Source organism: Mercenaria mercenaria, chromosome 4, assembly GCF_021730395.1.
Source record: "Mercenaria mercenaria strain notata chromosome 4, MADL_Memer_1, whole genome shotgun sequence".
Classification (NCBI taxonomy): domain Eukaryota; kingdom Metazoa; phylum Mollusca; class Bivalvia; order Venerida; family Veneridae; genus Mercenaria; species Mercenaria mercenaria.
The window spans coordinates 59,073,324-59,192,923 of NC_069364.1; the positions used below are offsets into that span (position 1 = coordinate 59,073,324).

At 36.3% G+C, this 119,600-nt stretch overlaps 3 protein-coding genes across 11 annotated transcripts in view; 2 read left to right on the plus strand and 1 right to left on the minus strand.

Annotated features, from left to right (window-relative positions):
• Positions 1 to 4,710, plus strand: part of LOC123551865 (tigger transposable element-derived protein 6-like) — a 6,258-nt gene extending 1,548 nt beyond the window's left edge. The window contains exons 1-2 of the mRNA XM_045341101.2: positions 1 to 1,614; positions 2,505 to 4,710. The exon at positions 1 to 1,614 is cut by the window's left edge and continues 1,548 nt beyond it. Of these exons, the coding sequence (XP_045197036.2) occupies positions 1,294 to 1,614; positions 2,505 to 3,227 (1,044 nt within the window). The 5' untranslated portion in view covers positions 1 to 1,293 and the 3' untranslated portion in view covers positions 3,228 to 4,710. The remainder of the gene's footprint in view (positions 1,615 to 2,504) is intronic.
• A 10,623-nt stretch (positions 4,711 to 15,333) lies between these two features.
• Positions 15,334 to 29,113, minus strand: LOC123551866 (small nuclear ribonucleoprotein E-like). The gene is made up of 5 exons (XM_045341103.2): positions 28,982 to 29,113; positions 22,173 to 22,199; positions 21,733 to 21,795; positions 21,316 to 21,394; positions 15,334 to 16,014 (listed from the first exon to the last, which is right to left on the minus strand). Exons 1-5 carry the CDS (start codon positions 29,030 to 29,032, stop codon positions 15,962 to 15,964), a joined length of 273 nt encoding a protein of 90 aa, XP_045197038.1. The 5' UTR covers positions 29,033 to 29,113; the 3' UTR covers positions 15,334 to 15,961.
• Positions 29,114 to 44,652: 15,539 nt separating this feature from the next.
• On the plus strand, positions 44,653 to 113,327 carry LOC123551867 (trithorax group protein osa-like). Of its 9 annotated transcripts, XM_045341104.2 has the most exons (18): positions 44,653 to 45,730; positions 60,541 to 60,933; positions 80,255 to 80,369; positions 83,503 to 83,592; positions 84,935 to 85,075; positions 85,938 to 87,053; positions 87,375 to 87,568; positions 88,037 to 88,168; positions 92,394 to 92,588; positions 93,753 to 93,975; positions 94,741 to 96,316; positions 96,534 to 96,931; positions 97,291 to 97,392; positions 101,226 to 101,342; positions 103,945 to 104,132; positions 104,634 to 104,757; positions 106,401 to 106,463; positions 109,072 to 113,327. In XM_045341104.2, the coding sequence occupies exons 1-18, from the start codon at positions 45,032 to 45,034 to the stop codon at positions 111,270 to 111,272; spliced, it is 8,067 nt and encodes a 2,688-aa protein (XP_045197039.2). In that variant the 5' UTR covers positions 44,653 to 45,031; the 3' UTR covers positions 111,273 to 113,327. The 9 variants fall into 9 exon arrangements, with proteins under 9 accessions (XP_045197039.2, XP_045197042.2, XP_045197041.2 ...); XM_045341107.2 differs by lacking the exon at positions 101,226 to 101,342; XM_045341106.2 differs by lacking the exon at positions 97,291 to 97,392.
• Positions 113,328 to 119,600: the final 6,273 nt, after the last annotated feature.

Here is a 119,600-nt window from a genome sequence, read left to right on the forward strand (position 1 = left end):
TCACACACTTGTTCACTGTCATGATCTAACATGCACTGTGAAGGTCCCATAACTCTACTTGGCATTTTTACAAAATTATGCCCCTTTGACTTAGCAGTTTTTTGTTAAGTTTTTGTATGTAAGCTGGTATCTCAGTATCCACAAATTGGAAAGGATTGAAACTTCACACACTTGTTCACTGTCATGATATGACATGCAGTACAGAGGTTCAATACCTCTACTTTGCATTTTACAAAATTATGCCCCTTTTTCAACTTTTGTACCGGTATTCATTCAGTTGACAAGGCTGTTGAATAGCGTTGCTGTCCTCCGACAGCTCTTGTTATGTTAAATAGTCCAATCAAGACTGTTCTTTCGTATGGAATTCCCAGAATTTTTATGTACACACTGGGTGACATCTAAAAATAGAAAATTCACACGTGACACTAAATTGTACATGCGCAGTTGTTATATACACCCACGCTTCCTTTTCCGCAGCGCAAAGTTTTTGTGGCGGCAACTTTGAATATAGTCGGAAACAATCTTCAACATCTGGGTTTGTATCTCACTTTTACTTCAATGTTTTGTTTTTATTTTACTTAACAGACGTTCATATATTGTGATAAGAGTATATTTAATGGTGAATATCGTTTAATTAGTAATATTTTTAACAAAACATTATCTGTCTGAATTTCCCAGTTCTAAAATATACGGTCCTTAAATCTCGGACGTCAGAAATCTCGGATCCTTTATAATTCGGACACTGCTTTTATGGCATGGTTAAATATTTCAAAATACCTAGCATAGCTAAATTCGTTTATCTTCTGTTTTAGGGGCATGAATGCACTACTGAACCTAAGAAATCGGAAAATCAGTGGCAGAATGTGTTCTATTCATATTAAACAAACATTAAAAGAAACATTATGTCACGTGTTTAATCATGAATATATATATGACCATCCCCTAATATTCAGTATCTTAAAACATCTTTTACAAAGAATCGACTCCGATATGTGGATTGTCTCTGAGATACATCATTTATTGCTTAGAATGGAAATGGATGAAGATAGCAGTATAGTCTGGCTAGCTTCGCGATATGCAAAGTCCTGCAATGATCTTCACATGCTCCGCCTCGTTGATGAAGTCAAGAAGAATTCACTTTGACTATTTGTTATTGTATTTTCTTAGATATAGACATGTACCTCACAATGTCTCATAACTGGTAGAGATGATAACATGTAATAAAATACAAGTATTTGTAATAAAGTTTAACATCTTAAGTTGTTTCTTTTACGTTCTTCTACGCTTTCAGAAATGCCTAGAACATATACTCATAAGAAACGAGGCAAAACAATGAACTATGATACAAAACAACTAGCTGATGCCTTGAAAGCGCATCAAAATGGGATGTCCATCAGAGAAGCTTCAAAAGCATACAATATCCCAAAATCAACACTAGCTGACAGAGCTAGTGGCAGATATGAGGTAAATGTAACTCATGGTCGTCCGTGTGCGATACCAATTGAAGTTGAAAAGAAAATTGTCGAAACAGTGAAAGTAACCGCTGAGAGTGGAATTGGAATTTCGCGGAAGCAGTTGCTACTTAGGACAAATGTGTTGTGCCAACGCATTCAGGTACATAGAGTAGTATGAAACTTCTGCAATTGTTTTATTTGAATAAAACTTTTGCTTTACTGGCCTTGTTCAGGGCATTGTCCTGCTCAAGTCCCAAGTAATATTTTTCTTCTATTAAAGATATCTATTGGGCATATTTCACTAAAATATTTTTTCTCTCGATATTTACTTCAAATGTATAAAATCCTTATCAATTGTATTAAGCTTTACTAAATGAAGAAATTATGCTTGCAAATAGGGCTACATTCGTAATAAAATGCCGTGCAGTAACAGTTGATTGTTAAAAAACAGCCAGTTCTTTTAATGGTAGTACATATTTATACTGTATTTATCTATGAATGTACAGGGTGTGCACTATTTTATACCTAATATATAGTATTGTAATGACAAATAAACTTGTTGATTTTCTGTTAACATCAAGTTAAGTCAATGTTCATTTTTAATTAGCATGATCGTTTTATTTAAAGGTCCAATACTAAGGAAAGTGAACATTTTAATTTCTTTTAAAAAGCACAGGAACTATTTCATTTTATTGGAAAATGAAAGTTGGTTTGTAAAAACTCGAAATAAATCGCAGTATATGTACAATTATTTTTCTATGAAGTATGAAGAAAGTTAAAAAGACCTGGGGGGTCATTCTGTCGATTCATTGAAATTTCAACATAATACACATACATTTCTTTGAGTTCCAAAGACCTTCTGTAAATTTTGACCTGCCAATCTTCATTATTTAGTGTCTTGCAGAAGTCTATGCACTGGCTATGAAAAAAATTGCCAACTCACTTTACCTTAGTAATGGACCTTTAAAACAGATAACATAATAATACATGGAAATATCAAAATGGATGATAAGAATGTGTGGTAGAATGTTTCTATTAATTACTTCCTAGGTGCATACATCCTATAAGAACTTCCACGCAGGTAAAAACTGGTGGGAAGGCCTCAAGAGACGTCATGGGCTTACACTTAGACAGCCAGAGCGCCTCGGTAGTACACGTCGTCTTATGATGAATCGTGAAGTTGTAGGAAAGTATTTTGAGGCATTGTCAAACATCATTACTTCCTCAAACTTGAATGACAAGCCAGAATTCATCTGGAATTGTGACGAGACCAGAAAGAATTTTGAACACAATCCAGTTAAAGTTGTTTCTGGTATAGGTGCTAAAAATGTATGTGGTAGAACAAGTAGCAAATCTACTAATATAACCATTATGGCATGTGTTAACGCAGCCGGCAAAGCTGTGCCACCCATGTTTATAGTAAAGGGAAAGACCCCAAGGTCATTGTACTCGTTCAATACTCAGGCAGCTCCTCCTGGTACTAAGTGGTCCTACCAGGAGAAATGCTGGATGACGAACCAAATAGGTGAACAGTGGTTTGACACTGTTTTCCTGCAAAACTGTGGTACCCATCGACCCCAACTCCTGATTCTTGATGGCCATAGTAGCCACAAATCTCTAGCGATACTCCAGAGGGCTATTGGAGAGAATATATATATTCTTGCCCTGCCCCCTCATACCACGCACCATCTTCAACCTTTGGACAAGTCTGTATTTGGTCCTTTTAATAAGGCATACAATTCAGCTTGCTCCGAATTCTTACAGGATCCATGAATAAATGGAACTTCCCTGCACTGATCACAAGAGCATGGGTATCAGGTCTGACTGAGGGGAACATTAAATCTGGATTCGCTGCCTGTGGCATATTTCCTATGAACAAAAATGCCATCCATGATCAAGCTTATTCCCCAAGTTATCCATCTGACAAACCACTTTACAGTCAAACTCAGAGTCCTTTTGTAGAACATTTCTCAATCCCACAAGGCATAGGAAGTAGTTCTTCATCTGTATCTAGTATGAGTACTGAGGTAAACCATGTTGACACATCTCTTCAAAGTGTCAACCCTTCAAATTTCATGGACCCAGTTGTTACTGATCAAACTGAGTCTATTGATCAGGTTAACAACCAAGGCAACAGCACTGTAGATGTTGTAATGGACCCAGTTGTTACTGATTATATTAAGTCTATTGATCAGGTCAAAAACCAAGGTGACAGCACTGTAGATGTCGTAATGGACCCAGTTGCTGTTCTGGATCTTCTCTCTAGCGGCGATTTTATAGTTGATGGAGAGATAGATTTTCCAATTACAGATGATTCTTTGACTCTTCCCAACTCTCCATGTAACATAAGTCCTGAAATTAATACCGAAACCACGCAATGCCAGTCTTTAATACCGTCCGCTAATTGGAATCAAGATCTGGATTCCATATTCCTCCCACCAAGCGGCAGTGTACCCAATGGCCCTGTGGCAAAAAAACCGAAAGGCTATTACATCTCATAGGCTACTGACCAGTGCTGAGGTTTTGCAGGAGAAACTGGAACAGGAAAGGAAAAAAGTTGAGAAACAAAATAAACCACGTAGACAAAAACGAGTAAAAATAGAATCTAACAAAATTTAATTGTAACCGAATCATACAAACATATAGACTGAACAGTTGAACAAAGAGTGTGGACATGAAATAAAATGATTTTGACGAAAATGAATGTAAAATCTTGTTATTTTTAAAAAAATTAATTATGTCCGAATTTCCCAAACCCTATGTCCGAATTTTTAGTACTACCGTCCGAGCTACCCTGCTCTCACATACTATTGAAAAGTTGTACTTTTCGCTATTCTAGCCTCGTTTTTGTACTCTTTTCTTTTCAATTTAAAAAATTCGGACGTCGTTGAAGCAGGCTAACGCGCGTTCAGGTGTTAGGAACTAGACATACAGTATGTACAAAAATTGTCTGAAATTTGATGGATTTACCCTATACGAAGAAATAGTGCAAATTTAGAGCTTTGTCTTCTTTTTTTTTTTAACATTTACATTTTTGGGTTTCATTTATTTGGATTTGAAGTTTCAAGACTTTCATTCAGAAAATCTAAGTGTTTTAAAGATGCCTTTCTGATTCATTAAGTAAATCTAAGTGTTTTTAAGATGCCTTTCTGATCTGGTTTAGGATGGCATATACTATATGTAAAGTAGTGTCTGCCTGCATGACATTTTTCAAAGCATATATAGATATCAGATTGTTTGTTTGTGCCAGGTTGTATACGAGGTTTGTGTTATTTTGACTCTGATTAACAATAGTGCCCGCATGCTTAGCTCAGTAGCAGGGTTGTGAGTTCGATCCTCGGGCGGGTCCTATGTTCTCCGTGACTATTTGATAAACGACATTTTGTCTGAAATCATTAGTCCTCCACCTCTGATTCATGTGGGGAAGTTGGCAGTTACTTGCTGAGAACAGGTTTGTACTGGTGCAGAATCCAGGAACACTGGTTAGCTAGGTTAACTGCCTGCCGTTACATGACTGAAATACTGTTGAAAAATGGCGTTAAACACAAAACAAACTGATTACCAATAACCATTAAGAGATTGCAATATCATACTTTATGGTTATCGGGCATACCTGTAGGATTTCATTCTTTTTTTCTGCAAAACATTCAGAATGTACTTCAGTTATTCCATACATGCCTTCATGGGAGCATTTTACAAACATCTATTGCTTTTGGTGAAATGTGTTAAATTACTTTGGTTCCAGTTTGATGACTTACACGAGTAATGGCCCTTGAGATTTGCTCTTACCATGGCCATACAAAGCTGCATTGGCATTTTGCTTATTGAAAACTGAAAACTTACCAGAATGCCCTTACTTGGCTATCGGTATCAAAGTGTTGGAGGAAGAACAGGCTATTTGGATTGATAAAATATATTAATGAGATTTAGCTTTACAGCCTATAGAAAGACCATTAAACTAAGGCTGGTATTCCATACTGGGTCATCATTTACTACTAATAAATCAAGAGCTGTTTTGTAAAACAAATACCCCCATGACGGTGTGTTTGAGGCAACAGCACATGTAACGAGTATAATGTTGTCTCAAGTGTTCTGTCACCTTGATATTGGAATCATTTGCTGGCTATATATATAGACAGTCAGTTTATGAAGCTTGAGAGACAAAATCATTCCATAATTATTGATCAGAAACTGTTTTCAGTCTCAAAGTAAAGAGGACATCTGGCCTACTGACCCCAAAATCAAAAGGGGCCAACTACTGACAAAATGTATCCTGACATGACGCCGACTAGTCCTAGGTCAACGTATTTGCAGATATTGTTTAGAATATTATAATCTGCAACTGGTTGTAGATGCAGATGGGTATATCCAGTTCAAGGGAACTGCTTTTGCAGTAACAAGGCAAACAAAGGTTAAAAGGTTTACTTACACTTTAGATGAAGTACACGATTTGGAAAAATTTTCAAATGCCAGTAGGCGATAACAGAAAAAATTATATATATATATAATATGAAATTAGGTGCTACCTAAATGGCAGAGCTCCCTTGAAAAATCACAGTGCCCCTTAAAAAATAAAGGAGTGGTGTTGGAATTGTCTGGAATTATGGATTCGTTTAGGAAGTTTATGTTCTATTAGATCTATTAAAATTATAAGTATTAATGATAATTCATGATTTCTGAATGCATGTTTTCGACTGCATCAAATTTAATTCTTGACATGTGAAATACTCGAAAGATATTCTGTATATAGTTAAAAGAAAGTTCGATACAGTATAGATTAAAATCTGCACCAAGATAAAGAGAAAAACAGGTATTTGAATAACTTCTGTTATTCTTATTAAAACGCACTGCATCAACAATTTTACATAAACTATTATCATACTGGAAACCAGTCACAAATGATAACCCCTTCAAATTGAAAAGCTTCAAACCTAACAGAATCTCATTAGTCCAATAGCCAAAGGAATTCTGTATCTTTGCTCGTGAATGTTTGGTAATGAGGACAAAAAGTAAATGTAAAAAGTTAATGTTTCAATTCCAAAGTTATTAAAAATTTAAGAATTTGATATTTAGATATGAGTCGTGCCATGGGAAAATCAACATAGTGGCTTTGCGACCAGCATGTATCTAGATCAGCCTGCGCATCCGCGCAGTCTGGTCAGGGTCCGTGCTGTTCGCTTTCAAAGCCTATTGGAACTAGAGAAACTATTAGCGAACAGTATGGATCCTGACCAGACTGCGCGGATGCGCAGGCTGGTCTGGATCCATGCTGGTCGCAAAGCAACTATGTTGATTTTCACATGGCACAGCTCATATAAACAAAAGAAAGTTTGATATAGATTAAAATCGGCACCAAGATAAAGAAAAGAAACGTAATTGAACGATTTCTGTTATCCTTATTAAAACGTACTGCATCAAAAATTTTACATAAATTATTATCATACTGGAAACCAGTCACAAATGATAACTCCTTCAAATTGAAAAGTATGAATCTTGAAAATTTCAAACCTAACAGAATCTGACATTAGACCAACAGCCAAAGGAATTCTGTCTCTTTGCATGTAAATGTTTGGCAATGAGGACTTAATGTAAAAAGTTAATGTTCCAATTTCAAAGTTAATAGAAATTAGAATTTACGTAATCCTTATAATCACTATTGTAGTTCTTTTAAATGTCATTATTGTCAAATTTTGGTTCTTTTTGGATGGAAGAATGTGTCCAACTTTTAGTCAAAAATACTGCTATAAGAGATGCCTTGTGTGGGAAAATTACAATCATTTACATGACTGTACAAAGCTTGTTTTAACCCAAAACAATTTTTAAAAGTTAATGAACGGTAGATCAGAATTCTCGAAAACACCTGTTTATTTGCAGAACTTTTAAATTCACAATATATGGCTTTTTTATGGTTAATCTTTAAGCACTAGAGAATAGGGATGGCAGTAAGAACATTTTTTATGTTTATTGATAATTCATCGCCAATAGTTTTAGTTTTATGTTTATAAACTCTGGTTAGTGATTTTAAAGCTAACGGACGAAATATATGTGAACGGGGAGAAGAGCATTATTTGCTTCTCACAGTTCAAGGTCTGTATATTTTGATCCTAAAGCTATTATTTTTTAAAATTATGTCTACTGACTACTGCACAGGCACTGCATTGGAACCTGACATCAAAACTATAAACATCTGTTAATTTTTACATGAATGACTTTAGTTATACAATATTTTCAAAACTTATAATAATACCAAAAAAAAAAAAAAGACTGAAATAAAAAAGGAATTGAAAAAAAAATCTGGATCAGGTGAGATTCGAACTCACGACCTCTGGATTTCAACGCGAACGCGCTAACCACTACACCACAGTGGAGTTATGACGTCATCGGGACAAACATAAGTATTTATAGTAAAGTTCAGTAATGGCAGCGTGACGAAAGTCGTTTCAAAATGAAATTATTATATTTTATTTCTTTTTTCTTCGTAGAAAATGTATTTAGCACTAATTTCTTATTATGGAACGCTCATTTACATTTTTATTCAATATTCAAAGCAGTAAGCGAGACGCTTTTGTCAATCGTAAACAGTAAGCGTCTACTGACGTCTTTACTGATTAATTACTATGTACATAGATCACATGAACAAATCCGAACAACACCGATTCCAGAAAGTACCACGAATTTTCAACTCGATAGTATGCACAGTTAGATCTCTCTATTCATTTTCTTTTTCATACGTCTAACCGTAATGCGACGCTGTCGGCGCCGCTTCGCGGCGCCGGTAGCTCTGCTATAATACAACCAGAATATTTATCTTCTGTGCGCCCTAAAAAGCAGAACAATTTTAACAAACCTGAGGAAGGATGGTACACAGATTCTTTGATGATGATTCATCTGGTTCATAATCAGATGTTTAAAGATCTTGTGTTTGGCACCTACTTAAATTGGCAAAGCATTACCGTAATCATTTGAACAAGTTTGAAAGAGGACCTTACAAGGAATGTTCTGACAAAGTTTGGTGAAGACCCACCATGTGGTTCATCAAAAAGGCTCGTTGAGGATCACAATAGCTCACCTTGAATTTCTAGTTCAGGTAAGCTAGTAAAAAGAACAACAAGTGTATATTCAGTAACTAGAAACTAATCCAATCATTTGCAAATAAGATAATAACATGAAGCATATTGTAAAATAGAAAGAGATGAAGTTGTCCCATAATACTGCAAATCTGAGATAATCAAATAACAGTGCACACATCAGGTGAAGAACAAACTAAACCTGTTACATGATAGACCCATTTAGCATAAAATTTATGACAACAATATTACCTCCAAATTTTTTCAATGAAACTGAAAGTGTCCATAACATTTATTTTAAATAGCTTTTATCTCCAGTTTAATTTGCCATGTCATTTAATTTAAAACGGCCAAAACTAGATATAGATATTTACTGAAGCAGTTTTCTTTCGCAGTTTTATCTTTATCTATAAATGCCTGTCTCTGTTTTAAAACTTTTATCACAGAACTATATTTGTGAAATGCTGTCTTTGATCTTAAGTGCAGACGGACAAACGCTGATCACAATAGCTCACTCTTAAAAAAAGTAGAAAATGGAACATAGTCTTGTAAAATTGCAAAACAGGGTTATGGAACCTGTGACAGTGGATAAGGGTGTGAATGCATTCCCATTAGTGGGTACTTATATACTTGCTTACATACAAAAACTTGACCAAAAACTGCTAAGTCAAGAAAGGGGCATAATTTTGAAAAAATGCCAAGTAGAGTAAAAGAACCTGTGCACAGCATGTCAGATCATGAAAGTGAACAAGTGTGTAAAGTTTCAATCCATTCCCATTACTTGGTACTGAGTTACATACAAAACCTAAACCCAAAATTTCCAAGTCGGAAAGGGGGTATAATTTTGTAAAAAATGAAATTGAGTTATGGAACCTGTACAATGAGTATCAGGTCATGACAGTTAACAAGTGTGTGAAATTTCAATCCATTCCCACATGTGGGTACTGAAATACGTACCATCTTGCACACAAACACTTAACCAAAAGCATGCATCTTTAGAATATCATTATTCTGCGGAACGGAACAGCTGTTTGCAGTCGCCAAGATTTGATCTGTACACATGTTTTTACTTTTTTTATAATGTATGCATTCAACCATATAACAAGAGGGCCATCGCGGCCCTAAGACGCTAACCTGACCGACTATTTGACTTTGAATATATGTATGGCATGCTATAATATGTTTTTAGCATACAAAAACATACAACAGGTTGAGTGCCCTATTTCAACAAATTTGAGGATGGATCTTTTGTTTTGGACCGTTTTTCAATAGTAACCCATTTATGTAACGATGGGGAGGAAGAATCGTACAAGGGTGCAATGCTAAACTATTCAACAGCCTTGTCAATTGAATGAATATAAGTCAAAAAGGGGGACAGTTTTGTAAAAATACAGAACAGAGTTATGGAACCTGAACAATATATGCCGGCTCGTTACAGTGGACATGTGTGAAGTTTCAATCTTTTCCTATTAGTGGGTACTTAGATACCAGCTTACATACAAAACGAAACCAAGAAATGCAAAGTTGAAAAGAGGGCATAATTTTTCGAATATACAAAGTAGTGTTATGGAACCCATGCAAGCACTGCATGTCAGATCATCACAGTGAACAAGTGTGTGAAGTTTCAATCCATTCCCATCAGTGGGTACTGAGATACAAGCTTACATAAAAACATTTAATCAAAAATTTCTGTCAAAAAAGGGGCATAATTTTGTCATAAAGCAAAATAGAGTTATGGAACCTTAACAGTGTTAGTCAGTTTATTACAGCAAATAAATATGTGAAGTTTCAATCCATTCCCACAAGTGGTCATTGAGGTACCAACTCGCAAATACTAGATGCCCACGGGCAACATGTCGAGCCCGCCAGCTGTCAAAAGGCACCTCAGAATTGGATGTAACATGCATATTACACTACAGAAGAGTGGTCTTGATTTTTCCCTACGACCAGTAATAAAAAAGTTACAATATAAGCTATTTATAGTAACAACAAAGGGAAGTAATTCTAGGTTCTTGCACATGACACTTTGTCTCATGATGGTGAACAATTGTGCCAAGTTACATCAAAATCCCTCCATGCATGAAAAAGAAATGCTCCGGACAAAGTCATTCTTGTCTGTAAGTGTCACCTTGACCTTAGACCTAGGGTCCTGGTTCTTGCGCATGACACTCCGTCACATGGTTGTGAACATTTGTGCAAAGTTACATCAAAATCCCTCCATGCATGAAGAAATGCTCCGGACAGTCATTATTGCATTTAACCTTTGAACTCCAGATGTGACCTTGACCTTTGAGATAGGAACCTGCAGTTTGCGCATGACACTCCATCTCACTGAGGTTACCATTCACGCCAAATATAAACAAGATTTATTCGGACTTACCCAAAATTTCATGAAAACAAACATTCTGACAAATTTATGTCTGTAACAATTGTGTCCGCTGCATATAACTTAAACCCCTTGAAGGATTTTCATTTTGTATCCGCTCTGTATCTCAAAAACCCCTTGAAGGATTTTCATGAAACTTGAGTCAATGATCACCTCATCAAGACGATGTGTAGAACTCGTGAGTCAGCCATGTTGACTCAAGGTCAATGGTTTGAGTCTTCCATTTTGTGTCCACTCAATATGTCCTTAACCCCTTGAATGATTTTCATGAAACTTTGTTCAAATGATTACCTCATCAACTCATGAGTCAACCATGTTGGCCCAAGGTCAAAACTCAAGGTCAAAGGTTTGAACCTTCCATTTTGTGTCTGCTCTGGATGTCCTAAACCCCTTGGAGGATTTTAATATGACTTTGCTGTAATATTCCCCTTATCAAGATGATGTGCAGAACTCGAAATTTACCCATGTGCAACCAAGCGGAACCTTTTGAACAACTTTGGTAGAGGACCATTCTGCCAAGTTTCATCAAAATCCATTCAGTGGTTTTAGAGGAGATGTCTTTTAAACACAATTGTTGATGACGGACGCAGCATGATCACAACAGCTCACCATGAGCATTGCTCAGGTGAGCTAAAAATCAGTATTTCAGTTAGAAATCACCAAACCGCAGATAATTATAATTAGCACAGGAACTATGCTCACATTTTGCATTATAATACACTTCATTAAAAAATTCAAATATTCAAATCTTCTAATTAAGATGGACAGGACACAGATCTGCATCGAGATTCCAGACAAATACCTGTCTGGGACAATGGCAACGGTTACAAGGTAGTTCTCATCAGTAGTAATAATGATTTAATAATGATTTCCTCACTAAAACAAACTTCTTTTGACCAAGTCTAGAACATAATTATTTCATTTAAAAGAAGTTAAAACTTTACATGTCTGAAACAGACTAGAATTTAACCTAGTCAGTCTGAAACAGATAGAACTTTATCTGTAGATCTTCAAAATACCTGTTGTATTTCAGCATCTTTGAAAGAATAAGTGCAAAAACAAGTAAAACTAGAAGATGCTTTTGTAGAAAAGGGCATGTCTCCCCCCAATGCATAGTTGTATAGGCAAGAAGTCAACAGGGGACAGGAGCGGAAGTCTACGAGACACTGATGGTTGACTGCTACAGGGATTATCTACTTGGCATGTCCAATCATCGCACAAACTTCCAACATTCTGGGCCTAGTGGTTCTCAAGTTATGAATTAGAAATGGCTTTCAACAGGGCTTCGGAAATTTGCCGGTTTGTCGGTTTTGGACCGATTTTTGACTTTTCAGACCGATTCATGAAGTGAAAAAATGAAAAAAATCGGTCCCGTAAAAATGGAGAAAAGTATAAATTTCGGTCTGATATATCAATACACCATCTACTGCCAAGCAGGAAAGTGTTGGTCGCACCCTCAGATAATCAATAAACGTGCCAAACGGTCTGATTGTCACCTTGATAATCGGTCCGTAATTAGCTTGACGCAATCAGTGCTCGCGCGTCACATCCTTTAATGTTTGCAGACAGCCGACTGCAATGTATTAAACATTTTTGACTGGTTTCCAAATATGTCTGACTGGATCCAAATCATTTCGACGGGGATCCACTTCTTTTATTTAGAATCCGACGGATGGTTTATTTCAAAAGGCTATGTTTGATCACGGTAAAAAACAAATGGTCACTGCATTTAATCAAAGAGCTATAATTGTACATTATAGGTCTTTGATTTAATGAGACATCACACGGAAAACCGATCAAAATATTTTTTATAATTACTTGATTTGAAAAAATTACAAGATTCATTTGTTTGGGCTCCAGTTGAAACAAGTGCAGAAAATCGTCTTTGCAACCTGACTGTGCAAAAAAGAAAAAGAAAAAAAATGGACTGGCAAACACGAATGATAAAGAAAACCGGAGTGGCGCTGTTTATCAAATCGGTCTTTTAAAAAACGTTTCAAAATGAAATTTTGTTTACATCAGAAGAGAACATATAACTTTATAAAATGTAGTTGCTTATTGAAGTACAACATAAGTGAAATGAAATATCCGTGGCCAACACGCGTAACCTTTTGGTACTATACATGCGGGAAATTCGATCTCAGCGTTCATATAACGTACACATTCGGTCCGCGGCAGAGTATTCTTACAATACTGAGACTGTTTAGCAGAGAATATGTGTCGTGTAATTCACTTTGACGCATTGTATTTTATAGAATTCCGTCAAAGAATGAGGAAACATCACAAAGTATCTGCCGTGTATACGGTACCGGTCACGTGCGTTGGCTTTTAGACTAGTTACGCACACGGTGTCAATGCCTCAGTAATTTTTATCCTTACAAGTATTTTCTCGGAAAAACATCGAAATTTAAACAAAGTAACGATCACACATAACACTGAATAACTGTCTTCATTGTATGGAAACACGCGGTGACCGGTAACTCAGTTTTAATGCATGACATGCTTATTTCTTTACTCTATCACGTTTTACAAAATATGTAATATTGGGAATGCGGTGGGTGGGGTAGCGCCGATGTCAGGATTTTCGTTTCGGACCGATTGAGTTATCAAAATTTCCGGAGCCCTGGCTTTCAATGTTAGGCCTCTGACCATTTGATTGAGTGACCCCAAAATCAGTACTTAGGGGTCATCTACTCTGCATGTCCAACATTCTGGGTCAAGTTATTGACTGGAAAAATTTTCAATGTTCAGCCCCCTGTGACCTTGACCCTTGATGGTGTGACCCGAAAAAAACAATAGGGGTCATCTACTCTGTAAGTCCTATCATCCTATTTTGAAGGTTCTAGGTCAAATGATTCTCAAATTATTGACCAAAAATGGATTTCCATGTTCTGTCAGCTGTGACCTTAACCTTTAATAGTGACCCCAAAATCTATAGGGGTCATCTGCTCTGCATGTCCAATCATCCTATGAAGTTTCAACATTCTGGTCAAGTGGTTCTCAAGTTACTGGCAAGAAATGGTTTTCTATGTTTGGGCCCCTGTAACCTTGACCTTTAATAGTGACCCAATAATCAATAGGGGTCCTTTAGTCTGTATGTCCAATCAATCTATGAAGTTTTAACATTCTGGGTCAAGCGGTTCTCAAGTTATTGATTGGAAATAGTTTTCCATGTTTAGGGCCTCGGTAGCCTAGTGGTAGAGCGTCCGCTTCGAGTGCGGGAGGTTGTGGGTTCAATCCCTGGCCACGTAATACCAAAGACCTATAAAATGGTACTATAGTAGCTTCCTCGCTTGGCGCTCAGCATTAAGAGGATAGTACTAGGACTGGTCTGTCCAGTGTCAGTATAATGTGACTGGGTGGGGTATCATGTCCCGTGTCTACGGCGTGATATTCCAGTGAGGCAGCACTATAAAGTTGGGCATTGTCGTTTATATGACTGAAAAATTGTTGAAAAAAAGACGGTAAACCCTAACACACACTGTGAATTCGATCTTTAACAGAGTGACCCTAAAATCGATAGGGGTCATCTACTCTAGCTGCACGAGCAATCTTCCTATGAAGTTTCAACATTTTAAAGTGCTCAATTTATTGGTTGGAAAGGATTTTCTATGTTCAGGCCCCTGTGACCTTGACCCTTGATGGAGTGACCCAAAGAATAATAGGGGCCATCTACTCAAGTCCTATCACCCGGTTCTAGGTCAAATGATTCTAAAGTTATTGATCGGAAAATGCTGCAAGCTTGACTTAATAGAATGACCCCAAAATCTATAGCGGTCACTGACTGCATGTCCAAACAACATCCTATGAAGTTTCAACATTCTGGGTCAAGTGGTTCTCAAGTTACTGGCCGGAAATGGTTTTCTATGTTCAGGCCCCTGTGACCTTGACCTTTAACAGGGTGACACCAAAATCAATAGGGATCATCTACTCTGCATGACCAATCATCATATGAAGTTTCAACATTCTGTGTCAAGTGGTTCTCGAGTTATTGATCGGAAATGGTTTTCCATGTTCAGACCCCTATGACCTTGTCCTTTGAAGGATTGACCCCCAAAAACACTAGGGTTCATCTACCCCAAAAGCCCTGCCACCCTATGAAGTTTGAAGGTTCTAGATCAAATGGTTCTCCAGTTATGGATTGGAAATGAAGTGTGACGGACGGACAGACGGGGCAAAAAACAAGTGAAGATGGAGGAAGACATAATACGAGTCTAAGGACCAAAACTAAGCTAAATATCAACCATAACTGAACAAGAAATTTATTTGCAACTTCTCTTCCACAAGCTATTGTCTTGATGGCCTAAAGTTGATGATGACAAGGTTATTGTGGAGTACATGTAGACCACACCTTTGTGAAGCAGTTTAGTGCAGACACCCACTCCATTTGTGTCTGAAGGGGTTATATGGAAATAGTTCGAGAACATTTAACACAAAAAAAGTAAAATGTTTATTTTACTACAATGATATTTACACTGATACATGTTTTAAAAGTGTTAGTTCAAAATGTTTAGAATGCAACACTGTAACAGAAATGATGGTGTCACTTTGTTGAGTGCACTTTACAATAGACAAAGGTTTTATATACTCTAGTTTCTGAGACATATTTTATCAACCTATTTTTGTTTTTAAATCAAACCACAAAATCATTCCTTAAACCTTTAATAATAGTTTTAAACACAGTAAGAAATCATAGATAGATCACCAAACAACATTAAATATGGTCCCACACAAACTTAACAGAAAAGAACATTTTTCTAAAATGTTGTTATATTAAATTATCCTGTATCTATTCAAACAAATTTTATACTTTAAAGATGCTGCAGATAAAGTGATAAAATGAAAATGTAAAAAAAAATAATGTAAAGTCTTGCAGTTTCCTTTAATATAGCATAAATTTCTATTTCCTTAACAATGAAAACAATTAAGACCAGCTTTCATTAAAACAGTTCTTCTGTAACGTTTGGATCTTTCCACTGTCAGTGAACCATGATTTTATTTACAACACAGATGAAGAATGTAGAAATTCATGATGAGATCGAGGTAACTGTCTCTCATTGCACGGCCTGTATTAATGTTATGTTGTCACCTTTCAGAAGGATACGACCTGAAACAAAATAAAACAATATTGTTTATGTAAAGTAATTGCAATCAGACATCTAGTAATATGAAATAAGGCAATGCCTCAATCAGGAATCGTTACAGTCCATCAGGTTGCCCAAAAATATACGTTTGTATCACTTTAAAGGTAGATTTTGGAATAAAAAACAATACTGCACATATCTGTACTGATGTGCAAGACGTTGCGGTTCAGACAAGTTATGCGGACGCTTATTACGCACATGGAAAAAGCGTATTCCTCCAAAAAGTCTGAAGTCAGACGCTCTGTGCATGTGCTGGAAGACCATATCTTTTAATTCGATAGTATATCTCATTCGGTATATATCGCATGCTACCGTAGAGGGATTGAGTCCCTATAATATTCAATTATTGTAAGCCTAATTGTAATCCATTTCTTCAAATAAACCGGATTACACTGAATTGTAACTGGTCTCTTTTTACCATGACTACATTACTTACTAAGTTCATCAGGACCTTGCAAGTATTTCACTAACATGTAAACTTTATCGTCTAATGAACCAACCGTCTTCCAGTCACCCTTGCGGCAACAAATATTAAGGAATTGTGGGCTTAACCCTTACCATGCTGGACACAACTGATTCTACCTTTGCAACCAGTGTAGATCATGATCAGCCTGCACATCCATGCAGTCTGATCATGATCTGCACTGTTCACCATTCAGTCAGTATCTTTTTGGTAAGCACCCCTTTTAACAGTTAATGGTACTGTCCAATTTGAAAGATGGACAAGTTCATTATAGAAATTTAGCAGGGTAAAACTTAAATCAGTACAAAATTCAGTTGAACATCCCATGGGATTTATTTATTAAATGCATGTCTCCAGTATTTTAACATTTCTTGAATAAAACAAGAGCTGTCCGTAAGACAGCCAAGCTCGACTATTCGAAATATTGTCCCAGAAGCAGGAAAATATTACCCAAAAAGGTTAAATATCAAAAGAGTCTTAAGTTCAAAAGGGGGCATAATTTGACCAAAATGCATATCAGTTATAGGACTTGCTGCTATCAACTAGTTTTATTACCCCGAAGGCACATGTGAAGTTTCAATTCAATATCTGCATCAGTTTTGGAGATAGAAACTTGCATGTAAAATTTTAACCAGAATTTTCGAAGTTCAAAAGGGGGCATAATTTGCCCAAAATACATGCCAGAGTTATGGGACTTGATCCAGTGAGGTTTGTAATTGATCTAGAAAAAGAAAAAAGTAAGTTTCAAATCTATATGCCTTTCAGTAATAGCTGTATGTACTTGCACGCAAAACTTCAACCAGAATTTGCTAAGTCCAAAAGGGGGCATAATTTGGCTAAAATGAAAGTCAGAGTTATGGGACTTGCTGCTATCAACTAGTTTTATAACCCCGAAGACACATGTGAAGTTTCAAATCAATATCTGCATTAGTTTTGGAGATAGTAACTTGCATGTAAAACTTTAACCAAAATTTTCTAAATCCAAAAGGGGGCATAATTTGCTCAAAATACATGTCAGAGTTATGGGACTTGACCCAGAGAGGTTTGTAATTGACCTAGAAAAAGAAAAAATAAGTTTCAAAGCTATATGCCTTTAATTGATGGCTGTATGTACTTGCATGCAAAAACTTAACCAACGCCGACGCCAGGGTGAGTAAAATAGCTAGACTATTCTTCGAATAGTCGAGCTAATACTAAGTTCTTCCATACTGTTGTAGTTGCAGAATAAAACCAAGAGCACCGCCATGCAGGTGCTGACACTCATCTGATTTTTTTGTATAATAGAAAAATTGTCCTTCCCATGATTTTCTAAGTCCAAAAAGGGCCATAATTCTTGCAAAAAGCAGGATGGAGTTATGTTTCTTGATGTACAGAGTCAGCTTATGATGGTGAACAACAGTTGCAAGTTTCAAAGCAATAGCTTTCATAGTTTAGGAGAAAAGTTTACCTAAACATAAAACAACCAATAAATCTGATATTTTCTAAGTCCAAAAGGGGCCATAATTCTTGCAAAAAGCAGGACAGAGTTATGTTTTTTGCTGTACAGGGTCAGCTTATGATGGGGAACAAGTATTGCAAGTTTTGAAGCAATAGCTTTGATAGTTTATGAAACAAGAGGGCCATGAAGGCCCTGTATCGATCACCTGACATACTAACCTAAAGATCATCAAGATTAACATTCTGACCAAGTTTCATTAAGATATGGTCATAATTGTGGCCTCTAAAGTGTTAACTAGCTATTCCTTTGATTTGACCTGGTGACCTAGTTTTTGACCGGACACGATCCAGATTCGAACTTGACCTAAAGATGATCAGGTTTAACATTCTGACTAAGTTTCATGAAGATAAAGTCATAAATGTGGCCTCTAGAGTGTTAACAAGCTTTTCCTTTGATTTGACCTAGTGACCTAGTTTTTGACCCCACCTGACCCAGATTTAAACTTGACCTAAAGATCATCAAGATTAACATTCTGACCAAGTTTCATTAAGATACATGTATTATGGTCATAAATGTGGCCTCTAAAATGTTTACTAGCTTTTCCTTTGATTTGACCCGGTGACCTAGTTTTTGACCCGAAATGACCCAGATTCGAACCTGACCCAGGGTTTTCCCTCAGGTTTTTTATTTGGGAGTCCATGGACTCCCATGGCTGCTAATTTAAGGGTCCCTAATAATTTTTGGGGGTCCACAAATTATTGATCTTGAAAATGGACATTATTACTATAAAAATTTACCCTAAAACCGAATGAACTTAATTGTATCTTTTTAATTTAGATAGCAGCTGATTCAATATTTCGGAATGGTATCTTTCAAAATGGCATGAGCTTCTCAATTCAGACTGATTACAAAAGGTGTGATAGTCTTTTTGTTCTGATCAAATAGCCAGTAATTACCGGCAATTAACGTGTCACCTCGTGTCAATTATGTTGTTCACAATTTTATCTCGGTTAAAGATAATACTCGATCCTTAATTAGTATCATAATTTCTGTGATTTATTAATATTTTTTCATCAAAATACTTTAAATTTATATGAAGTTAATTTTGTTTAATAAAAAAATAAACCATTCGATCTTTTACGGAACGTAACGGCAATCTTAGATTTTAGCGGTGACAGTAAGCGCGGAGAAGTAGTTTCCCTTTACCAAAATGGCGAACATCGATAACAAAACTTGTTTTGAAGTTGGAAAATCGTCTACACCTGTGTATAATGAGCACCCATGATTCGGGGATGGTCCCGGTGGTAAAAAACTGCGCATTTTATATGGGTATCTGCGCAAAGGAGGCTTCAGTGCAAAGGAGTTTCGTGACCGATTTTGCGGGTCCAGTGGGACGCAGACGCACTAAAAAATGCGAGTTCAAAGCAGTAAAAGCGCGTCAGGGACGCAGAAAACCTGCGTCCGGGAAAACCCTGCTGACCTAAAGATCATCAAGTTTAACATTCTGACTAAGTTTCATGAAGATAAAGTCATAAATATGACCTCTAGAGTGTTAACAAGCTTTTCCTTTGATTTGACCTGGTGACCTAGTTTTTGACCCCACCTAACCCAGATTTAAACTTGACCTAAAGATCATCAAGATTAGCATTTTGACCAAGTTTCATTAAGATATGGTCATAAATGTGGCCTCTACAGTGTAAACTAGCTTTTCCTTTGATTTGATTGGGTGACCTAGTTCTTGATCCTACATGACCCAGATTCAAACTGGACTTTAAGATCATCAATATTAACATTCTGACCAAGTTTCATGAAGATACAGTCATAAATGTGGCCTCTACAGTGTTAACAAGCTTTTCCTTTGATTTGACCTGATGACCTAGTTTTTGACCCCAGATGACCCAATATCGAACTCTTCCAAGATTTTATTGAGGGTAACATTCTGACCAAGTTTCATTAAGATTGGGCCAAAACTGTGACCTCAAGAGTGTCAACAAGGTTTTCCTTTGATTTGACTTAGTGACCTAGTTTTTGATCCCAGATGACCCAATATCGAACTTGTCCAAGATTTTATTGAGGGTAACATTCTGACCAAGTTTCATTAAGATTGGACGAAAATTGTGACCCCTAGAGTGTTAACAAGCTTTTCCTTTAATTCGACCTGATGACTTACATTTTTGTAGTTTTTGATCCCAGATGACCCAATATCGAACTCGTCCAAGATTTTATTGAGGGTAACATTCTGACCAAGTTTCATTAAGATTGGGCCAAAAATGTGACCTCTAGAGAGTTAACAGCCAAATTGTTGACGACTGACACAGGGCGATCACAAAAGCTCACCTGTGAACAAGTGTTGCAAGTTTCAAAGCAATACCTTTGATAGTTTAGGAGAGAAGCTGGCCTAAACGTAAAACTTAACCGGTGCTCTTGTTTTTTAATGATTTCACCTTGTGGCATGGTTCTTCACCAAAGTGACCCAGTTACAAATTCATCCTCAATTTTAAACAAACATTCTAACAAAGTCTCATGATGATCAGGTATAAAATGTGATCTGACTGATCTCTAGAGTATTTACACCTCTGAATTTATTTAGTGACCTAGCTTTTTACCTAAGTAGTCAAGTTTCAAAAAGCCTATGTATCATGGAGACAAACAGTCTTACGAAGATTTATGATAATCAAGTAGAAAACTTTGCCTCTGGTGTTATGAACATGTTTCTCCTATGATTTTACCTTATGTAACCCATTTCCTAATTGACCTAGACTCCAAAGAGATATACATTCTGATGTCAAGTAGAAATTTATGGCCCCTAGAATGTTAACAAGGGGTTTTTCCCCAACAATTTCACCTAGCGACCTAATGTTTAACCCCAGGTAACGCTGTTTCAAACTGACATATATTTCATGGAGACATTCTGACAAAGTTTTTTGAAGATCAAGTAGAAAATGTAGTCTCAACATTGCTATCTCTAGAGTGTTGACAGAAAAATTGTTGACTATGCTTTGTTTGTTTTGGGTTTAATGCCGTTTTTAACAGTATTTCAGTCATGTAACGGCGGGCAGTTAACCTAACCAGTGTTCCTGGATTCTGTACCAGTACAAACCTGTTCTCCGCAAGTAACTGCCAACTTCCCCACATGAATCAGAGGTGGAGGACTAATGATTTCAGACACAATGTCGTTTATCAGTCACTGAGAACATACGCCCCGCCCGAGGATCAAACTCACTATGCATGTCACCCAATGAATATAAGGCAATCACACGACTGAGCGAAAATATCAAAATGTATTTCATTTGTCTGAATGACCTGTAGAAATCCAGAAGCTGCCTGCCGCACTGTTTCTGATAAACTTACAAAGCAACTTACCTAACGATTTTCTAGTTTTGTTCTTCATGTGGACCTCCTCAGCCTCATCCAAAACCAAATTCATGTACTCATCAAACCCCTGTAAATATTAATTCAATATTTTATAACTTTTCTTTACATCTTTGGTAAATTTTGTTTTCCTTGTATGTAAGACCATCATAATTTGCTATATTATCATCCATTTTTTTCTTCAAGCTTAATAAGAGTCAGAGGTGATGGTAATCAAGCAATTTACTTATAATAGCCTAAATAAAAAGAGCACAAGTGCTTTTCCCTTATTTCATCCCTTGTCTTAAATAAACAAAACTGTATTACCAATGACCACACACAATGCAGGCCAAACACTGTTAATAAAGCTCTGTCCTTCAATAAACGGACAAAACTGTAAGTTATATACATCTGTAGTTAGTTACTTACTGCAATGCAGCCTTCTATACGAAGATTGACCTGCTCATATAACCAAACCTGCACTCTTGATTTCTGTAATGAAACAAAATCTACTTAGTAAGTTTGTATTCCAAGTTTCTGTAAATTATGTTTCATCTTTTCATATAAAACTGATGGAAAAAAAAATTCTAAAGAAATTCATTAAAAGTTCCTCTTATACCTTGTGAGTTATTTCTATGAGGAAACAGTGAATCTGTACAGACAATACACAGATCAGAATTACTTTTTTTTTTCTAAAATAGTAACATGCTTCTTATAAAAAGGTTTCCTTTTTACTGAGCATCTCTACTAAGAAACCCTTGCCTCGCGTATAATTAGAGAACATTTATTCCTATTTTCTTTTTACTTTAAATTCAGAAACTGGCAACTAACTATATCATGAAAGTACTGTTGTACAAGAAAATACTTACATTCTGTAGATATCTGAAGATAAGATTCTGACAGAGAGTTAAGGAAATGATAACTGGAACATTTCATGTGATAAGCTAGTATTAAAACTATCCCGGACATTTGTTCCTACATACACAAAGAGGATGTAAGAATTGGAAGTGTTATATTTTTTGTAATTAAAAAGAAATTCTCAGGTAAAATGCTACCAGTATTAAGAAAAGGTATGATGAACATAAATGTATCATTTTAGTATGGAAAAATTATGCATTTATACTTACAAAAGCTACTGAGGTTACCCTTTAAAAACAAGGGCTCCACCAAGTAGGGCAATATACCCCTAAGGTTTATATCAAAGGAGTGAGAGGACACAAGTAAAATTTAAAGATTTTTTTTATTTTTGTGTTTTTGTTGTTGTTGTTTTTTTAGGGGGGGGGGGGGGGGAGAGGGGGGAACCTCCAGTTATGTGTGTATGTGTGGTGACAGGATGCTAAGGGACAAGATACTAAGAAACTATTTTTGGTGTTGGGGGGAGGGGGGATGTAGATTGTTGCAGTCAGCATGTTGTCTCATCACCCCCTGCCTATATTCCAAGTTTCAAGTCAATACGTTTAATACTTTTTATGTTATGCTCTGGACAGGAAATATGATGGGCAGATTTGATTTTGACCTACCACCCAGGTTCATGCACTTTGAAAATCATTATATCACCACCTAACTAAATCCCAGTTTGACATCAATACCTTGAATGGTTAATAAGTTATGCTCTGAACACTAAGTTTGATGGCCAGATTTGCCAGTACGAGAACATGGCTAATAGGAAATGAAGTCATGGTGACACCGACTTCCCGGGAAAATGTATAAAGTTAGCTAAAACAATTCAGCTTCAGAGATGTTATATGCTGTTTTAGAACAAATCCCTATTGAAATCTATTAAACCAGAAATCGTGCCAGAAACCTGTTACGCTAGAATTTCATCAAATCAAATGCTACAGACCCACTTTTTAATTTAATATATTTTTAACACATTCTTCCTTTGATAAAATGAAACATGCAACACCATTTGAAACTGTTAAAAAAATTCATTAAATAAAAGAAAATGTAATCCTGAAATTCAAAAATAACCATGTGCTACAAACTTCGCATGACATCAACAGTTTCTCATGAGAGTCAGTGTGCAGATGTAGCGTTTCCACCTGGTTAGGTAAACGGTAACGCCATAATTTAATGGATGCGACCATCAGGATATAACAAAAGGTGGCACAGGAGACTATTACGATGCTGGATAGTGAAAATGGGCACATCTGAGGAAGCTGGAGCAATCACTGGAGTGTTTAATGACTCCAATGTGGATACAGGTTTTGGACAACAGCTAATGTTTTTGTTAAAAGAATTAAGTAATAAGAGAGATCAAAATAAAGTGATCAAAACATTAAATAAGTATAATTCTAAGCAAAAAGGGGACATAATTCATGAAATATTGGTGTAAGAGTGATGCACCTTGTGTCAAAGGATGTGGGTGATGATGTGTTACACCTACTTTAAGTTTGAATCAAATTATCCATTTAGAAATAACTGAAAACTTTAACCTGAAATTCAAACTAGAAAGGGGCGATAATTTATGAAATACTGGTGCTAGAGTTATAGTCCTAGTGTTGTTTGGTGTAAATGATGATGCTGAACAAATATTTTAAGTTTGAATCAAATCCTCTCTGTAATAACAGAGATACAGTGAAAATGCATCAAAATTAACCTTAAATTCTAAGTAAAAGGGGACATAATTCAAGAAAAATTGGTACCAGAGTTATGCACCTTGTGTCATATAATGTGGGTGATAAGGTGGAACAACTACTTTAAGTCTGAATCAAATCCATTTAGTAATAACTGAGAATAGAGTGAAAGTGCATCAAAACTTAACCTGAAATTCTAAGTGAAAAGGGGAGATAATTCATGAAGTATTGGTGCAAGAGTTGTGGCTCTTGTGTCATATGATGTGAGTGATGATGTTGAACAAATGTTTAAAGTCTGAATCATATCCATTTAGTAATAACTGAAATAGAGTGAAAGTGCATCAAAACTTTAACCTGAAATTCTTAGTCAAAAGGGGGGATAATTCATGCAATATTGGTGAAAGAGTTAGTGAGTTATGGCCCTTGTGCCAGATGATGTGGGTGATGATGAGCAGTGTTTCAGAAATCTGCAAATTTATTGGTAGGCCATTGGGCTACCAAAATTTTAATCTTGTAGCCCGGACATTTAAGTTTATTTGGCAATGGCCATTTCAGTTTATTTACTATGTGCTTGCTTCTATACTACAGCGGATGGAATGATTAAATTATTAGAGGTTTCATAATTTTAGCCATATGCACATTGTTATAAATTTTGTTCTCTTAAATAGCAATTATCATTACTCCTTTTTCTCCTTTTAAAAGATAAAACTACATGTATTTAAACTGAGAAATATTATCAGGAGTACTCCTGATAGTTATTGCAACATGGCAATATAAAAGGAATGCAAATCAATTTAAATAAACTTGCAAATTCCTTAGAGCTGTATGAATTGTAATTTATCTCAAATTTTTTTGAAGTTGACATAATAATTCTGTCTGATTCTAAACATCTGTCTGGTTTAATAAATGGACTAGAACCGCATAATTATATTTAACGTCGCTCAGATTCTTGGCACTGTGTATTCTTTTATCCGAATTTATGTTTGTCCAAAATTCTGTATACTTTCTGATATTTTTCTAAATCATGGTCGATTTTTTTGCATGTTGAGCAAGTATTTAAATTGAAAAGCATAAACAATCAGTGTAGGCACTAAACTGCCTCAAAATCAAACATCTGTTCTTTCTGATCGCTCCATAAATATTGAGGTCAGCGAAACCGAAAGTATACTTTGGCAGGTGGCGCTAAAATGACGTAATTTTAAGACTGGTTTGCATATTTGTTTTAAACAATACCGATCAATGACTTTGATGTTACTGGATCAGTCTAAAATCACTCGTGCATGTTTCTGTAAACATTTGCCTGCGGGTACGATTAAACGGTTAACTGTTTGCTGATTGTGACAGCAGGTGATAATAATTAAAGCCTCGGGCGTGTATCTCTTGATAAACAAGGGGATTATAGACAACTATCAAAATTATATTTGAAGACTCAATTATTGATTTCCGGGCTACTCGATATGGAGTTTCAAGGTAGCCCGGCGGGCACGCTCTGAAAAAAATTTGTAGCCCAGCAGAATTTTCTGGTAGCACCCGGGCTCCAGACATGGGATTTCTGAAACCCTGTGATGAGGAATAACTATTCTAATTTTAAAGCAAATCCATCTAGTAATTACAGAGCTAAGGAGAAAAAAGATAAAAGAGTAAAAACACTTCAACCAAGGTGGGGACGTGGAAAGACGTCGACGCCGGGGTAAGTAGAATAGCTCTCCATATACTTCTTATAGTCGAGCTAATAAAAATCTCAAGCACAGAGAGATTGTGAGTACGATTCAAAACGAGTCAGATCATTTCAAGAGTTTCAGCTGGCCTCGCAGTCGCACAGGCAAAGTTTCGGCATGACATTTTTGTTTAACTGAATATGTTGGAAGGTTCCCCAGCCTCGCGGATGCGACTTCAGCCTTGTATACAGGCTAAAAAGTTAAAAGCTTTTTTTTGTCACAGTTACATAACTACACTGTATTATGTTTGCTTTTGTTCTACCTGTAGATCATAAGCCTGAAGTAATGAATTATTATTAGAAATAAATAAATAATTAAGATCGCGCTGTTTGAAATTTTACAAATAATTGTATGAAACTTCGATCGTTTTTATAGAATTTTGCCTACATTTCTGTCGACATCTTATTATGATCGTTATAGAATTCAAACTGTATTACTTCTAAAGCGGGGCTGAAAATATGAAGCGATTATATTAAAAAATGAATGCACTACAAGCGTTTTTTTGTGTACTTGTCCATAAACATTTAAGAAGGGCCGATAGGATAGGTCGCACGTGCTCGTGGAATGGAAAATTACTGGCATGACGTTTTGATATCTTTACGATTCGCGGGTAAATTCCAGTCAATCCAGGTAATTTTCGTGTTATGCGGACTGAAAATATCGTTGTCATTTAAAAGGAAACATCAGATAAATCGGTGAAATTTCACGCTTTTATTATTAACAAGTTTGAAAACTTAGTAGCCCGACGGACTACCCAGCTTGGGAAATTCGGTAGTCTGTCTGAAAAACTGGTAGCCTCGGGCTACCGTCAAGATCGAGGCCTGGCAAAGATGAAAATTATGACTAGGTTCCAGTATTCTTCTATGGCGAAGCTTGTTTGTCAAGGGACCTTTACATTTAGGTTTAACATATTTTAATTTCATTTCTTAATTTTGTGAAAGGAAGTGTCTAGCCGTCCGATAACCGGACGCCTAGCCTGCGTTCTAGTCGTCCGGTTACCGGACGCCTAGCAAATCCTCAGGGGATTTTCTAGTCGTCCGGTAATTGATTTTCTAATGAATAAGACATGATTTTATATAGTTTTAATGTTATTTACTTAACCCTTTCCCACATGGATACGTTTATCACCGTATCTATCGATTACCGAACAGAAACGTATTGACCCGAGTCTATCGGTTCCCCGATAGAAACGTATTATACCGATTAACGGCCATTTGAACAGAATCGTTTTATCCCGTGTCTCATAATCAATCGCTTTATTTTCGTTCTTTTCCTAAAGAAACAAATTCCGGATGTTTACTAACTCAAAATATGGGATTTCGTCATCATTATTTACGTACAAGATCATGTGGTTACTATTTAAATTTATCGAGTACTTTGCAAAGAAAGACACCAGGTTTTTTTCCTACATGTGCACGACGCTACGTCATGGAAAATTACTGAGAAAACTGCTTGCAACTGGCCGGTTCGCGGGCTTTCCTCGTTCTAAAAATAACAACCATTTAACATCAAAGTATTTTTAAATGTGTTAGGTCATGAAGGTCACGCGTGATACATGCGGATTTCCCCTAAACAACAATTTGTGTATACGATGGCTTGGAATTTATGGCCTTACATAACGGGAAGTGTTAATCAAAACAGAAGGACCGCGGCTTTCAAATATTTTATGACACCCCAAGAGTTAATTGCTGCGGAAGTCACCCGTGATGTACCAACGTTTGATCATCAAAATATTACGTAATATTATCTTAAAATTTTTAATTTTTAGCACAAGAATACTGTAGTCGGTTACGAGTCTCGATCTCAGTGATCTTTTTGCACTTTCTGAAATTTTATGATCCGTTATTTTTGTAGTGTTATTCAGTTTGATGGTTGTTTTTTTATATAAATACTTACCGATTCCGATTCGGAAGATAAGTCTATTAACTATAAATCAAACTTTCAAACATCAAAATGAAATTGTATATGAATTTCAATGTGAAAGTAATCCAAAACAGAATTTTATGCCTAAAAATATATATTCCCGTACTTTAACACTTTATATCTTCGAAACTCAAAGAGAAACTACAATAAATTTTGTATCATCGGAAAGAGAATTTAAATTGCTACAAACTTTATATTGACAAAAATAATGTCAAACTTACAGAAAATATTACAATAATGACATTTTTAAGATAAGTGTGTGTAATCCCAAAATAATGCCAACACCTCTGTTCAGATAAGACAGTCACCTTTATCAGCCATATACCGATTATTGATTATTGATTATCACTTATCAGTGTTATGTAAAAGAGGTTACTTTGGCTTCTGTTCTGTGTGGTAAAGGGTTAAGATATCGATACTTATCTGTAAACAAAAGTTTGTGTAAATACATACAATAAACATTTACAATAAATCACTGCATTATTCAGCCGATAAAATGGAAGTTTGCCGAACTCAATAATGGCGAGATCAACGTGACGTCACTTATTAAAATCTGGAGGCTTTTATGGGATCGGAATTTTTAAAATTAGAACAGTTTTGAAGAACTTTCAATTTTCATATTTTAGTATTCAAATATTTTTTAATGAATTACTGTTTTAAATGACATCTAATTTCAAAAGCGGCAGCGTGATGTTCAAAACTTTAAGAAAAACAGTAGTTAAGCGTTCATAATTAATCCATTTTATTTTGAAATAATTATAATTGTCAAAATTAATGAATGCATTGCCTTTTTTAAGCTTTCCATTCTTCAAAAAATATATATAAATTTGTGTTTTAATAATTAAAGTTTCGGCCGTTAGAAAAACATCACTTTTTACAAAATAGCATATGAACGTTCGGCGATCAATGTTTTATCATTTCTAAAAATAGAATATCAACAGATTTGTAAACAAATACGATCTCTTGCGTTTAATCGACTGAAAAATCAGGTAAGTATTGATATTTTAAGTAAATAACATTTAAAACTATATAAAATCATTACTTATCCATTAAGAAATCAATTACCGGACGACTAGAAAATCCCCCTGAGGATTTGCTAGCCGTCCGGTAACCGGACGACTAGAACGCAGGCTAGGCGTCCGGTTACCGGACGGCTAGACACTTCCTTTGTGAAAAAATCTTCCAAGCACAAGTTCATACTATCAGCTTTGTCTCAAATTCTCACAAATACTTTGTGTTACTTTATTTCTCCTGTACATTCCTGCTTTTAAACTCTTATGCACTGACGCGCACCTACATAAAATACTCGCAAGGGTGTCATGCAGTATATATAGATAGATAGAGAGATAAACAACGGAAAGTAACACATTTTCGCGACAAGAAATACCCAAGAACCTAGAGACAAAACCGTAGAAGTCTCACAAATTACATAACACCTGAATGGTTAAACAGAAAGGATACGATAGGCTGGACCATCACTTTCTGGACCTTAGCACCTCCTTTGTAAGCCATTTTGCAAAATGTACTTTCGTCTCGCGCACGCTGACCGGCAAAATGGCGATTTTGTTTAGACGGTGTAAAGTAAAACTTTCAAGAATGTGTAAATTCAAAAACGGGCAACTAATTTTTTTACTGTAGGTTACAAACTGCAAAATATTTCCCTTACCCATAAAGAAATTAATCAACCAACACGAAAGCTAACAAACTTTACAAAATGCACAGAAAAAATGCCTGTCCCCTTTTAGCCTTTTGCTTTGTTGCTTTGCTTGTACTTTTAAACTTTTGTGTGCTTTTCTTTCATTTTCCTTAAAAGTGAAGGTGAAAATCAGGCCAGTGTTCCCTGAACAGGGTTTCTTATATTCTTTAAGTTTACATCACAGCACCTCTTTGGGGTTTTTTTTATATTTATTTTTTTCTTGTAAATCAAACATCTATTTTCCGAGAATAACACATTCTCCACAGTTTTTGATGTTGAACATTTCATAATTTGTGCTAGTCTAAAACTAGTATAAATTATAAAATTGATATGCATAGTATTTATATTTGTACTTGCTACATTTATCAATATGCTCATTTAACCATGCCATATATCTTTAAAAGTTTAAAACGATTTAAATTTGATTATGTTAAATAGCTTTAATTCAACTGCTTTATCTTTGTTAAGTTCTGGTCTGAATACAGCTCATGAGTTAATGTCGTATTGTATTGTATACAATTAAAAATAAAGTTGCTTGTATCTAGCAAAATATTTCCATCTTACTTTTTTCGTGTCGAACCCATTGTGGTGATGCTGATAGACAGAAGTCAGGGTTTGGAAATGCGATCTTTGTGAAAACATTAATATCACCATTAACTAAGTTCAAGTGTGTCTGTGTGTCACGCAGGCACGTGGTGGATAGTTTGAAATATCATTACTTTTAGTATTGTCTAAGAAACGTTCGAACTTCAATCAAAGTGTGAAGATCTTTGGATCAAGGTTGGCCTGGTAGTAAACCCTTAATATATGGGTGGTTCGGAATCTTAATCTACCCATGATGGCCTGGAACACTATGAGCCATTGCTCTGGCTGTAAATATCAAATATACTATGTAGAAATCTTTGAGACCCTAAATACGCAAACCTGACGCAAATGCTAAACCTACGTGCAAGAGAAATCGATATCATAGATTTATTTTCACTACAAACTCAACATTGGTCAGTCAAATCTACATCTTACCTGGCACCAGCGATCACAACGTTGTTGAGGTCATAGTAAACACTTCCGCAAAATTAAATTCGTTACCAAAATAACTCATCAAAAAATCCCTCTGTACAAAAAAAAAAAAAAAAAAAAAAAAAACACTGCGAAAGATTTAAACAGTCATTAATTTTGATGACTAACATCAGGATCTGTTCTAAAGGAGGGCAAGTTTTCCATCCTATCAAGTGAAGATATATGGGAGAATTTCTCATCTACTTTAAAAAACCTCTGAGACATGACAGTTTATAAAAGTTGGGAATGCACGTAAATAAGATCTGAAAAGTAGATCCCTCGGAAGCTCCGAGAACAAGGCAAAAGTGAAAATTGCAGATTCGGTTTGATTGAGTCTGTTCATGAGCAGTAATGGAAAATGCAACACTGCCCACGCCCCTTAGCACCGGCTTAAGTCTATGGAAAAAATGTTTTATGAATTTTAATCTTGCAGCCACATATTTGGGAATAAACATCGTTGAATATCAACAGTAAGGAGTATAATTCCTGGGAATATTGGGCAAAGCGATTCCACACGAAGTGGGTCACCCATAAACAAGCAATGTACATAGTGGATACATTTTGCAAACGGGTGCTTTGAACATACACCACTCATTAAGATATTTTTAATTATAAATGAAAACAATATAAACAGATTAGGCAGTAGGGATTAGGAATGGGAGAGGGAAGGTGACTCCACCAACATACAAGACATTAAAATAGTACGGACCAAGAGCAAATTGACAATTGGGTCGGAATTGTCAGTTACCATTGTAAAGGACGCTTAGGGTTGAAAGGTATTTCGGGAATGCTAACCTCGAACACCTCCATCGTTAACAGTGATAAAAGTGTTCATGAAATGGTAAAGAAAGTCCTTTGGGAGCATAGAACGCAATCAAGCAAAATAGTGACTGACTCAGTTTGAACGACCCTCATGTCCTAAGCAAATGCTGTTTAGCCGCAGTACAATAAACCACTCTATGATCACAAAGGACCTTAGTGATAACAACACTGAACCCATGAATGGGGAAACCCTTACGACCGCCCCACAGCACGTATAATGTCTTGAAACAGTTGAAACAATGGAAATTACTGTATCAAAATTAATATTTTCCACGTCAATTTTTATCGAAAAAGAAAAAAAAACGGAAATTGTCATTTCTTTAAATAAAGTCAAATAACAGTTAACGCTTGTCCAGAGACGGAGACACTTCTTTTGTGCGCATTGTAAAAGTGTCAGAATAAAAGAGATGTTGCAAAAATAAGTAGTGCAAAGTTCTGGTACAGCCAAGAAGATTCTTTTCACTCCTACATCGGAACTATTTAGTATATAATTCGCTTCAAAACTTAAATAATCATTATTCGAAAACAGATACCACATTTTACTTTTTGAAAATAAATGAAGGGCATTTTATTCATATCTAGCTTATTTTATAGTCGTCCCTTTTGCACACATGGGCGACTCCTTCAGAAAATTTTTTTTAGTCATTTATGAATTTAGAGGTTAGTACAAGATAATTTAAAAATGATACTCAAGTTTCACATGCTCTGCCTGCTCCCCTCCTCGCCAACATTAAATCGCCCCTATTGGATGTGCGCACGTATTGAGTGTACAATATGCTGAGTAAAGGTTAGGGTTAGGTTTTACATACTACTATAGTAGGTTAAATAGTGGACATTCAATGCGTGCGTACATTCAGTGCGGGAGAATTAATGCTGCCCTCCCCTCCCTCAGCTGTGCAAGGTGTACAGAACAACCTACACGAGACACTCCCGAAATACTATTAGTATGGTTGAAGAATATAGGTTTGAACGCACGAATTTCTACTTGTGAACCAAGTGCATTAGACATTTAGCTACAGAGGACACCAAAGTGTACATCTGTATGATCTGATATAACTCTCTCATATGACTGTTTCCACGGCAACAGTCCGATATTTGATTGTGGAATTTAAAGAATTGTCAGTTCTGTATAGTTAACATAAATGTTTTCTTGTTGAATATCGCTTTTAATCGCTTATAATCAACGAGAGGAAAGGCACGTGACTGGAGCGTCCTCTTCCACACTGACTTCCAACGAAAGTAGATATGTGATTAAATTTCAGTTCTAAAGAATTTGACGGACAATTAAACTCCTCCCTTATTAAATCGTTAAGTAACAGTAACATCAGAATGGCAATAGTGATAATTGTTATATAATCAGCATGATTTCTGTATCAATACAAATAATCAATGTGCATAGCATGCTGAAGCCTTACTAAGGTCTCTGTATAACCCTACGCAGCAGTAATTCCGTAAATTACATTGAAGCATCATTATACGGTTTTTCATCTGTAAATAATTCACTCGATGTGGAGCTGAAATACTCTCCAGTGAATGTTTAAGATAAAACGCAGCACCAATCTATCTTCAAACAAAAAACGAAAGCAATCTATATTACCAACAGTAACAGAACTTTGTTTGCTAAAACATTAATGTTATGTGTTTCTATGAAATCAAACTGTACTGTATCCCTAACGTATTATACAATGAAAACCAGCTTTTATGCTATACGGCCGTACGCAAAATGTTTTTCCACTCCAATATTTAACTAACCATAAACAGTCATCAAAAGACTATAGGAAACGCTGATGGAATGTAAACAGAAAAACACTGTAGAAATTGCAAGCTCAGACAATTTCATACAAAACTTCTGATTTACTGTAGTATTGGACAATTGATTACAACCACTTTATAAATTCCTATGGATATTGCTTGAATCTCGCTTTTTATGCAGAATAGAATTTTACTGCATATATTTCAAAATTGTGAGTATGAATCGTATCGACATGTTTCCAGAGGAGAATCATTAATTCTCTAAATGAATGGTATGAGTGGGAAATAGTTAAACATGTAACAGTATTAGTAATAAAATCTGCAAGAAGGTCATTTGGCAATATAGAACGCAACCAAACATAAATAATAGCCGATTGGGCTGTTCATGAGAGGTAATGAAATGTACAACACCCATCACGCCCCGTAGTACCGGCTTATGCAGAACTCTGTGGACTGCTGCATTCCTGTGGCTTTACACTAGAGCAGGACGATGGAAATAACTTAAAAGAAGTTGTTTCAATTGTCTTATTCATTGTCTTATTCATTGTCATTCATTTCAACCATTCTAAACGTTTGTCGTTGCAATATTCACCTCAATACTTTTGCAGGACTGTTCATAGGTGAATGTGACATAGTGACATGCACTAGATATATATATTTCATTATTCTTCCCTACCTAGAACAAACTGTTTTGAATATTATTGTCACTTTCAGAATTTCTGTCTGCTCTGACTTTCAGCACGTGATGGAATGTTATTGACCCAAAATTGAATTTTTAAGATATCAAATGAAATGTATGTGCCCATGCAAATATTTCTTGACATCTAAATATTTTGCTCACGCTCATCTCTTTTCACATCCCGTTACAACTTTTGCAAGAATGTGCGGTTTGCGTCATTTAAGCGTCAGTCTACAGTGTTTACTGATCGTTTCTATTTTCAACTGTCATTTTCACTGTATAATACTTCCAGGGGATCAGTTTTTACTTTTATATATTGACAACAAGAACTTGTGTGATTAACATTCATACAACAGCCAGTTTATTCCTATTGGTTACTTTATATAGTACCGATTTATGTGATATGCATAAATATACAAGGATACATTTATAACTTTGTTCTATCAGTCCACACAAAAATGATTTCCGATAGAGATATCGAGCTATGTCACGGGAAATAACACTCGATTTCCTAGGCCTTTTATTTTTCTTGAGTATACTTTCTTGGACCTGGTGCTTCAAAGGCGTCATTTATCGCTATTAAAAAAAGAAAGTGCGTTTCCCCTAACATCGTCGTTTTAATAATTCCAAAGGAACAGGTTTTGCGGTCGCCACGTGGCACTTTCAGTTGTTGTGATAATTAAATAAATATAGATCCTTTGGAGGGAAATAACGCAACCATGTTATATAACAACAGATTGGTCTTAAGTCTGTTAATGAGAGGTAGTGACAATGTTCATGAGAGGTAGTGACAAGTGCAATATCCATCAAGCCACCTAGCATCGGCTTTAGCGAACTCTATCATAAAACACTATAAATTGAAATGGATCCCATGGTCCTAAATGGACCAGAAACTGTAACACCACTTAAAGTCTTGCAAATCTTTCTGTTTACGAGTAAACAACTGTACAATCACGTATGCATTCGTTTTAACAAATGTCAGCTTTGGCTTGTATTTTGATGTGAAGGTGTTTTGCCCCTTTTTAGACATTGTCCTTATTGTTTTATCTGCATCCTTCAAATGACAGTTTGAACGATGCCTTAAGAGTGGTGACAGTACTTATTTATGTATTTAATAATTGATGATACTCTTTACTTGGATCACCAGTTTTTCTTTCTTTCTCAAATGGTCGATACTATTTTTCTTCCGGCGCTCCAATTAAATACAAGTAACAATTCGTATACTATTGAATTAATATCTTTTACGTTGAATATATGAAATATTATCCATACATTTTTTTTACAAGAGAGGTGATTTTAATTTTAATTTATTTGTTGTTATGTGTACAACCATACATACACTGCTGTAGGCGTTTGCGTATTTTGTTATCATTACGTATTTTGTTATTATTACACGTATTTTTTCAACTATTTTGTTATTATTACGTATTTTGCTATTATTACACGTATATTCAACTATTATATTATTGTTACGTATTTTGTTATTATTACGTATTTTGTTATTGTTACGTATTTTGTTATTATTACGTATGTCATTTGATGCTACATACTTTGCTGCGTATTTTGAATGTGACTTTTCCTGTTGAACTTTTCACCTTGATTATTTTTAATATTATTGTGACTCTCTAAACCATCTGATGCTGTAACAAAGCCTATAACATGACCCTTTTGATGGATGAAGCAACCAAACAAAAGCTTTAAATAATTTAGACAAGAATGTCAGTCTTGGCTGATAAATACTATTAAGAGAGAAAACGTTGAACAAATAAAAACAAAGAACCCTGTTGAATTGCTTGTGTTTTGTAAATTTTCAAACCGAAAAATAAAGTATTTTTCAACGGAAGCTTCTCATTTATCTGAATTGTATGGTGAGGCATGTTCTTGGAGGAAAAGACGGATTGTCTTCGGCACTGAAGACCCCAACGTGGTTGTTTAACATGGTCGTCTTGGTTTGACAGCACCTTCTTGCTTTAAATCTTACATATTCCTACTTATGGCTTTGCTTGCTTATTCAGAGGAAGTCTGAACGGGTTTCGTTCTATAGTGACGATAGCTTTACAGGGTAACAACCTTCCCCGTGTTCTTGATAGGACCGGCTCAGCAGCGTTTCAGAGTGATGAGCTGTGCTTGTTCCTATAGTATCTATAACATTGTGTTCATGTAGTGGATTTAGTCATAAAAAGGTACTTGAAAGCATCCATTATGTTACTGTTGGCGGTTGTTACGGAATCTAGTTACAGAAACCTTACAAACAGTTCGTAAATTGTGTTTCTCTTCTTCCATATCTATCATTCTACCTATCTCTCCTCTAATTACGATCAGCCTCTCTCTATGATCTGGACAGTTTGTAATGTTATGGTATGCATGGTCAGTGTTGCTAACATTCGTTTGCATGGGTTAGAAGGGCTTGGATAAGGGCTATTACAGTGCCAATATGGCATATAGACACTGGGGTAAAGTATGAGTAGCATGTAGAACAACTGGTGGTAATGGTGTGATTCCACACTAGTGGAGGCATGGTTGTGGCACTCCCTCCTCCTCTTCTGCAATACATTAGTCTTTAAAATCTAAGGGCATGAAAACTTTTCTGCTCCATTCGGTCGCACATCATCAGTTATTATTAATACAACGTGGTGCGATATTCCTATGTCCTGTTTTTCTGCTCGTTTCGCTAACACATTTAATGAGAAATTTAATACCTTAACACAAGGTCTTTTCTCTTCCCTCGCACGTTATCATACAAAAGTGGCGATATTCCTATGAAACTGAAAGCTTAAAAAACATACGATATTTTTTTATATTTTTTCCTTGCTTGCTTTAATCATAATTACATAACAACCATCTTAAGAAACAATTCAGGCAACAAACGAAAACTTTCTGCTCACATAACATAATCAATATTCAGTGGATGCATATTCTATGCGAATGAAAGCACTAAATTTTCAGCTCCCTTCTTTCGCATGTCTTCATTTAGTATTATTTATAAAACAGGGCGTAAAGACTGCAAAAGAGCCAAGTTAACGTCGTCTTACATATCATTGAACTAAAATGTTCATCCCCACCCCCTCTTCTTGATTCGTCTTTGTTATCGTGTACATTAGGGACAGTCTTAAGTCAGTGTTCTAGAGATCAAGACAGCGGCTGCACATGTGGCATTTTAGTGACACTATACGCGCGGTCCGAATGGGACCGAGTCAGTGGTGTGGATTGCCCCAGCCTGATCTGTTAGGATTTAAATATGATAAGGGGACGAGATTTCAGCGGTGTATTCCATCTAGGGTCTTAATGCTGCTGAGTTAACTTTTGTTTTGTTAAGGTATACCTTTTAGTTGACGTGTCTATATTGGTGTCTAACGAGATGTCGCTAGTAGGCATTGACTGAGGCCGACCATTTCAGTTAGAAATATTGCAACGTATTTATTTCATTCTTGTTAGAGGATGATCACAGTCCAAAACTCCAACGTTTTTAATTAAGTCATTTTTAGGGGGTTTTTTTTGAACGATTAACATAATTATATAAGATATATGAATTGGCACGACAGATCTGCAAATATGCGTGCATTAGACTGTCAGCTGTTATTTATGTTTTAAGAAGAGCATGGGACAGAGTACGATCCCCTGTGGAACTCCAATAGAGACTGGTTTGGGCTTTGAGCTTGTATCATTTATGACTACGAATTAATATATATCGTTAAAGAAGCTCTTGATACACTGAAGTGTTTTCATAGATAAATCTTCCTACGGTATGATTTTCTTGTGACTGCTAAGCTTTTTTGTCTAGGCAGTCATTAAACCCATGAGATGAAGTCGATCGATGATGTTTGTCAGTTTTATCATTTACATTGTTTAGACACATACATCTTGCCTTGATACTTGTTTTTTCAAGCGATGTTAGGTCATGCTGGAAGAGCAGAATAATGTATTATATGACTCGAAATTCTACTTAGTTTTTCGAAATTTAAATGCACTACAGTTGAAACCAGAATCTCAAAGTTTAGAGTAACTGAATCGAAAGTTTGAAGAATGTATAGAAATGACTTGGAATTTAGACTTGATAAGATTTCAGAGCTAGACTATCCTGAACAGCAATGGTGTGTATGGAGTTAATACGAACATGACATGAGAGACTAGACCGAAATCATGCTTTGATAAATAAAATAGATTGACATGTTTAAACTTATGGTGCAATCTTGCATATATCTGACGTAGTCTTGGCCATGTCACGCAAAAAAGCAATAAGTTAGACCTAGTGAAACTTTTTTATTTGCCTGTCGCCCGATCCCGTTACTTCAGCAATATGAAATATTATTGATGAGCAAAGGTAAAGCAAATGTCACTAAAATAACTATGTTTCAATTTATATTCAACTGACTTTAAGGGACGTCTTGCTCCCTTCGTAACGGTTTATTTTGTTGTTGTTGTTTGACTGCTCGAAGAAGTTTTTTCGACTTTGAACTTGTTATAAATATAACTAAAGTTGCGCAGGTACTTAATGTAGTGGGGCCCCCGTGGCTCCGTCGCTTTGAATCACTTGCCCCTCACCAATGTGGGTTCGAGCCTCACTCGGGTCTTTGAATTCTTCGTGTGATGAAGCCATCCAGCTGGTTTACAGAAAGCAGACCACGCTCCTGTGATTCTACCCAGGTACCCGCCCGTGATGAAATAATGAACGGAGGGGCATCTGGGGTATTCCACCACCATCAAAGCTGGAAAGTCGCCATAAAAATGGTACTAGTTGAGGCAGTAACTATGTATTTCTGAATTTCAAGAATCCAAACTGTGATCTACTAACTACGGTTACTCAAAATCTCGGAAAAGTGCCGGACCGGAGAATACAAGATGATGTCTTAGTTCACGACTATTGCACGGCTCGGAAGAAAACGTACAATTATGGAAGTACAAGTGTAACGTAAAATCTTGGATGATGACCTGCACGATTCGGACCTTGTTTAACATTAGTCCTTAATGGTCCGAGAGCTCACGGACTTTTATTGCAACAATTGAGGCCAAAAGAAGTTTATACTTTTTTGGAAATGATATTTCATATAACCCATTTCTTAAGTGTCAAAACCGTGCCTATCTATATTTTGTTCACTAATGTTTGTGATAGGGGAGTTAAAACTCACTTGTTAAATTATTAGGGGGTGGGTAAATTTTACGTCTACCAGTTTTTTCACTGTTTAATTACAGTAACTGTCTGATTGTCAGCAAATGTATATATGTCAAACAATGACAGCAATAAAAAATTCACCAAAAAGGAATGAAGGGCAAACTTGATATTCAAGGTCAAAGGTCAAATTTGTATAAAGCATATTTGAAATTTACTTTTATCCTTAAAAAACAATTTGTTATCATAAGTCACTTAGCTTTATTTATGTAATGTATATATATCGGCAAATATCAGAAAAACAAATCTTATTGCAAAAAGTCAAGGTCAACCCTGATAACTGAAGGTCAAAGTTCATTCCCATTCAAAAATGTGAAAAATATTACCTTTACTTTTTCTTATATGTTTAATATGTCTTCTCATTATTAGCCGCTGAAGTTAATTCATTTTAATGTTTGTATGTCAGGCAAAGTCAGCAGTGCAGATGTAACCCCAAAACTGCCAAGGGTAAAGCTAATATCAAAGGTCAAAGGTCAAATTTGTGTGAAAAATCGCATGAATAGCTTCCTGTTTGAAATATAACAGATATTTTTAATCGTTATTAGTAATTGCTCGTGATTTGTTTTAATGTATATATGTCCGACAATGTCAGTAATAAAGATATCGTCTGAAATCAGAAAGTTCAAATGTGATATTAAGGGTCAAAGGTCATTTTCAAGTAAAAGAATGAAAAAATAGCTCTCTACCTTTTCTGTTTGTTTATAATATCTTGTCCATATTAGTCAATGATATCAGTTCATTTTATTGTATAAATATTAGGCGATGTCTGACATGCACATATAATTTCAAAACATTCAAGGTCAGCCACAATATCAAAGGTCAAAGGTCAAAAAGGGAGTAAAATGTTGCAATAATATCACATATTTGTAATACTTTTTATTGTTTAAAAGTATTTCTTTTGTCATTTCAGTTACTGATCGTTGTTCATTTTACTGTTTGTATGTCAGACGACGCCATGGAACAGAAAATCAGTCAAGGTCAAACCTGGTATTAAAGGTCAGGGGTAATTTTTGTGTAAAAGATCAAAATATTGCATACTTACTCATTACTTTGTTCAAAAATAGCTTGTTGTCATAATTCACTGTTAGCAATTCATTTTAATATATATACATGTCAAGCAAGGTCAGTAATGTAGGTCTTATCTCAGTAAGTCAAAGCCAAAACTATTATCAAAGGTCAAGGGTAAAATTTGTGTGAAAATTTGCAAAAACAGCATTTTTGCAATGATTTTTCTTTATTGTTTTAGAGTATTTTTGTCAAAACTGGTAACTGATCATTATTCATTTTAAAGTATATATAACAGATGATATCATTTTTGAAATAGTAATGAAAAATTAGTCAAGGTCAAATCTGACATTAAAAGGTCAAAGGAGAGGGCCTTCAAGAAACTCACCATTATGAAAATACTGGCTGGAACAAGTTTGGAAGTAAATGCAAAGTTCCTACGGCAAGTGTACACAGGCACCGTACGGCCCATAGCAGAGTACGCATCCACCTGATGGGTAACTTCTTCCAAAACCAGTAAAGATAAACCGGACAAGGCTCAAAATTCAGGCCTGAGGATAATTCTCATTGAAAAGGACTCCAATAAAAGAAAAGGAAAAGACAGCCAATCTTGAGCCGTTAGAGACAATACGAGAGTACAAAGCCTTTGGGCAGGCAGAGAAGGCAAAGAGACTACCATCCCACCCGCTCCACTCAAGACTCGAGAGCAGAACCAAGAACAGAGTTAAACGACAGTCTCAACCACATCGTCAAAGAACTGTAAAATGGGAAAGCAGCAGCTCTAGACACATAGGCAGAGCCGCTTGTGCCCTATGAATGGGTTCCTAGACAATGTGCTCCTGAGATCAGATTGGAGGTGCCAGGAGTAGAAGAAAATGGAACTCACCAATGATCTTTTACGCTAGAAATGATCAATGACCGCTATCCAGCACACTCTTATATCCAAGCATATACCGATGGATCAGTGGAAAAGGCAGTTCAGAGTGCTGGGAAAGGTGCTTACGTCAAATTTCCAGACATCTCACTCATATTTTCACATCCAGTCGGCAATAGATGCTCAGACTACAGAGCCGAGATGCAAGCTCTCACATCGGCCACACTCCAACTGTATGAGCGAGAAGAAAAGGGACAAAATATTGTTTTCTTAACAGACTCCAAGTCAGCTCTTCAGGCTCTCTTAGTAGGTACATCACACAACTTAACCAGACAGCTGCTGGAAAACATCAATCTCCTGTCTGAGAACAACAATGTAGTATTTCAATGGATTTCTGCACATGTGGGCATAGCTGGAAATGAAGCTGCGGACAAACTTCCAAAGGAAGGAACCAAGCAAATACAGTCCCAGCCTCCAACTTCATACAAAGAAGCTCAGACTCTGCTGAAGAACAGCTTTGCGTCAGACTGCAAGAACATAAATGGAGGCTACCTGCCAAATCAAGACAGTCTACACCAGCTACACAGGCACAGCCAAACAACTGTCTTCCGTCTGCGCACCGGACAATGTGGCCTGAGAAACATATGAAGAAGCTGGGTGTTGCAGAGACAGCTTAATGTCGATGCGGATCAGAGGAACAAACACCATTCCACATCCTGCAGAGTTGTTCCTATCTGGAAGAAGCACCGTGACGCCAGAAGGTTTGGCCAACAGACATCCCATTTGAGGCCAAGCTGTGGGGAGATGCCAGCGACCTGCAGAATACGGTTTGAACAGCTCATTGCCGCATCTCATCTAAAGATATAAAACGGCCATAAGAAAATGGAACGCAGTAAGTAAGTAAAGTGAATTAACAACAAGTTATAACGACAAGATATTTTTGAACAAAGAAAAAAAAATGACAGGACAATATTTTGAATTTTCACCAGAAAATGTATTTTAACCTTTAACATCAGAGATCTAGACCTGTACATCTATGAACTTCTGTCACATGAATAATATATACACTAAGGAATATCTAGATACTAATAGTAAAATCCTATGATATTGCAATTTGCGTCTTACATTGACCTTCATTGACATAAGCTTTACCAATCACTGTTTTTGAAATTAGATCTGCATTACTGACATTGCCTTACAAAAATACATAAAAAAAAGAATTATTTTCAATGAAAAACATGACAAGATAATTTCAAGGATGAAAAAATTGAATATGCCTTATTTTGATTTTTTTACATGAAAATGACCTTTAGCCTTTAATGTCAGGTTTGACGTTGACTAATTTTTCATTATCATTTCAACAGTGATATTATCTGTTATATATACTTTAAAATTAATAATGATCGGTGCTACTAGTAGTGACAAAATACCCTAAAACAATAAAGAAAAAGTCATTGCAAAAATGCTGTGTTTTGCGAATTTTCACACAAATTTGACCTTTACCCTTTGATAATAGATTTGCCTTTGGCCTATTGGGATAAGACTTACATTGCTGACCTTGCTTGACATGAATACATTAAAGAAAATTGCTAATGTTAACAGTGAATTTTAACAACAAGCTATTTTTGAAATAAGTAATGAGTAAGTATGCTACTTTTTATGATTTTTTATACAAAAATGGCCCCTGACCTCCAATACCCGGTTTGACCTTGACTTTTTTGTCTTCAATGACATCGTCTGGCATGTATACAGTAAAATGAACAACAATCAGTTACTAAAATGACAAAACAAATACTTTTAAACAATAAAAAATATTACAAATTTGTGATATTATTTCAACATTTTACTCCCTTTTTTACCTTTGACCTTTGATATTGTGGCTGACCTTGAATGTTTTGAAATTATATGTGCATACCAGACATCGGCTAGCATTTATGCATTAAAATGAACTGAAATCATTGACTAATAATGAAAAGATATTATTAACAAAGAGAAAAGGTAATTTTTCTCATTCTTTTTCATTCTTTTACTTGAAAATGACCTTTGATCCTTAATATCACATTTGAACTTGACTCATTTCAGACTATATTTTTGTGAGAGACATTGTCGGACATATATACATTAAAACAAATCACGAGCAATTACTAATAATGATTAAAAATATCTGTTATGTTTCAATCAGGAAGCTATTCATTTAATTTTTCACACAAATTTGACCTTTGACCTTTGATATTAGCTTTACCCTCGGCAGTTTGTGGGTTACATCTGCACTGCTGACTTTGCCTGACATTCAAACATTAAAATGAATTAACTTCAGCGACTAATAATGTGAAGACATATTAAACATATTAGAAAAAGTAAATGTGATATTTTTTATATTTTGACATGGAAATGAACTTTGACCTTCAATTATCAGGGTTGACCTTGACTTTTGCAATAAGATTTGTTTTTCTGATATTGGCATATATATACACATTGCATAAATAAAGCTAAGCGACTTATGATAACAAACTATTTTTTAAGAATAAAAATAAATTTCAGATATGCCAATTCTTGAGATTTTTACATAAATTTGACCTTTGATCTTGAATATGAAGTTTGCCCTTCATTCCCTTTTGGTGATTTTTTTTATTGCTGCCATTGTTTGACATATATACATTTGCTGACAATCAGGTAGTTACTGTACATAATTAAACAGTGAAAAGACTGGTAGACGTAAACTTTACCCTACCCCCTAATATTTTTACAAGTGAGTTTTACCACGTACGTGAACAAAATATAGATAGGCACGGCTTTGACTTTTCATGGAGAATATGAAATACTGTTTCCAAAAAAGTATAAACTTCTTTTGGCCTCAGTATTGTTGCAATAAAAGTCCGTGAGCTCCCGGACCATAATTTGCGGGCCTCTTTCTTTAAAATAGTCATTATAAGTTATGAAAATCGGACATCGGAAGGTCCTCAAAGCTATGATCCCTAGTTAAAATACCAGTAGCATTGCATAATTCTCTTTAGACACAACTGAAAGTGCATAAACAGCGGGTGATATATAGTTCTAGATCTATTTCTGTTTATTTCCCTATACAGTCTATATTTTGTCAGCCAGAATAATTTATTGGACTACAAAATTGCCTCAACATTAAGATACTCGCGTCAGGGCCTCCCAGTGTAATAATTTTTGCACGAACAATTTGGCCCTACTTTATTCATGCAGACGATGCGAAATAAACCTCCCTTTGTTGTCATGGTATGCCAATAATTGATGTAAAGTTATCTCCCATGTCACGTATTTCTCCTATTTGTTCGACCCGAAACGCCGGTTTTCTCCGTGTTTGTGCGCTCAATATACGTTTATACGCGGGGTGAAGTTTTATAACGGGAACAGCGAAATAAATATTGCATTATTTCCTAAATTTACAATATTTTTTCGACCATTTTCGTGGACTTTTTAGCATTTTTACCAGAAACAGAAACTTTTCGTAAAATAATTTTGACTTCGCGCAACTAATCAGCTACAGTCGCTCACGCCAGATTATCTAAAGTAAAAAACGAACACACACTAATGTGTGCTCAATAATACGAGAGACTTCACCTTTGATTGACGTCACCGCGTAAGCCCTGTGGCAAGTTTCAGCTCTTACTATTTCCATTACGGAAGTTTATAATATATTTTCTTTCCATTTTTTCTTTAAAATGACAAAAAAATAACTGATTGGGTAAAACTAAAAATATCGCTCAGTACTGAGTATCTTTCTAAGGTAAAACTATTGCTTTGTTGTTATAAAATAAATTTATGTAATTAAGAGCGCAAAGAGGGAGGAAAACGCACCAGCTAATTGAATCGGCAGAATTGAAAAGAATGCCTGTGACGCATCACAACCCTATATCGTTCTTCCTCCGCCAAGTGGACGGCTGACATAAAAGAATTCCCGAATTTATCTGAATAAATAACGCATGCAAATGACATGTACACAAGTAATAATGAGTGCATGAAATTGATGCGAAGGTAAGAGGGAGAAAAAAGATACGCATACAGGGCCTATATTTTATTATTTTTGTTCCTGTTTATTTGCGTATGAATTCTTTTGACTGATCTTCTCAGATATTCCCGCTTAGTGAAGTGTACCATATAATAGGTCTGTTTATGATAAGGCCATGCTGCCATCTAAGTTATTTTCTTGACTCAAGGTATCGCCTGAAATGTAACAACAATACACGTGTGTCAAATACATTGCTCAATTGTTTTAGGAATATACAACAACGAGACAGCGCCGTTGAAAGAAGACTGGAAGGTCAGACACTTTGCTTGGATTTCGGAGAGTATGAAATTGTTTTGTTTTATTCGTGATAGAAAGACAAATTGAAGGATAAATACAGAGGTATGTACTACTAACATTGGTTTACTAAGTGCCTTGAAACCTGAATCAGGGCACTGGACATGTAGGATGGCGGAAAATCACTATGTTAAGTTCAAATTTGAAGCAACGTAAGGTGAATACAATGGACTCATTTCAAGATGGTGGCCACAAGCTTATGAATACTGAGCACAACAACTTTTCACAAGGTATGGAGGGTTCTTATATGAATCCAGAGATGACCCATTATGGACCAAACCCTGGAGAACAGGGTATGGGTCCTGACAGTTACGGTAGGATGAATGAGGGGATAGCTCATGGACAAATGTCACAGTATAACCCATACAATAGATCAGCTTATCCAGGCATGGATAATGGTATGGGAAATGAATATTCAAGTCATAGCACTGCATATGGACAGTATCAACAGCCTGGTAGCCGTGGAAGTTTTCCTGGAGGTCCACGGCCACCAATGGGACCTGTCAGGCCAGGGGCAGGTGCCCACAGTGGGGGTATGATTCCGGGACCAGGGGCTTACAATTCAAACCAGCAGAGAATGCTGTCAGGACAAACAATATCTCAGCAATCAGGGCCAACACCTACACTCAATCAGTTGTTGCAAACTCCAAATTCACAGCCCCGCTACCAAAACAACTACGAGGGCTACCAGGGACCGCAAAAGGGGCCAGAAATTAGTGCCAGCAATGGACCCTATGGAATGCCACAGGGTTGGATTCAAAATCAAAGAGGGATGGGCAACTATCCTCCAATGTCAATGTCTGGATCTTCCCCTTACAGGGGCCAGGTAATAACTGATGGTCAAATTTTACAATGATTATTGGATTTTTGTTATTGAAAAGCTATTTCATATTACCCGCCTTTTAAGATGTTTTATTGACATATACTCTCGAGTGTATGTTTATCTGATTAATGTCTTAGCCTATTGTTACAGGCAATACACAAATGTCAGCGAGTTGGAAATTCCCCAACTCTGGTTTTGTTTACATCTGATCTCTAGACCATGTGCTTTAGTGCATGTGAGTGATGATATTTAAATTTGGTGGCAAAATTAGTGATTGTAAGACAGCTGGCGCAATTTATTTGATTCCAAAACGTGATTGGCTGCTGGCTTTTGTGATAGAAATCAATTGATGTTGAGGAGGCTGATTGATTGAAGTGCAGTAGCTGAGAAACTGTTTAAATTTATTGAAATTATTCACAGGTGTTGTTGTCTGAGAAATTTGCATTGGAATTTTGAAAACTGCATTATTTTTGTGAAGCTTGTTCACACAAATGGAAAATGCTGGAGATAAAAAAAATAATAAATGACTTAAGAGTTTTTGAAAAATTTGCAGCAGTCTTCAAGTTGTTTTTAAATATTGTTACAGTTATAGACCAAGTAAAATGATTGTTACTTGATAAAGTTTGAATGGAAGATTGGTTTTCAGCTGTAATGACGCGTGATTCAGACAAATATTTCTTCCTTTATTTATCCATTTAAAAAAACCCTGACACATTATGGATTTATGCATTGTACTGACTGTATTTTCTGTTTTTGGACTGAAATCAGAAAGTATAATAGCCACAGCTTTCATGAGTAAATACACTTTCGAAAGGTCCCTGCTGGTTTTAGGGCAATTGTGTCCAAGGTCAAAGCCACAGCAATCTGGAAGCTGGTGTCTGGACTTTTAAATTTAAGTGTTATAACTTGCTGGTATCCCTATCTCAAAGGTCAAGGTCATACTTGAAAGTCACATGTCTGTAGTGTTTTATTCCAGTCTGGTCCATAACTCTGTCATCCTTGAAGGGATTCTAATATTGCATAGCACAAAATGAAATGTATCCCATAATGGGATGCTGTGTCATGTGCAATATCCAGACCCCTAGTCGTAAGTACAAGGTCACACCCAAGAGGTCAAAGCAGATTTTTTCAAGTCTGGCCTGTAACTCTTGTCATCTATAAAAGGATTTTAGTATTACTTTACATGAATGTTCCCCATAATGAGGTACATGTGGCATGTGCAGCACCCAGATCCCCAACTCAAAAGTCAATGTCACACTTGAGGTCAGTTCAATAGGTTTTTTATGCCCCGGAAGGGAGGCATATTAGTTTTCAACTGTCAATTCGTTCGTTAGTGACATTAACTTTTTGCATGAAGGCACTTTACTCGCGAACTACTGCACCCAGGACCTTCAAACTTCACTTGCTGATAGTACTCATTGAGTACACGACCCATACTGACTGGGGTCAAGGTCACAGGGGCCAACATTAACTTTTTGCATGAAGGCACTTTACTCGCGAATCACTGCACCCAGGACCTTCAAACTTCACATGCTGATAGTACTCATCAAGTATTCGACCCCTGCTGACTTTGGGGTCACCAGGTCAAAGTTCAGTGTCACAGGGGCCAATGTTAAGTAAGTTAACTTTTTGTATGAAGGCACTTTACTCGCGAACCACTGCACCCAGGACCTTCAAACTTCACATGCTGATAGTACTTATTGAGTACACGACCCCTACTAACTTTTGGATCACCAGGTCAAAGGTCATGGTCACAGGAGCCAGTGTTAACTTTTTGCATGAAGGCACTTTACACGCGAACCACTGCACCCAGGACCTTCATCTTTCACATGCTAATAGTACTTATTGAGTGCACGACCCCTATTGACTTTTGGGTCACCACGTCAAAGGTCAATGTCACCAGGGGAAAGGTCAAGATGCTGCGGGGGCATTTGTTACCATTAGTGACAGCTCTTGTTTTTCCTGTGTGGTTCTTAAATCTACCATTTGTCAAGGGATTTTACACCCAGGACCTTCAAACTTCACATGCTGATAGTACTCATTGAGTACACGACCCATACTGACTGGGGTCAAAGGTCAAGGTCACAGGGGCCAACGTTAACTTTTGCATGAAGACACTTTACTCGCTAATCACTGCACCCAGGACCTTCAAACTTCACATGCTGATAGTACTCATCAAGTATTCGACCCCTACTGACTTTGGGGTCACCAGGTCAAAGGTCAATGTCACAGGGGCCAACGTTAACTTTTTGCATGAAGGCACTTTACTCGCGAACCACTGCACCCAGGACCTTCAAACTTCACATGCTGATGGTACTTATTGAGTACACGACCCCTACTAACTTTGGGGTCACCAGGTCAAAGGTCAAGGTCACAGGGGCCAATGTTAACTTTTTACATGAAGGCACTTTACACACGAACCACTGCACCCAGGACCTTCATCTTTCACATGCTAATAGTACTTATTGAGTACACGACCCCTATTGACTTTTGGGTCACCACGTCAAAGGTCAAGGTCACCAGGGGAAAGGTCAAGGCGCTGCGGGGGCATTTGTCACCATTAGTTACAGCTCTTGTTTTTCCTGTGTGGTTCTTAAATCTACCATTTGTCAAGGGATTTTAACTTTTTTTCACACATTTTCCAGAATGAGACAACTTGGTTTGCTTTTTCACAAAGTGTTGTGCCCCTTTTTAGCTTGACTATTCAAAGAATAGTAGAGCTATTGGACTCATCCATGCGTCGGCGTCTGCGTCGGCATACGCGTCGGTGTCCCGATTTGGTTAAGGTTTTGTATGTAAGCTGATATCTCAGTAACCACTTGTGGGAATCGATTGAAATTTCACACACTTATTCACTGTGATAAACTGACCTACATTGCAAAGGTTCCATAACTCTATTTTGCTTTTTTACAAAATTATGCCTAGGGTTGGATATCGTTAAGGACGAAGCAGTCCGATACCGATACCAACGAAACGATACGGTATTTTTAACGATACTGATACCATGCTTTGTAGTACAGCACATAAGCAGTGATTTGCTTAGTATTATATACACCTATGTAAGTAGATATACATGAAAGTTTGCTGTGATAAATAAACATTTTAAGTCTGTTAATGGAATGTTGTATCATTAGGTTATGAAAGAGTAAAAAATAAACATATCTTACAGACTAGTTTTCCAAAATAAAAATCTAGAGTAGAAACCTCGCTCACTATGAAATTTAAATCTATGAATACACTCACTGTTGTAATGCTTTTAAAGCTCAGTACTGTCTAGAACTGTTAAACTGAACACTTATTAGCTTTCAAATTACCCCTCTAACAAGTCAGACTCATTTTCACTCATGATAATCTTCGACTAGGTTGACTAGTAATGTTTTTAATGTGAAACACTTTGCAACACATTTTAAATTGAACAATAACCTTCAAAACACTTCAAACAACCAACATTCCAACAATAACATTATTTCTAATGGTTCGCGAAAACTGATTATTTGTTTATGTAGGTTACAGCTTAGTCTCGTAACTTTTTATTTACATAATTTTTTTCATTAGTTTTAAAAGAATACTACAAAGAAAAATAGTGTCGTATATTTTGAAATGAAGTATTGGTTTGCGTTGTTTAAAACAACGGAAAAAGAAGTATTTCAGGTAATATTTAGCATACGAAACTATTCGCACGGTCAAGGGAGGTTACTCGGAGCGGTTATCACAGTAAACAATGTCGATCGTGTTATTACGCTATTTGCTTAAATTTCTGCTTTATTTTGCCGCAGATTTTGTTTTTACTTTTATGGAAATACCGAAATAGAACGTTTTTTACAAACGTATATACGTACTTTTCGAAGTGATATTCGATGTACCGATACGGGAACCGGTATCCAACCCAATTATGCTCTTTTCGACTAGAAATCTTGGTTAAGTTTTGTATGTAGCTGGTATCTCAGTAACCACTTGTGGAATGGATTGAACTCACCATTATTCACTGTGAAACTGCCTACATTGCACAGTTCATAACTCTATTTGCTTTTTTACCAAATTATGCCTTTTCGACTTAGAAATTGTTGTTTAAGGTTTTGTATGTAAGCTGGTATCTCAGTAACCACTTGTGGGAATGACACTTATTCATTGTCATGATCTGACATGCACTGTGTATGTCCCATAACTCTACTTTGCATTTTTTTTTCAAAATTATGCCCCTTTTTCGACTTAGAAGTTTTTGGTTAAGTTTTTGTATACATGTAAGCTGGTATTTTAGTATCCACCTATGGGAAAGGATTGAAACTTCACGCACTTGTTCACTTTATGAGCTGATAAGCACTGTGAAGGTTCCATAACCCTTTTTCCCATTTTTACAAAATTATGCCCCTTTTTCGACTTTCGTATTAATTCAATTGACAAGGTTGTTGAATAGTCGAGCGTTGCTGTCCTCCGACAGCTCTTGTTATTTTAAAGGATTTGGTCGAAACTTGCAGAAATACATCACTATGAAGTGAATTTGCACATATTCAGGGATCGAATTTAGTGGTCGCTAACTCGCAAAATTCGAGCAAGAATAAAAAAATGCGAGTAAGAAATCATGGCACTCAATTATTTTAGCGATCACGGTCGAAAATCGATGGATTCGCTCAAACTGTCCTTTGCAGAGCTCCAGATAAGATTTTAGGTTAAAGGGTATTTTATCCCCTAGTTTTTTTTTCAAATGGTATTTTACTCCTAATGTTTTTTCAAAGGGTATTTAGAATTCTAAATGGTTTTTCAGAATTCGAAATCATTTAAAAGGGTATAATAATAACTGTTGTATTTATAAATTTTCTGGTATTCAGTGCTCCGCTGAAGTGCCTTTGTTGACCAAAGCTGTTTTCCTGAATATTTTGAGCCTTCATTCAATTAGTTTTAACATTTGTTTACTGATACATTACATCTTACACTACATCTTAATTTCAAGTTACTGACCACTGCGATATATCAACTAGCCGTGATACTTTGACTGTCAATGTTTTTTTCAGAAACACCAACATGTATGTGCTTGGCTTTTTCAAAGTTACCCATTTATATCATAGGTCACGTGCTTAGCGATAGGCATTGTCCGAGTCATCTCCTGTCACACACTAATATACTTCAAGAAGAAAATGGCATTATTTTACGATATCGTTTGCGTTTGCTTTTTATGAGACACCATTTTGTTTGTTGTACTCGATTACAAAAAGGATGTGCTTGATTTTAGATAAAATTGGATTATGTACTTAAATCGAGTAAAATACGTATCCCGTTTTTTCAATGCATATCAGTACGTGTAGGTTTGATTTTAAATGCGTTTTTTGTAAATTTCAAAACGTATATACGCAAATACGCATCTTATCTGGAGCTCTGATCACGTGACCAACGGCTTGTGGACACTTGTTGCTTTATACAATAACTCTTTGTAACAGTTTTCATGGGACCTAGCCCAAACAAGAAGATTTCATTACTATTAAAAAGAACTGGGGCTTATTGTCATGATTTACCTGTACTACCATAAACTCGAGTATACAATCCCCACCCCCCACACACACACACACATTAAATGCACCTCTTTCCGTCTGTTTGCAAAAAAAAAAAAAGGATTTATTTTCCACTTTGCATATATAACCACAGTATATATACAGTGTTAGGTCCACAGTTAGGATAAACATGTGCTTTCATAATATACATTGCAATTTTCATCTTGTTTGATTTTTAGCTCATGTGATGTTTGGAGAGAAAAAAGATGATTTAATATTGTCATCACTTGATTGGCGTTGGCATTGCCTGGCAAAGTTTTATGTTTAGGTCAGCAAGAAACATAACTCCATCCTGCTTTTTGCAAGAATTATGGCCCCTTTTGGACTTAGAAAATCAGATTTCTTGGTTCAGTTTTGTGTTTAGGTCAGGTTTTCTCCTAAACTATCAAAACTATTGCTTTAAAACTTGCAGCACTTGTTCACCATCAAAAGCTGACTCTGTATAGCAAGAAACCTAACTCCATCCTGCTTTTTGCAAGAATTATGGCCCCTTTTTGACTTAGAAAATATCAGATTTCTTGGTTAAGTTTTGCTTTTAGGTCAATTTTTCTCCTTAACAGTCAAAGCTATTGCTATAAAACTTGGAGCAGTTATTCGCCATTAAAAGCTGAGTCTGCACAGCGTACCGTAACTCTACAATGCTTTTTGCAAGAATTATGACCCCTTTTGGACTTAGAAAATTATGGGTAGGACAATATTCAGGGATCGAATTTAACGGTCGCTAACTCGCAAAATTCGAGTAAGAATAAAAAAATGCGAGTAGAAAATCATGGCACTCGAATATTTTTGCGATCACGTTCGAAAATCGGAGAATTCGCTCAAACTGTCCTTTTCTCTTTAAAAACTCCTTTCGGGCAGTTAATTTACCGATAATCACGTCACTGCTTCTAGACGCTTGTAGCTTTATACAAAAGTAATTATCGGATATGTAAGTAAGCGTCTAGGCAATATTTGTTTTCATTTTGGACGACTGTAATTTGCAAAATTCTGTGAAAATGGAGAGGAAATAACATGTTTCTTGGTGCAAAAAAGCCCGCGGAGCTCGAAAATGCTAGCAACACTACCAGCTGTGACCTGAGAAAAACTTAAAAGATCAACGTCAAGCCAAAAGTCCAAAGAATCATTGAGTACTTTGGTTTGTATCGTACTTCCAAAACCAGAAAGTCCCAAGCCTGTCCGGACTGTGAACTTTTATATGAAACCAAACAACAACAAAACAACTTGAATTTAGCACGTAAACAGCTTTTAAATAATTGCTAGTGGAACCCATCATTTTGCTAGTGGAAAAAAATGGCACTAGCAAAAATTTGCTAGTTGGAAAAAAAGTTAAATTCTATCCCTGATATTTCTGTAACACAGAGACAAAAAAATCAGAGGAGTGTCTGCACCCGCAAGCCGTTGATAATATTTGTGCTTTGTCAGAAGAAATCTTACATAATATCTTAATTACTTAATACTTAATTTGCGCTAATTAGTGTTAATTGGCATTCATCGAGTTTCTGATATTATCAACGCCTGGGGAAATCTGAAGAAGTTTCCATGTCACTGATTATCGATTTTCTATAATTAGCCTAATTAACATGTGATCATATTTGCGCTTATTTGAAATGAAAACGAGGCAATGCTGCCGAAAATTCGTCAGTTTTCATAGATCACTAGGTCTGCATTTATATAACATCTTGATAGCTATGACGCAGACTTAAGTTTATACTGACATATTTTAAAGTTGTTACAACTTGCTGGAAAAGCTATGGGAGGTACAAATGGTATTTGTCTATGGCCAGGAAATGTTCGGAAACCTTCGGAAGTACACGATTACTATCTGTCTTTTCCGTGAGAATTTCGTTTCTATTTTTAGCCATGGATTATTGCTTTCAGAAGTTAACGTTCTTTATCAAACACCCGCATATTTCAGGTGTAATATAGGTGGCGCTGCGGTTGGAAAACAGGTTTCCCCAGGCTGTCAATTTGCATGTAGAAACAGTTAGAAATTGTCAGACTGGATTCCCAGGCTAGGCGGTGTTCTTGTGTTAAACTAATATATAGATTGTCTTGATACATACATGTACTACTGGACATCACAATAAGAATGCTCAGGAGTCAGGACTCTAATAAAGGCACCCCCTCTCCTGTTTTGCTGTAAATTAAAGACAGTAAAATATGTTGCACAGATGCGTGTCTTTAGCAACATAGAGCAAGGCCACACTGGGTTAAAAGATTTTGTTTTTTTTTGTATTCAGGCCACAACCCTTCCAATTATCAAGGAATTTCAGTATTTTTAGTCATGGCAACATTATGTGTCAAGTTTAAGACTTAGTCTGTGAATTCTAAGGTCAATGACACACTTTCCAGTCCGTATGTGCTGGCCATCCATCAGTTGAGAATATAAAAAATAGAGAACTTGCAATAAATGCATAGTTCAAGATCTAGACAAAAAGCTGAAAGTTGTCAAATAATTATCATATAATATTAATTATAATATATAAATTAAAATCAACATTTAAGACTCTTGCACTTGTGTTAAATTTGTGGAATTTGAAAATGCGTCTACAAGTAAATGGTACTAACCCGTTCTGTAAGAAAAAAAATGTATGAGCTTTGGTAAATGGAAATGGATGAAATATGTACATCATGGTCATAGCAACCAATTAAGCGTACCTGGATGGACTGGTCTGTGAAAGCTTCCTGATTGGTTTTATTCCAGTTTATAAATTTAATTCTGCTTAAAATGTGATGTATCACTTTGTGGTTATGAAACAAAACTAAACTATATCATCCACTTTGGCCTACGGCAGTGAAATTGCTCTCAATTATCCATTTTAACATCTGTTTTAGTACTTTGAAGTATGTTTGTGCTATTTAAAGAATATAGAATTTCCAAAATTTTTTGCTACATAATCTGGGTCAGTATGCAAATGAAGTCATTATTTACTTTTGCAGCTGGTAATAACCTTACAATTTTGTAAATAGTGGCGCTCCAGGCTTTATCATACATCACTTTTATCATTGCATTTTATGATAATGCATCGGTGATTTTCAAGTAGACATGTGGTTATTATTTATTATTCATTTGTCAGTCTGTATTGCCCCTAAATAAGTTTTCTTTCTTTTTAGAAGGCACCCTTTTATGAAAAAAATCTTACAGAAAGCTAATAATTACTTTACACAGCCTTCAAGGAAATCAAAAGTTTGATAATCTACTTGATTGACAGTTTGTAAATATAATAATAGTTAAGGATAAGGTTATATCAGTCAGGTGAGTTTATAAGCTTCCTGGCACAAGATCAAAGATAATTGATTGTTACTGAGAGAGTTACTGGTAATCATTTCTGATAATAATAGATTATTTACATTCTATATTAAGTACACAAATGGGTTTTTCCCAGATTTTGTTTTCATGACTTAATTATCTGCTTGTTGACCTCTTTGTTCAAGAAGATTGATATTGATTACAAAGAAGCTAGATCTGTTTAATAAAAGGTCATACAGTGTCATTAGGAAGGGAAGTAATGACATAAACATTTGTGATATTTGTCTCTCTAGTCAATTACATTTAAAGTTATCTAGGGGAAAAGACTGCTAAAATTTGTTGGTTAAACTTGATGGAATTACAAGAAAATTGTGAGTTTTTTTTGGAAATAAAGAATTATTTTTCGGAAGTATTATCTTAAATTGCACAGAGCACTACTAAGATAAGCTAGGTATTTTCATGTCAGGGGTTTGGGCATTTTCTGCACTATAGTGGTGTGAGCTCCTGGGTAATTTTTCTTTAGCAGGTAAGAATCTTAATATGAGGACCCCCACCACTACTTCCCAATAAATTATCTTGGCCAAAATTTGTCCCCTTACTCCAATGTGGTCTTTCTCCAAAACTAATGCAGATATTGAATTGAACTTAACATGTGTTTTGGGGGTTACAAAACTAGGTGATAGCATCAAGTCTCATACATGCATCGTAGCCAAATTATGTCCCCTTTTGGGCTTAATTAGAAAATCCTGTTTAAAGTTTAGCATGCAAGTTACTATCGCCAAAACTGCAGATACTGGATTGAAACTCTGAAGATATTTTAATATTCAGGGTAATATTCCTGCTTCTGGGACAAAGCACAAATCACAAGAAAGTCTATGATTGACTGTCTTATGGACATCTCTTGTTAGCTCTACTATAATACTATTTTAAATTTTTCAAATGGTAGAGGTTTTGTAATCACCCTTTTGTCGTTGTTGGCATCTGCGTTACAAAAGGTTGAAGTCTTCATGTAAGCAGGTTCTTCAGATACTACTTGGCCAAATGCTTTCAAACTTCACACAGTCATGTCTTCAGCATCATCAGATGACTTCCCAGGACAAGTTACATAACTCTAGCTTTTATTGCATCAAAATTATTTACTTGGCCAAAATGCCATCAAAATGGCATCGGGTGTTGACCTCATTGGACAAGTTACATAACTCTAGCTTATATTTTGTGAAAAATTATACCCCATTTTATCATACAAACTTTGCTTAAAGTTTTCCATGTAAGCATGTTTCTCAGGAATTACTAGATGTTTTCAGATTTTCCGCATGTCTTTAGCATCATCGGATGACCACACTGCAAGTTTCCTAACTCTGGCTTACATTTTAGCAACTTAGAAAATGCTGACATTAAAACTTCTGTATGTAAGCTAGTAATAGGTGGAAGGAATTCAAATATTTAGGCCCGCTCTTTTCACTAGATGTTTATTTAAGAAATAATACATCGCATTTAGTGATTTGTCCCTGAATAAATCATTGTTTGGAGTTCAGACCCGAAGGAATTATACCATGAGGGCGCAGCCCGAGTGATATAATAATACGTATGCGAACGACAAACAATGATTTTATTAAAGAGCCAATCACGAAATGAGATATATTATTTCAATTCTAACACGTTACTAAGGAATTTAAAGTACATCCTTGACGGCATTCATTAAGTATTTGCCTGTTTTCAGTTGGTTTCTTTTCCAGCGTGCCACTATGCCGTTTGACGCTATGACGTAATAATTGTGACGTCAGAACAGTGAATTGTCGTATAATAATTCACTGTTTTCATCCATGTTTGTTAATAGGAAAATGAATCGGATCATGTTAGAATTAATTTTACTAATGTCGAAACAGTCTTCAATTTCTTTGAATTTGTTTTGGTTTTTTATCTGAAATGTAAGATCAACATTTATTTGTCTTTTTGTAAAATCAGTTCTTATAAATACTACCCTTGCTTTCAAGCTAAATTTGCTGTATTATCTTCTCCACAGTAAGGCTTGGTAAAACAGTGTAGCTGAGCACATCTGAGACTGTCTCTCACAATTCTATTGATTTGCTAGTGGAGAATTCCATAGTGTGCATGGCAGGTCCTGTTGCAAGAGAGTATATACATCTCTGTATATATCCATGTGATAGATTACTTAACTGATACACTACGGAAAACCCAGACTTCTAATTCTGTGTTATAATTCATTTAATTGAACATTATGACATTCTCTGGAAAATTGGATGCTATTTATAGCATGCCTTTGTAGATCATTGATAACAAACAACAATATTAATTTCTGCTTTTCTAAGGGAAATAAGCTGCTTGAGGCTCAAAAGTTGTTTGCTCTCTTGGACTTAAATGATCCCAGTAATGGTCATAGAATGTTTACATTCATAGTAGTGATACAGAAACTACTGAATGTAAATTGTAATACTATTCTTTAGTGGTTTGAAATTAAAAGTATTATCATAAATCATTGTTGGCCTCTGAAAGTTTTTTTTTTGCAAGATGTTTCGCCTTATGTTTATGAAGAAATTTATGTAAGCCTGTCTAATGCTAGTGTCTATCCTGCAAGTCTCCTCGGTGATTTGAGCACAGACAGTCTTATGGTCATTATATTTCTGTTATTCCCTTGAAAATATTATGGTTTTTTTTTTTTTATGAGAAACTAGTTACATGGAAAACAAGGAACTGAGATTTTTGGTATAATGTGTTATGAAGAAAAAACAGTGTATGATATACTTTCGTGAATTTTCTTGTTTATTTTTCATCGGCTCACCTGAGCGCAAAGTACTCTTGGTGGGCTAATTTAGACCCAAAGTTACCTCAATTCAATCTCAAAAGAAGTATGAATTTTCTTCATATTTTGATAAAAATTTCACTCAAGTTATGGAACAAAACTTTGGGATTAATTTTCAATATTTTTCATGAAAATGCAAATTTACATCAGTAAAGTCTTTACAGAAGCATTGCCAACAGTTATTTGGAACCCTGGATGTGAAATCTTCTGCTGAAAATTGCTGATTTTTTTTCATTTTTCATCTACTTGTATTTTGATCAGCATTACCTGTGTCGTGTGCAAGAACCATAACTACCAGTCTTCCTTTTTGAGTTATCTCCCTTTCTTGTGTTCTTGGCCAAAGAACAACTGTAAAACTACTGTAGGGAATGTATGCAAATATACATTGACCATAATCTACCCATTTTACTTTTTGAAGTATCTCCCTTTATTGAATAAATGTCCAGTCTGTTTCTTTGTGACAATGTCATTCATTGCACTCGATTCAAATGAAGCAGTATGGGGGCATGCAAAAGTTGTCTCCTGTAATATTTACCGTATTTTGGTGTGTATAGGTCGCACTTTTTCTACCCATTTTGCTGCCTGAAAAAGTTCCTGCGACCTTTACGACAGAACATTGCCAGCAGTTTATTTTTCGGGCCAATTTTCTGACCGTAGCTCTCGCAAATTTACGTGCATCTGTTACGAACGAACAAAATGGATAAAAAATATCAATATCGGCGGCTTTTCAGCCAATAGCGGTTACTTTCAATAAAATATATCGTAAATAACCCATACAGACTATTAAAATTACGAATGACTTTAATTCAAAGATGTTTTTGCAGTCTGAATTACGTTTGTTTCTACTTTCGTTTTACTGGACGCCATTGACATGTACTCCGGGTTGGATAAAATCCGGACAGATCCGTCCTACATTGTTTATACTAATTCTTAGCGTATTAAAAAATTTGAAAGGTAATTTTTATGTCTCCCCCAGGAGACATATTGTTTTTGCCCTGTCCGTCCGTCCGTACGTCACACTTCATTTCCGAGCAATAACTGGAGAACCATTTGACCTAGAACCTTCAAACTTCATAGGGTTGTAGGGCTGCTGGAGTAGACGACCCCTATTGTTTTTGGGGTCACTCCGTCAAAGGTCAAGGTCACAGGGGCCTGAACATTGAAAACCATTTCCGATCAATAACTAGAAAACCACTTGACCCAGAATGTTGAAACTTCATAGGATGATTGGCCATGAAGAGTAGATGACCCCTATTGATTTTGGGGTCACTCCGTCAAAGGTCAAGGTCACGGGGGCCTGAACATTGAAAACCATTTCCGATCAATAACTAGAGAACCACTTGACCCAGAATGTTGAGACTTCATAGGATGATTTGTCATGAAGAGTAGATGACCCCTATTGATTTTGGGGTCACTCCGTCTAAGGTCAAGGTCACAGGGGCCTGAACAATGAAAACCATTTCCGATCAATAGCTAGAGAACCACTTGACCCAGAATGTTGAAACTTCATAGGATGATTGGTCATAAAGAGTAGATGACCCCTATTGATTTTGGAGTCACTCCATCAAAGGTAAAGGTCACAGGGGCCTGAACATGGAAAACCATTTCCGATCAATAACTAGAGAACCACTTGACCCAGAATGTTGAAACTTGATAGGATGATTGTACATGCAAAGTAGATGACCCCTATCGATTTTGGGGTCACTCCATTAAAGGTCAAGGTCACAGGGGCCTGACCATTGAAAACCATTTCCGGTCAGTAACTTGAGAACCACTTGACCCAGATTGTTGAAACTTAATAGGATGATTGGTCATGCAGAGTAGATGACCCCTAACGATTTTGGGGTCACTCTGTGAAAGGTCAAGGTCACAGGGGCCTGAACATTGAAAACCATTTCCGGTCAGTAACTTGAGAACAACTTGACCCAGAATGATGAAACTTCATAGGATGATTGGTCATGCAGAGTAGATGACCCCTAACGATTTTAGGGTCACTCTGTTAAAGGTCAAGGCCACAGGGGCCTGAACATGGAAAACATTTCCAATCAAAAACTGAAACCTCTCGACCCAGAATGTTGAAACTTCATAGGATGATTGTTCATGCAGAGAAAATGACCCTTTTGTTTTGGGTCACTCCGTTAAAGGGTCAAGGTCACAGGGGCCTGAACATGATAACCCAGTTTGATCAATACTTGAGAACCACTTGACCCAGAATGTTGAAACTTCATAGGATGATTGAACATGCAGAGTAGATGACCCCTATTGATTTTGGGTCAGTCTATTAAAGGTCAAGTCACAGTGGCCTGTTCAGGGTAAAATCATTTTTTGGAAATACTTAAGAACCACTTGACCTACACTGTTTGAAACTTAATAGATGATTGGACATGCAGAGTAGATGACCCTTTTATTTTGAGGTCACTTGATCAAAGGTCAAGGTCACAGGAGCCTGAACGGTGACTGAGAACACTAGGCCAATGAGTGTTGAAATTTAGGGATGACTGGACAATGCCAAGTAGATAATCCCTATTGCAGCCAACCATCAGTGTCTCTTTGGACTTTCGCTCCTGACCTCTATTGACTTCTTGCCTATAGGACTTTGCATTGGGGGAGACATGCGCTTTTTTACAAAAGCATTTTCTAGTTTACTTTTGATTTTTAAATAAAAGAAAAAAATCCAAGCAGAGATATTTTGTTAATCTTTTTACTCAGAATCAAAGGAACGCGGTTAATTACATGACACGGAAAGGTGTTATAATTGCTGTGCAAGCAATTCACACTTAAACTTGCATGATAACAGAATGTAAACGCAAACCGTCTGCTGCCAATTAGTGTCAAAAAGCCGCTTTTCTTTGATGCAGTCTGTTATCGATCCTACTGTTGGTACGAAACGATTGGGAACGAAAATAACACCAATCAGGTTCTGATAATAATTCAGTCCGCGGCATCAATATGGCCGCCGCCATAACTTTTTTGCCGGTAAATATTAAATATTGCTGGGGAAAAAATCCGAAATTTAACTGCGACTAATACGCTGGAAGTTAAATTTTCCGACCATTTCCAGAGCAAAAATTAGATGCGGACTATACATTACCGCGACCTTTAAGCTAACTATGGAAAGTCTTCAGATAATCCAGCATGCTGTCATTATACCACTCTTGTCTGCTTTAAAGATAATGAATATATTTTTGTCTGCTTTCAGGGTCAGCAGAGTTACAATCAGCAAGGTTTCAACCAGCCTCCCAATTCTCAGTCACAGTACAGCAGTCAGGGCTCAATACAACAACAGCCTCAACCTCCGGGACAGCCCCCGGGGTCATCACCACAGCAACAGAGACCTACTCCACAACCATCACCTCATCAACAAATTAGTCCAGCCCCATCACCATCACCAGCTCACCGTTTGACCCCAAATCCTTCGCCAGGACCACAGCGACCCCAGCCGCAGCCATCACCAGGCCAGCAGCGTCCTTCACAACCCTCACCGTCACCTTCACAAAGGTCATCGTCATCACAGTTGTCTCCCCCGGGGTCATCACCAGGGCAACAAAACTTGTTACCAAATTCACAGCATAATCATCTTTCTAGTCCAAAAGTAAGTAGTATTGTTTGATAGAAATTTGAGCAGGTTTTATTTGATTTATTATTTCAATTTTCAGCGAAGCTGGAAGGAGAATCTATGCTAAAAATGTGGATTCACATCTTGGACAAAGTGCTTAACTGTGAGGGCATGAAAACCTTAATGTTGTGGATATATCTCGACCTTGTTAACAGCATCCTAGGTCAAAATTTTAGGGAGAAGTGACTTCTCCCTCCGCAGAATTTAGGGAGAAATCGAGGAATTTAAGAAGAATCGGCATAGTATTCAGTTGCCAGCCTATAATTATAATTATTTTCACTTTCTGTGGGTCTTGCTGTAAGTTATAAACAGTAATTATTTAAGGAAATTGATTATTGCATTATTATTTTCATGAATTTATAAATAAAGTATTAACTTAGCTATGAAAAAGTCGTCTTAAGATTTTTATCTGAAATTTACACGTCCAAAACTCGTAAGTTTATCCGGTGCACGATTGAAACGCTGTGAAAATTTTCATTCATGTTTCGATTCTCGTGCTTTAATAATGCCCGATTCTTGCATCAAATTGTTCAGATTTGTATATTTAATCTTTTTGAAAATAGTACCAAACTCGTAGATATTGGCTATGTTTTTACAATAATTTTGTACGGCAGTTCAGACGTCCGCGGAATTGTATTTCTTTTTATCCACAGCGCCTGGGCAGTTCATTTATAGAAATTGGCCGTATTTGAATTTTTTTTTTAAGTAAGTTTTAATAAAATTAATAAATAATATACTATTGATGCATAAGATCATGCACTCGTTTAGTTTATGGGCTTTTTACACGCCGATTGAAAATTTTCAAAATGGCGATGGCTTACAATATGATTGATTAACACTGTGGGATATTAATGATACGATTGGCTGAAGTTTGACAGGCGAGTAGATGGGGTTGACTGGATTTATCGGTAATTTAATCTAGAATATGCATCAAGTTTTACAACTTGAAGTAAACAGATTACAACACTCAGAAAAACTCGGCGATTCGGATTTCGCCCGGAGGCGATAATACGGCAAAGTGGCCGACTTTACAGTGAAGATATCGCTCAAATCGCCTTGTAGGATGATCCCAGGATAAAGGGGTTTCTGAAGATATTGTCTGCAGTTACTTTTGTGTTGAAACAGTTTCTCCAGTTTAGGATCAAGATTGATATTCCCAAGTGTGTAGCATGGTCACTCTCATCTGAGGAAGTGCTTTGATTTGATTAAGCAGACAGAGTGGAGAAAAGAAACTTGAAGTAAATGTAAAATTATAAGTAAATGTGTGAAGAGCTATCCTACTCATCTTAGTGTCTGCTTCCAGATTTTACACAATACGGCTCAACTATCACCAGGCCAGCAGCATCAGTATTTCATGAATTATGTCTCCTTTTTCCTTTGTTTTGACCAAGTTTCATTTTATCTCTTATTATTTAACTTCTTCAAATTTTATTAAATTTCAGGTTAATTTAGTTTGATGTATATTCACTGTGTGTAATTTCTCAGCAGATCTGATTTGTTGCTCTACATCTTACAAATTTGGTCCTAGATAGTTGCTCTTATAAAATTATGCTGATGTTGTGTTTTATGTTTTAAACTTCTTTTTTAAATCAGAAGGTAAACAATATTTTGAAGCAAGACTTTACTTTACACAGGTTCTTACAGGGTAGCTTTTGTATTGTATTAAATTATAAAGTTAACATGTATTTCAGAATGGCTGCCTCTGTGATTTGACATTTCTTGAAACGTCAGACTGTTTATACCATTTCCATCATGGGACCAATCGCAGTGGGAGTCTGCCCTTTGAATAGCTTGTCCAGTATTTCAGTGTAGTTCCTAGTTTATTAACTAGCTGGTCATTTTAGAGTAGTTGGCAAAGACTGTTTCTGCTATCTAACTTTGAGTAGTACCTGTCCAGTGTTCTACAGACATGGCCAGTGTTCATGTGTGCATTAATGCCATTATCTCGGCCAAGTTCTGTAACATTATGGATCATCCCAGTGGCTCTGGTGTTGGGCTCCATGGATTTTGACTTGGCCAGAATGTTGATGGGCATATTAGATATATTGGCCAAGTTTTGATAACCAGGTGGATACCCTCAAGTCATTCATGAGGTATGGCAGGTGAATTACCGATATTGCAGAAATTGACAGTGTCTGCTCAAAAACTCAGCTGAACTTGCCCTGTATCCCTCGTTCATGAAATATTAACATGAAATAGTAACATTAGGGTTTAAAGCAAAAGTTTAAGAATAAGAAATACTGGCATATCTGTACAATAAACATTACTTGGTTTGGTGGTTTGGATGTTTTGCATGCTTCTAGTTTATATCACCTGACTGCCCTTTTGTATGCCCGTCATTGATGTAGTTTCAGTTTTATTCAGCTTCCATGATGATTTAATATTCACTGTCTGGCATGATGCTTTACAATTGAGCTACCTGTTCCATTGATTTCCAGTAAAGCTCTGGAAAATATGGCAAGAAGCATGCATATGTCTGGGCAGGGTATATACTGGGACTGATCACATGGACTGTGCCATCTTCGCCCTATTGCACTCGGTGCTTTCTTTTCATTGGCTGTACTTGCAGTTGTAGCCAGTTGTCCTGAATCCATTTTAATTTCTTCCAGGTTTACAAAAACTGCATCAGTATTAGACAGTTTTTCTACTAATTACATTTAAAAGCACACCTGACGCTAAGGGAAATCATTTATGTAACTGTCTTGGTTTTTATGGCTGTAAGTCTGGGTTGAGAAGTTAGTATATGGAAATTATAATACTGACTTGAGCAAAGACAAAACTGGGCATAATCTTACAAGGTGAAGGTCATAATTAAAGGTCAAATGTTTGAATCCTTATTTTACTAAATGTGTATCGTTTAAACCTTGTGGTTATTTATGAAACTGATAATTGTGCCCAGAACAATATATACTTGGTCATTACACTGCAGAGTGCTTGGTTCTAGCTCAGGGTGAGCTATTGTGATCACTCAGTCTGTGTGTCCACACTTTTCTTCAGACCTCACATCCTCTGAAACCTTGCCTGGACAGTTCCTTTGGCAGTCTTCTTGCAACATTGTTCAAAATTATTCATGTTCCTTAAAACTTGATTACATCGACATATCATTATGGATATCAAAGCTAGGACTTTGCTTATTTTGCACAAAATGGAAAGGTCAAGGCCATTTAGAAGCAATTGTTTTTTGTTAACGTGTTAGATTCATGCAAACTGGACTGGTGTTTTCAGTGATGTTATCAATTCTGACAAAACCTTTGTAGGCCTTTTTTCTGCCTATCTCATGGGTCTGACTATCGGACCCTTTCCAAACACAAAATATGGATATTTTTTCCCAAAGTTCAAACAAAATTTCCCAATTCAGAGTTGTAATCCACATCATGAATAACCCGGCATTCGGCAACTGTTGAAGTACTATACCAGTGGAAGTCAGACTTTAGCTTGGTAACTCATTTGTTATGTTTGTTTACTACTATTAGTACTCCTTATAGGGGAGTTAATCGATACAACAAAACAGAATGTAACACAGTTCGAAATATTAAAAGGTAAATTATGAAAAGTTCATGCCAAGATACACAAGAACATGATGTCCTTTGGGGAAAAGTTACATGTACTGCTAGTGAAACAAGTAAGTCTCCCAGTAACGTCTCTGTTTGGTCTAGACACTAGAGCATGTACCAGAGAATCCGGAAGTTTGTCAAATGGTCAGTCGCCGGAATCTCTTCCGAAGTTTGAGAATTTCAAAATGTCTTCTGACTTCAAACTGGAATGCCAAAAGCAGTCTTGTTGAAAGTCTAGATCCAGAATCTTCTACTAGCCGCCCAAAGACTGGGTCAGAAACTGTTCATACCTGTCAGAGCCCCCATGCAAAGTTCAGTTAGCGGTAATTAGCAAGTGTGGACCAAAAAATATTGGGTGACGAGGTTAGGTTTGAGCAAAGTCTGAAGCTCCAAAGCAACTATTTCGCCCTCGTCACTCACTTGCGAGGGCCTATTGGTAAATACAGTAATTTAACAAAAACAGCATAAAATATTTCCCAGAATAATGATTTTGTTGATAATTTTTTTCCCAACTTGGCCAATTTTCGACTTGAAACTTCCCAATTTGCACAGGTACTTTTTCGTTACAAATACAGAAAAAGGCATGCCTTGTGGGATAAATGGTATAAATCTTGCAGTTAAAGACTGTTACTAATTAGCTACTTTTATCTGGTAGATTCCAGCATTGATTATGTAATGAAAAATTAGATTAAAATAAAATACCTTGATAGTTGGTCTTTATTCCTTATTTCTTGAATCAGAAAATTTTAATGGAAAAACCTAACATTACTCTATATAATTATAATGATATACTTTGTTGTTTGTTCTTGAAATGTCATAACCGCTTTTTGTTAAGGGATGTTTATGATAATTTCTGTTCACAGACACGATTTTTCTGCACTTCCTTCAATTACGCTACTATAAGAAAGTGTACTATAAAGAAAATATCTTGTTTTATTCTTCAATAATACATTACACTATTCAAGAATATAAATCTACTACTGGTTGTAAGAGCATGTCTTGAGTTAACTGTTACCTCAAACCAGATATTCCCACCTTCATTTACAACCAGTGACTGATTAGAATAACTGGGTAACTGTTTTTGGTGGTAAAGGGGCTCTGCAGAGTTACCGCTAAAACAGTTACCGGAGAGCCGGAAATTCCAATCTGCATCGATAACTAGTGGTAGATTATTTTTTACACCCCAAGCATCTACTGATGTGGGAGGCATATAGTGATTGTCCTGTCCGTTCTTTCGTCCGTCAGTCCGTACCAGGTTAACCAAATGGGACCGTTTCGTCCAGCATCAATACCCCTTACTAGAATGACTTGATACTAATGCAGCTGTCACCTGTGACCATTCCTCATCTTCAGACTTCACCTGACCTCAGTTTGACCTTGACCTTGTCCTCATTTTGGACTTAGGTTGCTTTATATGGGCCATCTCTTGGTTAACCAAATGGGACCGTTTCGTCTAGCATCAATACCCATTACAAGAATGAATTGATACTAATACAGTTGTAAACTGTGACCATTCTTTATCTTCAAACATCATCTGACCTCAATTTGACCTTGACCTCGACCTTGTTTTGGACTTAGATGCAAAATCTATCTACAAGGATGCCACTGGGGGCATCAAGCGTTTATTGAACGCAGCTCCTTGTTTTACATACTGTATTTGACAAATTACAGACTGAATAATGCGAAACAAAATACTTCCTTTTTAGCACTCTTTTTTTCACTGTAGCATATTTAAATAAAGCGGGGAGAAATTAACGTGGGTTAACAGACGTGAGGTCATGACGTTTGAATGACGCAAAACAACAAATTCGGTTTAGTTTTGTCAGTTGTAGCATAATGTTTTTTCCATAAAATTGAGAAATATACTATATGGAATGAAGAGCAACTATCAAGGTATTTGATTTTCATTGCATTTTACATAGAAATATATAATCAGTGCATGAATTGTTAGTTGTCATTAACAGCACAAGAGTCATCTGGCATGGGGGGTGCCAGAATGGTTTGGCCTGCATGAGTAAAATCCCTGGAAATGCCAGTCCTGTGTGCAAGAATATTATTAGACAAATGTGTCATGTGTGTCAGAGTGTACGTTACCAGGTTACATATTGGTCTTGGGCAAAGTGTTTGAGAAAGTATTAATAATATCTGGCAGACACATTGTGTTGAGGAAAGCACTGCCTGTTTTAAATACTTGTTTTGAAAATACGGACGTGCTATGTGATGGTGTGTGTGTCTGTCTGTCTGTCTGTCATACTTATTTTCCAGAGCATAACTGATAACCATTCAAGGTATTGACTTTTAAACTTGGCATACAGGTAAGTGGCAATGAGCACTGGCACCAGATCAGAAAAAAAACAACTGTCCGTGTTATAACCTACTCCTAGGTATACTATAAGAACCATGGTAATAAACAAGAAAATGAATTAATGGTAATTTTTATACGTATTTATGGTTTGACGTCCTTCTGTTAGCAATTTCATGTCCGCTCTGTAACTCTTGAACCCCTTCAAGGATTTTGGAAAAACTTGACACAAATGTTCACCACATCGAGACGATGTGCAGGGGGCATGTTTCTGAGGGCTTGCTTCAAGGTCAAGGCACACTTAGAGGTCAAAGGTCTTCTATCGTGCACCAGCCATATTGCCTCAGCATTTCATATTGCAGAGACACTGTATATTTCATGCTTTTAATATGCATAGTACTCATTTACCGAACTGCACGTTGAAGGACCTGGTGAGAAGTTCAAGTGCGCAAATGAAATGGAAGTATATTTTCCCGTTCATGACCATGGTTCTTATAATATACCTATGGTATAAGATGTATAGTGTTTTTTTTTATGCCCCCCGAATAGGGCTGGGTACCGCCTTGAAAAAAATACCGCGGTATACCACGGACGGTTTTTTCCTTATTACCGCGGTATATACCACGGTATACCACCATTTTTATCGTTAGACTAACAGCTAAGGTAGATCTAGCAGTCATAAAAATATTGAAAAACTCTCAGAAATACTTAATTTATTATGAGCAACAACGGAGACTAGTTACTTGACTAGAATTAAAGAAAGAAATACACTGGAATATTAACTTGACTTATGACTAGTTAGAGTATTGACCCTTAGTATTTTTTACCAGTGTGTATTCGTTGGAAGACGCTATATTGTCTCTAGGGAAGCACTGTGTCACATGTATATAGGTCGCGCTTGTTTGAAGTTCGATCCGTGCACCCATTTGATAAACCAGTAATGTTTACAAATAGTATGAAGGCTTCATCAAATCTTTTTCAAACAAAAAATAATAAATTTCGACTCAAAATTTTCCATACTATTTATTTCTTTTTAAATACATGCAAATACATACAAGGATATTTTAAACTATCATAATCTAAAACAAAAAGTCGTGACTTGCCGAACTTGCAAGACTCAAAGTAAAAACAAGTGCGCCCATGACGTCATCCATCTATACGGAATAATCTGGAGGTTTTCCGAGGTTTTGATTGGGGGTCACGCGGTCGATCATACATGTTCAGTTGTACCATTGGGTGGTTATTTTTGGAAACTAATAATAGTAGCATGGGGATTCCAGAGATATAAATCGGAAAATCATGCATGGTGTCAATTGCTGTTACGGAAGGCTACATAGACAGTGTAAATTAAAAATAAGCAGAAGTAGGGATAATGTTGATAAAATACCGGTATTCCCCGATGGTACCGCGGTATCGTACCCCGGGAAGATTGTACTACAGTTACCGGTATACCGGTAATACCGCACACCTCTACCCCGGAAGGTGGGCATATTAAAATCGCACTGTGTATCTGCGTTCGTCCGTGTAAATTCTTGTCCGTGTTTAACTCTGCAATCCATAAAGGGATTTTAAAATTACTTTGCATAAATGTTCAACATAATGAGACAACGTGTTCTGCGCAAGACCCAAACCCCTAGCTCCAAGTTCAAGGTCACAGAGGTTAAAAGTTAACAGGGTCTGTTTCGTGTCCGGTCCATAACTCTGCCATTGATGAAGGGATTTGAAATAAATTGACATAAATGTTCCCCACAATGAGACGATGTGTCATGCACAAGATCCAGACCCCTAGCTCTAAGGTCAAGGTCACACTTAGAAGTCAGAGGTGTTTCTTGTCTGGTCAATAACTCTGCCATTTATCAATGGATTTGAAAATAATTTGACACAAGTGTTAAAACCATATTGAGAAGGTATGTCATGCTTATGACCCGGGTCTCTTGGGTATGCTTTGGGGGCATTTATCACCAATAGTGACAGCTCTATTTCTGGTCTGGTGCCAGTTGCAATGAGATGATGTGTAGAGCACATGAACCAGGTAGGTAGGTCAAAGGTCAAGGTCACAAATGGAGCTGAAATGTCAAATTTGTCCCTTCATATTTTGTGTCCGAAGCATGACTAGATAACTAGTCTAGGTATTGACTTCAGTATTGGCTTATAGGAAGGTGGCAATATGACGATGTGCAGAGTGATAAACCAGGTCAAAGGTCAAGGTCACAGCAAGGTCAGATCTTCCTGCCAAATTTTGTGTCCACAGCATAACTTGATAACCATTGAAGGGATTGACTTAAAACTTGGCATATATATAGATAGCAGTGAGACTATAATGCATGGCACACGTGGTCTGTATGTCAAAGGTCAAGGTCACAAATTGAGTTCAAATTTGTGTTCTATTTTTTGTGTCCAAAGCATAAGTTTTCAAGATGATGACTAACTGGACATACAGGTGGGTGGTGATCAGGTGATTTGAGGAGTTCAGCAATCCTTAACATCCCCTACCCCAAGTCACTTTCAGTTCTTGTGCCTTAGTATTTCATCATTGTTGCTGAGCAGAAAAACCCAACCTCTCACTCTGTGCCACATTACATCCCCCTTACACACACCTAAGAATTTTTTTTTTACTTTGGCGTATATTACCACGCTATAAGGAGCTCTTGTCATTTATTACAATCATTCGAGTAATAAGGAAATGATCAGGAAAAATATCACCTGAAGCTAGCGATTTCTCCATACTGTGTAAGTTACCGAAATGTCACTTGTTCGGCCACCCTGATCTGTTTCCGAGAAATTCAGGTCTGCTTATGGCTCGAGTATTCCTGTATGCCCATGGCTAAAATTTACTTAAATTTAAATTTCCTTCTATTGTAAGACTGTAATGAAATCAAGGGGTTGGAGGGTACAGGCTAGTAGTAATTATTTGGAGAAGGTCGAAATTATATACCATTTTGCATTTTGGTGTTAGGGCTACTCTCTTTAATTTGCATGCTTAGCTCACAGCTGATTGTGTAACTGTTGCAGAAAACTAGTAATGCCCCTGATACGCCTGTGATGTGAAAAATTTATTCAAAGATCAAAAAGTTCTTTCTATGAAAACATTTTATTTGGAAAGGGGACTTAAATTTCATTCAGAATGGGTGTTATACTGCTAGCATAAAAGCCACTTTTTTCTACAGTCGTTGCTTGTATTAAAGGGGAAGTAATCCAGCTGTATTGGTTTATTGATAAAACATGTTTGTGGAGTAGCAAACCTAGACGGCCTTTACAGATAAAATAATCTACGCTCCTAAAAGCTTGAACAATCTTCTGTATGAACCAGTCAATAATCTCGCACACAATCTATGGCAGAGTCGACTAGCAAATTCAAAGCTGGGGGAATATTGATTTTCTTACTTGAGCTGAAGGCAGGGGTATCTCAGAGGGAAAAGAATGTTGAAAGTGGATAGTTGTCTTACGCCTATGTTCTTACCTAAAAATAGTGCATTTAATTTAAGTTTAAATGGGTTTGATTCCTATCTGGACTTGAAAAATGATAGCCATGTTAAATAGTCTAGTTGTTGCTTATATGTAAAAATTTTATCACTTTATTTTAACGAGATTTCCTGTGGTGGACCCCAACGTACTGGAAAAAGTTGATATAGAGGCGCATTGATACAACCAATTACTGTTTGAGCTTATTGTTGAAATAACTTCAAATTGAGGCAAATTATAAAACTTCTACTTATGAAAACCGGGAAATTTTAAACCTTGTGAAACTAATTTTTTATATTCCCGAGGTTTAAATAAATAAATACACACACATACACACACAGTCTGTATGACTAAACAAGTATGTATCATATAAATAAAGTGTAGAGAGAATGTGTAGCAGACGACGAGAACACGTTGGTTTACAAAAAAATAAAGCTGAAATTATTATGTACAGGAAATATATTCTAGCTGAACAAAACATAACCTTGTTGAAATTATTCTCTCTCATATTGGCATGTTTAGGCCTGAGCCTCTCAACTTTATTGGAGTATGCTGTTAAACCTAGCCTGTAATAATCGACAAACTTGATAAATGGCTCAGTTGGTAGTGTGTGCCTTTGTCCCTGTGTGTTTATTGAACCAGTCACTTCGCCTATACAGCTATGGAAATGGGACTGGTCTATACTCAAGTGGCGGGGAGATTAGGTGTCACTGATGTTTTGTATGATATGTCTATCTATTGTGCCTGAAGTCAATATGTAATACTTTTAATTAGCAATCTTTGTAGTATACAGAGGTAAGAAAAGTTTCACAGAGAAAGAAAAGGGTGAAAGGTTTTTGTTGGCAGTTTGGTTATTGAATATTTAAACTTGGTTTGGCCTGATATCCCCTGTTTAAGATATTTTTAGACACAAGTATTGAGGCGAAGTTTTAGCGATGAATGTATAGAGAAATGAAGGGAGTTGTACAGGCTTTATACATATAGAGATCTTTGTATAGAAGCTTTTACAGGTAAAATTCATAATTTTGCAATGCAGTATATAAGTGCTTTTCTGGCTGTTGGATTTTAATCAATAGGTAAAGTATTATAAATTCATAATGGGTTTTCTTGACGGCATGTGGTCTTTTGTCATTGATTGGGTTTATTGGGCAAATCAATTAAGGTTTAATTAGGGGTCTTTGGGATTTTATTTTTATTGTCTTGAAAAAAGGCCTGTAAATGATCTTGTGCCTTTGTTATGTAAAATATCATTAACATTTACTTAATAAATTTTATCATGAATAGATATTGGAAATTACAGAAGTAACTGAAAGGAGCCTTTGTTTGGGGATTAAAGGGGATGGAAAATGGGCCTTTGTCAGTTTTATCCCATGTGTAAGATACAGAATACAAACACCTGTTGTGTGCCAATTAAATGTGATGTCAATGTTTACATTTTTCTACTTTCACTTTACATGATTAATTTTCTTGTACTTTTGTTTGTCAGGGTCAGGAGAACAGCTTCAGAAAGTTCAGTGAATGACGAGGTGATTAATATCTTCTCTTTCATTTTGTAGATTTAGCTGAAGCAGTAACAAGGAGTACCCTAGAGATTTTTGTGTACTTCATTGCAATTAAGAATGTGGTTTTGGAAACTGTTCATTTAACTTTTAAAAGGCTGATTAGAGTTTATGTCAAATTAGCTATCTGTGAAACAGGGGAGATTTAATTTGGTGTAATAAAAGTGATAAAAAAAACATAACCTTTTTCATTGAATGAACTAGTTTGCAGTTGAGATTCATTAGCTCTGTGAAATAACCAGTTAAATACTGTCTTGACTTTAATATGGGACTTGATGCTGTTTCTAGGCATCTTTTTAACGGAATGCTTGTCATTATAGCATCAAACTTCTTCTGTTGTGTTTACAAATTACAAATTGTAAGGAAAATTCTAAAGTATTTCACAAAACGTTCCAAAGAAACTAAGTTATACAAGTTTTTATTGAAAATAAGCTTTTTGCGTTGTTTTGTTAATTTTTACCAGAATGTTGAATACAACTGAAGTTCTAAATAGAAAAAAGGCCTTAAGTATATTAATCTGTAGGAAGAACTGGTCTGAAATTTTGACTTTATTTTAGACATAAATTGGGGGGGGGGGGATCCCGTTGACCGAGTGGTTGAGGTTGCTGACTTCAAATCATTTGCCTCTCACTGATGTGGGTTTGAAATCTTGCTTCACCTTTGGGTGTAGAATTCTACATGTGAGGAAAACATTCAGCCGGGTACCATTCTATGCCTGAAACATGGCCGGAGGGGCATCTGGGGTCCTTCTCTTCCACTAGTAGCGTGAAAATCGCCATATGACCTAAATAATGTCTAACGTGAAGTTAAAACTACCCAAAAAATTTTAGATATAGTAAAGTGATAGCTGCTAGATAAATGAAAAATTGTTTAAAACCACCGGCTGATTTGAAGAAAATTATTAGGGCTATATTCTACTCACATAGACAGGCTTCACCATGTGTTACTCCTTGTTTAAGTTTTGCGTAAAATGCTCCATCATGGTAACAACTGCATGTATTGGATAGAAACCCCAGTCATGAACCCTACTGAAATAACTCTTTGTTGAATTTTATGTAATTGACAACATATTTTCGTCTCAGAAAATTCTGTTTGATTAATCAGGCAACTAAATATCAGGCTGTATCTGGGTAACATCTTCATGTATTGGATTTAAGCCTCACTCAAGTCTTCCTGGTCAGCAGACCAACTTAAATAATAGTCTTGTACAACTAGAATGAAAATTGAGGCATATACAGGTTTGTGTCCAGGAACCTTCTATCTTTCCTAAGTACATCCCAGCAGATCGTGTAAGAAATACAGCTTCGTTTTCACTCATACGTTTTGTAAAACACCATAGGAAAATTTGTTGCACACAACACAACACTTGGGTGGTCAGCCACGGTCAAGGTCGCATCTGATGGTAATAACCCCAGAATAGTTTACAATTCTTTGTCTCTGCTATAACCTCTTCACAGTATTTGGGATTTCAATCTGATTTCACAGAATATTAATAAGTACCTTAGAAGGTGTGTTATGCACAAGCTCCTCAAGTTCACATTAATTTTGTGGTCAAAAGCCCCATTTTGGAGAATTGTGTCACTGACAGTGAAAGCTCTTCTATAGATCCTTCTCTTGTAGTTTCAAAATGTACCAAAGAGCATTTTTCTTAAAACACAAGATGTTTGTAGGTGTTAATGTCACTTGGAATAGTTGACTTTAATAAGTGCAAGTCACAAACTATTATTTTTATAGTAAGAAATGATAGAACTTATGTTAGATCCACTGGGAAGTAATGATGGCAAATGACTGTAGTGGGAAACTATATCCCATTCCCAGCAACAAAATGAAGAATCTTTCTGCAAGGGTAGACATCATAAGTTACAGACGAAGGATTATGCCAAACAGTAGGGTTGTTTTATGAAACTCGTAGTCTAACCAAGCAAAACACAGAATTTGCAAAATTGGATCATCTTTGTGGCAGTTTGTAATATATCAAAATGGTTTAAAATAGAGGTGGCCGTTTTAATGGTTTTGACATCATTTACACAGTGCAGAATGATTACTTTACTACAGTTTCTTCAGGTGTAATTGTTAAGTATGAATGTTTCTTCCAATCTAGTCAGAGGGAGGGTGTGTGGAATAGATACTCTTTTTATACGCCCGTCTCTGAAAGAGCGAGCGTATTATGTGAACACCCGTGGCGGCTGACGGCGTCCAAAGCATGTCCGCTCTCGAAGTCTTAACTGTTTCTATCTGATCTTCACCAAACTTGCTGACAATGTTTGTGGGCATAATATCTAGGCCAAATTGCCCCAGGCACTCCTGGATTATGGCTCTTGAATTACTCGAAAAACTGCAAATTTAGCCTTGTCCGCTCTCTAAGTCGAACAGTTTTCATCTGATCTTCACCAAACTTGCTGACAATGTTTGTGGGCATAATATCAAGGCCAAGTTTGATAGCCAGCCAAATCGCTCCAGGCACTCTTGGATTATGGCTCTTGAATTACTTGAAAAACTGCAAATTTAGCCTTGTCCGCTCGCTAATTCGAACAGTTTTCATCCGATCTTCACCAAACTTGCTGACAATGTTTATGGGCATAATATCTTGGACAAGTTTGATAATGTGCCAAATTGCCCTGGGCACTCTTTGATTATGTCTGGTGAATTAGGCCAAGTTCAATGACGGACGTATTTTGTGGCAGTCTGGCACTCTTGTTTAAAGTCTTCCTTACTTTCTCATTTTCACGAGTTCATCCAGTCTTGTTGTATGTGAAGGCTTTCAACCACAAAGTTAAGTAGACTATGACTTGTTTGGAAGCTTTTAGCCACTGTGACTGTCTGGATGCTTTTAGTCACCATTACTTGCGCCGAGGCTTTTTAAATCACTATGACTTGTGTGGAGGATTTTAGTCAAAATTACTTGTAGAGGCTTATAGTCTGTATGTCTTGTGTGGAGGCTTTTAGTCACTATGACTTGTGTGGAGGATTTTAGTCTCTGTGACTTGTAGAGGCTTTCTCTATGACTTGTGTGGAGGATTTTAGTCTCTATGGCTTGTGTGGAGGATTTTAGTCTCTGACTTGTGTGGAGGCTTTTAGTCACTATGACTTGTGTTGAGGATTTTAGTCTCTATGACTTGTAGAGGCTTTTAGTCTCTATGACTTGTGTGGAGGATTTTAGTCTCTATGACTTGTAGAGGCTTTTAGTCTCTATAACTTGTGTGGAGGATTTTAGTCTCTATGACTTGTAGAGGCTTTTAGTCTCTATGACTTGTGTGGAGGCTTTTAGTCACTATGACTTGTGTGGAGGCTTTTAGTCACCATGAAGGATGTTGAGGATTTAGGTTCCATGAAGTACCTGAAGGCTTTTAGGCTGCATGAAATATGTGAAAGATTTTCTAATCATTTACTATGTGGAGGTTTTTAGTCTCCATTAAGTATGTGGAGGCTTTTATACACTTTGGAATATGTAGAAACTTGTGCACCATGAGGTGTATGGATGCTTTTACCCAAGAATGAAATAATAAGGAACAGTATATGATACATATATTCAGCCAGCCTACTCAATTAACTGAAACATATGAACTCAGACTTTGAAACCAGGGGATCGAAACTTTTGACAAAATGATATTTCAAACAGATTACTAAATCATAATTCTGATGTTTTTGGTGATGAAAATAGAGGCTTAATACACCTTGCATGCAGTATGTACAGATTTATGCACCATGAGGTGTATTGAGACTTTTTTTACACATCATGAAATGTGTGGAGATTTTTACTTATCATGACTTGTGTAGATGCTTTTACACAAGCATGCAAGATTTAAAAATTTACACATGAAACATATGGAAAGGTTTGGACTGCACCACTGTGTGAAGCCTTTTACACAGCACAAGCTTCTTTGACAAAACCACCAAGCATGTAGAGACTTTCACACACAACAAAGTGTGTTGAAGCTCTTACATAACTATAAAGTGTGAAAAGGCTTTTATACCTTAGAGCCTTTTGGAAGCTTGCATGTATGGAGGCCTTTACACATACATGAAACTTGTCCAGAGTACCTGTATGTAATTTTCCACACAAATTTTCTACACAAAATTTTCTCATACTGAGGGTTTTGATTTATCAAGAATTGATTTCTTTTGAAGTTGTGACCAAATCTTCAGGTTACATCAGTTGTTAGAACAGCAGAATCTGATGTTTTAAGGTAGAAATAGAAATTAAAAGACAATTTCTTTTTACATACGTTAAATCACAGTGGATTTTCTTTTGCACTTATATTGAAATGGGGCTGGGCCCTTTGCGATTGGGAATGATAGGTTGTAAAACATTTTGATTGGAAATTGTTATTCAGTGGTATTAGTAGTTAAAAGTGAAAAAGGTTTAGGAATGACCCTAAGTTTTTTTGTAAGGTAATGGACCCATAATGACCCTTGGTATTTTCCGTATAATTATGTATTCTCGATAGGCAATTTGGAATTCTTTGGACGTTTATATAGCTCATTGTACCATAAGACTTTCCCTATGTACCAGAGAATGCTGAACTCGCATACATTTAGAATATGCAATTGCTGAATGTCATTACAGGTGACCAGGTCCACTACCTTGAAAAGATTTCAGAGTCTTAATTGAAAAAGTAATTTTGATTTGTTGGAGGTTGAGAGCATACTACTTATCATTAGGTTTTGAATCACTTTTGCTAGTGGGAATGGGGACGAACTTGTTTCACTGTGATTTTCTGCATCACGTGTTCACATTGTGAAAGGTGAGCTTTTCCACGATGATCAGCTTTGGCTAGTCCGACTGTACGTGCCGTGCGTTTTAGTCCCTATTGCCCGGTTTTAAACTTTGCTTGTGGACCATCTAGAGTCAACATTTTTGTGGGCTTATGAGTTGGTCAGATTGTATTTGAGGATTCTAGGTCACTTCGAAAGTGGGCAGTGCATTCTAAACTTGTCGTAGGTCTAAACATAATATCCTTGTGACCTTTAGAGGCATATATTCACAAAATCTCTATGAAATTGGTAGAATTTCATCTTGATGTGATGCTTAGTCATCGTATACTGTGTTGAGTTTGCCTCAAAACTTGTCAGAGTTAGTCCAAATAATTGGAATTAACCTTGTGACCTTCTCGTGAGGCATATTTAGTTCATGGACTGTAAGGATTAATGGTCAAATGTCATTTGATGTTATCTAGTGCTAGATTCGAAGTGGGTCACGTGCCATCAAAACTGAGGATTAGGTTCAAAACTAATAGCAAAAACTGTGACATTTTCAAAGGCCATATTTCATGGGATTCTGTATGAAATTGTCTGTGACATGTTCACTTATGATATCTAGGTCAAGTTTGCAACAGGGGTCATTTCCGTCAAAAAACTAGGTCAAGATAGTCTAAAAATAAAATACCTGTACCTACTAAGAGCCAACTATAATGATACTCATATAAAATTGTCAGAATGTTCATCTTGAAGATATTACGTTCAAGTTCGATAGTTGGGTCACAGAGCTTAAAATGTAGTCAGTAGTCAATTAATGAAAAACGTGATCATCTGAGGCCTATTTTTCATGGATCTGATGAAATGTTGGTCGAATGTTAATCTTATGATTGTAGGTCAAGTTTGAAACTGGTCAAACTCAAGATCAAGAAACTAGGTCATAGGTCTTGAAATGAAAAACCTTTGTCGCCTCTCTTAAGAACCACCATACCATTGAAGGATCTTCCATAACAAATTGGTCAAGTGTTACAACTGAGAATCTGAGTCAAGTTTTGAAACTGGTCAGTGCCTTTGGAAACTAGTCAGTATGGGCATATCACATAAAAAAACCTTGTCCAGTACTTTAAGGCCCATAACCTTTCATGGATTCTGTATGAAATTGATCTGAAGTGTTCATCTTGATGTTATCTTGGTCAGAGATGAGAATGATGTTTAACGCGTCAAAATAAATTAGCATAGTCTATAATTATTTAAATCATAGTTGGACCTTCCTTATAGATGGCCCTTTTTCAATGGATATCATGAAAATTTGATCTGAATTGTTCACCTTGATGATATTAGTCAGTTTCAAAATGGAAGTTAGCGATCAAAACTAGTGCTAGATAATGAAACATAATAAACCTTGTGACTTCTCTAAGCCATATTTTAGAGTCTTCATGGCAATTTGATCTGAGAAGTTTAAACCTTGTGATACCATAGGACTTAAAGTTCAAAACTGGGTCCACGTACTTCGAAACTAGGTCCATGCTCAAATATAGAATACACTGTGACCTCCTAGAGACATATTTCAATGGTCTTCAATTGAAAATTGTCAGATTTTTATTTGAAGTTTTGGTTAATTTCATAACTGTGTCACATGAGTCAAAAATGTCTATTGTATATATTTAGAAGAAACGATCATTCTCAATAACACTTTGCTGTGGGAATGGCGAACGTTCAGGACCACATGTTCTTGTCTGACATGTATTGCACAGTTTTAAAAAGTTATGCCGCTTTTTCCACGATTTTTTATTCAGTTTTTGTATGTAAGCCAATATATTGGTAACCACTTTTGGAGATGACTTGAAACTTCACACACGTTTACTGTTATGATCTGACATGTCCTGCACAGGTTCTATAACTCTATTCATATTTACAAAGACTTCTGCCTGTAAGGGTTTGGAACTACTTTTTGCTTGGCAAAGGCCTTTGAAACATTTCTGTCTTCTGACTTCCTTTTAATTCACAACACATTGGATCAGTAAAAAAAAAAAGCAACAATATGTCCTATTCAAATATGTAATAGGTAAACTGGAAATTACAGACTTTGTCTGAATTAATATAAAATAACTTGATTATATAAGACATGTTTCCCCCCCCCCCCCCCCCCCCCCCCCCCCCCCCCCCAAAATATATTTTCTGCGGACGGGAAAAAAAAAAAACTTTTTAATTTTGGTGGCCAAGTTCCGAGACAAACCATTTATTGTCATTTCATCATACATAATGTGACCAAAAACTTTGTATGGTCCTGTCCTGCACTTCACTTCGGTGCTTCACTTCACTTCACGCTTCGAAAATGTTCGGCTGATTGCAGTTACCAGTATAATGATAGTGTCAGTTTCCTTCTAAACCATTTATCATCAGTCTTGTTAATTTGAGCACAAGACGGGACAGAAATTTAATTGGTTTATTTTATTATCATAAAGAAATGTAATAACAGAAAAATAATAATTTAAAAAAAATGGTAAAATAGATTAAAAAATTAATTATAAGAAATAAAATTCCTACTGATACAAAACCGTGAGACGTCCGTTTAACTTTACGAAGCTAGCAATCATTTTCGCCTAAATGTTATATTTACCTGTACCTTATGTACAAAGTTTTACCATATCTGGCTGTATTTGTTCATGTGAACATTTTACCTGTGTTTAGATAGCCAAGATTGCTGGAGGTTTATACGTATAAGGATATAGGCCGTTCTTTTTTTTGGTTGTCGTCTTCATAGAGGAGATTAATTGAAAGGTTATGGTTAATCTGTTTTGAAGATTTTGCTGAAATTTGGTGAGAAGTCCATTCAACATTACAAATAAGTAAGGAAGGGGAATATGTATGTAGTGAATGTTTGTTTGTGAAGTTGATAAGATGTGTACATGTGTATACATATACACACAGTTATATTTAGTCTTGCACAATTTATGATTGTAGATTAGTATGAAAGTTTTTAAACTTCTGTGAAAACATTTATTTATATTTATGAAATCTTTACCTGATTCTGTGGATTGTTTTAGTGGTTTTAAAGTTTTCAGCAAAACTTTGTAACAGTTTTTAACGAAGGGCTTTGTAAAATTGCTGAACACTCTACAGTTTGTGTACCGAGTGACTCATTCACGTATATATACAGCTGAAACAATGTACAGACAGGATGTAGTTGAACTATGAATGGCTCACTTGCTGTGTGCATGTCTTAAACTTGGTTTTACAGGCAACTTGCAATTTTTCTATTGTCATGTGATAAAATGCCGGTATTGAATATAGCCTTAAGTAGTAAAAACTAAAGACTTCCAGCAAAAATATTCTTACGATGTAGAGGGAAATAAAGCCATTGGTAATAGAGTGGGGCAATGGGGTGGGGGGCATTAGGATTCATGAGTGGCAGAGGGTGATAGACAAGGAGTTTTAATTTAAATTATTCTTAGATTCTGTTTGCATTTTGAATAGTACACGTTCAGTTATTCAAGCAATTAATGGAAAGTTATTGCATATATTTTTCTGATCAACTGAAACGATTATTTTTATTGTGTAAAAGAAAAGTAGCTCTTACTTTGCTCTAGTAATGAGCCCTGCTTGTCGAAATGCCCAATTTTATGTTATTTTTTTCTGAAGACTGAGCTGTTGACAGGTCTTAGAATTGCTAGATTGGAAGATATCTAGACTGTTCATGCATCTTATTTTCTGTCTATTTTCAGGAATCCTCCACTGAAGATGTAAAAGGGGAGGGAACTCCTATGAGCAATTCATCTAGACCAGAACCCTCACCAGGATCTGTTAGTTCAAGGTCAAACACACCAGCCTCTATCTCAGGTATTTTAACAGTACTTACAATATTGTTCAGCCATCATTGCTGACTTGATTTAATAGAGCTGTTCTGAGCAGCTTAGGAAAAAAATGAAAAGAAATGAAATGTATGTGTTGAAGGATATTATTTGAATATATTGAAACTAAGCATTTGTTTGATAGGACTTTGGGGAAACTCTCGGTCACATTTTATCGATCATTCAGTGATTAAAAATTACTGAACAGAGTAAAATATTACTGAAATGTTTCCGTAAGATATCACTAATTGTAGAATGTTTTGCCAGGAATTAATCATGTTCAAGGTCTTGAAAGTCCGTTAGTACAGCAAGCAGGACAGCTTGTGATACTGCTTTAGAACAGATCTAGCAAATAATTGCTTTGCTGCGAATACTTCATTTAAGCAGAATTTCAATAAATATTAATGTATCAGTAGGTCAAAAGCATTTTCTTTGAGATTGTTTTGAAATAGGATACTTTAGATAGACAATGATAATGAATGGCTGTATGAAATGTGAGATGTTATCGGTAAATATTTGTAGTAAGAAAGTGTGTTTTCATAGTAAATTGCTGATCAGCTGACAGATGAGGCATGCTAATAGATTTTATGAATGAAAATGTTGTCATTATGAGAAAAGATTGTCCCAGGGGTCGTATCATTTGGTATAATGTAAACATGAACTAAATTACCATATATACCAACTTGACTGAGGCATTTCTTACTTCATGTCATGCTGTCTATATGACAAAGTTTTCTCTAAAATTTGGGTATTTCTTTTTTTATCAATCGATCGCTTCATGCAGGATTATTGAGGAGAAAATATGAAAAGTAAATTGGCGAAAAAAAAAAAGCAACACACAAAATACTACAGCTGTCATGGTTTAAATATTAATGAAAACATGAAAGTACATTTTGAGGCAATTATTGGAAATGGGAATTAAGATGAGAGGAGAGAGAATTTAATGAGTTGAAATATTTTCACACAGTTTTTATTCGTTAATTTCAAAATATTTTAGTAGTGTTGTGTATGTTTAAAGTATTGAAATACTCTAGGCAAAGAAGGTAAAGGGGAACTACTCTTGATTTGCTAATATGGTAGTGATGTAGGACTATGAAAGTTAATACACAATATTGTCTGGTCAAGTAAGGTCTCTTCATCTGTTGTAAATAATTCTTTATAGAGGGTGCATTGTACCTTATTTTCACAACCTGTTTATGTATTATTTATCAATTTGTAATTTTTTTTTTTTTTAAGTATGACAGGTGTCCTTTGAGACATTCATCTTGTATTACTTTGCATCTCAGCAAATTGTATGCATATAAGCGGCCTAAAATAATCACTGTGATAGAACGTCAGTTCTTATAAAATACATATCTTATAAAACTCTAAATATCAACTTGGATGAATATTTCTTATAAAAATGCAAAATTTTACAAAGGATTGATAGTTTGCTTGTAAACGTTAATACAGTCCAAAACTTTGTTTGCTTGAAAAATATTTCTGATTTTGATGTGTCGAGTCAGAAAAATGCTGCCTTGAAAAAAATTTAGCAGGGGAAACCACTCATACGCCATTCTTCCTCTTTATATCCCTGTTGGATCTTTAATAGATCCAGCTTTAAACTTTAAATGTTCGCCTTCTTTGTTGAGCACTTCAACACAAGTATCTAAAACAATGATGTAAATTGAACTTTGAAACCTCCTTTTGGGACAAGCTTATTGTTCTTAATTTTGTCATCATCCAATTAATTTTAAAATAGTTATATAGTACATTTCACATTACAATAATTAATGATGTTTTGGTACTGCAAAGTGCATTTCTTGTTTTTAGCAAGCAGCAGTCTCTAAATGCAACATTTTCATTTTCCTTCATTTCTGGGAAATGTTAGACAACCTTGAACAGTAATTGTGTGCAAGTACATCTCTTATTGTCATTTGTTTGACAGGTCATAATTATGTCAAGCGCAAATTGAATCATGACCCAGTTTTATTGACAGCATGAACAATTCTTTTGAAGTGGGAAATCCCAATAAATGAGAGTGTGTATTGGATGAAGAGTTTACATTGTGCTCATCCGCCTTAGGGGGTCAAAGGTCAAGTGTAAATAGTTCCTTAAGTTGGTATTTGTTTAGTTGTATCCTACAGAAGAGATTATTAATGTTTGTCATTCATTTGCAGATGGGTTACATTAATGCTACTCTTTGTGAAAAACATCTGGCACAAATTGTCTGAATGCCAGTTTTAATAATAGCTACAGGGGAAAACCATGACCCAGATTTATAGTAAAACTGAGGAATTTATGAAGATCTAATTATAGCACTAATTGGCACAGGATAAGGTCACAAATGTCATTGACACCTGTTTTAATGCACTGTGAGAAGTTGAGCTAGATTTATGGCTTTGATGGTGGTTATGTAGATAAGCTGCATTTCAAGGTCAGGCCACACAAATGTTATCACATTGTTATGATCTTTATCTTAATTGAGGGGAAATGATTCATGAAGGTGTAAATTTACAAGTGTTACTGTTTTAATGTATTAATTGATTGATGTAACAGATTGCTTTGCCAGCTTCAAATTCTCTCTGATTTATTTTTTTTTTATCTGATATTCCTATGATTGATTTATTGCCAGAACAGGATATTGGTACACAAATCTAACTGTGTGGTTGGCCTTTTTTTTGCGCTTGATGGACTGATTAGTATCAGAAACAATCAACAAAGAAAACAGTATTGTTGGCCTAAGTGGCTGTTGATTTATTGTGTAGGCAGTACAGTATTTAACAAAATGCACTGCTAGTGTGGAGAAAGTTTTTTGTTACAAAGATTTTCTGAATACAGTTTTCAAGGGGATGAGTTGAGTAACATATATCACAGTTAAAATGTTGGCTGCTAATATATCACTTTTTAACAGGCCATTCTTTGTGAAGTATTCTCCCACAAATAATCGAAATTTGTCAAGTATTTTGTGCTAACTTGTAACAGTTGCACTAAATACATTAGAACCTGTATCATGCCAGTTTTCTTACCACTGAACATAGCTTTTCAAGACCATTTTCTTGTTGTCAGGTGTGGTCATGGAAGAGCAAATTTTGTACTTCTTCACAACATTAGTATTGTACACAGCTTGTTTTATTTTTCAGGTGCAAGTCCTATGCCCCCTCGACCCTCGTCACAACAGGATGGTTCACAACAAAATTCACGCATGAGTCAGTCACCAATGCCAGCTACAGGTATAAGTTCAAAGATATTATAAATATTGGCATCAATAGAATATATGCCACCTTGGTCCCACTTCAGTTCACTGCTACTATTAACAAAGGCAGTTTTGTTGTGAACTATGGAATTGATATGCACAATTAGTTGATCTGCAGGTGATTCATAATTGAAGGCATCCATTTATAATTGCAAATACATTGTCTCCTAAGTATGAGAAGGTATAACTAGGGCATCTGAAGGAATGATATGGAAATGCAGCTGGAACTTGGTATCTCAGATTCCAAGGGATCAAGCTTTTCACTCGAGATAACCACAGTTCGACTTGAAATAATATTTTGCGCAGTGTCTTTGAAAATGTCTTCGAGATGGGCAGAATTTTGAGATAAGCTAGTTTGAGATACCGAGTTTCAACTGTACATATTAACATTAGTTTCTCCCACAGCTCAGTAAGGAGATGTGTTTGGATCAGGGGGTCATGAATTTAATCCCTGGGCAAAACATATTATGTTCTTCGTAACAGTTTTATAGAAGATGCGTCTGAAATCATCTATCCTTCACCACTGATTCATGTCGAGAAGTTTGCCATTACTTGCAGAGAACAGGTTGGTACTGGAAAATAATCCAGGACCTCTTGTTAGGTTAACTGCCAGCCATTTCGTAACTGAAATACCTGCACTAAACCCACAACTGACAAACATAATAAAATCTAAAAAGCAGTAAATAATCTATTATCTATCGATAAAATGTTTTTTATACAGCTAATTTATGTTGCATGTCAAACTGATACAGTAACAAAGTTACCTTAAAAACAAATTTTCTTAGCATTTATGGCAGCTTATTTATGCTTAATTGATGTTCAAATACTTTGATTTTCATAAAAGATTTCTTCCAGATCTATCTCCAACAGAGACATCAATTTTGTATGAATGATGGTCCCATAGAACTGCTTAATTCACCTTCATGAAAAATGCTGGCTTTCAGAAAGCTTGCAAATTTGCATGTTCGTAGCTGTTAATCTTGTTCTATTGTTAATCTCGCAAGTTGTCAAGAAACGAAAGAAAGTTATTATTAACAAACATGAAAGGTCTCCTCCATATTACACTAAATATGTGTTTGTCCATGACATTGATTGAATATAACAATGCTTTCGGTAAATGAAATCAGTCACGCAACTTCTTAGCGTGTTGGCTTCATAGTTCTTTAGTGCTAAATGATATCATATGTTGCAGTTGTAATCAGTTGCATTTTTTAAAAAAGGGTTAAGAATCATGTATGACTATGGTATTATAAATTAACAGATTTAATGTAATTGATTATATTTTAAAAAGAAATCATGCTCATGTGTGGTTGTTTCAGGGTATAATCAGCAGATGATGCCCCCGCCCATGGGGCCCAATCAGATGGGAGGATATAATCCGGGCAGCAAGATGGCTGCAGGTCAGCAGGGGTCATACAATCACCACTATCAGAACTCACAGTATCCACAGTCAGGTGGAGGTAATGTTTACATTTCTTTCTTACTGTTTTTCAGCTTTATTAGAACCTTAAAAATGAAGAAGTTTCTGTGGTGGTTACATATTCTCAAATGCTTCTTAAGCAGTCGGGCTCATAGGAGCACAATTTGAGGGCTGAGCGCAAAACTGTTGTAACTTTGTATAAATAAAGAACAGGTATAATAGTTTCGCACACAGCCCTTGATAAAACTTTGTTTCAGGCAGGGAGTGCTGAAATTTAATGCAGAGAAAAGTAGTCTTAACATCAACTGCAGGTTATTTTTAGGGATCCATTACTAAAAGCCACTTGCTCACAATTTTCCAGTTAAAAATACAGTTGTAAAGTTATACATTTTCTCAGAAGTGACATTTTGTTCAAATTTACTTACACATAAGTATTTTTGAAGTGTTCTTTGAAAGATAAAAAACGATGTTTGGAAAGGAATTCAATGTTGGAGAAGTTTTTAATGATAAGTAAAGGATGTTTTATTCCAGTTTCTGATGGCATGAAGTGCATGTCTAAACTGAGAGAATTGTCAACGTCTTTTTCACAATGTTTGCTAAATCCTGTTAGCCCTTGTCAGCAGTTTTTCTGCTCTCAATTAAAAGGGAAGACGATGTGCTAATATGGTGACATTTTTGTTAATATGACTGACTTTGTTGTATGACTTCATTTACAACTTGACATTTCTTGTCACAATCAGAGAGAAAACATAATGATAATTTTTAATGGCCAAGGCTTTCAAACCAGTTTATATGTATATATGAATCTTTTATAGAATTTGCCCACTTTGAGAGATTCAGTGTATGTTATTGATAGGCTGTTTATGTTGTATGGTTATCATAAAATATTCTTGAAATTGCAGGGAATTTCCCAATGCGACATCCAGCCCCAGGTATGGGAAATTACCCACAGAATATGTATAACGGACCCAGTCAGATGGGGCCTGGAGGTCAACCCATGTATAACAGTATGAGTGGCCCTGGAATGGGCAGGAATAATTATAACAATATGTACAGTGGTCAAGGAGGCATGATGGGAATAAACAATCAGTATGGAAATTACAGCGGCCCTGGACAAACTCCTCAAAGTGGCCCTGCTCCAGGAATGAGCAGCCCTGGACCTAGTGCTAATGGACCACAAGCAAACGTTAATTCTATGGCTGGCACAAGTAGTGGATCCAATGGACCAATGTCTGGACCACCTGTTCAAGGACCGACACCAATCAAGGGTGCTCAAGCAGCAGCACAGGCGGCCATGGCAGCAGCTAATGCAGCGGCGCGCTCGCAACCCAGTCCTGGTAGACCGAGCCAACCGCAGCAGAGAGCGTATAATCCAAATATGCCTGTTGGTCCTCATTCCATGCCTCCGCAGTCAATGAGCCCGTTAAGTCATATGGGACAGATGAATCAAATGGGGTATAATTCCACAAACAGTCTGTCACCACATCCGCAGAACTCTGTTTCACCTGTGCCTCCAAATGTAATGGGTCAGAATATGCCTCCATCAGGAAAGATGCATAATAGTTCTAGTGTTAATAATTACAATAGTGAACAACCACTTCCAAAGTCTAAATCAAAGTCTAAATCTGTGACAAATACAAACTTACCTCCAACAAATATACCAAACAGTTTGAGAAATTCCACCGCGTCTCCGCATATGGGAATGGCCAGTCCGTCAATGCAGGACCCAAATATGCAGCCCCATCAGCCTGTGTCAACGCCAGCGTCTACGCTGTCAGATGCAGGATCTCATTCTAATGATTCTACTAGTATGGGACCAGTGATGAATAATGACTCGAATGCAACACTGCATTCAGCATCAGGTCCTAATGGAATGCCAGCGAGTGGTGCACCAGATATGCCACAGTCTGTGCCAAGTGGTGAAACCGGTCAATCACAATCAGAGAATGAATCAAATACTACCCTTCCAAATGATGCCCTGCATCCAATAACCACACAAGCAAATACAACATCAGTTGGTAAGTACTATACAGTATTAGAGTGCTTAATGAAGGACTAAAGATGGGCAAGTTATGCAAATATCTTGGGAATAAATGTATGTAAAGGTCATATTTCCTCAGTAATACCAGTGGGTCTTTTGAAGAACTTCTTTCCATTGTGAAGATTGAGGCAGTCTCGCTTTTAATTCTTTTTTGAGTACTGAAAAAGAAATTTATGTAAATTTTATGACGGATGTTAAATGTTCCATTATGATTTAAATTGATATTATGATGAACTTTCTGTTGTTTGTGACATTTTGTTATGTCTGTATTCCGAGTGCCGTTTCATTATATTTCTAGTCGAAACAACAACAACAGTAACGCAAAGTATCACAAGTCCTGTTACAAGTTTGTCAACGGAGGCAGGTAACAGCAATGATAGTCAGCCGGTACCCATGGAACCACTGCCTGCCATGCAGAATTGTATCCCAACGCCACAAAGTATAGGGGAACCAGAAAACAGTAATGAACCGCCAGAAAAGAAGCGGAAAACAGTAAGTAGCTAAATCCATTTCAAATGGTTCAGGTTTTTCATAATGATGTTTTGGTCTTCAGTAAAAATTAAGAATACATGTTTTGATGTTGAAATTTGTAAAACATACTAACAAATTTACTACTAATCATAAACTATACCCTGTAACTTTTCTTGGTAAAAGATGAAGTTGTGAGATAATCAGATTCTGAGTTAGAAACCAAAGGAAGCAGCTGCAGATTTTGTGCTGTGGTTTTTGCTGATGTTCTATAACATTATTCCTGAAATTAATTATATGGCCTTGAACAATGTTAAATATGTCCAGGGCAAAGTAGAAGTTGATTAATTGTATTCAAAACAAATCTTATCCACCAAGCAACTGCTTTCTATTCCAGAATTTCTAGCCCTGAAATATTAGAAAGTGCATTAATGTATTATTTAGGTGAGGTGAATTCTCTGTTAAATTTGTTATGCTGCTGTTGATTTTTAGGATAATACGGGCATTTCACAGTTGCCATTTGCCCGTGTGGCCCCGTCTCCTGGCGGGGCTAGCGTTGCGTCATCGGGCACACACGAGGATATTGACAACGTAGGAAGCCCTAGTGGCTGGTCCAGCTCAGCAGTAAGTGGCATGATGCGGCCATGCCAGTTGTTACACACCGTCTTTGTATCGTGTATATCATTCGAGGGTCAAACAAACTCAAACCCTGCCTGGTGGTTGCATTGCTCAGTTGTAGTTCTGTTATCTCTTTATACACAAATTATTCTTCAGGAATTACATGTGACCCTCCCAAAAAAGTTTCATACTTTGTAAAAGAAGGGTATGAGCATAAATTTTTTTCGAGTTACGGAGGTCTGGTTCTTGAATCTTTATTAGTAAGGATGTGTTTTAAAACATACGCCTGAATATGTAAATGAAAAAAGTTGAAATTTAGTTAATTGTTCAGAACTTGAGTAAAGGGTAAACATTTATAAGAAAAAACTGACTAGTCACATGTTTTTCTTGGAATGAAGGATTTGTAAAACGTATGTATATGTAACCAAACGATGTTTTGGAAGTGAGAATGTAGATTTTAAAGCTACCATTAGTAGTACTTCAGTGAAATGAGAGATTTGTTTACCTTTTCTTGAGGGTTTCGTGGGTTGGTTTAATATATTATGTATGATTATCAGTTTTGCATTTATTTTGTTAAGCTTTCATCTGAACAAAATTCGTATTAATTTTGGATTTTCAAATGTTTGATGATTTTGGAAATTAGTTTGTATAGCAGATCTAAAACGTTTAATGTAATATACATACTTTCTGGAATACTTTTTTCCAAACTGTGTGGTTGTTATGTGCGAGGGAGAGAATGTATATAAACCATGCATGAATTCATTCAGTATTCTTTATTCTTGTTTTTTTTTCTTTGCATGTTTATCTCTTTATATTCAAAGTTTCATCTTGACAGTTTTTTGTTTTTTTTTAGTTTTTTAGAGGAGATTTGATGTTGATTGTTTTGGGTAGTTGGGGATTTGCTTTTGTAAACTCCGGTCCCAAACTGGGCTCGTCATTTAATGACTTTGGTAGAAGGATTCATGAATTGTTCTTGTTTATACATATATACATATTCTAGATATTTATTTAATAGTTGTCACAGTTGCCAAGCTGAATCACGGCATAAATTATACAAGTTTCACCATATACCAGATCCTGTTATTTACTTAAAAGCCATTGGTTTTAAGTGGTTTTGTTATAGTAGGTGTATCTCAAGACATGTAATATCTAAAGGCCCTTAAATGTAACAGTTTCTGTGTTTTTCTTGTCTTTACCTGAAGTTATTGATATTTCTTCTATATGTCCTACATGGTACAAATTCCTAAGTTTTCACCTACCAAGCGAATAAATTTCATGTCCATATATTAATTGTGCAGACCAGCATTAGTTGAAAAGTCTTTGTATTTCACAAATCATTTTCTGTATCAGCAGTGTTCAAATTGTGTAGAAAAATTTTCTGTATTTCTCATTTGAGCCGCGCCATGAGAAAACCAACATAGTGCATTTGCGATCAGCATGGATCTAGACTAGCCTGCGTATCCGCACAGTCTGGTCAGGATACATGCTGTTCGCTAACAGTTTCTCTAATTGCAATAGGGTTTGAAAGCGACCATTATGGATCCTGACCAGACTGCGCGGATGGGCAGGCTGTTCTGGATCCATGCTGGTAGAAAATGCACTATGTTGGTTTTCTCATGGCGTGGCTCATTTTTACAAAATTTGCATGACTTTTTGTGCATAGATCTTCGTTGACATACAAGACATAGGCATCGGGCCTAAATTTTCTTCATACAGAAATAGACTGTTGAGTGTATATGTAAGTGACCCTAGCATGAGATATGATCTTGTATGTATTGTTATGTTGGCATGTTTCATCAGAACATCATTCATATCACATGTCATAAAAACCCATCATTCTGGTTTGTACAGGAACCATTGAATTTATCATAATTTCTAAAGGCATAGGTATCAGCTGTTGTATTAGAATTAGAAGATGTATAAATGACAACAGATTGTCCAACTTCTTTATCCATTTCATTAAAGGTCAGGAATGTTTCAGTCTAAATTACTTTAATTACGTTATAAGAAGATCCTTCACAAGCATGGAATTTAACCGAGCGAAATAGAAGCTCACTTGTTCACAAGAGTTAATGAAAAGTGTGACATCCTTATGTCCCTGAAGTGGAACTCTCATCATATAAAAGCATTGAATAGACTACCTAATCCCAAGTAATCTAAATGTTAGTTGAGAAAAAATAATGTAAGCCGTTCCATCTTCTACTGTCTCTGCCTATTTTGTAACAATTCTCCATGCATTTTCATTCTGTCACCTGTTTGTATACAGCACCATGCATGAGGCATTTATACACTGTTACATCTTGTCTGTAAATGTTGTTGAATTGTTTCAATATAAAATGATAGTCACAGTAATGTGCACAGTGCTATCTAGTAGAAGGTAAAATGAAGTTAATAGACAATATTACAACTGTTGCATTAATTTTTTCCATATATGTGAATTATGTTTTGATGAAACATGTCAATTTCTCCTGATAATTATATGTTCTTTCATTGTTTCTAATATATTTTGTTTCTTCTAGCTAAAAACTAAAAAAAAAAATTCTGGATAGTCGCATTTTTAGCTCACCTGTCACAAAGTGACAAGGTGAGCTTTTGTGATCGCGCGGTGTCCGTCGTCCGTGTCCGTCCGTGCGTGCGTCCGTGCGTGCGTGCGTCGTCCGTAAACTTTGCTTGTGACCACTCTAGAGGAACATTTTTCATGGGATCTTTATGAAAGTGGCAGAATGTTCATCTTGATGATATCTAGGTCAAGTTCGAAACTGGGTCACGTGCCTTCAAAAACTAGGTCAGTAGGTCTAAAATAGAAAAACCTTGTGACCTCTCTAGAGGCCATATATTCACAGATCTTCATGAAACATGGTCAGAATGTTCACCTTGATGATATTAGGTCAAGTTCGAAACTGGTCACGTGCATCAAAACTAGGTCAGTAGGTCTAAAATAGAAAAACCTTGTGACTCTCTAGAGCCATATTTCACAAGATCTCATGAAAATTATGAGAACGTTCACCTTGATAATATCTAGGTCAAGTTCGAAATGGGTACGTGCCATCAAAAACTAGGTCAGTAGGCCAAATAATAGAAAACCTTGTGACTCGTAGAGGCCATATTTTTCATGGGATATGTATGAAGTTGGTCTGAATGTTCATCTTGATGATATCTAGGTCAAGTTCGAAAACTGGGTCATGTGCGGACAAAACTAGGTCAGTAGGTCTAAAAATAGAAAACCTTGTGACCTCTCTAGAGGCATATATTTCATAAGATCTTCATGAAATTGTTCAGAATGTTCACCTTGATGATATCTAGGCCAAGTTCGAAAGTGGGTCATGTGCGGTCAAAAACTAGGTCAGTAGGTCAATAATAGAAAAACCTTGTGACCTCTCTAGAGGCATATTTTCATGGGATCTGTATGAAAATTGGTCTGAATGTTCATCTTGATGATATCTAGGTCAAGTTTGAAAGTGGTCATGTGCCATCAAAACTAGGTCAGTAGGTCAAATAATAGAAAAACCTTGTGACCTGTCTAAAGGCCATATTTTCATGGGATCGTATGAAATTGGTCTGAATGTTCATCTTGATGATATCTAGGTCCAGTTCGAACAGGGTCATGTGCGGTCAAAACTAGGTCATTAGGTCTAAAAATAGAAAAACCTTGTGACCTCTCTAGAGACCATACTTGTGAATGGATCTCCATAAAAATGTCAGAATGTTCATCTTGATGATATCTAGGTCAAGTTGAAACTGGGTCCATGCCATAAAACTAGTCATAGGTCAAATAATAAAAACCTTGTGACTCTCTAGAGGCCATACTTTTCATGGATTCTGTATGAAGTTGGTCTGAATGTTCATCTTGATGATATCTAGTCAAATTTGAAACTGGTCAACTGCGGTCAAAAACTAGGTCAGTAGGTCTAAAATTATTAAATCTTTTGACTCTCTAGAGACATATTTTTCATGGATCTTCATGAAAATTGGTCAGAATTTTTATCTTGATAATTCTAGGTCAAGTTCAAAACTGGGTCCATGAGCCAAAACTAGGTCACTATGTCAGATAATAGAAAAAATGACGTCATACTCAAACTGGTCATATGGGAAAGGTGAGCGATTCAGGACCATCATGGTCTCTTGTTTTATATCTTTTAGTCTTCTTAGTTTTTGATAGATATTCATACTTTCTGTCATTGAATTGGTAAAAAATGATTTATAACTACAAGCATGGTTTGCTGTCTTGCAGAAATCTGGTTCTGGTGATCACATGAAGCTGTATGAAATGGGTATGGAGCCAGGTAGGCGACCATTTTTGGAGCGATTATTTGCATACCTTGACGAGAAAGGTACGCCGATGTCAAACATGCCTGTGATCAGTAAACAACCGATTGATCTGTTCCGGCTCTATATGATAGTACAGGAAAAAGGCGGCATGGTTGAGGTAATATACCTTCCATAAACGTAATAGAATAGTTAGTGTTCATTGAAGTACAGTGATGTTTGCTTAATTACTAATGTCGTAAAAAAAGACATACAATGAAAATCATTTATTTCTGTGGCTTCGGCTGAAATGGCTACATGTATTTCATGGAGACACGACTTGTGGATATCAAATAAATGAAATTTAGATTTTATTTGTATCTAGAAATTAGCAGAATAATTGAAAATTAGTCCGACATTGATTTCACAGTGTTTGGCAGAATTTGGGGCCGAATATGGGCCCCATTCCCCCTCAAAATAGTATATTTTTTTCCCCCAAATTTCAAAAAATATCCCCCCTCGAGTTCAAGAACATCCGTGCTAAGCGTTCTGCAGTTGACTTGTTGACCTTAAAATCTTATTGTTTCCGAAAATTCAGTGGCTCACAGAAAAAATTACTAAGTGTGATGCCTGAATAGGGTTGTTTATAATTAACAGAATTCAGGTTTGGGTCAGTAAAGTTGAAAAGAATGTTTATACTTGTTTGCATTTCTTTTCGCGTTTGAAATTCCCCTCAAAGAGTTTTTTTTTTTTTTTTTTTTGAAATATCATGCGAAATTCCCCCTTGCTTCCCAGTCCAAAATGAATGGGCCTGTTTTCTGAACAAGTTCATGTCAAGCAATGTATGAAGCAATTTTTTTCTTTTCTGCAAGTGAGGGAAGGTTGACTTTTCAGTACACTTGCCGCTGTGAAATACCACTATTTTAAATAACAGATGATGTTATATTGGTTAACTAGTTTGCTTTTCCCGTGTTTAGTTTCATTTGAAGGAAATGTCTTTTTCTCACAAGTTAATTAATACTAGTTTTTCAACAAATATTAATCTGTTGAAGCCAGTTTATGAGAATCTATACCTCATTGATTCAGGAATGATATAAAAATGCAAGTTGCATAAAATATTGAGAATTGTTTCCAGTAATACAGAAATATCGAGAAATTATTCATCATATTCCATGAAATTCATCAGTAGTGAAATAAAGATGATTGCTTGGCAGTTCTATTAAAATTATAAAAAAGAATGTTTCTAAAAATGAATAGCAATTAAGATGTTTAATAATATGAAAATGGAGCACAGTGTTAAAAAATGTTTGGTTTTTAATGGTGTAACTTGTATTTTTGTATTCAGGTTACGAAAGCAAAGAAGTGGAAGGAGATTTGTGGGTTAATCAATGTCAGTGGATCTGCAAGTGCAGCATTTACACTCAAGAAAAACTATATCAAATTTTTGTTTGCTTTTGAATGTCGCTATGACCGTGGTGGAATGGACCCAGCACCAATACTTGCTCAGATGGAAAATGATCTGGAAAAGAAAAGAGCAGCTAAACAGAGAAACAGGGCTCCTTCCCCAGGTTAGTGCATGTGTACTGTTAATTATTTGCACATTTGAAGTTATGTTTGCATGGACTGTGCTAAGGCTGAGGCCTATAGGAGGATGATTTCTAGGAATCAGTATCACAGTTATAGTTGGCAAACTAGTAAGACATTTGTTATTAGAGATTTTGATCAAAGAAGTTAAGCCTGTTGGTATTGTGTTTATAATACTAAAGAAAGCCTTCTCATATAACACTAGTACTGGTTTTTCCAGGAAACAGACTCGAGAGTGGTTCAAATAAGCTTGAAGCTTTCATCACAATCAAGCTAAAATAATTGATATAAACCAAAGAACAATCTGAACTATTCTAAGACGTGTATAATGAAATACTGATAGAAAATCTGAATAATTCCGAGACGTGTAATGAAATTCTGCTAGATAACAAGAAAAAAACTAATTGAAGAGTCATCCTTGGTTCAAATAAGCTTGAAGCTTTCATCACAATCAAGCTAAAATAATTGATATAAACCAAAGAACAATCTGAATAGTTCTGAGATGTGTATCATGAAATACTGATAGAAAATCTGAATAATTCCGAGACATGTAATGAAATTCTGCTAGATAACAAGAAAAAAACTAATTGAAGAGTCATCCTTGATAAAGAAGTGAAACAAATTTCATGTGATTTCTAAATTTAATGTTTCATGAGTATCATTAAGCAGCGCTTTTTCTACAGATCACCTGCCAGTATGATTTTAATCAGTGCTGTTCTAAAACAGAAATTCTGTTGCTTACTTTGCAGGATCACAAGGGTCCCAGGATGGAATGCCAGGTCAGTTCATACAGAATGATCCCAGCATGGGTCACATGGGACAAGGAATGATGGGTAATCACATGATGAATAACATGGGGCCACATGGTGCGCCGATGATGGGGCCAAACAACATGGGAGGTCCACATCATATGGGTCCCGGTATGCAGGGTCCAGGTCACATGATGGGGTCAATGGGTCATCAGAATTACCCTAACTCCAACTACATGATGCAAGGTGGACCTAACTCGATGATGGGCAACAACATGGGACCGCAAGGTGGGATGATGGCTGCAGGTATGCAGGGTCCTAATGGTATGATGGGTCCAGGAGGAATGGGCCCACAACAGGGCAGTATGATGCCAAACAGCATGGGTCAGCAGACTATGATGAACAATATGAACATGCCAGCAAATAGCATGATGCCTCATAATAGTATGGGGCCAGCAGGTAATATGTCTGGACATCAGCCGGGTATGATGCCTCCAAACAGCATGAACCAACAACAGATGATGAGAAATAACATTGGACATTCTCCAGGCCCCAATAGCGGACCAATGATGCCACCTAACAGTATGATGAGAGGGAATTCTGACAGCGTTAGTTGCCAGGATCCATTTGCAGATGAACCATATCAGAAACAGAATTCTGGACCTCAGATGCCACCATATAATACCATTCAGCAAAACTCTGCGATTCCACAGTCCAACTCTCCAATGCCTCCAAACAGTGGACCTATGCCATCACAAAATTCAAATATGCCTCCAAGCAGTAATACAGCACCAGTGAATCAAATAGGTATGAATCAACAACCCCACACTCCTCAGTCAATAAAACCTGAGATCTCTACAAATAGTGGAACTGCACAGAGCAATACGGAAATGCCAGCAACTTCCAGTATGATGCCACAGTCCTCTGGTATATCATTACAGAGTACTGTTAGTGACACTTTCTCAACAATGACCACAGCAAGTATTTCTACATCTACAAATTCCTCAACAGTGAGCCAGTCAAACATGTTCAGTCAGGATAGTAACAGTAACAGCAGTATGCCAGAGACAGCTGCACCTCAGTCCATGGCTCCTCAGTCTGTACCAGGTCAGCCTCCAGTGGCACAGCCGGTCATGTCGCATGCTTCCTCAGTTCCACAACAAATGCCGGGTCAGCCACCAATGGCTCAGCCAATGATGTCACACTCTAATTCAATGCCTCCACAAATGCCAGGACAACCTCCAATGATGTCACAGCCAATGATGTCACATTCTAATTCAATGCCTCCACAAATGCCAGGTCAGCCCCAGATGTCGCACTCCTCATCCATGCCACCGCATATGCCAGGGCAGCCCTCAATGTCCTCGCAGCCAATGATGCCACACTCTCATGCAATGCCTCCATCAATGCCTGGTCAGCCCCAGATGTCATCCCAGTCAGTGATGTCACAGCCTTCTTCCATGCCCCAAGATGGTCCAGCAAACAGTTCTAGTCAATATTCAGCTACTACCAACACAACAAGCTCTTCTGGTAGACAGTTCCCATTTGGTGATAACCAGTTTAGCAAGCCAGACAGGTTAGATTTGAAATTTTTATGTATAAGGGCAATGCCAATGATTTCTTATCTTGTATCTTTCTTTAAGTTTTTCATTTATACATAATTATATAGAGTTAAAGTATTTGAAAATTAGAACATACCTGTTTATTTGCTTTCCTGCACACAAATTTATATACTCTGATTACAAGCTGCAAATTGTATCTTAATGAAAGTACATGACATGTTGCTGTTGCAGGTTTGACCAGGCATCGCCCAACATGTCTCCGGCAAACAATCCTCCGCTGTCCCAGGCAGGCCCTTCTGGAGTGAATCCACAACAGGCACCCATGAATTACCCCCAGCAGGGTATGAACCAGGTGCCATACGGTCCTCACCAACATGGTGTGGATCCAAACTACCAGGGTCGCTACAGCAGCCAAGGTCAACCAGGCCCTGATGGACAGTTCAGTCAAGGTTATCATGGCAACACACCCCAGGGTGGATATGGGCCCCGCCCACCAATGATGGGAGGTGATCAGTACCAGGGGTATCCAAATCAAGGACAGTACGGAAAACCACCAATGCCTGGGGGCAACATATACACAACCCCAAATAAACGTTACCCAGACAACAGAAGTGAATATATGTCGCCAGGTTGGTATACTGATAAATATTGTTCCTTATAGTGGATCATTACAGTATCCAGCAGAATTCCAGTAAAGAAGTTTTCAGACTATCTGTTTATGATCAATAAACACAAATGCAAATTAAGTCTGTAATAGAAAAATTAAGCTTCTAATATCATTCATAGGACTCCTCAAAGACAGTCACTTTAATAGAGATTTTCTGCTGGATTATGTAAATCTTAAAATTTTATGTGGATTTCTGTCCCATTTGTGGAAGTTTTTGGTTTTCCATTAAAACTATTTTACCACACATTTTGTTGAGCAATAAGACAACAAAAATATGTAATTGTGTGATGGTGCATTTATCTGTAGCTTCCCTTTTAACAGCATATAATGGTCGAGGCTCATTGAGTTTCGATGATCGTATGGGACCAATGCACTACACTCCTTCCCGCCCTAATTACCCGGAGTTCGGTGTGGATAATATGGGTAGGCTTTGTTACAGTGTCTTACAATTTGTTAATTCCCGTATTTCATCTCACCAATAAAATACTTTCCTTCAGTAGTTTTGTTTAGTGACTTGTGGCCATGATTGAGGTCCTAGTCTAAATGTAAATAAATTCCGAAATCTTATTCTTCTGCTGCAGTTTTTGCAAAAAAAAAATGCATTTTCATATTTTTCAAAAGTATTTAGTGGTCATACATTATGTGCAGAAAGGAAAGAATTTTATGATAATTCTTGGCTCACCCTTTACAAAACTGTAACTAATATTCACATTTTTGTGATTCACACGCATTTTATTATATGTTTACTAATTTCACACCCTTATTTAATGGGGGTTATATTGCATTAAAGTTTTTCATGTTTTTGGGTATTTAATTGAAGTATAATGATGGATTTTGTCTGAAACTTCCACTGTTTTAAACAGATTTTCTTTTCATAATTTTCATTGTAATGGACCTACACTTGAATGAAAAAAAATTGAATTATAAATAATGGGAAATTCTTTTCCAGAATAATCTTATAGTAAAAGTATATAAATACCTGCAAAAATGTAAAGATATGTGCTGCACCATATTAAAATATAAAAGAAATCTGTATAAGTCTCAGAGGAATTAGTTTTTTTTTTCGGATATTAATTTGATAACATGATGTCAACAATCATGTGTGTGACGTTGCCCAGTGCATGGATGTTGGTGGGTAAAAATGGTATCCAGTCAAAAGCATTTGAAGGACATGAAATAAAAAGAAATTGTTTTACATTTAAGGCCTGATTTTAAATTGTCACTTATGGCTGTGCCACATCTGAAAATAATGCATTTGATGTTCACTTGAAAGATTTTATTATCTTGCAGTTACATTCAGTTTTGTTAATCCCCCGCCGTGGCGGAGGGATTATAGGAATGGTCTGCGTCCGTCCTTCCGTCCGTCTTTCCGTCCGTAACAAAATCGTGTCCGGTCCATATCTCCTAAACCCCTTGAAGGATTTTCATGAAACTTGGGTCAAATGATCACCTCATCAAGACGATGTGCAGAACCCATGAGTCAGCCTTGTCGGTTCAAGGTCAAGGTCACATCTCAAGGTCAAAGGTTTGAGTCTGCCATTTTGTGTCCGCTCTATATCTCCTAAACCCCTTGAAGGAATTTTATAAAACTTGGGTAAAATGACCACCTCATCAAGACGATGTGCAGAACCCATGAGTCAGCCATGCCGGCTCAAGGTCAAGGTCACAACTCAAGGTCAAAGGTTTGAGCCTTCCATTTTGTGTCCGCTCTATATCTCTTAAACCCCTTGAAGGAATTTCATAAAACTTGGGTCAAATGATCATCTCATCAAGACGATATGCAGAACCCATGAGTCAGTCATGCCGGCTCAAGGTCAAGGTCACAACTTAGGGTCAAAGTTTGAGCCTTCCATTTTGTGTCTGCTCTATATCTCCTAAACCCCTTGAAGGATTTTTATCAAACTTGGGTCAAACGATAACCTCATCAAGGTGATGTGCAGAACTTATGAGTCATCCATGTCGGCTCAAGGTCAAGGTCACAACTGAAGGTCAAAGGTTTGAGCCTTCCATTTCGTGTCCGCTCTATATCTCTTAAACCCCTTGAAGGAATTTTATAAAACTTGGGTCAAATGATTACCTCATCAGAACGATGTGCAGAAATTATGAGTCAACCATGCCAGCTCAAGGTCAAGGTCACAACTAAGGGTCGAAGGTTTGAGCCTTCCATTTGGTGTCCACTCTGTATCTCCTTAACCCCTTGAAGGATTTTCATCAAACTTGGGTCAAATGATCACCTCATCAAGAACTCATGAGTCAGCCATGTAAACTCAAGGTCAAGGTCACAACTGAAGGTCAAAGGTTTCAGCTCTGTATCTCCTAAACCCCTTGAAGGATTTTCATGAAACTTTGGTCAAATGATCACCTCATCAAGATGTTGTCCAGAATTCATGAGTCAGCCATGTCAGTTCAAGGTCAAGGTCACAGCTAAAATCAAAGGTTTTTCCCTTTCACTATCTATAGCAGTAGCGGGGGATTTAGCTGTCTTTCAGACTGCCTTGTTTTAAATGTTTTTGCCTAATTTGATGAGATTTTATTTATTTTTTGTCTGCTTGTGCATTTCTTCTGATTCTGCCCTAAGACTCAATGGAAATTAATCCCCAATAATTAACAATTCTTGAATCTCTCAGAAATGTTGAACATGTTTCTTGTAAGCACCAAGAACTAGTATCATAATCACATAAGGTTTTGGTTGCGTTGCATATAGGTCCTCACACAGTACCGTTTAGTTCTTGCACAGCATAAAGCAAAAGTTCATTAACTTTCTTACACAAATACTAGAAGCATAGTTTTGACATAGACCATACATAGTATGTGCATAGACTGTAAAATGGTTTGTGCATAGACTGTTCTAGAGTTTATGCATATGCCTTTGTGTAATTTGTGCAAAGACCATTACATGGGGCATAGACCATTTGGAAGTTTGTGCATAGACTGTTACATAGTTTGTACCTACACTGTTGCATATTTGAGGCTGTGAAATCATCAGTGTTGGCTGAAAAAAATCTCTTATTACCCACACAGTAGTTTCACAGGCAGTTTAGTCTAAATTTTAAAGTGTTATCTGCTTTTAAAAGTGTATTTTGATGGGTGATATTGGTGAATGGCAGGAGGTTGTGCAAGGTCTTCAAGCATTTAACAATATTAGATTAGGCCTAAATCAAAAGTTGTTAGTTCAGGGTAACCCAACACCTACCCTGGTGTTTTTTTTCCCAGTTTTGTAGCAAAATTTTCAAAGATTAGCAAAAAAAGAAGTTTTTAAGAAGACTAAATAGAAACAGTCACTTAATTTGTCAGTAGAATAATTTTTCTATTTATCAGTTGTACCACTAACAGTTGTAGTTTCTATGTAACATTGACATTCTTTACATCCTGTCAAAAGAAAAATAGACTGTCTTACCATACCTACAGACAAGATGTTACCCTAAAAAAATGTTCTCTTTTAGGACTTAATAGACTTACTACAGATTTTAAGTACATGATTTTGCTGTGTGCATAGCTTACCACTCTTAGCATGCCTCTATTCTCAACAAGCTCGTGCACTTGCAAAAGTTTAAATACAATACTGAATGAAAAAGGAAAGTATTGCTGATATTTTATTATATTTATTACTGTGTTCTTTTATGAATATACTTACTGTACAATCCGTGCATCCCAGAATGTTAAGTATGCTGTGTGTATAACTGTTTCAGCGATTTTTTTCCTTCTTATAAGTACCAGTAAAAGGACCTTTTCCAAACTAAAAAAATTACAATTTTTTCCAATTTCCAAGCAAAAAAATTGCCAAAAAGGCAAAGAAAACTGGTCAAATTGTCTAGTTCAGTTGGCATGGTACCTTCTCCCAAAGTGACAAAAAAATCGCTGTGTTTAACAGGATACACTGTAGAATGATAAATCTGCCTCCATTGCTGTTGCATGTGAGGGATATGTCAGATGCTTGCCGAAAACTGAAGTAAACTTAAATACTTCAAATACTGATTAACAAAAAAGCTTGTTAAAACCTAAAAATGTTACGTAAAATAGAAATAGCAAAGTTGTCAAAATGTCCAGAATATGAAAAAGTTCCAGTTTGGGTATTTTGGTAAAAATAGCATCACATTTCATGTTTTTTAAAAAATCTGTCTTGTGTCCCTCTGATATATGAACAACCGGAATTTTATTGTTTGTCTACCTGAAAGATTATTTTTCTCATATTTTTTGGCTAAAATGGGGTAACACAGAACATTTGTTTTACATTTGGTTGGTTTTCTCTTTGACAGCGTATTGCTCACAGCCGTATGGTGGTTCATCATCGATGAATTACGGCGATCCAAACACTTCACATTATCAGTCGACTCCGCAGTATAATGATTATAGTGACTCGACAATGACACCCGGTATGCTTACATAGAGAATATTCATGTTCATCTAACAAAATGTGCGGAAAAACATGCCTTCATTTTTTCATGAAATTTTTGAAGTCCAATCACACTGATGTTAATCCTCGGTAATAATTAATCTGATTTTTCTTTCCCAAGAATTCACATTTATGATTTTGGCGTTTTCTCTACAAATATCATAAGGTGTCATTTGCTTGAAAAATTTGCACTAGTGTGAAGGCATGAGTTGACGTTGTTAGATAGAATTTGAATCCCTCTCCATAGTATTACCTGGCTACTTGAGTGGGGTTTTCCTTTTTGCAGTGTGGATCTTTCTTTTTAGCCATATTTTACCCTTGTAGACTTCTATACATTTCAGCTGTATAATATAAATATGAGCCGTGCCATGAGAAAACCAACATAGTGGGTTTGCGACCAGCATGGATCCAGACCAGCCTGCGCATCCGCGCAGTCTGGTCAGGATCCATGCTGTTCGCTAATAGTTTCTCCAATTCCAATAGGCTTTAAAAGCGAACAGCATGGAGCCTGACCAGACTGCGCGGATGCGCAGGCTGGTCTGGATCCATGCTGGTCGCAAAGCCACTATGTTGGTTTTCTCATGGCGTGGCTCATATCATGTTGATTATTATAACATAGATACTAGTGTTAGGATAGTTCTACTGCTTCCCTGTTTTAACATGCTTGAAGTTTCTTACTGTAAATTTTGCGAGAAACCAAGACTATCAGAATTCTTGTTATATATTAAAGGAAAAAGAACTTGTTTTGATATTTCTGTATTTTACTAAGAAAATAATGCTGGCAGTAACATTCAGAAGTGCATGTTAATTGTATTCTCCTAAAATAGTTGTAATTTCCCACATTCAAAATATTTCTATCATGTGATTCAGTTATCGTGGTTAAAATTTGCATGGGTTTTCATATATAAAACTGAGGTATTATTCTCTTATAAAGGAAATGACTCTGCTACATATCTATTCTCTGTTTTCAAAAAGGAGGAACTAGCTAGGGGGAAGTACTCTCCTCGCATTTTCAGTAGGGGAAATAACTAGAGGGTACTCTCCTCAATGGCTTTTCTCTGTTTTCAAAAGGAGAAGTACCTTGAGGGATGCACTCTACAACTTTGCTTTTCTCTGTCTTCGAAAGGGGAAATTGCTGCAGAGATGTACTCTGCTAAATGGAAATAGCTGAATGGGACATACTCTTCTACATGGCTGTTCTGTTTTAAAAAGGGAAAATAGCTGGAAGGAGGACTGTACCCTTCTGCATGGCTGTTCTCTGTTTTCAAAAAAAAAAGATAGCCGGAGGGATGTTTGCCTCTGCATGGCTGTTCTCTTAGTTTTAAAAGAATGGTTGGATGGATGTTTTCTCCTGCATAGCTATTCTGTATTTCCAAAAGAGGAAAAAATGACTGGAGGGGAGTAGCTCCTGCATAGCTGTTCTCTATTTAAAAAAAAAAAAAAAAAAAAAAAAAAAATGAGGGATGTACTCTTTTACATGGCTGTTCTCTGTTTTCAGCTACACCATATACATTAAGCTCTGGACAGACTGGGTCTTGTTTGATGTTTGGGTGTTGGAGAGCAAATTTTCTCTAGAACAGACAGGGTCTTGTTAGATAGTTGGGTGTTTGAGATCATAATTTCTCTAGTACAGACAGGACCTTGTATGATTGGCAGTTGGAGCCAAATTTCTCCAGTTCAGACAGTCAATAATAGCCAGACTGACTATAGTAGTCTGGCATGTTAAAAATAAGAGATTCTTTTACAAGAACAAATCCTAATAAATCCTACTTGATAGACTTATCTTTACTGTTATTTAGTTTTTCGTTTTCTCAACTGGATGTATTCACACTTTCATTTTGCATTTTTTGCTTTTTATTATAGTAGTATATTTTTAAATGTTCTTAAGTTTTTTCTTTAAGTATAATATAGAATTTTCAAAAGTTAATTTTGTTCACACTGTAAAATTTGATTTACAAATGAAATATTAGTAATGTAGTCCACTTACTTTAAAGTTTGTACTTTTGCACAAGGTTGCTTTCTTTGAAACTTCTTTTCTTATTCTGTAAACTGAAAATTGTTTTGCTTTTCTTCAAAAATGCAAAGTTTGGAAATGTTTGACACAATCCTTAGTTGCCAATAATGATTGATAGATCTTAGTAAAATTGCTATCACTGGCTTATTCTCTTAATGACTTGCTTCTCTGTAATCCTCCTGGTAAATTGTTGTTTGCAGTACACCTCTTCACTCATTGAGTTTCTATAGAGCACTATGCTATGGGATGACAAAGTTAGATGAGCCGTGCCATGGGAAAACCAACATAGTGGGTATGCGACCAGCATGGATCCAGACCAGCCTGCGCATCCGCGCAGTCTGGTCAGGATCCATGCTGTTCGCTAATAGTTTCTCCAATTCCAATAGCCTTTAAAAGCGAACAGCATGGAGCCTGACCAGACTGCGTGGATGCGCAGGCTGGTCTGGATCCATGCTGGTCGCATACCCACTATGTTGGTTTTCTCATGGCACTGCTCAGATAGTTAAGTGCTATATTAGTGTATTACTACACATGTTTCTAAGTTCTGTTTTATTTCTGTCTTCTTCAGATCGCAGAGACCAGTCTCAATGGTCACCTATGCCACAGCAGAGAAGCTTCCATGGTATGCCCCCATACGGCCCTGGTCAGACACCCGGGATGAGCCCCAGTGGTCCGCCTAACATGAGTCACATTTCCAGGATAAGAATGTCGCCCACCAGAAATAGGGAATATGTAATGTCCCCAAATAACAAACAGGTAAATTGGTGTCTTGTTTCTTGTAACACAACATTTACTAAAAGCAGTTTCTCCTAGTATTTTTGTTGGTTTTCAACATTAAAAAAAAAGTTGTTCTGTTGATCCAAAAATTTTGTGCAGGCCACATATTTAAATGTGCCTCATGAAACATATTCTTATGTCCCCATTTGAATTAGAGGTGGTACATTGTTTTGATCATTGTTGGTCTGTCCGTTAATATAACCTTTGGTTTCTGATCAGTGACTAGAGAATGCTTGGTCTCGCAATGATCAAACTTTGTAGGGTGATTGCCTGTGGTCAGTAGAAAACACGTAATGTTTTGGGGTTTAGTAGGTCAAAGGCTAAGGACATGGTGATCTCAAGACAAAAGATGGGACAGGTCATAATGGAGGGCAGACATGTTTCACAAACAGCTCTTGTTGAGGTTTGGGGACACCAGTCCTTATACCTAGCCGAGAGTTGATACAAAACTCATAATATGTACATTCTGTCCTGTTATAGAAAATGATGCCGTCTAGTGGAATGCACGGACCATACAAGAAGGATATGCATTTTCCTATTGATACTGTAGAGTCTACACAACCACACCTGAGCAAGAGGAGAAAACTAACAAAACATGATGTTGGTAAGTTAGAAAATAACATGTTCTCCTATTGTGTGCATTGACATTGTGTTAAATGACAACTGAGATAGGCTGTTACCATCACCAGGTTTGAAGAAAAATTGGCCAGTAAAATGGTGAATTTTTTTTTGTTGAATTAAGAATGGGGAAGGTATTTCAGAGGGTTAGGACAACAGGCATTGATTATTAGTGAGCACCTGTAATTCGCTTGTTAATAACTTCTACTGGTGAGCAGTCCAACCTTGTCTGCTTCTTCTCTTCCATGTTTCTGTACTGGTCATTTTGAAAATATATTTCATATGGTGGGGAAAATTTGTATTATGCGATACACTGAATATCTTCTGGTGGTGGTAAAAATTGTGTTAAATTTAAACTACAAAGAGAGAAATATTAACTGTTTTATGCACCGTGTGTTTTTTTTGTGTGATCATTATTTTGTTTAACCTCATCAGATATGCTGATTGTGTGTATCACTTATATACGTCTGTCTATCTTTTTCCTTTGCTCATCTGGTACAAGAAACGCAGTATTCATCCAAATACTAACAAGTCAATTTCTTGCAAATTATGTGTGACAGTGTTAACCAAAAAAAAAAAAAATCTCCTTTTTGTTTTGCGATTGGCATAATTTCATAGCACCTTGAAAATAAAAAAGCTGTAAATTGAGGTAAAATTATTTTTCTTGTGTAGTCAGATCCTTTTTGTAAGTTTGTCAGTTTGTGGTCCATTTTGTTACAAAATTTTTGTTTGTTGAATTCAGAACATTGGTCATTTGGTAGTAATAACATTTTAGTTACAGTACACAGCTGACATGTGCTCGGAAACATATTCTAAAATCAAAACACAATTTAGAAAGTTAACACCTCAAGCATAATTTACATTATTGCCTATGATATGCCGCACATAGGACAACTTGTAGTCAAAAAAATGCTTCCGACAGGCATGAGCTAGAAATTTCTTACCATAGTTGTAGATTAAAATTAACAAAATATTCTAAACGTTGTATTACTGTGGTGGGTCATGCCATTTCCCATTTTTTTGTCATCTGTGTTTTAAATTGTACCTAAAGTGTACTTGCTTTTGATAGGTTTCTTTCCCAGATGGTTGAGGGAAATGATGACATTTTGTCTTGATCAGGATGCTTGAAAGATTCATGAATATTTATTCTAAATACTTGTTCATACATTTATTATTGGCCTTTTTGAAAGTAATTTCTTCTTACAAGTAGAAAAAAAAAATGGTTACAGCAGAATAAATTGTCATTGCCGTAGATTTGATGTATCTTTATGTACATTCAAGCATCAGAAGCGATGTACATGGGGATTTTTGATGAAGCAAGTATACTTTAAGGTATTAAATGTCGTAGTAGATAGGCTTTTTAACTTGTCTTGCTATATTGTTGTTTAAGGACTTGAGGTGTTTTTTTTTTTCCAATGACTCGGATCCGTTGAAATCAAAGTGTGTGCCAGTTATATTTAGTTTTCTAACCATTTTATTTAGACTTTTTGTCTGTATATATATATGTTTTACTGATACCTCAAGTCTGGTGCAAAACAGTACTCTTTATAACATTCTGTAGATACTTTGTGTTAATTGTGTGTTTTGTGTGCTATTCTGACAATGTGTGCTTATTTCTCACAACACCAGGACCTCAGGGTTACAAACCAGTCTATACAGGAAGTAAGAGGAATCGTGGGAGTTTTAGCACAGGTGACCTTGACCTTGGATGTTTCCTGGCACTTCATTCCATAATATATACATATATAATCACTCTCCACTTGCTCACACGCTGAAGCTTTGGTCAAGAAATTAAAGCAAAATAATTCCATTTTATTCATTGTGATATTTTTGACAGAGGTTGTTGATAAAAGTGGCAAATACTGCTTTACACAGAAATAAAACTTGGTAGCTTAGAAACATGTTGAATTCAGAAAGAAGCGTAGAGGACTTGACCAAAGCTTAGTGTAATAAACATAACTGAAGCTAACACCAGGGGTTATGGAATGTTCTCTTTAATCTGTTTAATTAAGTAACATAAAAGCTGTGTTTTCTTCCACATTATTTATTGTATGTCCTGATTTGTCAGTTTCCATGGTGAATTGATAAGAACTCAAATTTTAGTAAGTTTGAATAAATTTCATAATTTTTAATGAACAGGTTTCCAACATTAATTTGCTGAGCAAGTAAAATGTAAATGGAAAGAACATTTTGTATATTTTCGGAATTTGTTATGCAGATTTTTCCCAATAATTACATACTGAAGTAAGTTCAGTGCATTCATTACATCATCAATTGAAATTTTATTTGCTGAATAGTTATAAAAAAAGTTTTGTATCATTTTTATTTTTTATTTAAAAGATATATAAACCTGTACATTTTTGGAAGGTCATTCAGTCTGTACAACATAAAACAGAATTGAGCATAGAGCTTAAGACAAAAGAAATAGGTCACTTAAGAGTATAAAATATCTAAACCCATGATCAATTTTTGAACCAGACTTGCATCTAGGGGTGACCAACCCCCCATACTTAAATATGTTAATGCATTTTATATGGTATTGCCTGCTTGAGTGAACCATATCGCTGAATTCTGATAACTGTCTTCAAATTTATTGTATGCCCTTATATGTGCATTCACGGGGTTACTTCAACTTGATCATACAAAAAATGCCATAAAATGGAAAAAGTATTTTTTTTGAAGTTTGACATTTCCATCAAACAGGGAATACTGTATAAAATGCAGTAAAATATATGGGTATGAGGGTTACCCTTAGCAGTGAACCTTGTTCAGAAACTGATGATTGGCAAAACAGTTTAATTCCTTTAGTGAATTACAGTGAAACGCTACACTAGTATTGATGGCTTGGGCACCCGGGTTCACTGAAGCAGTTTATATGGGTCCCCAGTATAAGTATTAAAAGTAGTCAAAACTGCAAAAACTTTATAAAACAAGTCACTTCATTTTTAACCAACGTTTCGGCTACATTAGCCTTCTTCAGGGTTCAAAATAAACATAACAAAGGAAGTGACGTCAACGTCAAACGATGTCGATGACGACAACGTCAAAATTAAACAAAGAGTTTGGCGTAAAAATCATAAACAGGATCATAGTATGATACATAAATACTGGTGAAAAAATGCAGTATAAGTGCACTGATTAAGGAATGGCACCAATTCTCTTGCATATTTTTTAAGCTTGGGTCGCTCTAAACCCTTGTATAACTGGAACATGCTCATTCCCATGTGACCTTGAGCAGTTGTTGTTTTACTGTATATTTTTTTTTTTAGACGATCTATGGTCAGTTTGTTTTATCTTTGAGAGTCATAAAGGTATTTATACTGAACCTTATCTGCTAAATTCTAAGGACTGGTCCATCATTCAATTTTGGCGTACTAATTTCATTTGAAGGGTGTCAATGAATTACTTACTGAATAGCTAACATGCAGACAAGATCAGCCTGCAGGATTGCATCTGATTTGTCTGCTGTTCAAGGCGAACATTGCCACCAGCAGGCGAAGGTTAAGATTTGTTATAGGTACAAACGTTCAAGATAAAGCGAAAAAAGTTCATAAAGCATTATACCCTGCATTAAATCAGTTTCATGGTTAGATGTTTTTAAGGAACTATCGGCTAATGATTGCATGATTTAAGTTCAATTAAACAGTTCTGAACATTGTTTTGGGTACTTAATTACAGCTAGTTGACTACTTGCTGAAGGAACGAGATGTTATACAATCCTTGCAAGTTTTTCTCTTAGTTTGGAAATTATAAGCCTTTTGTTATCTTTACATTTTGTTGCAGTTTTGAAGTTTTTTGAACTCTATTGTTTTGCTTCAGCTGGATTCATATAATGGCTTTTATAGTTGTGTAATGTACAACTGGATAAATTAATATTCAGGACAGTTTTTGTAGTTATGCACAGTTAACATTTATCCTTGGTTGATATATACTGTCGAATATATTTAAATTCTTAGATGAGTGCGTGACTTGAATAAGAAAGTATCTGTAACATTTTTGACAGGCTTTTTACTGTTAGGTATGAAGTTTATGGATTATAATATCTTGCTACATTGAATCAACTAAGACTAAATACTGTCATGTACAGTTGTACTAATTGTTGAGTTTACTGAGTTATTGTGGTAGCAGTGTTTAAGGTTAGAAAACATCGACTTTGGAGACCAGTCTCAAAAATCCAAAATCTGATTGTCTAGCTTGCATTCAGAGACTGGTACCCAGATTCAGTTTTATAACCTTGGACGCTGGTTCTCGTTTCCTTGTACCAGTCTGTATAAAAAACCTGTGTTTTATGTATTTTCAGGGCAAATAGAAGCCTGGAGAATTATGATGGCATTGAAATCTGGTCTCATGGCGGAGAGCACTTGGGCATTGGATACACTTAATATTCTCTTGTTTGATGATTCCACTGTGGCCTATTTTGGCCTTGCTCATTTGCCAGGGTTGTTGGAAGTCCTCCTTGATCATTTCCGCCGTTGCCTCATTGAAATGTTTGACCTGTTTGAAGATTCACAAATTGGATCTGGACATGAAGATTTTAAACAAAATCTTGTCCGCATGGCTATCCTAGAAACTGCAATGGAAAGGAATGACGAGCTAGCAGATATAGAACTAAAACGTGTAAATAAAACATTAGTGAAAATTGAAAATGCAGATATCACAAGTGAAGATTTACTAGACAAAAAGACTGAAAAGTCAGCTGAAAAGAAAACTGATGAAAAGAAAAATGAAAATGGGGAAGATGAAAATGATAAGACAAATGAAACAGAGACTTATAAGGAATGGAAATCTAGACCAAATTTTACATTCATTACAAGACAAGGTAAAGATGTGAAATTTGAAGAAAACGCTCGCCCTAATGGCTTACTAGATGAAAAGTTCTGGGATGTTTATGGGGAGTTTGGTGATCAGTCAGATCTCTGGGAAATTGGTAAAGGTGACTTGACTGAGCACATATGTACGCATGTTGAGGATTTAAATGAAATTAAAAGATGTTCTAAGAGGTTTTTCCGGAAACCCATGGAATTAAAAGATCCAGATGAAGTTCAAGAAAAAATTGAAAATCCAGAAGAAACTGAAAAAGATGGTGCAATCAAAATAGAGCCAATGGAAACTGACACTATAAATCCAGGTTCTGTAAAAGAAAAAGATGTTGAATCAGAAAACCAGTCAAATCCGGAAAATTCTGATAACGAGAAGTGTGAAACTAGTTCCAATAACACAGACTATGGTAGTGATAAATTTACATGCGAAAAAGACCATACCTGTAACAAATTTATGAAGGGAGTGACAATAAAAACTGAACCTAGGGATATGTTACCAGATCAGACTGACTCAAGTAGTGATATAAGTGAAGAAAAGCTTGGAGCTAAGTCATTTTTCAGAGATGAACCCAGAATGAAATTGGCAGTGAAGTATGAACTTCTAGATAGTAATGAACTTGTTCAGATTTGTAAAACACAGTTTGGTTTGAACACAGAAGGAGAGAGGAATAATATGGAGGATGAGTCATACCAACGAAATGAGCCGCCACTGTGCCTTACAAGCGAGGCGCAGCAGGAGATAGGCCGAAGATGTGTCTGTGTTTCAAATATTTTCCGCAGCTTGTCATATCTACCTGGAAATGACATTGAATTGTCACGACATACAGGACTTTTGTACATTCTTGGCAAGTTGCTACTGCTGCACCACAAACATCTACCTCGATCTCGGGTGCGACGCAAGTTTGATCGTGACGATATTGATGAAGACATGGTTGATACATCTCAGGGCATAGAGGAGTGGTGGTGGGATTGTTTGAACGTTCTCCGAGAAAACACACTTGTGATCTTTGCCAACATTTGTGCTCAGTTAAGGCTTGATGTATTCCCAGATGAGATTTGCGTTCCAATATTGGACGGCTTATTACATTGGGTAGTTTGTCCTTCATCATGTGCGTCAGATCCACTCCCGACAGTGGGTCCAAGCTCCGTCCTCTCACCTCTCAGACTCGTGCTTGAGGCTCTTTGTAAACTGTGTATCCATGATAAAAATGTGGACATGCTCCTAGCTAGTCCTCCTTATGAAAGGATTGTGCAATTATTTAGTGTACTGACAAAACTTCTCGCGAACAAAAGTGAGCAAGTGACGGTAGAATTTTCAGTAGTGTTGTTGTCAGAGCTGGTCAAAGGTGGAAGTAGTGCTGCTCGGGGAGTGGCGCTGCAGCACCCAAGCATATCTCTCCTCATAGACTTTGTTGAGACAGCGGAACAGAAGGCTGTCCAGGTAGCTAACATGCATACAGTACAGATGCTTCGCGATAACCCAGAAATGATGGGGACTAGTCTTGACATGTTGCGACGAGCCGCAACTGTGCTCTTGCATTTAGCTAAGGTGCCAGAAAATCGGAAACTGTTTGTTCATCATCAAAGTAGAATCTTAGCTCTGGTAATGTCGCAGATTCTAGATCATAACGTTGCATCAATACTCTCGGACGTATTGTTCCAGTGTTCGCAGTTGTCGTAACATCAACTTGTAGTTTAGATATGTTAAAAAATGGAGTTTATCACACACAAAACTTGAGCATGTGCTCTCCTTACAGGGGAGGAAAAATGGGAACTGAATGAGAATTATTGAAAGCTGGTCTTACCCTGGAATTGAAATGAATGTTGTGTAAACTTTTGATTGACAAAAGCCTGGCCCAAGATTTTGTCATCATAGCTACATGGTGTTGTCCCCAGAAAATGGAAATATTGAGCTCAAAATGTTTATAGAGAAAAAAATTTGTGATCATAACTTTGATCTGTAGATGTTTTTCTTTCATTTCTAGATCTTGTTAAAAATTGACATATTTCATTCTCTTGGCCATGTTAAACATGTGCCCCCTTTGTATCTCATCTTGTGAAAAATATGTACATGGAATCTTGTACATACATGTGTATATTATATATTACAGTTGTTTTCTTGATGTCAAATATAGATGTTTAACATTTTCCTCTGATACGTGTTGATATGGTATATACAGATAACTATTCACAATCATTTCTCATTGATTAATCACTTGCTTAAATTCATTTATCATGCATGTAAATTAACACCTCATTAATATTAATTAGCTCCTCATTAATATCCATACTTTGTGTTGATTCACAAGTTTTTTGCATTTGTCAGAAAAACTGCCTATTATGATATGATGTTAAATTTCTTGTTTTTGTTTGTTACCAATGTGTTGTATACGTGGATATAAGTCTTTACGATATTGTTTTATTTTTGTACACTATGAAAGAAAATTATGTCTGACTGAAATGGGAAATACACGGCAATACAAAATAGATGACTGATAATGGATGTGCATTTCTAAACTACTAATGACTATTCCGGTAAAGAAGTGTTTTTAATATAATTTTGATGATGGCTTGAGGCTTTTTCTCTTGTAGAAAAGAGTCTGAAATCATTTTGAAATTAATGCATTACATTGGACAGACTAACTAGTTTTGGGATGGACTGTTGCTATATTCTCATTGGTAAAAATCAAAAGATGAAAAATTTACTTCTTAAAAAAAAAAAAAAGACAACCAAAAATTATTTGTGTCTGGTTTGAAAGATATGATGGAACTTTAAACTTTGGGTAATTTAGTTTGGTTCAAGTAGTTTGGTTTATATTTGTTTGGATACACAGGTTCTGCTATCATTAACATCTATAGTTGCTTTTGTTTGATCTACAACACTATATAATTAATTAAAGTTCAATAAAATGAGACTTTAAATTTCTTCTAAAAAATTACAAACATAGTTTTGCACAGTTTGTATATTTTGTCTTTCTTGCATGACCCTGGTGCTTTATTGTTTTAAACAAAATTATTTTTGCCTTTTGAGCTGACCCAGAAGTTACTGTAGGAACACATTCCAGGAATTATTTATTTACTGCATGATCAAAACATTTAATACATGATGCTTTTCTTAACGCCTTGTTTTACGTTCACATGTATGCCAAGTGAAAAAATAGCTCTCTGAAATGTTAAAGTTCTCTTTTCCGTTTAATAGAACCTACAAGAGGCTATTTAATTGAAATACGTTGGTATAGGTTGTGATTGTTCAATAAGTTGGAATAGAATTCAACCATGATTTAACTTACATTTTACGCAATTTCTGCTAGTGCTGTAGATTATTTTGTTTGTTTTGTTAGAGTTTAAAGAAGACAGTATTTATTATTATTTTTCCATTGTGTGGGCTTCAGATCACTGGAAATAATGCCGACATTATTTGCCTATATTGTAGCAGAAAAGAACCACTAAAATTAAATGTTCAGCAATATACTTTTCTCTGAGAACTTTATATTGCAAATAGAAATTTTTTATTTGGATATAGATAGATAATTAAAAAGTCTTGTTACGTCTTTCAGTAGTTGTGTAAAAAGGCTATGTAACGAACTATAATTCAGTAATCACCGAAGAGGAATTAGAACTGTTAAATGTTTGGGTATAACTGGGTCATTTTTCCTTCTATTGTTCTCACATGTGCAGATAGCTTTATAACATTATGTCAGACATTGAAAATGTGTAAATAAATTATGAACAACAATTGCAATTTGTTATATTTCATTTGCTGCAGTTTAACATTGCAGTTCTGTTTCCCCCCTTTATTAGCTCATCTGATTTTTTGAAAAAAAATGATGAGTTATTGTCATCACTTGAGCGGTTGTCGGCGTCGGCGTCGGCGTCTGCGTCAGCGTTGCCTGGTTAAGTTTTATGTTTAGGTCAGCTTTTCTCCTAAACTATCAAAGCTATTGCTTTGAAACTTGGAATACTTGTTCACCATCATAAGCTGACCCTGTATAGCAAGAAACATAACTCCATCTTGCTTTTTGCAAGATTTATGGCCCCTTTTGTACTTAGAAAATATCAGATTTCTTGGTTAAGTTTTATGTTTAGGTCAACTTTTCTCCCAAACTGTCAAAGCTATTGCTTTGAAACTTGGAATACTTGTTCACCATCATAAGCTGACCCTGTACAGCAAGAAACATAACTCCATCTTGCTTTTTGCAAGATTTATTGCCCCTTTTGGACTTAGAAAATCAGTTTTCTTGGTTAAGTTTTATGTTTAGGTCAGCTTTTATCCTAAACTATCAAAGCTATTGCTTTAAAACTTGCAACACTTGTTCACCATCATAAGTTGACCCTGTACAGCAAGAAACATAACTCCATCCTGCTTTTTGCAAGATTTATGGCCCCTTTTGTACTTAGAAAATATCAGATTTCTTGGTTAAGTTTTATGTTTAGGTCAACTTTTTCTCTTAAACTATCAAAGCTATTGCTTTGAAACTTGCAACTCTTGTTCACCATCATAAGCTGACCCTGTACAGCAAGCAGCGTAACTCCATCCTGATTTTTGCAATAATTATTGCCCCTTTTTGACTTAGAAAATCATTTTCTTGGTTGAGTATTATGTTTAAGTCAACTTTTCTCATAAACTATCAAAGCTATTGCTTTAAAACTTGCAACCGTTTTTCACCATCATAAGTGGACACTGTACATCAAGAAACATAACTCTATCCTGCTTTTTGCAAGAATGATGGCCCTTTTTAGACTTAGAAAATCATGGGTAGGACAATATTTCTATTACACAAAAAAAATCAGATGAGCGTCAGCACCCGCAAGGCGGTGCTCTTGTTCAAATGTTAACTTCACATTTTGTACATCATTTTGCTTATAAAATACAGATTTCAGACCACATTTAGGACATTGCATTTCAGTTATGTAGTGACTGTTGGTTAAAGCAGCATTAAGTAGCAATCCATAGTATAGGATACAGGCACTTTAATACTGGAAACCTGTTGAGCATCTAGATTTTATTGAACACTTGTTCAGACTGACTGAAATTGAGAAAGGATTTCTGTGCTATTTTCAGCTCGCCTGAACCAAAGATTCAGGGTGAACAATATTTAAATGGTGCTGTGTACATTGTCTGACATTAACTGTTTATGATTGATTGCTTCTCATGAAAGGCTTGATGGATCATGTTTGTTCATGTCATTCCGCTTGACTAATATTGTGGACAGCCAAAGCTAAAAATAGAAAAACCTTTAAACGGGTTCTGATGAACAGCTTGATGGGTCGTCCGTAAACCTGGTCTGTAGCATCCTTGTAAGGTCCTCGTTCAGTTTTTTGTGCCCCCCATGAGTGGTGGGGGCACAATATAGATTTGGTCTTGTCTGTCCGCCCGAAAAAAGTTTGTGATGCGCCTAGCTCAAAAAGTTTGATGGAACCTTGCGCGAGTCTTGATCCTGATATGAACTTGCACATTTTTATAGAATGTTTGTTGAGGCTATACCCCAAGACTGCAAACATGAATTATTGCCCCTTATTTGTGACAAATGTACCAGTGGGGGGCACACCCTGTGTCTAGTTTCTAATAGTTCCGCTTGACTGATTTTAGGGCCGGTAGAGTTAAATACAGGCCTTCCGGCGTTCCTACATTTTCCTACTTTTTGAAATGCCTTGTATTTGAAAACCTACTTCTTTGCTCGACATAAAAAGGAAAAACAACCAGCCTTTCCAGTAGTTATATTTGCAGATGATGGCCTATTGATGTGTTGCTGGCAGTTTCTGGAGCAATTTGGTGCCTCCTGCAATACATTGCTTCATACCAAGGTACCTATAATCCTACCAAACCAAACCATATGGGCAATCTGATTCAAGCACAGAAACTGCCAGTCAAGACATTCGGGAACATCTTTCGGTTGCCAGTGTACAGGGCAGGGTAGAGTGGGCTCGTGCTTGTGCTCCCTCCCCTCTCCCAGTTGGCTGAGAAGTGACCGATACTCGTCAAAGATGCACCCTACTATTTTGGCAAAGGAATCATTTTTTCTCAAAATTTAGACCCAGAACTGCACCAGAGGCCACCATTTCATACCTGTATTTCAAAATTTTCCAGGGGGAGAGCCCCCTAAAATGAGGGGAGTACAGCCATCAGTAAATGCACCAGAGGCCCATTTCATACCTCAGTAACCTGTATTTCAAAAAAAATCCAAGGGGAGGCCCCCCCAATGTGGGCAAAGGCATCCCTCCAATACTACCAGCTCTTAGCACTCGCTATGCACCTCATGGTGACGTCTTCTAGACACTAGGCTGGTGCCCCCACCCCCCCACCCAAGTCAAAAATTTGTGGGACCGTGCCTGGTGAAGGTGGTGTTATTAAGGTAAGCATTGCAAGTTTTATGTTCATAACCTCCTACTTTTTTGTCCGCAAACCTGTTTTTTGTGTAGGGACGTCCTACTTTTCTTCTACTTTTTTGCAAGGCCATGCTGGAAGGCCTGTAAATATAGATAAAGTGCCTGTAGCATCCTTCAGGGTTGGCAGAGCTAAACATAGAAAAACTTTAACAACATCTCTTGCACTGCTTGATGGATCATAATCACTAAACATAGTCTGTAGCATACAGGTAAAGTGGACTCGGCTTTTATCCCCCAAATGATTTCACTTTATTGATTTTAGGGGCTAAAACAACTCCACACGGACTACTTTAAGGATAATCTTTAAACTTAGCCCATATCATCCTTGTACTTGGTGTGTAACATCCTAGTGAGGTCCACTCCCAGATATGTTCAAATAGTCTTCTTGACTGAATTTAAGAGGCTGCCATAGCTAAGAAAAAAGAAACTTTTCATGAATTGCTGAATGGATAACTACCAAAACTTGGTCTGCAGCATCCTTGTATGGGCCTCTCATTTGTTTTCAAATGGGTCTGCTTGGTCACTTAGAGGCTGCCACAGTAAAGAAAGAGAACCCTTTAAATAACTTTAGTTCAGGAACTGCTTTATAAGTGGACCATATTGTTAATCGGTTTTGAAAAATATGTATCCAAAGCACATGTATGCTATCCACTTCATATAATTGAAAGGCGTTACTTAATGTTATCAACATTGTTCATTAAGATCTAAAGGTCAGTTCTCCTTAGGCAGGCTGATTTGGCCCATCTTGGCCTCTTGTTAGGGTGTACAAATCAAAAGTGGAATTGCAACAGCAATTGAAAGTGTCGACCTATAACCTGATATTGATTTGCATACAAACTAGATGTATATATCCAGAAAACGACACCCAGTTATTTCCTGTTGTTTTGCAACAGACTGATTTCCGTAAACTGTCAAATTACTGCTTTACTTATTCATAGTATTTCATATTTTTCAATACAAAATATATTAGCACAACTATGAAATGTTGCTGTAATGTTCTGTTACCTCCCTTCAAATAATTATTTCACCCTTACCCTGCTAAATTTCTGTAACAAACTTTTCCATCTTTAAATTTGGACAGTACCATTTACTGTTAAAAGGGGTACATACCAAAATGATACTGATTGAATGGCGAATAGTGCATATCATGATCAGACTGCATGGATGTGCAGGCTGATCATGATCTGCACTGGTTGCAAAGGCAAAAGCAATCGTGTCCAGCATGATAAGTTTTAAAGTTATTAAAGTGTATATGTCAAATTTATACTTGTGCTAGAAACTATCTTAGCTGTGGGCAACCCAAGACAGAGATGCTCAGCAGCTAATGTTGAATAAATCCATTACTTGACCAACATCAGGACAGACCACCTTTCTTTCCAAACTTAGATGAAATAAAACAAATACGATCAATTGAAGAAAAAACAAACTTTAATATGTTTAAACAATCATTTCTCAAGAATCACACTATAAAAATATATAACAGAATTTCTAAACACATTAAAATATCCAATATATGAATACTGGAGTTACACAAATACATTGTACATGTATATGGAACACATTCAAGTAATTAAAAAAAATACAAAACTGTCTACTTTGTAAAATCAGACCGCATTAAAAATGAAATATTTAGTTAAATTGTCTGGCCATAACATAAATGCAAGTCAAATTTTCAGGTAAAGTTCTTTTTATTGACAGTAACTGTAACACTATCTCACAGTTCCAGACACCACTTTTGTGTTATATAAAATATATGGAAAAATTACTGCATTGGTGACGTAGTCGTGCAGTAAAACTTTGATGTCAAACAGAAGTAATTTAACTGTACCTTGCACATACTCGAGAATAAAATTTCAATTTAATAACTGGTATTTCATAACTTTAGTTATCTGTTAATTTTTTTTATTTTCCCCACCTTTTTTCATTGAAATGTTACAGCTGAGTACAGAGCTGCAGTTAAAATGTTTCTTGATGTTTCACAGGAATACTCTTCAAATGTAAGTTAGATTTCGCCTAATAGAAAGACGAACAACTTCCAAAATACTGTCTTTAATGGAAACATTTGCCTTGACAAAGGATAGAATTTTCACTAAGTTGGTCTTATACTGGGCTGCCAGATAATAGGGTCTGGTAAGGAATTCGGGAGCAAAAATTTATGTCTGAGCTGATGCTTTTAGATCCATACAATTTTTCTGCAGTTAGTTTCAGATTATAATGCAGAGAAATGTAATAAAATATCTTAAGAATTGTAACAAACACCTTCTGTTTCAATAGGTAAAAATTTAATAACAATAAGCACATTAAAGTTACAATAGATGAATTCATAAGTTATCTAATTTCTACATATTCTTTCATTTGACTAGTTTTACTACACAGAGTAATAACTATTTCTAACAATATTGTAGAAAGTCACTTGCTGATTGGCTTGTAAGCCAGTAGACAAAATTGATTGTCCAAGGTCCACTGCATAGCTGAATCTTTTTTTCTTTTTTTGAATTTCTGTGTTGTAGTAAAATTCTAACTACAAGTATTTATTTTTAGCTAAAAACGACCAAGACTGCACTTTATTTTATGCTCTTCAGTGAAATACTGAAATTTATCAGTGAAATAAAATGGATACTTCCACTGTTTCAAACAGTAAAAATATCATTTTTACTTTTCACTGGTATAGAACTTCACTTGAATGCGAAGAATTTGAATTATAAATGACAGAAAATTCATTTAAAAATATTCTTCAGTAAAGGTATAGATGTATAAAAATAATAACAGGATCATAAATATTTACATTCTATCATAATAAAATGTAACAGAAATTGGAAAACTTAATAGAACTACATGTATTTACAGTAACTGTTTTTCTACAAAGATATTCTCACGTCACGATATTATGACGTCATGATGCGATGCACGTGACGTTGCGCGAACAAACTGGATATTATTTTGTTAAAACCATTAGAAATGCATAAAATAAATAGAAAATTTGTTTGTTTCAGTTTAAGATCGAAATATATATCACTTGTGAAAACATTGCATTATAGTGTTAACTCTTATATTAAAACAAACAAATATCCCCTATATATTCCACAACACAGCATGCTTACAGCACAATTTAGAATTGAGCCATGCCATGGGAAAACCAACATAGTGGCTTTGCGACCAGCATGGATCCAGACCAGTCTGGTCAGGATCCATGCTGTTCGCTAACAGTTTCTCTAATTGCAATAGGCTTTGAAAGCGAACAGCATGGATCCTGACCAGACTGCGTGGATGCGCAGGCTGGTCTGGATCCATGGTGGTCGCAAACCCACAATGTTGGTTTCTCATGGCACGGCTCAGATGTGTTGCATTATACCAGACCTAAAGGATCTTGATCTCACCATATCAGCTACCCAAACAGATTTATCTTTTTCACTAAAGAGTGATTGGAGTAAATATTACAACCAAAAGAACTGGAAAGTGAAAAGTAATGAGGAACAAACAGTAATATCGCAAACTACACTGTTTACAATAAATCTTACAATGAGTTTTCAGATATTTAAAAATTGTTTAATTAAAGAACAGTAATCAATTTTAAATCATCTAATACAAACTTAAATAAGAAGTAACATGAGTATTTAATAAA

Coding starts and splice junctions, on each gene's coding strand:
- LOC123551866 (XM_045341103.2), bottom strand. CDS start 29,032: ATGGCTTACAAAGGAGGTGCTAAGGTCCAGAAAGTGATGGTCCAGCCT. Junction 21,796..22,172: donor TCTTCAGATATCTACAGAAT/GTAAGTATTTTC, acceptor GTTTCATTACAG/AAATCAAGAGTGCAGGTTTG. Junction 21,395..21,732: donor GTATAGAAGGCTGCATTGCA/GTAAGTAACTAA, acceptor TAATATTTACAG/GGGTTTGATGAGTACATGAA.
- LOC123551867 (XM_045341104.2), top strand. CDS start 45,032: ATGTTAAGTTCAAATTTGAAGCAACGTAAGGTGAATACAATGGACTCA. Junction 83,593..84,934: donor GTCACCAATGCCAGCTACAG/GTATAAGTTCAA, acceptor TGGTTGTTTCAG/GGTATAATCAGCAGATGATG. Junction 88,169..92,393: donor GTGGCTGGTCCAGCTCAGCA/GTAAGTGGCATG, acceptor GCTGTCTTGCAG/AAATCTGGTTCTGGTGATCA.